This window comes from Tursiops truncatus, chromosome 1 (genome assembly GCF_011762595.2).
Source record: "Tursiops truncatus isolate mTurTru1 chromosome 1, mTurTru1.mat.Y, whole genome shotgun sequence".
NCBI classification, from domain to species: domain Eukaryota; kingdom Metazoa; phylum Chordata; class Mammalia; order Artiodactyla; family Delphinidae; genus Tursiops; species Tursiops truncatus.
The window spans coordinates 154901803-155042967 of record NC_047034.1 but is presented as its reverse complement, the minus strand read 5'-3'; the positions used below and the strand labels follow the sequence as shown (position 1 = coordinate 155042967).

General features: G+C 45.7%; 4 protein-coding genes across 18 annotated transcripts in view; 3 read left to right on the top strand and 1 right to left on the bottom strand.

Annotated features, from left to right (window-relative positions):
* Positions 1–16024, top strand: part of MAP7D1 (MAP7 domain containing 1) — a 22052-nt gene extending 6028 nt beyond the window's left edge. The window contains exons 2-18 of one of the 6 annotated variants that reach the window (XM_033837983.2): positions 6693–7043; positions 7225–7293; positions 7891–8054; positions 8684–8798; positions 10262–10372; positions 11564–11686; positions 11783–11937; positions 12032–12174; positions 12935–13287; positions 13550–13727; positions 13814–13952; positions 14060–14164; positions 14460–14513; positions 14709–14754; positions 14840–14936; positions 15054–15247; positions 15434–16024. In XM_033837983.2, the coding sequence (XP_033693874.1) occupies positions 6693–7043; positions 7225–7293; positions 7891–8054; positions 8684–8798; positions 10262–10372; positions 11564–11686; positions 11783–11937; positions 12032–12174; positions 12935–13287; positions 13550–13727; positions 13814–13952; positions 14060–14164; positions 14460–14513; positions 14709–14754; positions 14840–14936; positions 15054–15247; positions 15434–15444 (2408 nt within the window). In that variant the 3' untranslated portion in view covers positions 15445–16024. Of the gene's footprint in view, positions 1–6692; positions 7044–7224; positions 7294–7890; positions 8055–8683; positions 8799–10261; positions 10373–11563; positions 11938–12031; positions 12175–12934; positions 13288–13549; positions 13728–13813; positions 13953–14059; positions 14165–14459; positions 14514–14708; positions 14755–14839; positions 14937–15053; positions 15248–15433 lie in introns of all 6 variants that reach the window. The other 5 variants (XM_033837986.2, XM_033837978.2, XM_073791973.1 and 2 more) reach the window with 5 other exon arrangements.
* Positions 16025–36069: 20045 nt separating this feature from the next.
* Positions 36070–113179, top strand: THRAP3 (thyroid hormone receptor associated protein 3). Of its 5 annotated transcripts, none has more exons than XM_019938122.3 (12): positions 36070–36183; positions 66775–66834; positions 92972–93139; positions 97450–98355; positions 99890–100603; positions 101545–101717; positions 102450–102561; positions 104166–104250; positions 106386–106573; positions 108996–109191; positions 109662–109805; positions 111594–113179. In XM_019938122.3, the coding sequence occupies exons 3-12, from the start codon at positions 93003–93005 to the stop codon at positions 111813–111815; spliced, it is 2877 nt and encodes a 958-aa protein (XP_019793681.1). In that variant the 5' UTR covers positions 36070–36183; positions 66775–66834; positions 92972–93002; the 3' UTR covers positions 111816–113179. The 5 variants fall into 5 exon arrangements, with proteins under 5 accessions (XP_019793681.1, XP_004321502.1, XP_073648010.1 ...); XM_004321454.4 differs by having other exon boundaries at positions 66775–66883; XM_073791907.1 differs by lacking the exon at positions 36070–36183 and adding an exon at positions 36589–36803 and having other exon boundaries at positions 66775–66883.
* Positions 113180–114024: 845 nt separating this feature from the next.
* SH3D21 (SH3 domain containing 21) lies at positions 114025–132963 on the top strand. 6 transcript variants are annotated; one of them, XM_073791929.1, is made up of 16 exons: positions 114025–114042; positions 114634–114791; positions 114887–114950; positions 115203–115322; positions 115572–115662; positions 115839–115894; positions 115996–116041; positions 116191–116291; positions 116410–116496; positions 116661–116703; positions 130924–131017; positions 131112–131164; positions 131283–131377; positions 131527–132413; positions 132495–132558; positions 132643–132963. In XM_073791929.1, exons 2-16 carry the CDS (start codon positions 114718–114720, stop codon positions 132712–132714), a joined length of 1947 nt encoding a protein of 648 aa, XP_073648030.1. In that variant the 5' UTR covers positions 114025–114042; positions 114634–114717; the 3' UTR covers positions 132715–132963. The 6 variants fall into 6 exon arrangements, with proteins under 6 accessions (XP_073648030.1, XP_033693853.1, XP_033693846.1 ...); XM_033837962.2 differs by lacking the exon at positions 114025–114042 and adding an exon at positions 114203–114456 and having other exon boundaries at positions 114887–115114; XM_033837955.2 differs by lacking the exon at positions 114025–114042 and adding an exon at positions 114345–114456 and having other exon boundaries at positions 114887–115057.
* Positions 132964–133621: 658 nt separating this feature from the next.
* Positions 133622–135127, bottom strand: EVA1B (eva-1 homolog B). The gene is made up of 3 exons (XM_004320729.4): positions 135085–135127; positions 134579–134676; positions 133622–134296 (listed from the first exon to the last, which is right to left on the bottom strand). The coding sequence occupies exons 2-3, from the start codon at positions 134643–134645 to the stop codon at positions 133884–133886; spliced, it is 480 nt and encodes a 159-aa protein (XP_004320777.1). The 5' UTR covers positions 134646–134676; positions 135085–135127; the 3' UTR covers positions 133622–133883.
* Positions 135128–141165: the final 6038 nt, after the last annotated feature.

The window sequence follows — 141165 nt, the reverse complement described above, 5'->3', positions numbered from 1 at the left end:
GCCTTCCCTGCATTCCTGCCCTCTGAGCTCAGTGCCTGCCTGCCCCACCTGCACCCTTCATCTTCATGGGGGAAACCTCCCCAGGGGAACCACTGAATCACTTCCTTCTTCAGGGAACAGGCAGGAGCCTTAGGGAGGGGTGATGTGACACCCACCAGAAACAGTGTGACATAAGGGTTTTGTCATCAGACAGCCTTGGGCCCTGTCCTACCTCCGACACTGACGTGAGCAGCTCACTTAACCTAAGTGTTCGCACCTGGGGAACGGGGGCCCCTATAGCGCTTTCCCTTTGGGGCTGTAATAAGAACTAGATGAGATAAGGGAAGGTGCCTGGTGTACTGCAGGGCTTCAGCTGTGTTTCCCTTCCTGGGCTGAGGAGCTGGCAGGGCACATACAAGGCTCTGATATGGTGAAGACATTTAGGGTTAGAGAGGCTAGACTTCGGAGCAGCTTGGGGTTTTACTATGTTATCCACAGTGTATCCATCCATCCATCCGTTCATTAAACAGACACAGAATTCCTACTCTGTGCTGGGTAGGTCCTGTATAAAGCTCTGGGCTGCAAAAAGGGTTCTCGCCACCAACTCTCGCAGGGGCAGCAGGCAGACAAAAAGGGCAGACTGAGTTATCGGTATTGTGAGAGGAGTTTTGGCCCAAGAGCAGTTGTTGGGGAGGGATGAGAGGAAAGGCCTGCCAGCGCCCAGAGGGTGGAGATGGGAGTAAGCACCCTGAGACATGTGACAGGCCCTCCGAGAGACTCGGCCCTGATCTTTCTGCAGTCCTTCTTGGGTTTTCTGAGAAGACTAGACTTACTGACCCTGCAACCAGCTCCTGCACCTTTGCCCTGCTAATGCTTTTTGTGCCAAGAAATGAATACAAACTATCTGTCACTTATCCAGTTCTTAACAAATACTTCTGGTAGATATCAGCACAGCAAAATAAAACCTCACAATTCGACACACACAAAAATACAATAAAAGGAGGTGGCTGAAGGATCACATTTGATGATTGAAAATGGAAATAATCAGATATTGGTTTAACCACACCACACCATAGAGATAATTAACCAAGGAATTAATTTGGCTAACATAATTTGTTCCGAATAACACTGTCCCAATGATATTTCATCAGGGTTGGCATAATTCTGAGGAAAATATTTGGATTCGGGGTCAATAGTCCTCCAGGTCAGAAGAAGAATTCCAAACGTGCTATTTGCCTCTTGGGAAGTTTTTCCTGTTGAACTGCTGGAGTCAACACTCATTATTACTTTTATTAACTTCTCCCTGACTACCTTAGTCCAAGAAGCTGCCCAAACTCAACTGAGGGGGAGTTGTTTTGCTTCCCTTCAAGTGCTTATCCCTTTGCAAGAAATTGCAATATGGGTTTGCTCATTATTAGAGTAAAAATCTCCTTCTCTGTGCACCTGCTTTAGGCAAGGGTGGCTTCCTGGTACAGTGCTTTATTCTCACTCGGCAGCATTTCGTGACGGTCTCCACATACTGGGCACCACAGCAGCTGCTGTTGAAGCAGTGGCGAGCAGAGCAGATGCGGCCCAGCCCTTAGGGGGAGGCTGACAATAACAAAAGGACCAAACAAGGAAGTATAAAACCGTAACAGTCACAGTGCTCCAAACAAGAGGCACATGAAGCCGTGACTATATATAATGAAGGAATTTACCCTGTTCGGAGAGGCCAGGGAAGGCTTCCCTGAGGAAATGATGCCTAAGCGGAGATCTGAAGGGTGAATGGGAGTTAAATAAGAAAAGACGGAGGGAAAAGAGCGTGTGCAAAGGCCCCGTGGCAGAGGGAGTGTGCAAGGCTATCAGAATTAAAAGGTCAGTGTGGCTGGAGTGTAGAGAGTAAGCGGGGAGCAGGGGAGCAGAGGTGGGGACTCAAGAGGTGTAGGGAGGGAGACAGGGGCTTCAGGCTGCCAGACTTGCAGCCTGGGTTCAAGAATTTTGTCTTTCTCTTCAGAACAAGGAGAAGTCACTGTGAAGCTTCCAGTGGGGAAGAGTACCATGGCCAGATTTGCGTTTGGAAACAATTACTTTGGCTGCTCAGTGAAGAGCAGAGTGGGAAAGGGTGCAGGTAGGACAGTGGGGGGAGTTTGCAGTCATCCAGGGAAGAGAGGTGCTGATGGTATCTGCCAGGGTGGAGTTCATTGATACATTCATTCAACAAATAGCTGTGGAGCACCTGTGTGCCAGGCTCTGTTGGCCTTAGAAATAGAAGAGCTAAACAAAGTAGACAAATATGTGTGCCCTCGTGGAGATTACCTTCTGGGGGTGGGAGACAGTGTTAAAGTGCTACTGATGCTTACTGGGGAAAATAGAGTTGGAAGGAAAAAGAATACAGTTGGAAAGGGGAGGGAGACTTCAACTGCAGTTTGTAGTTTTAAGGAGGGGATCAGGGAAGGCTCGAATGAGAAGTCGCATACGGGTAAAGATCTGAAGGAGGTGAGGGAGTGAGACATGCAGGATCTGGGGGCAGAGAATTGTGGAAGAGGGAACAGCGAGGGCAAAGCCCCGAGGCAGAAGCATGCCTGTCACAAATAAGGAACAGTGGCCAGAAGAGACGGAGCAGGGGGAGAAGGGGAGGAGGAGAGGAGGCCAAGAGGTAATGGGCTGGAGGGTGAGGATCCCCAAGGGCCTTGGAGGCCATTGTGATGCCTTTGTTTTTTCCTCCCTTGAGGTGGGGCGTCTTTGGAGGATTTTGTCAGTTCCCCAAGCAGGGATTGAACGTGGGCCACGGTAGTGAAAGCCCACAGTCCTAACCACTAGGCCACCAGGGAACTCCTGATCTGACTTATACTTGAAAAGAATCATTCTGCTGCTGTGGTGAGAGAAGACCAAAGGGGAACAAAGAATGGCAGCAGGGAGGCTTTTATGAGAGATGACAGTGGCTGGACCACGATGATAGAAGTGGAGATAGAAGTGACTGGATTCAGAGTATACTTGGCATGTGGAGCCAAAAGGATTTACTGAGACATTAGATGTGAGTTGTGAGACAAGAAAAGATTCTAAAATGACTCCAAGATTTTTGGCCTGAGAAACTGGAAGGGCTGGGTTGCCATTGACCGAGATGGGGAAAACTGGAGGAGGAGCAGGGTTTGGGGGAGAAAGATTGGGAGCTCAGTTTTGGATGTTAAATTTGGGGCATCACAGACATAGACAATGGACTTGAGGACACGGGGAGGGGGAAGGGTAAGCTGGGATGAAGTAAGAGAGTGGCATGGACATATATACGCTACCAAATGTAAAACAGATAGCTAGTGGGATGCAGCCCCGTAGCACAGGGAGATCAGCTCGGTGCTTTGTGTCCACCTAGAGGGGTGGGATAGGGAGGATGGGAGGGAGATGCAAGAGGGAGGAGACATGGGGATATACGTATATGTATAGCTGATTTACTTTGTTATACAGCAGAAACTAACACACCATTGTAAAGCAATTACACTCCAATAAAGATGTTAAAAAAAAAATTGTCAGTAAGACATCCAGGGGTGTCAAGTAGGGAGTTGCATGAGCTAAACTGGCACTCAAGGGAGACGTCTGGGCTGGAGGTAAAAATTTGGTTGTCATCAGCAGAGCAATGGTATTTAAAGCCGTGAGTCTGGATGAGATCACCAAGAGAGTACGTGTAGACCAAAAAGAGATGAGGTCTTCACCGGAGCCCTGGGGCACTCCGGTACTAAGAGGTTAGGAAGTTAAGGAGGGACCAGCAAAGAAGCCTGAGAACTCACAGCCAGCAAGTTGAAGGAAATCGGGAGAGCTTGTCGTCTTCAGAGCCAGTTGAAGAAAAGTGTTCAAAAAGCACCAAGGGATCAACCGTGTCAAATGCGGCTGATAGGTCAGCAGGACGAGGGCCAGGAAGTGGCTGCTGACTTAGCAATGCGGAGGTCACTGGTGACCTTGAGAAGAGCAGTGTCATGGAGCAGTGGGCGTGAAGGCCTGACCCACGTGGGCGCTTGTGGCAGAGATGGGAAGAAGCAGACCAATTCTTCCAGCAAGGCTGCTTACTGAGCCCCTGTCAGGTGCCAGAGGTGGTGTACCTACTCACCATAGGTCCCAACACCATAGGCCCCAGCCTGAGGAAACTGGGGCTCAGACAGGTTCAGGGCCTGTCCAAGGTCCCACAGCAGAGCTGGAATTCCCTACTCAGGCCTGTCTGACTCTGAAGCCTAAGACCTTTCCACCTCGCTGCATCTGATGCCCAGGTGCAGGCCCTTCCAGGCCTCATCCCTCTACTTCTTCCGAGACTCCCTTCACAGGGCTAGTCAGAAGCTAGTTGGAAATTCACTGTCTTGCTTGGTGGGTGTGATTTGCCTAAGTGTAGACAAGCAGCCGCCTACCAGTTTTCATTGCAACACAGGTAGCAGGCACAGGTGCTGGGAGGATGGCAATAAGCAGGCCTCAACCTCAGCCTTCAAGCTTTGTACTGATACTTACATACCTAGGCCCTCTGGCCCCAGACAGCCCTGGGTTCAGTCCTGCCCCTGCCATATACTAGTTCTATGACCCTGGACAAATCACTTAGTGGGGTAAGTTTTGATCGTCTCATCTGTCAAATGGGGATAAGATTCTCAGAGCTCATATGAAGATGCAGGATGGGGATACAAAGGGCCCAGCTCAGCTCTCGGTATGTAGTAAGCACTCACTAAATGGTTGCCACTAGTTTTTTTGCCCACTGGAATTGGAAAGGAGTTTGCGGGTGGCTGGGAAGTCGACTAGCAGTGACCAGGCAGCCTTTTGGAGCTGTTCTGGTGAGAGCTGTCATGAGCCTAGGGGCTGGCAGAGTTGGAGGGACCGTTGGGGGAAAAGGGCCTTAGCTGGGGCTCTTGCCTGGAGACCAGGAAGCTGGAAGGGAAGGAATGAGGGGCAAACAGTGTGAGCCTCAGATCATTTCATTGTGTAACATGTGTTACCCCGTACTGCCTGACACAGGCAGGAGGGTGTGGGGCTAAGAGCGTGGGCTGTGGTGACAAACACTGGGTTCAAGTCCAGGCTCCTTCACTTCCCAGCTGAGCGACCTCAAACTACTTTACTTAACCTCTTTTTGCTTTACTTTCCTCCTCTGTGTGAAAGAGATATTTATAGTGCCTTCCTCAGAAGTACTGTCATAAGGATTAAAACTAATACGTGTAAAATGCTCTCAACATAGGAAGCCTTCGAGAAATATACACACGTTAGTGGTCATTGTTGTCACTAACACTCATCACAGTCCTACTGTCTGCATTTTACAGAGGAGGAGCTGTGGCACAGAGAGGGTCTGTAACTAGCCCAAGGTCACACAGTTAGCGGGGAGGCCACTAACAGCCTGTCTTCCTCAGAGCCCACTGGACACCCGTCTCCCTGAAAAGGGTCCCCAGAGTTCCAAAGCTGACTCCTGGGGAGTGTCCTCTCCCTGCATCCACATTGTCACCCACAGGGGTGGGGAGTTTGTCACCTCCTGAGAGGGCCACCGTCCCTAGAGCAGAGGACCCTGCATGGTGGAGGCACCTGGCGAGAGCGGAAAATGCTTCCTTAGATTGACCTTTCCATGGACCCTGGCCCTGATCCCTACGCCCAGGCAGTGGCTGTGTCCCCACCAATCCCCTCAGTGCCCAGAGGGCAGCAGTAGATGGTACCAGGGCTCAACACGCAGAGGCTTCCTTTGGCAGCTTCATGAGACCCACAGGAAAAGAGAGGGAAGTGTTGTTTGCTGGTACATGAACTGTTCCAGGCACTTCACTGGCACGCCTATCAGCTTGGGCTTACAGTCCCCATTTTACAGGTATGAAAACTGAGGCTTAGAGCGGTTGAGTGGCTTCCCCAAGGTTATCAGGCCCTCTCTTCCTGTCTTGGGGTGGTGAAGTCGGAATCAGGCCCTCATCAGGCTGACTCCCAAGCCAGTCCTTCTGTTGCGCTATAGTGTACTTGTGCTCGCATGTGTGCATGAACACGTATACACCAAATCATGTGTTTTCCTTACTTGGCACTTTGGTGTCTTTTACAGGGACCCTGAAATATCAGTGTCTTAAAAGAAGAAATCTGAGGGTGGTTGGGAAAGAAAAAAAGATGACAAAGGGGATGTCGCTGGCTGCCTACCCTTTTGGGGATTCCACACGGGCATCCCACTGTGCCCAGCGCTGGCAGCCCCTGAGCACCAGGCCTTGGGATGGGCACTGTGACCCCAAGGTAAAGCAGAAAGGCGAGGGAGGCAGACATGGAAACCAATCATTACCATTTGGTGCACTAACAACTACTACAAACTTCTCAGCTTTTCCGATACACCCTGCTCCCTTCTGCCCCTTTGCAAATGCTCTTCTCTTAGCCAGAACCCTCTCTTCCTTGGTTTGCCAACTCCAGCTCATCCTGGACCTCAGCTTGGCTATAATTTCTGCAGGAAGCCCCTCCAATATAGGTTAACAACCATCTCTGCTTTGCTACCCCAGACATAGTACTTATTCTATACTGTAATCGCCTAGCTATCTATCTGTCTGCCCTGCTAGAGTGTGGGCTCCACAGAGGCAGGGACTGTGGCCATTTTCTCACCGTTATATCATTAGTATCTGGAAGAGGGCCTGGCACATGGAAGGAACTCGATAAACATGTATGAATGAATGAATATCAGCTGGACAAGGGAGAGAGCTGCATGTTGAACTGATGGCACAGATGTTCTATCTGACTTTCTCTCCTCTCTTGTGTTGTTCTTCCAGATGTGGCAGCCAGGACCCCTCCAGAGCCAAGACCTTCTCCAGAAGGTGACCCCTCCCCGCCACCGCCACCACCACCGATGTCAGCCCTGGTGCCCGACACTCCCCCGGACACCCCTCCCGCCATGAAGAACACCACTGGCCCTAAGCAGCTCCCACTGGAACCAGAAAGCCCCCCAGAGCTGGTAGGGCCTAGGCCAGCCCCGAAGCAGGAAGAGTCCCCTTTCTCAGAAGTGAAGATCAGGGGACCCACCCCACCAGCCACAGGCCCACGGGATGCCAGGCCTCCTCGAAGGAGCAGCCAGCCATCCCCAACAGCAGGGTCAGCTGCCGACAGCCCTCCTGCGAAGCAAGGTATGTGTGATGTCCCTAGTCCTGGGCCCAGTCCCAGCCCTGGATGATGCCAGCCAGAGGAGTCTCTACCTGGAGGAGATAAGAAAAGGCAGGGGATGAGGCCTTCGGGGAGGGCCCTGAGGCTGACTGCGGTCTTGGGGGAGGCTCTTGACCTAAGCCTCTTCTTGTTCCCTCTATTAAGATGCAAAGAAGGCAGGAGAGAGACACAAGCTGGCGAAGGAGCGGCGGGAAGAGCGGGCCAAGTACCTGGGTAAGTGTGTGGGAAGCAGTGGCATCTTCTTCAGCGTCACCACCATCGACATCCTATTGGTAACACTAACACTTCTGGGGCATTTATTATGTGCACTGTGCTAAGAGCGGTACGCTTATCCCACTTAACCCTCTACCCATTCTGAGGATGGGGAAACAGAGGCTCAGAAAGATGAAATCCTTTGCCTGAGCCACACAGCTAGTGGCGTAGCTGAGATTCAGACCCAGAAGCCTCATCTCACCCCAAATCTCATGCTCCTAATCACAATACATGAGTATCGATACAGCAGACCCCAAAGTCAGACGGGGATCTGGCACGAAAGAGCTTGTTTCTCCCTCGGTGCCCAGAGACCATGAGGCCAATGGGGGAGAAACAGGCCTCCCGTTGGGGAAGCCCTCATTCTGAGGTCTCAACCCATCTTCAGGATGCCCTTCAATTTGAGGGGGGGAGTCTGAGAGCAGAGGCACCTCCCCACCAAGCAGGCAGGGGGAAGACCCCCCCAGGGTCAGAGGAACAGGCAAGGCCACTTGGAGGAGACACTTGCTGGGCCGGCGCTGCAGGACTGCTCACGCCCCCCCGGGGCTCCTTTCTCCACAGCGGCCAAGAAGGCGGTGTGGCTGGAGAAGGAGGAGAAGGCCAAGGTGCTGCGGGAGAAGCAGCTCCAGGAGCGCCGGCGGCGGCTGGAGGAGCAGCGGCTCAAAGCCGAGCAGCGCCGAGCAGCCCTGGAGGAGCGGCAGCGGCAGAAACTGGAGAAGAACAAGGTGCGTTTATGCTGAATTCTGACCAGGTGTACGTGGATCTGTGTGCATGTGTGTGCGCACATCTGCACCCTGGCTTAGTGTGTATGCACATCTGTGTTCATGTGTCTGCAGTTGTGTGCCGTGGGTACTACATCTGGGCATCTGTGCAGATGTGTTTGGTTCTGTACACGCCAGGGTGAGCACTTGTAACCCTGTGCTATCAGTACACGTATGTGTGTGTGTATAGGTGTGCAGAGATGTGTCTGTCTGAGTGCGCTGAGTGAGCTCCTAGTTAGGAGAACCCTGGCTTGAGCACCATGAAGATATGAAGAAAAAGGCAGCCTGGCCCTGCCCCGGGTCCTCAGGCTAAAAGCAAACACAGCTCCAGGGGTCAGGACGCCCGTGCCAGTGGCCCACCTGGGAGTCCCAGGCACGGAGAGTCCCGCTCCATCCTCAGAGAAACAGCTCATACACTCAGATAATGAGTCAAGAACAGTGAAAAGCTCCCCAAGAACAAGTTGAAAGGGATCTGTTGCAAACTGTCTTCAATCATAGGGGGAGGCATTGTCCCAGGAGAGAGACGGCCTTTCTCCCAGGTAGGAGGAATGATTCTGAGCCCAGACCCTTCCCCTCTGCCCCCTCCTCACCAGGAGCGATATGAAGCAGCCATCCAGCGGTCAGTGAAGAAGACGTGGGCTGAAATCCGGCAGCAGCGCTGGTCCTGGGCAGGGGCCCTGCACCACAGCTCCCCAGGACGGAAGCCCAGTGAGTGCGCAGGAGGGGCCGCAGGGTGGGCGGGGGAGGTTGGGGCCTGAGAGGTGGGGGAAGGGAGCAGCTTCAGTGCAAGGAGCTGGCAGCTCCCTGCAGCAGGTATGCCTTGTTTCGTGTGACTTGTGCCTTCTGGAATGATCTGTAAACCCAAGTCTGTAAACCCAAGTCCTTTACAAGGACTTCCACTAGCAAGTCAGAGGTCGAGTCACTTCATTTGGTTCGCTCCTCAAACCTCTGTCATTTTAGATTAGCCTTCTTTGCTCCTGTCAATTGCTATTAGTTGCTGATACACAGAAGAGCACTTTAATACCCTGCAGACACTGGATGTTTAAAGAAAACCGTCACCCCCTTATGTATCTGTCTTGGAAGGTAGATTTTTGTCTCTGAGTTTTCTTCACGTAGGGCCATCGCGGATTTTGGTCTTTTTGCTGGCATGTATGTACCGCTGTGTTTGGATGTCTTTATGTAATGGCAAGACTCAGTATTTCTCACTGTGCATCTTTTGGTGTATGTGCTCATGGATCTGTGCGTTGTGTGTCTTAATATGTGTTTGCCTTGGTGTGTTTGTGGCCTTGTGTACCTCAGTGTGGGTTCCCAAGTCAGATGGAATTGGGTCAGGATCCCAGCTCTGGCACGTGTGGTGTGACCTCTGACTTCTTGCTGTCTCACTTTCTTCATCTGTAAAATGGGGATAACAGTACTACTTGCCTCCGAGGTTGTAGGTAGATGTTGGGGAGGATCAAGTGTGGTAACATGTGTGTGGTGCCCAGCACAGTGCCTGGTACACGGTAAGCATCCAACAAATGCTAGCTGTTACAAATATGATTAAGTTGCTTCGATGTATCTGTGCCTGTGTGCATCTGGGTCTGACCCTCTTTCCGTTGGTGTTTTTGTTTCTGTATCTGTGCATGTCTGCACACACGCATGCATGTGGAAGTACCTATCACTCTATATGCCCGGGCCTGCACGTCTTTGTCTTTGTGTGTCCCTATGACTATGTGGATTTGTGTGAGTGACTTTGACCGTGGGTTCTTCTGTTTAGGAACGTCTCTGCATTTGTCCCAGTACCGTGGGTGTTGTAGCCATAGAGCCTTGGCTGGGCAGTGCCAGCAAGTGCCGACGCTGGGTGGTTATGGGGGAGGGGTTGCAGCACCAGCCGTAGGGAGTGACTTCCTGGCCAGGAAGGCTGTAGTTTCTCTAGTTTTACTCCATCTCCTTCCTCTGTTCCTTTTCCGTCGGCTCCCCCAATCCAGGCTGTCTCTGGTCACCTAACCACCCCCTCGCCCCCCCCACCCCGCCCCATCCTCTCAGAGCCGAGTCTGCCTCCTCCTCCCCTTCCTAGCCTGCCCACTCCTCCCTGTCCCCTCCTGCCCGCGGAGCATCCTGCATGGAAGGCCTCAGTGCCCCCCCTGGCTCCCGTCCGGCCCGGCCCTAATGCCATGTGTTTTCCCCTCCAGGTGGGAGCAGGTGCTCCGTGTCGGCAGTAAACCTGCCCAAACACGTGGACTCTATAATCAACAAGCGGCTCTCAAAGTCCTCTGCCACGCTCTGGAACTCCCCCAGTAGAAGTAAGAGAAGGCCCAGCCCTCCTCCCTCCAGAGCTCCTGTAGTCCCCACCAAGCCTCCTCCAGAGCTCAGCAAGAACCCCAGGTCCCAGGAGCCCTCACATACCCCAGGTCTCCATCCCCGCTCGACCCCACTTGGGGCTCTGCACCCCTCGGGGGAGCCGGCATTTGGGTCTGGGCCCTGAGAACAGAGGTGTGCCCCACAGGGGAGAACAGAGACAAAGGGCAGTGACCCAGCAGGCAGAGAGCCTGGCTGGGGCCTCAAGAGCAGGTGGGTTGGGGGTGGGACTGGCGGTGGAGGGTGGGAATGGGCAGGCAGCCTCGTCTCCAACCACAGCCAGCTGGCCTAGGCCAGCCTTAGGCAGGTGGCCTTGCCCCCGAGTACCCGACGAGCCTGGGTGCCGTGTGTGGAGGAGCCCTCTTGTTCTGACTCCACCCTGGAGGGCCCATGCAACCCTGCCTTCTCTGCTTTCAGAGCCCCAGCCGTGGCCTTGGCTGGCTCCAGAGCCTTGGCCAAGGAGGGAGCACAGCCCCTGTGTTTGCACCATGCCCTGGTGCTCACATGTGAAGGGGCCATGGTAGGAGTTATTTATAAGTTTCTCCAGCTTTTATTTTGTTGCTCTGTTGCCTAGCAACCAAATCAGCTGCTGTTACCAACCCCACCTGACTGAAGCTTAAAAATAACCCAGCAGCTGAGGGGACAGAGCAGGGTGGCCCGGGGCAGCCAGGCCCCTTAGCAGCCTCTCCCTGGCATGGGACGCACGAAAGCGGGGCCTCTCCTCAGTCAGAGGAGCACAAGGAACCCCACTGTCCCAGATCCATGGGGGCATGCCTCGCCAGGCCAGCCCTCTGAGAGCAGGAAGTGGGACATGGAAGTGGGCAGCTGGGTCTGCCACCAACCTTGGGTGGCTCCTCTCTAAACTCACAGTGCAGAACCCTTTCACCTGGGGAGAGTGGTAGGAGGGGACCCTCTAGCCCTGCAGGACATTGCCATGGGAAGTGTCTTGTTGCTTGGGTCTGCAGTGGAGGTCAGACCGCAGGACGGACCTGTGTAACCCCCCATGACTGGGGGGAGAGGCCTCCTGGGGGAGGAGACTCCTTGAGCTCGGCATGGGGGTGGTACCTGGCGGTCTCCGGATGCCTCTGCCTGCTCTGGCCCTGCGGTAACCCGCTTCTCCCGGCATCTCCCCCTAGATCGCAGCCTGCAGCTGAGCCCATGGGAGAGCAGCATTGTGGACCGTCTGATGACGCCCACCCTCTCCTTCCTGGCACGGAGTCGCAGTGCAGTCACCCTGCCCCGAAACGGCCGGGACCAGGGTAGGGGCCACGGTCCTGGGAGAGCCCCCTCGAGAGGCGGGACAGGGGCCAGCCTCGTGAGTAGGCCACGCCCCGACCGCACTCATCCCTCCGCAGCCGTGCCCGTGTGCCCTCGCTCGGCCTCCGCCAGCCCCCTGACGCCGTGCAGCGCCCCCCGAAGCGGGCACCGCTGCGCCCCCGCCGGGGAGCGCCGCAAGGCCAGCGCCGGGGGCAGCCCTGCCCCGGCACGCCTCCGGCCCGAGGCTTCGCTGGTGAGTGGCGGGGACAGGGATCCCATCCAGGGCAGCGCGGGCGCCTCTGATCTCTGCTCCCCCTCTCTACGCTCTCCTTAACCCTCCTCCCCAGGTGCAGAAAAAGGAGAAGAAGGACAAGGAGCGGGAAAACGAGAAGGAGAAGAGTGCCCTGGCCCGGGAGCGCAGCCTCAAGAAGCGCCAGTCGCTGCCGGCCTCTCCGCGCGCGCGCCTCTCCACTGGCAACGCGGAGTTCAGGTGGGCCGGGCAGTGGGGCGCACCGCCTGCCTATGCCAGCCAGCCAGGCAGCCATTCGTTCGTAAATATGTGTTAGGCACCCACCTCTGGAAGGAAAGCTCCTTGAGGGAGGATTTTTTTGGGGGGTGGGGGGAGTGTTTTGATCACCGAAGTACCCTAGCACCTAGAACAGTGCCTGGCGTCTGGTAAGCACTCAACAAATACCTGCTGGATGCATGAATGGTCCTTGCCAGGTACTGTTCTGGGTGCTGAGGGCGTTTCCGTGACCCAAACCAGACCTAGTTCTTTTTTTTTTTAATGTTTATTTATATGGTTGCCCTGGGTCTTAGTTGCAGCACGTGGGCTTCTTAGTTGCAGCGGGCAGGCTCCTTAGTTGCGAAAGGTGAACTCTTAGTTGCGGCATGCATGTGGGACCTAGTTCCCTGATCAGGGATTGAACCCAGGCCCCCTGCATTGGGAGCGCAGAGTCTTAACCACTGCGCCACGAGGGAAGTCGCTAGGCCTAGTTCTTGCTCTTATTAGTCTTACTGGCTATTGGGGAAACAGACAATAATCAAAGAATCACAAATGAATATGTAATTACAAACTGGGATGTATGGTCTAAAAGGAAATTTTATGTTTCTGTGAGAGCACATAAGGTGGGGTGCTGACCCAAGCCTGGGGCGGACACTTCCCTGAGGAAGTGACATGCTGAAAGTGTGTACATGTGTGCGTGGACACTCTGTGCCCTCAAGGTCTAACTCTTCTTTTTTTCTCCCAGTCCCAAATCCAAGGCCCGGCCATCCTCTCCCTCCACATCCTGGCACAGGCCTGCCTCTCCCTGCCTCAGCCCAGGGCCAGGTCATGCTCTGCCCCCAAAACCACCGTCCCCCCGAGGTACCACTGCATCACCCAAGGGGCGGGTTCGGAGGAAGGATGAGGCAAAGGAGACCCTCAGTGTGGCGGGGCCTGAGGACAAGAACCAGAGCAAGGGCAAGGCCCTTGACGAGAAGGAGCCTGCAGCCCCAGCCTCACCCGCACCCTCGCCTGTGCCCTCACCCACCCCAGCCCAGCCCCAGGAGGAGCAGCCCACAGAGATCCCTGCAGGTGGGCAAGGAGAGAAGAGGCCAAAAGGTGGGCAGGGCAGAGAAGCCAGCTTTGCCTGTGAGGGGCAGGCGGTCAGAGGTGTGGGCTGCCAGAGATGCCTGGGGACTGGGTATTGGCGAAAGGAGGCTCCTGCCAGAGAGGAGGACCTCACTGTTCTGAGTTGGTGGCAGGAGTTGGGCGGGTGGGCCGCCGGGATCGCCCTGAGGTCCAGGAGGCACTGGGGCATGCAGGGGTGATGGAGGTGCCTGTGCTGGTGTGTGCTGATTCCTGGTCCTGGATCCCGCTCCAGATACAGCAGTCTTGACCTCACCCCCAGCCCCTGCTCCCCTGGTGACCCCTGGCAAACCGATGGCTGGCACGACGGACCGAGAAGAGGCCACTAGGCTCCTGGCTGAGAAGCGGCGCCAGGCCCGGGAGCAGCGGGAGCGCGAGGAACAGGAGCGGAGGCTGCAGGCAGAAAGGGACAAGTGAGCACGCCCTCGGGGACTGAGGAGGCCTTTACAGGGGCTGGGGAAGAAGCTGGGGATAAGCCTGCGTCTCCTCTGTCCCCCAGGCGAATGCGAGAGGAGCAGCTGGCTCGGGAGGCCGAGGCCCGGGCAGAGCGGGAGGCGGAGGCCAGGAGGCGGGAGGAGCAGGAGGCCCGGGAGAAGGCTCAGGCGGAGCAGGAGGAACTGGAGCGGCTGCAGAAGCAGGTGCCCCCGCGGGGCGGGGCGCGGGCGCCTCCTCGTGGCGGGCCTGGGGCCGACCGGGAGGGACAGCTGGAGGCCGGCTGCCTAAAGCTCACGGGGTTCTCTGGCAGAAAGAGGAGGCCGAAGCTCGATCCCGAGAAGAAGCGGAGCGGCAGCGTCTGGAGCGGGAAAAGCACTTCCAGCGCGAAGAGCAGGAGCGGCAGGAGCGCAAAAAGGTGTACAGAGCGGCGGGCCGGGAGTTCTGTGGGCGGGGCTTGGTCCCAGTGGGCGGGGCCAGCTCCTGGGCTCAGTCCCCACTCCGTTGGAGGGGCTGGTGGGGCTGGGAAGTGGGCCCTGCCTTGGACTTGTAGAGGGTAGGACAAGAAGGAGTTGGGGTGAGGTCGGCTTTCTGGCCTGGAAAGAATTGATACGAGCTGGAAGGGCCTTGAAACTCCAGGACCAGGACTAGCTGGTGGGAGATTGAGGGTTAGGGCGGGTCTTGGGCCTAACTGGTGTGGGGCTTCCCAACAGCGCCTGGAGGAAATCATGAAGAGGACTCGGAAGTCAGAAGCTGCTGAAACCAAGGTCAGGATGCCCCCAAGAGCGGTATTGGGAGTGGAGGTCCAGTGAGGAAGGGAGGTTGGGGAAAGGCATCCAGGGTGGAGGAGGGAGGCCGTCTGGGAGGCTGCTCAGGGTCTGGGCTGGGGAGAGAAGAATTCAGCAGCTCAGTGGGATGGGGCCAGATATCACCTTGAGCCTGACTGCTCTTCCTCTTCAAAGCAGAAGCAGGACAGAAAGGAGGCAAAGGCCAACAATTCCAGCCCAGGTAAAGGCCTGTTCCCCTCGTTTCCATCCCGATCCTCAGACCTCATCCTTTCACCAGCCCCTAACTGGTGGCCATTCCTTCCCAGGGATAGACCCTGTGAAAGCCATGGAGGCTCGGTCTTCTGGGCTGCAGAAGGAGGCTGTGCAGAAAGAGGAGCTGGCCCCCCAGGAGCCTCAGTGGAGGTACCAGCTCCCAACCCCAGGGGCCGTGAGCAGGGAGGCAAGGTCAAGCTGGCGCTGTGGGGTACCTGGGCTGTCCTACGATGGGAGGTGCCTAAGCGTTGGCCTCTGCATCCACAGCCTGCCAAACAAGGAGTCTCCGGGGTCCCTGGTGAATGGCCTGCAGCCTCTCCCAGCGCACCAGGAGAATGGCTTCTCCCCTAAGGGATCCTCTGGGGACAAGAGTCTGGGCCGAACTCCAGAGGCACTCCTGCCCTTCGCAGAGGCAGAAGCCTTCCTCAAGAAAGCTGTGGTGCAGGCCCCGCAGGTCACAGGTAGGTTTCCCTGTCTCCCGGACCTATATCTATACCTCCCAGCAGCCTTCCCTGGCCTCCTCAGCCGTGCCCTCTCTTCTCCTAGCTCTGCCAGAGGCCCTCTCAAGCTCTGCCCTGAAGACCCCCAGCCATCTGAGCTTGGAGCCTGCTTTCCCCTGACTGTTTCCTTTCCTGCTTTTTTCCCAGAAGTCCTTTAAGGGGTTGCCTTGGATCCAGGCACAACTATGAGGGCTCCTTTGCGTCATCTACCAGGATGTCTGCAAGAGAAAGAGACAGAACAAAGCTGGAAGTGGCCTGGGCCCCTGAGGGTTGGGTCCTCTCTGTTATTTTTAACCTGCACCTTATAGACTGATGTCTCTTTGGCTGGAGCCCCTCAGTGCATTCGTGTGCTCACACGCGCGGACACCCCTCCCCCCACACACACACACATACACTCACAGCCTCTCTGGCCTCCTCCCACGGGGAAGCGCTACCTGTAGTATTTGCCTTGGTTTGGTGGGGTACAGTGGATGTGAATACTGTAAATAGCTTGTGCTCAGACTCCTCTGCGTGGAGGGGTGGGTGCAAGAGGCAGACCCTCCCAAGACTCCCTGGGGAGATCTTCCTCCCTCTATTTAACTGTGACTGAGGGGGAACCCAGGTCTGGGGATGGGGGGCACCTTGGGCCACAGGATACTGGTTGCTTTAGGAGTACCCATGCCCCCTGCCCTCGCCTGGAATCAGTGTTATTGCATCTGATCAAATTTCTCCAGAAATAAAATGAGAATAATTCTGCCAGTGCTGTCTCTTCTTGGGGCTGGCAGTGGGGCTGGGAGCATGTGGCCTCCTGAGTTCTAAGAAGAACTTGAGGAGCCAGGGGCCTGCAGATATCCATCCCTACCTGGTATCAGTCCTAGACATCCTGCCTGTGGCCTTCCTTTTTGTCATTTATTCATTTAACACAAATGGTTACATCTACCCTGTACCAGGCAGTGGGCTTCTGTGCCAGGGATGCAGTAGTAGGAAAAGACGTGGCCTCTGCTCTCACGGAGTTGACAGTCCAGCAGGTGAGTGCCGGAGGCAGAGTCGTCCACTCAACATCCATTCCCATCGCCCCTTCCTCATTCCAGACAGAATCCTGATTTTGTTCAGGTGGCTGTCTTCCTCCTGGATCCCACCCTGTGCTTCAGCAGAGAAGCATATATATATGAGATATATCACTTTGCTGTACACCAGAAGCTAACACAACATTGTAAATCAACTATATTTCAATTTAAAAATTTAAAAAAAAAGAAAGGTCCGTTGAGGAGGTGGAGCTTGGCGCAAGGTAAGGCAGACCATGCAAGGCCTTGTTAGGCTCTGTCAGGAGTTTGGATTTTATTCCAAGGACCATGGGAAGAGAATGAATGCTATTAAATGGGGGTGGGAAGGGTGACACGGTCAGATTGGCATTTTTATTAGACCTCTCTGGCTGTTGGGTGGGAAACCAGTAGGGACTTGCTTGTAAACTGGGAGACCAGTTAAAAAGTGATTGCCAAGGTCCAGACAGGAGATGATGGAGGGTTAGGCTCGGGAAAACAGAGGCAGAGAGAAGTGGGCCACATTAATTTATTTATTCAAGAAACACTGAACACCTACTATGTGCTAGGACTGAGGTGCTGGAGATTTTCAAATGAGCAAAAATTGACAGGGTCCTTATGCTCACGGAGCTTACAGTCTAGTGAAAGAAACAGACATTACTTTAATACTACAACCTGGACTCCCCTGGTGGTCCAGTGGTTGACTCCTCGCTCCCAATGCAGGGGGCCCGGGTTCAATTTCTGGTCAGGGAACTAGATCCCACATGCCGCTCTTGTGGGATCCCGCATCCCACGAGACCCCTCATGCCGCAACTGAGACCCCACGTGCCGCAACTGAGACCCGGCGCAGCCAAATAAATAAATATTAAAAATACTACTACAACCAAATGGACAATTACAGCTATGACAGGTACATGAAGGAGAAGTATGTGGTGCTGGGAGGGTGAATAATGAGGAATCTGACCTGGTCAGGGAGGTCAAGAGGAGGGTGTCCCTGAGAAAGCAATGCTGGAGTGGAGATCTGAGCGAATAGGCGTTCACAAGGCAGAAGGCTGGAATTCCGCGCAGAGAAAACAGCAGGTGCAAAGGCCCTGTGATGACCACAGCCAGTGTAGTTGGAACAGAGAGAGTGAGAGGGAGGATGGGGCCACAGAGGGAGGAAGGACCAGACCATGCAGGACCTGATGGGCCATACTAAGAGTATGGTCTTTATTGCAAGAGCACTGGGAAGCTGTTGAGAGATTTCAGCAGGTGGGTGACACGATCAGATTGATGATTTGAAAAGATCATCAGAAGCTACCACCTGGAGAGGGGATTGAGAGGAGAAGGAGAGAGGAGTGACAGTAGGGAGTCCAAACAAGAACACCAATTCTGGTGAGACATGATGGGCCCTCCATCCAGTGAGTGGTAGAAACCGAGAGGTAGACAGAGGAACTGAAAAAATGGGGAAAAGAAAAGAAAGGTGTCAAGGATGACTCGAAGTTTTCTGAGGCAAATAAGCAGATGGATACTGGTATCATTCACTGTGAGAAGGAACTCTGGAAGAGACCCAGGTTTAGGGGGACAGATCATGAGTTTGACCTAGAAGTTGGTGGTGGATAACAATTTCTCCTATAGGTCTGGAGCTCTGGGAATGGGTCTGATCCCTCAGGCTGGGAGGAAAGGGCCTGGAGGCCAGGAGGGGAGAGTGCAGGGGACGTTCTAGGAGGGTGCAGTGTCCAGGCGCCTGGGGCCTGGGTCCTCTGGCACATCACAGGGGGTTGCTTTGGAAGAACTGGCCAGGCTGCAGAGAGGCTGGCCTCCTGGTCTATTTCCTGGTTTCCTGCCTGAGCTTTAGGAATGTCCGGTCTGTTCCTGAGCAAGACGGAGCAAAGTGGAGGCGGGGGCAGAAGACTGTGCTCCGGAGAGCCCTCCCTTTCTCCAGTTCTTTCCCAGCAGGGCCAGACCAAGCAGGGCCAGAGGAGGCAACAAATGCCCTTCCCTCCTCCTCCCTTCATCCCAGCCGCCACCGCTCCTGAGCGTCGGCTCTCTTATAACCGCCCAATTCTCCTGCTACTTTCTTTACCAGCTTCACGGGCGTCAGTCCGGATGGGCCTCCGTCAAAGGAGCGGTCATTCCACCCCTCAGCCTGGGCCCGGCTACGCCATGAACGGGCATCTGGCTCCCCCTCGTGGTTACATGAGCACATTGGCGAGCTAGGTGAGGCCGGAGCTGCCGGGACCAGAGGCAGGGCTGTGGCCAGGGTCCTGGCAGAGAGGTCAGGAAGTGAGTGTCCAGTCCTGGCCAGTGACTCACTCTATAACTGTGGACTATTCTCGTGACCTCTGTGAGCTTCTATTTCCTCGCCTGCAAATTAGGGCTAGTGATCTGGGTGAGGCATTCCTTGAGCTAACACATAGAATAAAAGAGTCTTGTTAGTTGCAAGACCCCCTCCCTAACTGGAGGGGCTTTGACCTCCTGGGGCTGTCAACAACACCTCCTGTGTACTACCAGCCCCTTCCCCAAACCACTCCACTTCGGGACAGCCTCGTTAGACATACCTCGATGTGGCCAGAGCATTGTGATACATAGGGCCAGGTCCGTATTTTCAGGGTGCTCAGTCTAGATGTAGAAGGAGGCATTGAATGCAACCTAAGAGGTCAGTGACAGAACCAGGCACAGGATGTGATGGGAATATAAAGGAGAAATATTTGATCCAGATCTCAGGGGCGGCTACCCGTAGGAGATAACTTCCGAGAAGCTCCTTTAAATTAAGGGCTGAGAACTGAGAACACTATGCCTCGAAAGGACAGCCCCTAGCACTCAGCTCTGGTCCACTGTTGCCAGGTGGATTTGGATCCCAGCATTGCTGGCAATGGCCAACAAGGGTAGAATGATGGTTTGGGTGTGCCCCAGGTGTGGGCAATAAAGGTAGAGAATTAAAGAATCATAATAAAAAAACTAAAAATTGGCCTGCTTTTTATCATCACTACCCATTGGCAATTTTAAACAACATCAGTTAAAAAATGCTTCTCCTGGACTTCCCTGGTGGTCCAGTGGTTAAGACTCCGAGCTTTCACTGCTGAGGGCTGGATTTCAATCCCTGGTTGGGGAACTAAGATTCCACGAGCCGCGCGGCACGGCCAAAACACACACACACACACACACACACACACACACACACACACACACACAAAACACTAATGCCCCATTCCCTCCTCCACCCAGGCCAGTCCCCTGGCAACTAATTTTTTAAAATTAAAACACTAGCATTTCAGAGAAAACTTATCTTAAGAGCAGGATTCAGACCCTGGGCTTTAGGTGCTTGTATTCCTCAGGGTTGACAGTCTGCCCTTCTCACAATTCTGAAGTTGATCTCATCTGCTTTTGGGGCTTAAACTACTGTCTAGGTGAGAGGCTGTATGATGCGGTTAGGAGCAGGGATCCTGGAGCTGGACTTCTGGGGTTTGAACCCAGCTCTGTCATTTAGTAGTTGTATAACCTTGGTTACATTATTGAACTTTTCCCCCTCATTGTAAAATGGCAAAAGTGAAGGCACAGGGACTTCCCTGGTGGTGCAGTGGCTTAACCAGATTCTTAAATCTGCCTGCCAATGCAGGGGACACGGGCTCGAGCCCTGGTCCGGGAAGATCCCACATGCAGCGGACCAGCTAAGCCCGTGCACCACAACTACTGAGTCTGCGCTCTAGAGCCCGTGAGCCATGACTACTGAAGCCCACGCGCCTAGAGCCTGTGCTCTGCAACAAGAGAAGCCACCGCAATGAGAAACCCGTGCATCGCAACGAAGACCCACTGCAGCCAAAAATAAATAAATAAATAATAAAAATACATTAAAAAAAAAAAGACCCTGCATGAGACCAAAAAATAAAGTAAAATTAAATTAAATTAAAAAAGAGTGAAGGCACAATACCTCATAGGGTTGTTGTAAGAAATCAATAAATTAAAGTATGTAAGAACTTAGAAGGAATTCCCTGGCTGTCCAGTGGTTAGGACTTCGTGCTTTCACTGCCGAGAGCCGGGGTTCGAACTAAGATCCTGCAAGCTGTGTGGCGCGGCCAAAAAAAAAATACTTAGAAAAGTGTCTAACAGTTGATAAGGGGTAGATAACATTTTTACTGTTAACTTTTTGCTAATGACTCCCAAATAAGAATCTCCAGTCCAGGGCTTCCCTGGTGGCGCAGTGGTTAAGAATCCGCCTGCCAAAGCAGGAGACATGGGTTTGATCCCTGGTTCGGGAAGATCCCACATGCCACAGAGCAACTTAAGCCTTTGTGCCACAGCTACTGAGCCTCTGCTCTAGAGCCTGCAAGCCACAACTACTGAAGCACGCCTTCAGCCCGTGCTCCGCCACAAGAGAAGCCACCACAGTGAGAAGCCCGCATGCAGCAACAAAGACAAATGCAGCCAAAAAGAAATAAATATATGTATTTTTTTTTAAAAAAAGAGGACACACTATTAAAATTAAATTAAAAAAAAAAAAAGAATCTCCAATCCAGACCTTCTTCCCGAGGTTGACAACATACATATGTGTCTGCTGGACGTCTTGGCTTGGACATCTTGCAGGCACCACCAATTCAAGTCCAAATCTGGACTTAGAAATATCACCAGAGAGCATCACAGGATCCACCAGCCTCTCAAGCAAGATCCCTGGGAAGTCACTCCTCCTGCCACCTCACCTCTGTGATATCTCCTGCTCTGTCCCTAGTGCCCTCTCGCTGGCCCAGGCTGCTGTCATTTCTGCCATCCTAGAAATGGCAACAAGGTCCTCTCCTCCAATCCAGTCTCTTCAGAACAGCCACAGATGTGCCCACACACTCCCCTGCGTAAATCCCCTCAGGATAAAACGCAAGCCCTGTAGAGTGGCTTCCTGAGGGCTGCTAACCCTGCAGCTCCCACACTCTTCCTCTCTTCTCTGTGTTCCCCCAACCCTGGATTTGTGACTCCTCCCGATGAACCGTTTCCTGGCCCTGGGACACTCTTCCCTGCCTGCCCGTCTCCCACCCTTAGCTGGCTGATGACTGTTCAATTAAATAGCTCTTCTTCCAGGAGGCCTTCTTTGACCCCAGAGCTCTGGACCTACCCTAGCACAACAAATGCTTTATTTCAATGATTTGTCTATTAAATGCTCCTCTGCCAGAACCTGAGTCACAGGAGCAGGGACATTTCAGTTTTGTTGTCCACCATGTCCCTCGTAGCCCCCAGTGCCGGGCACACCATAGACGCTGTCTGTGTGCAATAAATGTCTGACAGAGAAACATGAGCGAGAGCATGGACGCCAGAACAGGCGGGAGAGTGAGGGACACTACTTGGCGGGTTGTGTTTCTGTGGTGGCATGTCAGACCGGCCGGGATGATGCCAAGCGGCCCGGAAGATGGGCAGGAAACAGGCACCGAACGCCTTGTATCCTGATTAGCTGGGAATTTTGTTCTCCATCCCATGGCATGGAAAACCACAGCAGGGTTTTAAGTCAGGAAGTAACGTGATTGGAGGTGAAACACCAGCTGGCCACAGTATGGAGGCAGGTGGGCCAGACTGCAGGCAGGAAGACAGTTAGGAGGCTGTGGCAGTAAGATGTCTCTGGAAAGACACACAGGGAAGTGGGGAAGGGAACTGGGTGGCTGAGAGGCAGGGCAGAAGAGACATCTCATTGCATGTTCTTTTGTCCCTATGGAATTTTAAAGCATGTGACTATATCACTTAGTCAAAAAATCATTTTAGGGCTTCCCTGGTGGCGCAGTGGTTGGGAGTCCGCCTGCCGATGCAGGGGATGCGGGTTCGTGCCCCGGTCCGGGAGGATCCCACATGCCGCGGAGCGGCTGAGCCCGTGGGCCATGGCCGCTGGGCCTGCGCGTCCGGAGCCTGTGCTCCGCAACGGGAGAGGCCACAACCGCGTACCGAAAAAAAAAAAAAAATCATTTTAAAGAGTGGATGAAAGGGGGCTTCCCTGGTGGCGCATTGGTTAAGAATCCACCTGCCAATGCAACCCTGGTCCGGGAAGATCCCACATGCCGTGGAGCAACTAAGCCCGCGAGCCACAACTACTGAAGCCCACACAGCTAGAACCTGTGCTCCGCAGCAAGAGAAGCCACCGCAATGAGAAGCCTGTGTGCCTCAACGAAGAGTAGCCCCCGCTCGCTGCAACTAGAGAAAGCCCACTCGCAGCAATGAAGACCCAACACAGCCAAAAATAAATTAATTCATTAAAAAAAAAGTCTTTGTTGGGAATTCCTTGTTGGTCCAGAGGTTAGGACTCTGCGCTTTCACTGCTGAGGGCCTGGGTTCAATCCCTGGTTGGGGATCTAATATCCTGCAAGCCTGGTGGTATGGCCAAAAAAAAAAAAAGTCTTTGTTGTTACCTGAATTCAAATTTAACTGAACAGCCTCTATTTTATTCGGCAACCCTATACCCCAGCTTTTCTCTTCCCTCTGCCCATACTGCTTGGCCTTTCCCCAATTTTTTTTTTTTTAGTATTTATTTCATTGGCTTCTCTGAGTCTTTAGTTGCAGCATGCAATATCTAGTTCCCTGACCAGGGATCGAACCGGGCCCCCTGCATTGGGAGCGTGGAGTCTTACCCACTGGACTAGGGAAGTTCCCTTTCCCCGATTTTTATTTTAAATCATTTTTAGAATTTTTTTAAAATTTTTGGCTGCATAGGGTCTTCCTTGCTGCGTGTGGACTTTCTCTAGTTGCAGAGAGCAGGGGCTACTCTTCGTTGTGGTGCGCCGGGTTTTTCATTGAGGTGGCTTCGCAGAGTATGGACTCTAGGCATGCAGGCTTCAGTAGTTGCTGCGCGTGGGCTCAGTAGTTGTGGCACGCAGGCTTAGTTGCTCCGCAGCATGTGGGATCTTCCCAGACCAGGGCTTGAACCCGTGTCCCCTGCATTGGCAGGCAGATTCTCAACCACTTGCGCCACGAGGGAAGTCGTTTATTTTAAATCTTGATTTGAATAATTCTTACTTTAAAAGTCACTCCAATTTATTTTAAAAATTGCCACTAGACTTTTCTGCAGTGCCCTTGTCCTCACACAGTGCCCACCTGCACACAGAAGCCTAGGCCGCCAGGGTCTGCCAGGGGTGGTGAGTGGGAGGGGCAGGGTGGGTAGCCCTGGCACCAGGCCCTGGGTCCTGGTGATGGGCACTGGTAATTGAGCCTGGATGCTGAGTACTGGGTTCCAAGCACCGGGCACCATGTCATGGCTCTGAGCTCTGGGCTCTGGGTCCTGGAAACCAGGACCAGGGCAGAGGCCACAAGTTCCTGGTTACTTGGCAGAAGTTATTGGGCTCAGGGGCAGTCATGAGCCTGGTGTCACTTACTGCCCCAGGGCAGGAGGAGCTGCCTAACTCCAGTTGTTTTGTAACAGCTGCTGGACTGAGCTAGAAGAGAAATTTAAGGAGCTGGGGGTGGGGAGGAAGGGATCTGTGGGTTGAGCAAGGCCACTTGGACAGGCTGACTCAGGTACCAGGCTCTGGGGGGGTGACAGCAGGTTGGAGCTCCAGGTCTCAGGGAGACAGACAGGTAGGACCCTCGGGGCAAAGGCAAGATGGGTGGTGGGAGGTGTGGGACCCTTTAGCCCCCTGTCTTTATACCCTCCCGTTTGCTAAGCTCCTGGCCCAGCTCCCAGGCCAAGACAGCTGGAGTGATGAGTGTGGCCGAGGGAGTACGAATGCCAAAAGCTTGTCTCACGTCTCAGAACACAAGGATCCAGCCAGAGCAGATGGCACGGCTGAGAGTGAGAAAAAGAGACCAAGAGATAAACTGAGATAAACAGGGACATCACCAGAGAGAGACTAGAGAAACAGGACAGGACACAAAATAAGAGACTGAATGGCCACCCACAGAAGTGGGTTTTGTGGGGAAGGGAGGGATGAGTAGCTACCCAGCCAGCAGACCTTTCCTTTATCTCTTCCTAGACCCTGCCCTGAGTGTCTCCCCACTGTGTCTCCTACCCTAGTTTCTCATCCTCAGCACTATTGATGTTTGGGGCAGGAAATTACACGATGTGGGATTGAGGGGTGGCTGTCCTGTGCATTGTAGGGTGTTTAATAGCATCCTGGACTCTGCCCACCAGATGCCAGTAGCACCCTTCCCCCGAAATGTGACAACCAAAAAATGTCTCTGGACATTGCCCAATGTTCCCTGGGGAGGAATTGCCCCTGACTGACAGTCTTCCCTGCTCCCAAGTAGATCCATGTGCTTGAGAGCCAATTCCTGGTTTCTGGCTCATTCTGGTTCTCCCATCCAGAGCCCCCTTTGCTCCCCACATGGCTTCAACTGTCCTGACTCTGAAGCCAGGGAAACTGCGGAAGCTGCTGAGACTGAGAAGGGGTCTGAAGATCTGCTGAAGCAGCTGTGAACAAAGCACCTGTCTTCATGGCCTTTCGGGTCTTATTCCATCCAGAAGCCACCACAGGGTGTTTTGGGGTGCTCTAGGGGGTGTTTTGTGAGTGGGTATACACTCTTGTCTCTAAGGGAGGAGGGAGAGATGAGTCCCCAAGTATGTCTGGACTAGGTATTTGTAGCAAGTATTCATTTTACCCACAATACTCAGATGTAAGACATGTCATATTTATTTATTTCTCTAAATCACATTATCTGCTCCAAACCCCCTGCCAGCCAAGCTGGCAGGAAATTCAATCACTGTCATGTTTGGGGAATCCTCTACCCAGTGTTGTGCTGGTAAAATGTTTACAAACGGCTTGAGGGAAAGGGGGAGGGGTGTGTTAGGGAAAGATCTGTAGCATTTGCCAATTTCCGTGGTGTAAATACTCCCACCAACGCCAACTTCAAGCTGCCAACCTGATGTCACTGAAGGTGCTGCTGGGAAGACGCCAGCAGCAGTGCACCGTTATGTAGCGCTTCCACCATGTAGACATGAATAACCTCAAGAGCATGTGTAATAGCAAAGTGCAGGAAAATAATTAGGAACTGACACACTTTGAATGTTATTACCCTTGAATATACTTTATTTAATTGTAAGTTTACATAATTTAATTTTTTATAATGCCCCCACCCCTCTAAAGCACTGTGTTTAATTCCTGTGTTTATCCGATCTAGAATATTCAGGGCGGGACTGTTTAATCTTCAATCAACTTTGATTTATCCTCGTGGACCTGCTTGGCTTAGCCACAGTGGTCTTTTGCTGTGACTCCCAAGCCAGCATTCTTAGTACTCACACGTACTCACACACCCATCCCCTCCCCAGCACACAGAAGCTCTGCAGGCCCATCAGAGGTCCTGGGAGATCAGAGTGGGAGTGGTGCAAAGTCCCTATTACTCAAGGAAAGACAACAGCCACAGCCAAGACACGCAGACCCCTGTTCACTTTCTCAGGCTTGGGAAAACCTTCAAACCTTTTTGGATGGGGTCACTTCCTCCCCTCCCCAGCCTGGAGGCTGGGAGCCCTGTAGTCTGGAATAACCCAGCTTCCAGTCTCCTAGAGCAGGGGCCTTAGTAAACAAAAGCCCTGCCTGGGGGATGTCTTTTGATGCCTGGCAACCTTTGACAGCCTCAGTCCCCACCCCCAGGCAAAAAGGAGGAAACTCACCCACAGCAAGGAGACCAAAATGCAAATTACAACCTCAATGTATTTCTCTGCTGCATAGTCAGACTACTGTGGTGGCAACAACCCGCTGAGGCACTGAACTAAACAAAAGGGAGAGTATAGGCCATGCGAGGAGAGATTACAGCTAGACTTGAGACTTCTGGACCTGCCTGGAGGGAACTAAATGCAGACACTGTGAGGGTAAGTAATTTCACCTCCAGGCTGCCCCAGCGACCACTCAGAGCTGATATGCCTCCCCCTGGCTCACAGGCTTCCTCTGATGGCTTGTGACTACCTCAGGATGAAGTCATAACAATAGCTGAGTGCCTGGACCTTGTAAGGTAGGAGTTGTCCTGTTTTACAGAGGAGAAAACCCGAGGCCCAGAGAGGGAAAGTCACTTGCCTAAAGGCACACAGCTAAAGAAGTAGTCAAAAAAAAAAATTAAAAAAAAAAAAAAAAAGAAGTAGTCAAGCGACTTCCCTGGTGGTCCAGCAGCTAAGGCTCCGTGCTCCCAATGCAGGGGGCCTGGGGTTTGATTGCTGGTCAGGGAACTAGATCCCACGTGCCGCAACTAAAGTTCCCACATGCTGCAACTAAAGATCCCGCACGCGGCAATGAAGATCCCACATGCTGCAACTAAGACCCGGCACAGCCAAATAAGTAAATACTAAAAAAAAAAAAAAAGTAGTAGTCAAGGCTGGAATATGAACTGAGATCTGACTCTAAAGCCTGTGTTCTTTGCCCTGTGTGACCCCCATCTCTCATCCCCACCTGACCCTCATCTACTTCTGCAGCATCCCCCATACCACAACCTCCACCCCTCCCCATACAGGACCCAGGGAAAGGAGAGCAAGCACGAATCTATGGATGAATTGCAAGACGACAGTCTTGTGTTAGTTATTGCTGACCAGACCACGGGGATATTTTAAAGCTAGCGTTACTAAACTTTTTTCTCCCTAGCAAGATGAAGAGTTTCTCAGCCTCAGCACTATTGATATTTTGGGCAGGATAATTCTTTGTTGTCAGGGGCTGTCCTGTGCATTGTAGGATGTTTAGCAGCGTCCCTGGCCTCTACTCACCATATGTCAGTAGAACCATGCCCCACCCCCAGCCCCGCCCCCAGGTTGTGACAACCAAAATTGTGTCCAGTCATTGCCAAATGTTCACCGTGGGGACAAAATCCACGCCAGCTGAGAACCACTGAGTTAGACAAAAGATAAAACAGCAGCTGTTTCAAGAAAGCAGGTCTTATAAATAAAATGTACCAGGGAGGAATAAGTCCCCTCTTCTGAAGTAGCTTGGGGGAGATAGATCACTGAGGTTTAGGCTTCTGCTTCTGATGCAAGAGGGGGCTGGGGAGGAAGCTTCTAAGGCCTGAATCCCAGTCAGGAGCCGGGCCTGTGGTGATCCTCTGAGGCCTGACGCCGACTTCCCTGGGAATAACTGGCTTTACCGGTACCCGGCTCTATCAAATCAGAATCCAGGAGGGGTCAGTGATGTTATATTTACTGCCATCCCCAAAGGGGATGCCCCAACTGCAAAAGGAAGTTGCTCAGAGCCAAGGTGGGAAAAGGGCAGCAACGCCTCTCTAATTTTACAGATGAGTCAACTGAAAAAGATGTTTCCTTTTTTTTTTCTCTAAGTGGATTGTAAAATGCATAAACCAAAGGATGCATTTTAGATGTTTGATAGAATGATTGTTGAACTAGAAATTATGTATAATAAAAAATATATTATACAGTAAATAAAAAAAAGCAGCGACTGGTGGCTGGTGCCACATGCTGCTGGCCCACAGGCCCTATTCTAGGAGTCTCTTTTCCTTCTGTGTCTGGTACTGGTTTCTTCTCTAAGTGTCTGTCTCAGTCTCTTGATCAGCCCACATGAGTGGATTGAGGAGAACCGTAGTGAAGCTGTTCGTGGGGATGGGGGGATGGGGATGGGGCTATCATGGAGAACAGCCCTTCCAAGTGCCCTTGAGGGAGCACAATATTCCCTTAGATGAACCTTTCATACCTCCGCACCTTCCCACTTTTCCTGTGACACCCCTCCATCTTTCAGGAATCAGCTGAATGCTTCCTCTTTGGGAAGTCTTCCCTGCCCCTCTGAGGCTGTTGGTCACTGGAGACCCCTAGAGCAGGGATCATACTATGTCCCATTTGTATATTTTGTACCCCTTCCTAGCTCCTAAATGGGGTAGGAATTCAGAGAAGACCTGACTCAATTTTTTTTTTTTTTTACTTTTTGGCCCTGCCGTGCACCCTTCGGGATCTTAGTTCCCTGACCAGGGATGGAACCCGTGCCCCCCTGCAGTGGAAACGCGGAGTCTTAACCGCTGGACTGCCAGGGAATTCCCAAGACCTGAGTCAATTTATATATATTGAGAACTTCTGTGGCAGTCTCTGTGCTTGGGGAATATACAGAGGACACAGGACACAGTGCAGTCCAGTTCAGTGAGAAAACCAATGAATGGAAGCTGGTACAATTGCTAGTGCTGGGGTGTGAGAGTGATACTTACATACACCACCCCGCCCCAAACCCTGAGTTCAGACCAGCCAGTCAAGGCCGTAGGGTGGAGAGCCAAATCAGTTTTATTGCTAATTGCTTATATTTGGACCTAAACTCAAAAACTTTCCCCTCCCATGTCTAGGCCTTGGCAAGACCCACCTAAGGGACAGTCTGGGCAGGACAGACAAACCTACCCAATCCTTGGCCAACCCTGAGAGTGGGATCAGAGAGGTAGATCTCCAGACTTGCCTCTAGAAATCTGATGGTGCCCTGGCCATGTGTTCACCACGTGGAAGGCAGGAGGAGGAGGATCTGAAAAGGGAGGGGAGCCAGAGTCTTATTTGCTTGTTTTTTTTTTAACATCTTTATTGGAGTATAATTGCTTTACAATGGTGTGTTAGCTTCTACTTTATAACAAAGTGAATCAGCTATACATATACATATGTTCCCATATCTCTTCCCTCTTGCATCTCCCTCCCTCCCACCCTCCCTATTTATTTGCTTGTTGAAGCTTCTCTCAGCCTCATCCTTCCCACAAAACATTCTTTTGCCTTAGGGGAAGAGCAAGCGAATGAGAAAGGGTATGGGAGTGCGGGTGGGGGAAGAATTCTCTGGGGTCTCTCTCTCTCTCTCTCTCTCTCTCTCTCTCTTTTCTTTATAACTACAGTGGTTCTTTATTTTTTTATTTTTTGGCTGCACTGCACAGCTTGAGGGATCTCAGTTCCCCAACCAGGGATCGAACCCATGTCCCCTGCCATGGAAGTGTGGACTCCTAACCACTGGACCACCAGGGAATTCCCCTGGGGTCTCTTTTATAAGGGCACTAATCCCATTCATGAGGGCTCCACCTTTATGACTTAATCACTCCCAGAGATTCCACTGCTAGATACCAGCACTTTGGGGGTTAGGTTTCAACATGAATTTGGGATGGGCACAAACATTCAGTCTATAGCAGCCGGTATTGGGGTCTCATCCCAAACCAACTGAATCAGAATATCTGAAGGTGAGGCCCAGACATGGATATTAAAAAAAAAAATCCCGGGGACTTCCCTGGTGGCGCAGTGGTTGAGAGTCCGCCTGCTGATGCAGGGGACACGGGTTCGTGCCCCGGTCCGGGAAGATCCCACATGCCGCAGAGCGACTAGGCCCGTGAGCCATGGCCGCTTAGCCTGCGCATCCGGAGCCTGTGCTCCGCAACGAGAGAGGCCACAACAGTGAGAGGCCAGCGTACCACAAAAAAAAAAAAAAAAAAAAAAAAAAAAAACCCGGGGACTTCCCTGGTGGTCCAGTAGGTAAGACTCTGTGCTCCCAATATAAGGGGCCCAGGTTCAATCCCTGGTCAGGGAACTAGATCCCACACGCATGCCACAGCTAAGAGTTTGCATGCCACAACTAAGAAGTCTGCATGCCGCAACTAAAGATTCTGCATGCCACAACTAAGACCCGGTGCAGCCAAAAATAATAAATAAATAAATAAATAAATATTAAAAAAAAAAGTCCCCAGGTGATCTAATGTCAACTTGGTGGAGAATCTCTGCTTTATAGAAGTGTAAGCCTTGGGAACAGGAAGATGGGACCTTTGACAGTGGTTCCCAAATGTGTCTGATGTTGGAAACTTCAAAAATAGCAGGAATTCGCTGGCGTTTCAGTGGTTAGGACTCTGCGCTTCCACTGCAGGACTGCAGGCGGCATGGGTTCGATCCCCGGTCGGGGAACTAAGAACCTGCATGGCAAAAAAAAAAAAAAAATAGCCCTGTCTGTGTCCCACCCCCAGAGATTGTGATTTACTTGGTCTGGGATGTGGTCTGGGTGTCAGAATTTTTAAAATATCCCAAGATGACTCCAATGTGCAGACAAGTTTAGGAACCACTGGACTAGAGTATTCTCTGATGGTAGATGCTAGGCAACTGGCTAAGGAGTAACCACCTCCTGCTTAAGTTCAGCCATTAAAAGCCTCCTCTTCCCAATGATCATCAGCAAAACAAGCAACTGTTACCTTGACCAGAATGTTTGGTTTGGTTCTCCTGCAAAGCAGAGATGGAGGTGAAGGCACTTTGGTTGGTCTGAGCAACAGCAAAGGTAACTGCTCCTCTTTTCCACAGGTGGACCTTCAAGCTTAGAGCGTCACACACTGGTGCTAGTCCCAGTCTCTTCTGATTTCCCCTCCCAACTTCCTTCTCTGAAAGTCTCTTGTACACAACAGATAGCCCCAGCAGCTCCAGTCTGCTACTCATGACTCCAGCACAGAAGTGACAGATACTCATTTCAAATGAACACATTTATTGGCTCATGCATGGAAAAGTCAAGGTGCTACTAATTTCAGGCATGGACGAATCCAAGGACTCAAATTGGTATAGCTGAGAATTTGTCTTTCTCAACTCATGGCTCTGCTTTCCAACTCTGTTGGCTTTGTTCTCAAGAAGGCTCTCTCCAAATAATGGCAAAGATGACCATTAACAAGTCCAGGTTGGGGACTTCCCTGGTGGTGCAGTGGTTAAGAATCCGCCTGCCAGTGCAGGGGACACAGGTTCGATCCCTGGTCCAGGAAGATCCCACATGCCGTGGAGCAACTAAGCCCATGTGCCACAACTACTAAGCCCGCGCTCTAGAGCCCGCGAGCCACAACTACTGAGCCCACGTGCCACAACTACTGAAGCCCGTGCGCCTAGAGCCCGTGCTCAACAACAAGAGAAGCCACAGCAACGAGAAGTCTGCGCACCGCAACGAAGACTAGCCCCCGTTCTCTGCAACTAGAGAAAGCCTGCGTGCAGCAATGAAGACCCAACACAGCCAAAAAAAAAAAAAAAGTCCAGGTTGCTAGTCTTCTAGTTTAGCAAGCCTAGAAGAAAGAGAGGGCTCTTTTCTCAGTGTTCCAGCATAGGTCTCAGGCTGATGTTCACTCTCTCTTGTAGCCTGGTTTGAGCCACGTACCAATGACTGTGGCCAAAGGAATGAAACGTGATCATCAGCCAGAGTGGGGGAATGAAGTCATCTCAAAGGATTATCAGAGTGTTGTTACCAGAGGAGGAGGATTGGAAAGATGCTGAGTAGGCACAGCAACAGATGGCCGATCCATCTGCTCCCAGGTGGTGGAGGCATGAGATGTGCAGAAACCACAATATAAGGTAGGATCTGACAAATACAGAGTAGATGTTGGGGTACTCCTGATGGAGGGGGACCCTGAACTGACAAGATAAGCCTTTGATAGATGGGGCCATTGGGGAGGAAGGGCATGAGCTGGCATGAGGAGGCAGGAAACCCAGAGTATGGTCAAGACAAGTACACACAACTGGAGCGTTGTGTATGAAAGAGCTGAGGCTGGTGAGGACATTGAGTCTAGATGCTGGAAGGCCTTGAGCTTGCCCTTCATCCCAGTGGCAATGGAATGCCTTTGAAGGTGAAGGTGAAGCTGGGAAGATAATCAGAGGTTAGGCCACATGGGACCTTGTCGGCCACACTTAGGATTTAGGATTTGGTCTTGAGAGCACTGGAGCCAGGGCTTCAGATCAGAGTTGTACTTGAGAGATAGCACTCGGACTACCTTCTGAAGGATGGCCTGAATGGAAAGAAGCAGGAGGCAGGGAGACTGAGGAAGAGTCCTTAATCATTGCCAACACTTACATACCCTTGACTCTGGCCCAGGCCCTGTTCTAATCACTTTGCCCGTGTTAAGACATGTGAAGGCCTGAAACAGGGTACTAGGAGATTCACCAGATGTTCTGGGGACAGAATACATGGGACCTTGTGACTGATGCCATATGGTAGATGAGGTAGAAAGAGGAAGCCAGGATTCCTCTGAGATTTTGAACCTGAGCAGTCAGAAGGATAGAGAGCTCTTGTAAGAAACAGAAGTAAGAACTGAAGAAAAGTTCATACACATTTACTGCTGCCAACTCTATGCCTAGCTCACTGCCAGGCCCTAGGAAGACAAAGAACAAGCTCATTGTTGCCTTCCAGGAGATGGCTGTCTGTGGGAGACACAGGCATGTAACGGATGATTTCAATACATCGTGATGAGTGTGGGGAGACTTGTACAAGAAGAGTGGGGTAGGGAGACAGTAACAGCACATCCATCCACACAGCTGCTCATGCCAGAAACCTAGGGGTCAACCTTGACTCCTTCTCTCCCTCTTTCATCCAATCACCAAGACCAGTAGATTTGATCTCCTAAGTATCTTTCTTTCTTTTTTTAAAAAAATATTTTTTTTTGGCTGTGTTTTTTGGGTCTTTGTTGCTGCGTGCGGGCTTTCTCTAGTTGGGGCAAGTGGGGGCTACTCTTTGTTGCGGTGTGTGGGCTTCTCATTGCGGTGGCTTCTCTTGTTGTGGTGCAGGGGCTGCAGTAGTTGTGGCTCGCGGCCTCTAGAGCACAGGCTCAGTAGTTGTGGTGCACGGGCATAGTTGCTCTGCGGCGTGTGGGATCCTCCCGGACCAGGGCTCGAATCCATGTCCCCTGCATTGGCAGGTGGATTCTTAACCACTGCGCCACCAGGGAAGTCCCCCTAAGTATCTTTTGAAACTGCTTACTTTTTTCATCCCCACTGAAAACACACTAGATCAAACCACTGTGTCTTCTCATTTGAACTATTGTGATATACCTCCTAAATTGGTCTCCCACTTTCATTCTAGTTTGCCCTAATCCATTCTCACACTGAATAATCCTTTAAAATAGGAATTTCATTTAATTGTTTAGGAAATTTATTTAATCCTTTTTTTTTTTTTTTTTTTTTTTGGCCATGCTGTGCAGCATGCAGTATTGTAGTTCCCTGACCAGGGATTGAACCCGTGCCCCCTGCAGTGGAAGCACGGAGTCTTAACCACTGGATCGCCAGGGAAGTTCCCCTATTTAATCCTTTAAAAAAGGAAATCTGAATCCCTCCCCTGCTTATACACCTTTCAATGGCTTCCCATTGCTCTGAGAGTAAAATCCAATATCCTCAACCTGGGCTACCCAACCCAGCAGGATCTGACCTCACTAAGCTCACCGTGCTTTAGTTCCTGTTACACTCCAGAGTCAATAGTAGGCCTAACAATATTTAGGATGTGCCAAATTCCTTCAGGCCACAGGGCTTACCCGTGTGTTGTTTCTTCTGTCTGGAATGAATGCTCTTCCCCAATTCTCAACCTAGTTAACTGTAAGTTTATCAGTCAGTTCCTCAGGGAAGCCTCCTCTGACCTTGAAGTCTAGGTCAGGACCTCAGGATTCTCTGTCAAGAATTAGCAAACGTTTTCTATAAGGGGCACATAATAAATACTTCAGGTTTTGCAGGTCATAGAGCATCGCAACTATTCAACTCAGGGTCATAGCAGCCATCGAAAATACATAAACAAATTTATGGATGCTGAATTTTGAATTTCATATATACTTCTCATGTGTCATGAAATATTAGTATTCTTTTGATTTTTGTCAACCATTTAAAAATGAAAAAACAGGGCTTTCCTGGTGGCGCAGTGGTTGAAAGTCCGCCTGCTGATGCAGGGGACACGGGTTTGTGCCCCGGTCCGGGAAGATCCCACATGCCACAGAGTGGCTGGGCCCGTGAGCCATGGCCGCTGAGCCTGCACGTCCGGAGCCTGTGCTCTGCAACGGGAGAGGCCACAGCAGTGAGAGGCCTGCGTACAGCAAAAAAAAGAAAAAAAAATAGAAAAAAGAAAAAACAATTCTTAGCTTCTGGCCATAAAAAAACTGGAGGCGGGCTAGAATTGGCCCGTAGACCACAGTTTGCCAACCCTTATTCTGTGTTGTTTTATATATATATGTCTCATATAATCTCCTGTGTTGCCCTTATCACAGTAGTAATTAATTATGCATGTGATAGACTCCTTAATGTTGTCTCTCCAGTTAGAATTAAGCTCTGTGGAAGACAGGGACCACATTTATTTTGTTTACTATTTTCCTCCTGAGCTTCTAACACAGGGCCTGGACCATAGTAGGTGCTCAATAAATGAATGGAGTGATAAGGTGTTCTTTTCCTTGAGAGGCACTCCAAGCTTAGTGGAGAATACAGACGTATGAACAATTAACTAGGTAATACTTATTGGAGAAAAGAGTTCAGTTTTCCACAGGTTCGGTTTGAGATACCAGTGGGAAATCAGGGTATGGTGACAAACATCTGGAACTGAGTTGATGCTAAGACATAGATAAGGGAGTAAAATTCACAGAAGAGCTGTAAAAGCTACCTGAGTGTGCCAATCACTTAAGGAGAGAGGTCACTCAGGGAGAGAGGTTGAATGAGAAGAGAGAGAGGAGGCTGGAACTATGGGGTAAGTTTATGGGCTAGGGAAGGGGCAGAGGTAGGAGAAAGGTAAGAGATCGAACACAGAGGTGTTTTGGAAATAAAGAGTAATGACTATGTATTTTTGTATCTACCTAGTTTACCACCGTGTTCCTAGTACCTTGCACTAGGCATAGCCTATAGTAGACACTCAGAAAATCTGTGAATTGAAAATGAAATTGAAACAGAACCTTTCAAGAAGCACTACACAGCATGCAGCCTACAGGAAATGCTCAAAGAAAGAAAACAGTGTGGAAGGAATGCTGCTGAGGCCAGTAAGGGTGAGAGCTGATGTGGCACCATGTGACATTTGAGTTGAGCCTAGTGAGTTTTTCTCGCAGGAAGAATATTCAATATTTTTTTCACTTTTACTTTGTTTACATTGCCCTGGAGATGCAGAAATCCATCAAAACTGATCTTTGTTCTAAAGAGCTCACAGTCTGGTGGAGAAGACAAACACAGTTCTTGATAATTATAAGATGGAAAGGTACTGTGGGAGGACAGAGATGAGGAGGAGCTCGTAAACTTGGAAGGCTTCACAGAAGAGGTGACAGTGGAGCTCAGTCTTAAAGGTTGGCGTTCAGTAGGGTAGGAATTCTAGCGCAAACCAGCCTGTGCAAAAAACTTGATAAATGCCGTGGTTGTCAAACTTCTATGTGCGTTAAGAATCGCTGGAGAAGTCTGTTTATAATGCAGATTCCAAGGCTATACCTTCCGGGAAATTTCTCATTCTATAGGTGAGGGCATCCACTTTAATAAGCTTTACAGGACCACACTCTTTAAAACCTCTTTATGTGCTCCCATTGTCGTTGGAAGTGGGGGGCAGCGGTGGCGGGAGATGAGAGTGGAGAGCTTTGCACACCCGGGCTTCTGGGTCTCCATAGGAGCACACTGTCACAATAAAACCAAATTCATTTTGAGTCGCGCTTTCAGGGTAGTAGCTGCTTTTGTACGCCATACTTTGTCGGAGTCCCGCAACAACTCTGTGGGGTAGAAATTAAGAGTCTCATTTCATAGGGGAGGAAGCTGAGGCTCAGAGAGGGGAGATTTGCTCAAGGTCACGAAGCGAGAAGTGGCAGGGCAGAACCCGAAAGCCAGGCTAGCAGATTCCCAGCTCAGAGACTTTCCGACTACGAAGGGAGGCCGCGAGTGGGTGGGGCTCAGGCCCTTGCTCCAGGCTGCTTCCAAAATGGTGGGGGCCTTGGCGTCAGCAACGCCCCCGCCCCTTCCGTCCACCTCCCTCCTTCTTCCCCAGGCCACCCAGGCGGGGGGAGGGGATGGAACGGAGAAGCCCACGTGACTGCCGACAACCTGGCGCGTGACGCAAAGCGGCGGGCCCGGCACTCGCCTTGCCTTGTGGGAAACGTAGTTCTATAGACCGTCAAGCTTGCCAGGAAGGCGGGACCTAGGACTACATTTCCCAGGAGGCCGCGGGGCGACGCCGCAGCAGACGTCGTCGGAGAGCTGGGACGCGGGGCGCGCTGTCGGGCGGGGGGTAGGTTCGGGCCGGTTGTGCCGTTGCGAGGTTGCTGCTGCCGTCGCTGAGGTGGGCCCAGGTGAGTGAGGGCCCTTGATGGGAATTAGGGCAGCTCAGTCTGCTCCAGTCGTTTCGTCTTTTATCTTTTCTCCGCGGCCGCTGGCTCACGGTGCCCGGCAGGCCTGGCGCGGAGCTGCTCCCCCTCGCCTGCTCCTCGGCTTCTTCTGAGCGGGCCCTGCTCGCTCCGGCTCCTCCCCCTCCCCGCCCTTCAGGGCTTCCCCTCGCTCCGGCCTAGCTCCCGACTCTCAGGGCCGCGTTTCCTCCGGAGCACCCCCTATGCTTCTTTTTCTTGCTTGCAAGCTGCCAGGGAGGGGCCTCCACCTCCTCTATCTCCCCCCCTTAGTCGGGTGAATCCTGAATCCTATTATTTGGATTTCTCTTTTTCCCGGAACTCTTGAGTGCCCTTCCCCCCAGCCTAATCTCCATTGGCCTGGATCTGTCTTCTTCTAGGGCGCATGTGGCTGACACTCAGTAAATGTTGGTGCCTCTTCCGTTCTTTTCTGCCTTGTGGCCAGAGGAGGCATAGTCCAAATTTATCACCCACGGGAACATTGGTGCGCCCACTTTCATTTCTCTTGCGCTGGAGGTGAGGCCGACTTGTGTTCCAATGGTAATTGGCGTGTGTTCTGCCTGAATAAGGTAATTTCCTTCATCTCCCTTAGCACCCAAGCAACTTTTATCAGTTATCCTCTTTGCCTTTCTAAGTCATAGGGATGGAGTATGGCGGCAGAAACTGGCGAGTAGCGCTGCTGCCCAGCAGTTGGAGCCATCAGTGGTAGTTGAGTATTTACGAGGAGGTTGTTCATTGGATTGAAGGAAAAGCCTCTGAGAGCGTGGTAGGGCCTGGCGGGAGAGAGCCGATGAAGCTTCTGGTGGCAGCGTAACGGAAGGATCCTGGAGCCAGCTGCCTGGGTTCAAGTTTTGGCTCTGCTAGCTTTTGGTTTCAGGTCGAGGAGCTTCACTTCCAGGTCCTTCAGTTTCCTTATCTGCAAAATAGCGGCAACACTGGTTATTTTATAGCGTAACTATGAAGGTTAAATGAGGTAAATTGAAAACCACTTAGCTCATTACCTGCCAGGTATTAAGCACTAGTATCATTATCGTCACTTTTAGAATTTATAGGTTGTAGGCCCAGACTGGAAAGGCACGTATCACACCATCTTTTTCTTTCCCTTTCGGATGGCCCTCCCTTTTCTTGTTTGTGGCAATACGGTTTGTTGTAGTTTTTTCTGTTATCTAGACAGACCGATGTGTGTATCCAGCCTGTTAAACAGCCAAAGCTGGCTGCTGCCATGAAGAACTTGTGGAACAAACTGGGCTTAGTTTGTTCCCTACTGGGAAATTAGTTTTGTGAATTAGTATACATGCTTTAGCAATATCAAAAGCAGTTTTTTTCTGCAGCTATTTAAGCTTGATTGTATTTTGTAGAAGAGTTGATTGAAGTTTCTGTTAGGAACTGTCTAACTAAAAGCCTTTACGTTCAATACAATTCCATCTCTGCTTTTTACATCTCTTAGCACTAGTGAAAGATGCCCGGTTTTGGAGACTGGTGTTTTTAGCCTGCAGATTAGGTACAGTCCAATTGTAGCGGTGGTGGTGTTAATAGTAGTCATAGCAGCAGTAGTAGTAGTAGTTCTTTAGCATATTAGTTTAATAGCATAATTAGTACAGGTTTTTTTTTTATTAATTTATTTTTTATTTTTAGCTGCTTTGGGTCTTTATTGCTGCGTGCAGGCTTTCTCTAGTTGCGGCGAGCGGGGGCTACTCTTCGTTGTGGTGCGCGGGCTTCTCATTGCAGTGGCTTCTCTTGTTGTGGAGCACTGGCTCTAGGCATGCGGGCTTCAGTAGTTGTGGCACACCGGCTCAGTAGGTGTGGCTTGCGGGCTCTAGAGCACAGCCTCAGTAGTTGTGGCGCATGGGCTTAGTTGATCTGTGGCATGTGGGATCTTCCCAGACCAGGGCTCGAACCCGTGTCCCCTGCGTTGGCAGGTGGGTTCTTAACCACTGCGACTACGCCACCGGGGAAGTCCCCAGATATACATTTTAAAATCGTTTTTGCCAGGGGTGTAGAAAATGGATTGTGGGGCTACCAGTTAAGAGGCTGTTGTACTGTTATAGCCTGGAGATGATAGTTGCCTGAAGTAGAGAGATGGAGTGGAGATGCGTTGGTGGGAAGAAGCAGAGGGTTTTGAGATTAGGTAGTTTCAATATTCTCTAGAGCAAGACGTTCTTAGTACGGTCCATGGACTACAGGGAGCTCATGAACTCTAAACGTTTTGTGAGGGAAGTGCATTTTCTCAAGGAGTCATTACCTTCCATCATTCATTAGAGTCTCAAAATTTAAGAACCAGTGCTCTATAGAGTTTGTAATTCAGGTTTTGTTTTGTTTTTTTTTTTTTTGGCTGCACCAGGTCTTAGTTGCTGCACGTGGGCTCTTTGGGCAGGTTTATAACCCATAAAAAAGTAATTGCCCATGGCTTACCAGGAGAGTTAAGAGTCATGGGTACCCTTTCTAAAAGATTGCCTTTTTTTTAAAAAATAAAATTTATTGTATTTATTTAGTTTTGGCTGCATTGGGTCTTCATTGCTGTGTGCAGGCTTTCTCTAGTTGTGGCGAGTGGGGGCTACTTTGTGTTGCAGCGTGTGGGTTTCTCATTGCAGTGCCTTCTGTTGTGGAGCGTGGGCTCTAGGCGCAAGGGCTTCAGTAGTTGTGGCAAGCGGGCTTGGTAGTTGTGGCTCATGGGCTCTAGAGCACAGGCTCATTAGTTGTGGCACACAGGCTTAGTTGCTCCACTGCATGTGGGATCTTCCCGGACCAGGGCTCGAACCCGTGTCCCCTGCATTGGCAGGCGGATTCTCAACCGCTGCGCCACCAAGGAAACCCAAGGTTGCCTTTCTTTAGGGAACTCGTTTTTTGTTTGTTTTAAATCAGAGTTAAATGCTGTGCCATAGAAAAGTCACCTTTTAGTTTCTTTTTCTCTAGGAGTTATGGGCCGATGCACATACTGAGGAAGCTGAACATTAGTGAGCTCAGTTTCACGAAAATCCATATTCATTCCTACTGTTTTCTTCCATTGGGTTTTGTTTATAGTTTCTATTTTAGTGGTAGAAATGGAGCGCCTTAGTGTGTGAAGAGTGAGATTGTTTTCTTCTTGCTTTCCTTCTAACAGGGGTTTCATATGTATGTTTATATATTTTGTAGTGTGTTTTTCAGATGATAGTGTGTTACTGGAAGCATAGGGTGTGCTTTTTTCCACACAGTTAGAGCTCTACCACTGAAAGAACCATGTATTTTTCTTTTTATGGCAGATGTTGAAGACTGAAGGCTCATGGACTAAATCCAGTCGACAGATGTGTTTTGTTTGGCTCACACAGTGTTGTAAATTTGAATTAGTTGTCAACATTGAAAAACAGGGAGATTTCATGTAAAAATGTGGATTCAGGCTGCTTTGAAAAATCAGATCTGGCAGCCATGGACCTGTGTTTCTGCTTGCAGCAGCAGTCCTTATATCGCCACTAAAAAATATTTTTTCTGCTTTGGTGCTTTATTTGTTTCCTTTGTTTCTTCTTTAAAAAAAAAAGGAAATTTTAGATAACTTCAGAAGAGGGAGATGGAGCAGTGCAGTGGGGAGGGGGCCCCAAAACATTGAATTATTTTCTTTCCAAACTGAAGAAACCCAAGGGCTTTTAGAAAGCAGAAGGCATTGATCTGACCCCTGACCATGCCTTTTTAGCTGGCACGTGTGCAGTGTCCTCATTTTTGTTCTGCCTGATTTGCTTTTCAGCATCTGGAATGCAGTAACTGCACAGCTTGGCTTGTTTCAGAAGATAGAAGGCCAAGCAAAGAGAAGTTGCTGAATGTCTAATTAGAAGACTTTTGGCGCCTGTCCTGAGGCAAAAGTGTGTGTGTTGTGTGTGTTTAATGTATGCATTTGCGAAGTCCATCGCTTTGCTTTCAGAAATCCTGTGTGTTTTGGAGAGGTTCATAACTCAATTTTATTTTTGTCTATTTTAATTAAAAGGTCAGGATACATAAAGGATTTAAAAAAAAAAGTATTTGGCTGCGCTGGGTCTTAGTTGCGGCGTGCAGGATCTTCATTGCGGCATGCGAACTCTTAGTAGAGGTATGTGGGATCTAGTTCCCTGACTAGGGATTGAACCCGGACCCCCTGCATTGGGAGCATGGAGTCTGAGTCTTAGCCACTGGACCACCGGGGAAGTCCCTACAGAAAGGATTGATAGAGGAGTCATAGAGGTGAGACTGCTTTCTGAAGTTACTGTAGAGATTTCTTCACTCCAGGACTCTCCATTGTATCAGGGCTTCCCGGAAAATGATCCCATTGTATCTAAAGGATGTGTCCTATGTGTCCTAGAGTCTTGACTAAAACCTTTGGCTACCAGATTATGGGCTATCAGAAAAAACTTTAAAAATGAAGGAGATTGAGGAAGTTGGTCAGGCGCCAGAGTGGGGTTGCCCAATAAAGAAAAAGAATTGGGTAAATTTTTTAATGTAAAAAAATTCTTGTTTCAGGTGTTATAAAGTTATCCTTTACAAAGCCTTTTTTTTGGCCACACAGCATGCGGGATGTGGGATCTTAGTTTCCCAACCAGGGAGACCAGGGATCAAACCCCGCACCCCCTGCAGTGGAAGCACGGAGTCCTAAGCACTGGACCTCCAGGGAAGTCTCACTCTGACAGTTTTGATGTCTCTTTGCATGTATCACATTGGAAAGTGTTCTGAGAGAGGCTTTTCTTGATGACCTTATCTATAATGGTACTCTGATCATTAACCAATACCCCTCCCCAACCCCGTGTTATTACTATGGGATATTACATTATTTATTTTTCATCTGTTGTGTCTTCACCTTTTTAGAGAGTGAAGCAGGGATTTGTTTGATTCACTGCTGAATCCCCACACCTAGGACATTCTCTGTTAAAAAGAAGAGGCTTAGTAAATATTGAGAGAAAGGATGAATTAATATGGGAATAAATAGATGGCTGACTGGGTGACAGTCTCTGGAAGTGCTCCCACTATCGAGTTCTAGCTTACTCAGATTCTGTTGAAAATAATTTGTATGGCGGTTGGTGAGGAGATTGCCAAGGGGCAAGGGGCAAGAGGGTACTTGCTGGAGCGATAAAAGTATTCTATTGTTGGGTTGGGTGGTGTTTACATAGTATATTTTGTCAAAACTCACTGAACTGTATCTTTAAAATGTATACATCTATTATATATGAGTTATAATAATTTATAAAAATTTGTATTCAGAACTCATTCTCTAAAGGCTGTTCTGTAAAACTGAGGTAATGCGGGCTTCCCTGGTGGCGCAGTGGTTGAGAGTCCGCCTGCCGATGCAGGGGACATGGGTTCGTGCCCCGGTCCGGGAAGATCCCACATGCCGTGGAGCGGCTGGGCCCATGAGCCATGGCCGCTGAGCCTGCACGTCCGGAGCCTGTTCTCCACAACGGGAGAGGCTACAACAGTGAGAGGCCCTCCTACCAAAAAAAAAACAAAAACAAAAAAACTGAGGTAACTCTGTAGGTAGGCTGTGGTAATGATTGTTTTCCTTGAATTTTTGGTAAGTTTAGCCAAGTGTAGGTGGGACAGGAGGTTTTAAAATACTCTGGAGTGAGGAGGTGCCTCAGGCGTTATGAGGGAAGGAGGCTAAGCTGGCCAGGCTCTGAATAGCCCACCCCCATTTCAGTCTGAGGTGCTGCATTGATATTTTATACTTTGGGGTTTGGTAGGGGATATTTTCTGTTCCACTTTTAGCAGAGTATTTTCAGCTGTAGTGTTCATTTAATAGGGCATGGTCATGGAGTTATATGATCTGTGGTACCTAGAGACCTTGGAATGAGATAAGAAATGGAAGTCGTTTCTTATCAGAAGTTTTTTATTGTTGTTTTTAATTAAACTGGGACCTTGGGGCAAGTTGCTTAACCCTTCAGTGTATCTGTTCAATTTCAGATGGAGCTGGAAATCTCTTATCTACCTCCAACAAGGGTTATTGTGATGGCTAGATGGTTAGCCCAGTGCCAGGGTTAATAGTAGGGATTCAACAAATTAATTTTATTATATATGGAAGATGGATTGCTTGTTAGCTACTTGGGAAAGGGAAGTAGTTATATGGCATTAAATCTGAAAGGACAGTGAGAAACACCCAGAGCCCTCAACTGATAGCATATGGAAAGTGCTGAGTACATGATTAAGTTGGTGTTCAAGATTGTGAGGGAAGGATGACTTAATTATTCAATAAACAGCTCTGGAACAGTTGGCTAACCTTTTTGAAAATTACGTTAACTTGACAAAATAAATCACGTGAAAACGAGAGATACAGATTAAGTCAAAAATGAAATACCGTTTTTTCCCTCAGATCTCCATCATGATAAAAAAAAAAACAATATAACGGTTATTGTTGGTGAGGGTGTGGGGAAATGGACATTCTCAAGTACTCCTGGTAGCAATATAAGGTGCTGTAGCTGTTCCAGAGAACAACACAATGTACCTGTGCTTTTAGGAATATACCATAAGGAAATAATTGCACAGGTCCTTAAAGATAAGGATAATCATTACAGTGTTACATTAAGTGAAAAATTAAAGACAACCTAAATGTACAACACTAGGGAACTGCTTATGTTATAGCATGTGTGTACAGTGGAATGCTAGGTAGAAAACAGAAGTAGATGGAAGCACCATATTTGTTGACGTAATACAATGTGTAGAAAAATGCCCAGAACTGATGCTTTTGTTCTGTTCAAAAACCTTTCTGACTCTCCATTTCCTCCTTAGTCAGTGTTTATTAAGCGTGTACTGAGCTTTAGATTCTGTTGGAGAAAAATTACCTTAAATATGTGGTCTGTGGTCTAGATCTGCACAGTTCATTTTGGTAGCCACTAGCCAAATGTGGCTAGCTTACTTTGAGTTAATTAAAATTAAATACTTAGTATACTTATTTAGTATACTTAGTATAGTTTTCACACTAGCCATATTTCAGGTGGGCAATAGCAGCAACATGTGAATGGTGGCTGCCATTTTGAGGAGCATAGATATGGAACATTTTCCTCATCTCAGAAAGTTCTGTTAGCGTGGATCTAGATTGTCTTTTCATGTTTTTGTCAGCATTGCTTCTGCATATGATAGGTGGGGCCTCAGAGTAGTTGCAGTTTTCTCCCCTTAGAGTTTACGAAAGAATTTTGGACTTTGCTTTGGCTATCATTTATGCATCACCATTTTCATAATATTTAAACTCTGTTTAGCTCTTAGCCCACAATGGGTTTGTTCAGAGTGCAGAGAGAATGCTACCTCTGTGGCCAAAGGGGAAAACATGGGGACAATTTTGCTAAACCTCCTAGTTCTGGATTAGAATTTTTTTTAACCTATTAGAGTTTCTGTTCTTCACTTTAAAAACAACTGAGCAGGAACTGGAATTGAGATTCATGCATGGATTGTTTTTGATGTTGTATGGCTTTTCTTTTTTTGGGGAAAGAGGGCATTAAATACTTACTAAATGTCTGCTAAGTGCTAGGCATTTACTAAAATGAAAATAACGTGGTATACAGATCTTTACTGATTTGATATTCTTTTAGGATTTAATTTCTGTCCAGGTTGGTTATTTTTTAGAAGTGGATGGATTTATTGCTTAAATGGGGGCTTCAAATATTGCCTTCAGAATATTGGTTATTTATGTTGGATGAGCTAAATCTTAATTTGTTACTTTGGGGCTAGGGTAGGCAAATATATTCCCACTGTGTTAGTGTTATTACAGTTGTGATGATCCCATTGAATGTGGCTGAAATGAACTTTTAGAAGATTTAGTGTAGGTTGGCTTTTACATTCTCTCATCCCTTTAGGCTCATGTTTCTCTTATACTGGGTAGGTTAGTTGCTCTGCATCAAGTGTTTTTCATAGGGATGAAAATTTCTTTGATTTTTTTTTTTTTCGTCCAGTGTTTTATTATGAAAGATTTCAAGCATGCAGAAAAGTTGAAAGAATTGTACAGTGAGTACCCATACGCCCGCCACTGAGATTCTACATTTGTTAGCATTTTGCTATGTTTACTTTATCACATATCTTTTTTTTTTTAATCACATATCTTTATACTCATCACTCCACCGTATTTTTTTTCCAGGTTTTTTTGTTGTGGCTTAATATACAGAACATAAAATTTACCATGATAATTTTTAAGTGTGCAGTTCAGTGGTATTAAGTACATTCACTGTTGTGCAGCCATCATCACTGTTCATCTGCAGAATGTTTCATCTTGCAAAATCGGTACTCTATACCCCATTAAATAGTCAGTCCCCATTCTCCCTTCCATCCCCAGCCTCTGACAACCATCATTCTACTTTGTCTCTAAGGTTTAGACTGCTCTAAGTACCTCATATAAGGGGACTCAAAGAGTATTTGTCTTTTTGTGACTAGCTCACTTCAGTTAGCATAATGTCCTCAAGGTTTATCCATGTTGTAATATGTCAGAATTTCCCTTCATAATATTCCATTGTATGTAGGTATATACCACATTTTGCTTATCCATTTATCCATCAGTCAGACACTTGGGTTGTTTCCATGTTTTAGCTATTGTGAATAATGCTGCTGTGAACCTAGGTGTACAAATATCTCTTCAAGACCTCGCTTTCAGTCCTTTTGAGTATATACCCAGAAGTTGAATTGCTGGATCATATGGTAATTCTATGTTTAGTTTTTTGAGGAACTGCCATTCTCTGCTGTTTTCCACAGTGGTTACACCGTTTACATTCCCAACTACAGCGCCAATTCTTCCACATCCTCACCAGCATTTCCTCCCTCCCTCCCTCCCTCCCTCCTTCCCTCCTTCCTTCCTCCCTCCTTCCTTCCTCTTTTTTTTTTTTTTTAAATAGTAACCATTCTAATGGGTGTGGGGTAGCTTTGGTTAGCATTTCCCTATTGATTAGTGATGTCCTCTTTTCATATGCTGTGGACCATTTGTACATCTTTTGAGAAATATTTGTTCAAGTCCTTTGCCCATTTCCTTATTTTTTTGAAGCATTTTAAAGTAAGTTGCAGAAATCAGTACATTTTATATTTAAATGCTTCAACATGCATATCATTAGCTAGAGTTCAATATTTATGATTGAACTCTTATGAGTCCCTTTTTTTTTTTTTTTGTTACGCGGGCCTCTCACTGTTGTGGCGTCTCCCGTTGCGGAGCACAGGCTCCGCACGCGCAGGGTCAGCGGCCATGGCTCACGGGCATGGCTCACGGGCGCCGCCGCTCCGCGGCATGTGGGATCCTCCCGGACCGGGACACGAACCCGTGTCTCCTGCATCAGCAGGCGGACTCTCAACCACTGCGCCACCAGGGAAGCCCTATGAGTCCCTTTTTGGGGGAGGACAGGGAGGTAAAATTTACACACTTAAATGTTACCATCATTTCTTTAATTTATATGTGCTTGGATAGAAAGATTTTGAGTGCCAGTTCTTAGCTGGAATAGTTCCCTTTCCTCTGATTTAATGATGTTTGTCTCAAGTTAGATTTACTTTTATCAAATTAATATTGTGACCATATAATTTATCTTTTTGAACCAGGACACTATTGAGAGAGGGGATGCTATTAATACACTGGGACAGCAAGTGTAAACTGACTATCTTGAGCAAACCTGGATATAAGGTTAAATATTAAATAAATATTAAATAAGAACTAAAGAACTAAATATTAAAGAACTTTTATAGATTGAGATTCTTTTCAAAGTAAATGCTTATTTAAGCACTTTACATGCATTATCTCATTTAATCCTGTATATTACAGGGTAAGTGAAGAGTTTCTTGTTTTACAAATGATAAAGTTGAGGCATAAGAGATCAGTTTAGGAAGAGATAAGATTTGAACCTAGGTCTGACTCTAAACTTCCACTCTTAGCAACTGCTATATTGCTCAGAGTAAGGGTCCAGGGAGTGGATTGACCAGTAAATGAGGAGAGTCCTCACATAACAGAACATCCCATTTTGTTATTGTCATGCTTATTAGATCCAGAGTTAAATTATTTAAATTTCGCTTCAAGAATAAATGGACTTGAATCTACCAGCCGACTGCAGAGGCTTTTTGATTCGCCTTGCTGCAAGTAGAATGACGGGAAGATGTATTTCAGAATCAATAATATTTGCCTAGCTTTTCTTTTTTTTTTTTGGCCGCTCAGCACGGCTTGTGGGATTTTAGTTCCCTGACCAAGGATTGAACCTGGGCCCTCAGCAGTGAGAGTGCAGAGTCCTAACCACTGGACCCCCAGGGAATTCTACTGCCTAGCTTTTTTTTTTTTTTTTTTGCGGTACGCGGGCCTCTCACTGTTGTGGCCTCTCCCATTGCGGAGCACAGGCTCCAGACACGCAGGCTCAGCGGCCATGGCTCACGGGCCCAGCCGCTCCGCGGCATGTGGGATCTTCCCGGACCGGGGCACGAACCCGTGTCCCCTGCATCGGCAGGCGGACTCTCAACCACTGCGCCACCAGGGAAGCCCCCTTGTGCTGTTTTGACAGTTGAATGAACAGTGTTAGTTGAGCACTAGAAATTCTCAAATGTAATTGTTTTGAATGTCATTTGAGTTTACCCACTACAGTGAACCATCTCTTCAACAAATTGTTGGACTCTTGGTTTAGAAGCAGTGGATCCAAAATTCATTGAAAGAATGATACGTAGAGTGTCATTTAACTATTGCAAATGCTTTCTCATATCATTTATTATCATTTTTTAATATTTTTGAAACATCTTCTCTTTGAGAGAAGGCAGCTTAATGAAAAAAATTTTAACATGGTTAGCCCAAAGAGCAGCTTCCTGATAAAATCTGATACCTGCCCTGACCATTAACGTGTTGAGCTATTTTCATACATGAGCCATGAATGTAAATCAAAGGTTAACTGTTTAATTTTGAAATTGTCACCTAGCATTGCTGGGATTTTTAGGAAACTAGGATTTTATGTGCTGAGGGCTTCCCTGGTGGCGCAGTGGTCGAGAGTCCGCCTGCCGATGCAGGGGACATGGGTTAGTGCCCCGGTCCGGGAAGATCGCACATGGCGCGGAGCGGCTGGGCCCGTGAGCCATGGCCGCTGAGCCTGCGCGTCTGGAGCCTGTGCTCCACAGCAGGCGAGCCCACAGCAATGAGAGGCCCGCGTACCGCAAAAAAAAAAAAAGATTTTATGTGCTGGTCAAAAGTATACATAAGCTGTAACTTAAGTTCCAGATATAATATGTATATATAATATTATAACAATGTGTTATTCCATCTGGAATCTTAACCTTTCCCTTCTCACCTGATCTTATTCTGGTAACTTATCCTAGAGCTGTGAACAAGAAATAGGAGGTGCTTTCTGAGGAGAGGATCTTTGGTTTCCTTGTTCTGTATTAAATATTGCAGAGCTGTAGGGATACAGGCTTTGTCTTCTGTATTGTTCATCCTCCTGCCTTTACTCCTTTTACTGTGTAGGAAAACATTGTTCAAATCAAAATTTTAAGTCCTGGATACACTTTTTGGATGCATTATGTGTACAAAACTCAGCCTTTCATATAGTAACTCATGAATAATCTAGTTTTCTGTAGAAAATATTCACAACTTTTTCTTGACTATGTTTTTTGCGGCATGTGGGATCTTAGTTCCTTGATCAGGGATCAAACCCGTGCCCTTGGCATTGAGAGCGCGTAGTCTTAAGCACTGGACCGCCAGGGAAGTCCCTTGACTGTATTTCTTGATACAAGTTATATAGCATTTGGTGTAATTTTTTTTTTCTCCCTGAGTAGCAGCACCTGAATTGGACCCAATGTGGAATTAAACAAAATGCTAGGGATTTAGCCGGATCTCTGCTTTGCATTGGACAGATATTTTAGTATCAGCTCAGTTTTTTAAAAGGTGATTCTGGAAATGGAAGTATCTTTAAGGATTTAATTTGTTGTTTGGTGGTTATGTAAGCATGTTAGTGGGGAAAAAAGCCTTAATATAAGTATAAAATCTTGATTCACTACTGAAACAGTTTGGGAAACTAAAATTCTCCTTGTTGAGCCTATCCACTGTTATCCTTTCCCTTCCAACTTCGTATTTTTCAAACTGCCCTTTTAGAATACAGTGTGCTATGTGCTTTACATACATTAATTCGTTTAATCCTACGGTAATTTTATAAGATCAGTGTATCTGTTTTTTTTTTTTTTGCTGTACGCGGGCCTCTCACTGTTGTGGCCTCTCCGGTTGCGGAGCACAGGCTCCTGCCGTGCAGGCTCAGCGGCCATGGCTCACGGGCCCAGCCGCTCCGCGGCATGTGGGATCTTCCCAGACCGGGGTACGAACCCGTATCCCCTGCATCGGCAGGCGGACTCTCAACCCCTGCGCCACCAGGGAAGCCCTGTATCTGTTTTTTTTGTGTGTGTGTGTGGTACGCGGGCCTCTCACTGTTTTGGCCTCTCCCGTTGCGGAGCACAGGCTCCGGACGCGCACGCTCAGCGACCATGGCTCACGGGCCCAGCCACTCCGCGGCATGTGGGATCTTCCCGGACCGGGGCACGAACCCGTGTCCCCTGCATTGGCAGGCGGACTCTCAACCACTGCGCCACCAGGGAAGCCCTGTATCTGTTTTTTGATATGAGAAACGTAGTAGTAAGATTACACACCTTGTTCAAGCCTGCACAGTAGTGGAGTCAGGATTCTAATCCATGTCGGTCACATTTGCAAAATTCTTGCTCTTAATCACTCTGCCTGTATTCAACATACACTTTTTTTTTCTTTCTTTTTTTTTAAGAAAGAATTATTTTATTTTTGGCTGTGCTGCACAACTTGCGGAATCTTAGTTCCCCAGCCAGGGATGGAACCCGTGCCCCCTGCAGTGGAAGCGCAGAGTCCTAACCAGCGGACTGCCAGGGAATTCCCCTCCACATACACTTTCATATGCTTGTCCTTCAATGTGGAGTTGTTTCTTTGATTTAACCTTAAGAGCATTGCTTTATGAGTTCTATTTCAATCTTTGGAAGTTGTTTGCAAAAGTTTAAATGTGTGTGGCCAAGAAGCTTATGAGGTACGTGGGAATGCTTGTACTTTTCTGTCACTATTATAGAGAATTGTATTAATCCTTTTTTCCTCTAGAGAGGGACTGAGAAATGAAGTCTAAAGTGAGCACAACAACAGGTTCAGCATTGTACAGCATTTTTTTCATGGTTTTAAAGTATGCAATCTGAAGACATGTAGAAAGTACAAAGAATAATACTGTATAACTGGTGCCCATGTATTGACTATTTAAGAGATCGGTTTAATAAATTTAAGAAATAAAGCTTTACCACCACAGCTAAGTCTTCTAGAATTGTTCTTCCCTTCTCCCCCAACCTCTCTTCTAACTTGGTGTTTATGCATTTTTCTAGACTTCTATTAAAAATGTATGCTTTTGTAAACAAAATACACTATTTTTGTGTTTTTAAAACTTCATGTAAATTGTTCTATACCAGCTGATACCAAGAAGTTCTTGTTTCTTTTTTTTTTTTTTAGCGTTTTTCTCCTTTTTTTGTTGTTGCTTTTTTGTAGCTTTTTTTTTTTTTAATGTTTATTTATTTATTTTTGGCTGCGTCGGATTTTCATTGCGGCTTGTGGGCTTCCCTTTAGTTGTGGTGTGCAGGCTCCTGAGTGTGTGGGCTCTGTAGCTGCGGCACGGGGGCTTAGTTTCCCACAGCATGTGGGATCCTAGTTCCCTGACCAGGGATTGAACCCTTGTCCCCTGCATTGGAAGGCAGATTCTTAACCACCGGACTACTAGGGAAGTCCCTAGCTCTTGATTCTTGAAACCAAGAAGTTGTTTTTTGTAACTTCTTTTTCTGCTCAGGCTTCTGTTTGTGGGATTCATTCATGGTATGTGTGTTCTTCATTTTCACTGTTTTATAGTATTCATTGTATGAAAGTGCCAGTTTTTATTTATCCATTTTGTACTGTATCCTGTTTGTACTCAGAGAGCGCTGCCAAGAATATTCTTGTATATATTTTCTACTGACTTGAGATAATTTCTCTAGGGTTTATACCTAAAACTGGAATTTCTGGTTCACGGGATGTGCACATCTTTAACTGTCACATTATTCTCCAGAGGAATTATACCAGTTTATGCTCCCAATATATGCATTTCTGTTGCTGTACATCTTCATGGCACATGATGTCGTTAGACTTTAAAATTTTTTGCCATTCTTGTGAGTATGAAATATTTTATTATAGTTTTAAGTTGTATTTCTCTGATTAGTAGTGAAAATGAATCTTTGCATGTGTGTATTAGCCATATAGGTTTTTTCTTTTTTTAATTGATCATCCCCTTAGCCCACTTTATTTTTAGTGTTTATCATCACTTGGCATACAGTATATAGTTACTTGAGTGTATGTCTTGCTCCACCAACCACAAGATGAGAGACTTTCTCCTTTTGTCAGTGTTGTACCTCTAGTGCCAAGGACAGTGCCTGGCATACGTAAGTGTTCAATAAGTATTTAATAAGTTAATCTTTTTTTATCTGAATAATTGAGTTTTTTGCCTTTTTTATTGATTTGTAGAAGTTCTTTATATAGAGTCTGGATTTTAATCCTTTGTTTATGTGTATTGCAAATATACTCTCCTAGTATGTGGTTTTGTTTTGATTTTCTAAAGCATATAGACATATTTATCAATCTTTATGTCTATGGTTTATACTTATAACTTATTTCAAATCCTCTACCCGGAATTTGTACAAATATTCTCCTATATTTCCTTCTAAATGTTTTAAAGCTTTTCACATTTAATGTTTGTTTATATGCTTTTTTTTTTTTTTTTTTAAGTCCACTTGGAGTTTATTTTGTGTGATGTGAGGTAGGGGTCATTGGTGAGCAGTTACATTGCTTATAAATGTTTTGGAAATAAGATGCATTTTGTGAGAAACCCTGTATTTAGGAGTGGCTAGGTGGCCTTGGGATTTTGGCATTTTGTGGGAAGAAGAGGTTTGCATCCCTAAAGGTGTTTGTAAATTGATGTTGGGTTAACATCAACAAATTTACAAAGCAGTTGCAAATTTATTTCTAGAATTAGCAGAACCAGAATATATGTGGACATTTTGGGTAGAGTTCCAAAATTGCTGATAAGACTATTTCTTAATTTGTTTGAAAATAAGTTATTTGGCAGTACTCTGGGAAGTAGTTTTGATCTTTGTGTCAAACCTAGTAGCTTCTTCCAATTTGTAATTTAAAAAGGAAAAATACGAAAGAAAAAAAATCTCTGAAGGTGAATGTACTTTAGTAGGTTCTCCAGCATGACATGATCATATCCAAATTGGTTGCTGGAATAATGTCACAAATATTTGTAACAGATTATTCCGGCATCAAATTTAGTCTCTTTCCTGTTGCTTGTTTACAGATGAGATGAAATGTGACTCATTTAGAAGTTGGTTATCCTGGTCTGATGCTCTGGGTTAAATGGGTTAATCAAATTACTATTTTGGATAAATTTTTTTAGTGAAAGTAAGCAGTTGTGGAAGATAATACTCTGAATGTACCATCCACTTTTCCAACTCTGAAATTAAGTTTTTTGGGAATTCCCTGGTGTTCCAGTAGTTAGGACTTGGTGCTTTCACTGCTGTGGCCTAGGTTCAATCCCTGGTCAGGGAACTAAGATCCGTAAAATACACAGCACAGCCGAAAAATAAATAAAATTAAGAGTTTTTTTGTGGATTGAAATTTCGTTTCAAATAGGCCTTTAGTGAATTAGATTTATTTATTTATTTATTTAGATTTACTTTTAGTTAGCATCTCCCTGTAGCTTCCAGTAGTGTAAATTTAAGGCAAATAATAGATAATTTAGGGAAGACATTTCATAAAGCACATTTAAAAATTTTTTTCCTGTTAGATAATTAATTGGGAAGAAAAGTGAGAAATTAGAGCAGAGTGGATGAAGTTTGTGGTTTAAGGTTCTTTAACAGGTGAAAGGTAGCATGATGATGTGGAAAGAACCGGGACACACTGAGAGCTAAGGGCCTTTAGCTCTAGTTTTGCCTCATCTTCTTGGGCAAATCTCTTCCTTTATCTGGGTTCAGGTTTCCTTCTGTGAAAAGTAGTTGTAGTTTAGATAATGATCTCTAAGAGTGCTTCCAGTTCTTAATGCTTTGTGATTCTAATTCTAGTGAGATTTGTCCATAACTCTCATATGCTTCTGGGTCAGATTGGAGTGGATCATGGTCTCTTAATCACACGACTCTCTGCTCTTTGATTAAAGCTAGCTGTAGACTGACTCAGGGCTGCACACCCTGTACATGGTCTGATGATAATGAACTTTCTGTTTATTCTCCTAGTGCTAGGAGAAATAACAAATAACTATTTACAAATAACTATTTCAGTGAGGTTTAGAAACAGAGGCATAAAAGTTATAAACGTAGGTTGGAAGTTGTATTAATACCAGGGTCTTGGCAGATAATGATAATACTGAGCAGAGATAAACTGCTCTGTTGTATTATAAGCACCTTAAAAGGGCACAGATTTTCTGATTCATCTTTGTGCTTTCCATAGTGCCCAGTGAAGGAAATTAACATTTATATTATTACTTGAGTCCTTGCTATATTACTGTGCACTGTACTATGATTTAGATGTTTTCCTCATTTAATCGTTTCAGTAGCTTATGAGATAGTGTTGCCCTTATTTTATAGGTCAGGAAACTGAGACTTAAAGGAGTCAAAATGCTTTAAAGTAGTTTTTTTTTTTTTTTTGCGGTACGTGGGCCTCTCACTGTTGTGGCCTCTCCCGTTGCGGAGCAACGCAGGCTCAGCAGCCATGGCTCATGGGCCCAGCCGCTCCGCGGCACGTGGGATCTTCCTGGACCGGGGCACGAACCCGTGTCCCCTGCATCGTCAGGTGGACTCTCAGCCACTGCGCTACCAGGGAAGCCCTAAACTAGTTTTTATGTGACGCCAGAGTCTGTTCTCTTTATTGTCTCAGTATGCTGCCTAGCAAAGACATTATCCATTGGGTGCACTCAATGAATGTTAACTCAGTGAAATACTTGTGAAATGTTTTATGTTCATTGTTTTGGGTCTTTTTTTTTTTAAAGTATTTATTTATTTATTTAGGGCTGCGTTGGGTCTTAGTTGCAGCATGCGGATCTTTTGTTGTGGCGTGCGGGCTTCTCTCTAGTTGTGGCTTGCGGGCTCAGTAGTTGCAGTGGGCGGGCTTAGTTGTCCTGCAGCATGTGGGATCTCAGTTCCCTGACCAGGGATCCCCTGCATTGCAAGATGGATTCTTAACCACTGGACCACCAGGGAAGTCCCCCAACTAAATATCTTACTAATAGGACATCCTTAAGGCAAGGCAACATGTGGTTGGCAGTTGTGTTCCAAGGTAAAAAATTAAACCTGAGAGGGGGACTGGAAGTTGAGGATAGGGAGGGTAGAAATTAGGAAGGAGACCTCTTTTCATTATGTAGTCTTATACAGTTTGAAATTTTTACTGTGCTTGTATTACTAAAATGAAAAAACTAGGTAAAAAGAATTAAACATTTTAAGTTTGCTAAGGCAAATGAAACAGTTTAAGTTAATATCTCAAGTTCTATGATTCTGTACATGTTTTTACCATTTTAAAAACTGTGTACATGTGCCACAATATGGCTGAACCTTGAAGACATGCTAGGTGACGTAAGTTAGACGTAAAAGGACAACACTGTATGATTCCACTTGCGTGAGATACCTAGATTAGTCAACTTCATGGAGACAAAGTAGAGTGGTGGTTGCAGTGGTGGGGGTGTTACTGTTTAACAGGTGCGTGGTTTGTCTTGGGGAGATGGAAGAGTTCTGGAGATGGATGGTGGTGATGGTTGCATACCAGTGGGAGTGGGCTGAATGCCACTGATCTGCACTGTACGCCTAAAAATGGTTAAAATGGTATATCTTGTGTTATGTATATTTTACCATAGTAAAATATATATATATTATTTAGCTAGTATTTACTCATTTTGTTATTCAACACCGGGGAATCCAAAAAAAGGAGTTTGATCTGGTACTTGCCCTCAAGGAGCAAAATAGTCTAGTAATATTGCATGATTAGTATTTTTCAAGGAATAGATGCTTAAGTTGTAAGGAAATGGTGATAGCTTATAAAAAGTTGTAATGTGATAAAATAAATTCTGGAAAAGTAGCTGTTAGGATTTCCTGACAGTCTTACATACTGAATAGGCCAGAGGATTCAGATGAGAAGGTTATAATTTTGCCCTGAGGCCCCTCTGCATAGCCTGAGAGCAGGATTTAAAAAATCACCTGTCTAGGTAGGAACTGTCAGGTACACAGATGGCATGTTGATCCGTCTCTCTCTCTTGTAAATTGAGAACCTGGGGCACAGAATAATGGTGTCATTTAGGGGTCAAGCTCATTCAGCCTGGAATGAAGTATAGGTTTGGGTTTGTTGCCAGAGTGTTCTGCTTCTTTAAGAGATTTGGAAGATGTAGTGTCTTATATTCTAAGTCTGCCATAAATCCAGACTCTGAATTATCAAGAGAGAGAACATAATTGTTTAATGAACTTGTGACTATCCACACCAGCTAGTTGAAGTCTTGTTGTCTTTTAACTCTGTCATTTTGACATTGGCCTGATTCATAATTATTATTATTGAGTACTAATGGTGTGCTAAGCACTTTCAGTAACTTTATGCATATTAATTTATTCAATTTTCATAACCCTTTGTAGTAAGAACCAGTTTTACAGGTAAAGAAACAGAGATAGTGAGATTTAATTAAGAAATTTATCACAGGTCTAAGTCAGTTGGTGGAGTGGGAATCAATCAAATCTAGGCAGTCTAGTTTTAGAGCATGTGTTCTTTTTTATTATTTATTGGTTAGTGCTTTGCAGATTGCTTTGGGATGATGGATTACTAATTTTATTTGCTTTACTGTAAATTGCTGGGCATAAGTATTTAAAAATGACATTTTCTACTATTTGAGACCCTACAGTTTTGAGAATTACTGTTCATTAAGGGTTTACTCTTGTTTGGCCATTTGCACTACATGACTTTGTTAGGCAAGTTATGTAAATTGAATACAGTTTTTATAATACAGGTGTATTAGTGAGAAGAATGGGATTCTTTTGGGGGGGATAACACTTCTTTTAATTGGGGTCCATAGCAATTGATGGCAAATGTCATCTGTTAATGATGAAATTTGTAGTGAGATTTTACAAATGTCATCTTTTTAAAAATATTAATTTATTTTTGTCTGCGCTGGGTCTTCGTTGCTGTGCGCAGACTTCCTCTAGTTGTGGCAAGTGGGGGCTACTCTTCGTTGCGGTGCGCGGGCTTCTTCTCATTGCAGTGGCTTCTCTTGTTGCAGAACATGGGCTCTAGGCTTGCGGGCTTCAGTAGTTGAGGTGTGTGAGCTCAGTAGTTGTGGCAGATGGGCTTAGTTGCTCTGAGGCATGTGGGATCTATTCCGGACCAGGGCTCAAACCCTTGTCCCTGGCATTGGCAGGCGGATTCTTAACCACTGTGCCACCAGGGAAGTCCCCATATGTCATCTTTGAAAACGTTTTTTCACACAGGTCCTGCCAAATACTAATCTTAATCCATGAGCATATGATTTTTTTTCGGAGCATATGATTTTAATTGAGCATATTTATCACTTGGAAGGCTTTATAGAATTCTGTTAGATTCTTTTCTCGATATTTGCTTTTTAGCCTGCCCTTACACCGCACATTAATCATTTCCAATTGATGATTAGATGGAAGTTCCTTAGTTGTGTTTAGATGGATTTTGAAATATGGAGATTTCCTTTGCACTTGCATTGAGGAAATATAGTAAAACTGTACTTTGAGCTAAGAAAATACGTCTGCTTCAAATTTGTGTGGGACTGGAGATCTCATTGCTTGTTTTAACGTTCGACAGTACAGGAAATGAAAAAAGTAACCAACATTACTTGTGATTCAAACAATGTATGTTCATTTTAATTTGCTGTAGTATGTTTCCCATAGAAGTGCTGTTTTGTCTTGTTAATTTTCAAATGGATTTATTAAGAGACGTTATTAAGTGTGCAGCAAAAGCTAATTTCCAAAGCCATAAAGTATTCAGTAATAGTGTTTAAGGGTGATTCGTCTTCAGAAAAATTTCAAATTCAGTCTTTTGGGTTTTTTTTAGAGTATTTATTTATTTAGGCTGCGCCGGGTCTTTGTTGTGGCATGTGGGATCTTTAGTTGTGGCATGTGGACTCTTAGTTGTGGCATGCATACTCTTAGTTGCAGCATGCATGTGGGATCTAGTTCCCCGACCAGGGATTGAACCCGGATCCCCTGCATTGGGAAAATGGAGTCTTAACCACTGGACCACCAGGGAAGTCCCTCAAATTCAGCCTTGAGCTTAAAAAAAAAAAAAAAACACAATAAAATTTTATGGCTGCTAAGCCATTTAACTGCTGTTTAGTAGGCAAGTCAGGATTCACCTTCTGTTTCTGACAGAAATTCATAGAACTGATGAATCCATTACAGCAGTGGATTGAGAGCAAATGAAGGTCACTCTTGACAATACTGGATCAATAAGCATGTGATACATTTTTTTTGCAGAATACTTGCTGATGAACAGTACAGTGAATAAACCATTTGCTTGAAATACTTTACATTTTCACAGGCTTTGTAAATTTGCCCAACTAAGCCCTTTTTTCTCCACACGTTTTTACCACCATTATTTGTGCACATCTTAGCAGATTCAGGTTCAGATTGTATTGAATTAATGTTCTCTCAACCTTTGTGAAAAGATTCTTGTCAGTGGTTGTTCCACACAGACTGTTTTGTTCATAGTGTTCAGTCACTTCAGACTCAGCGTTGACGTCACTAAACAACTGAGCAGTTTCAGTAATATCTGTTGAATCATCTAGAGCCATGGAACACCACTCACAATCATTTGCCTTTTTTTCAAAATAAATTTATTTTGAACAGTTTGATTTACAGACAGTCTCAGAAAATAGTACAGGGTGTTCCTATATATACCCCCATATCCATTTCACCTGTTAACACCTTGCCTTAGTATAGTACATTGGTCACAACTAATGTACCAATATTGGTACATTGGTATATTCTTTTTTTTTGGTGTGTGTGTGTATATATATATATATATATATATATATTTATTTATTTAACATCTTTATTGGGGTATAATTGCTTTACAGTGGTGTGTTAGTTTCTGCTTTATACCAAAGTGAATCAGTTATACATATACATATACATATGTTCCCATATCTCTTCCCTCTTGCGTCTCCCTCCCTCCCACCCTCTCTATCCCACCCCTCCAGGCGGTCACAAAACATCGAGCTGATATCCCTGTGCTATGCGGCTGCTTCCCACTGGCTATCTACCTTACGTTTGTTAGTGTATATATGCCCACGCCTCTCTCTCTCTCTCTCTCTCTCTCTCTCTCTCTCTCTCTCTCTCTCTCGCTTTGTCACAGCTCACCCTTCCCCCTCCCCATATCCTCAAGTCCGTTCTCCAGTAGGTCTGTGTCTTTATTCCTGTCTTACCCCTCGGTTCTTCATGACATTTTTTTTTCTTAAATTCCATATATATGTGTTAGCATACGGTATTTGTCTTTCTCTTTCTGACTTACTTCACTCTGTATGACAGACTCTAGGTCTATCCACCTCATTACAAATAGCTCAATTTCATTTCTTTTTATGGCTGAGTAATATTCCATTGTATATATGTGCCACATCTTCTTTATCCATTCATCCGATGATGGGCTCTTAGGTTGTTTCCATCTCCGGGCTATTGTAAATAGAGCTGCAATGAACATTTTGGTACATGACTCTTGTTGAATTTTGGTTTTCTCAGGGTATATGCCCAGTAGTGGGATTGCTGGGTCATATGGTAGTTCTATTTGTAGTTTTTTAAGGAACCTCCATACTGTTCTCCATAGTGGCTGAACCAATTCACATTCCCACCAGCAGTGCAAGAGGGTTCCCTTTTCTCCACACCCTCTCCAGCATTTATTGTTTCTAGATTTTTTGATGATGGCCATTCTGACTGGTGTGAGATGATATCTCATTGTAGTTTTGATTTGCATTTCTCTAATGATTAATGATGTTGAGCATTCTTTCATGTGTTTGTTGGCAGTGTGTATATCTTCTTTGGAGAAATGTCTGTTTAGGTCTTCTGCCCATTTTTGGATTGGGTTGTTTGTTTTTTTGTTATTGAGCTGCATGAGCTGCTTGTAAATTTTGGAAATTAATCCTTTGTCAGTTGCTTCATTTGCAAATATTTTCTCCCATTCTGAGGGTTGTCTTTTGGTCTTGTTTATGGTTTCCTTTGCTGTGCAAAAGCTTTGAAGTTTCATTAGGTCCCATTTGTTTATTTTTGTTTTTATTTCCATTTCTCTAGGAGGTGGGTCAAAAAGGATCTTGCTGTGATTTATGTCATAGAGTGTTCTGCCTATGTTTTCCTCTAAGAGTTTGATAGTTTCTGGCCTTACATTTAGGTCTTTAATCCATTTTGAGCTTATTTTTGTGTATGGTGTTAGGGAGTGATCTAATCTCATACTTTTACATGTACCTGTCCAGTTTTCCCAGCACCACTTATTGAAGAGGCTGTCCTTTCTCCACTGTACATTCCTGCCTCCTTTATCAAAGATAAGGTGACCATATGTGCGTGGGTTTATCTCTGGGCTTTCTATCCTGTTCCATTGATCTATCTTTCTGTTTTTGTGCCAGTACCATACTGTCTTGATTACTGTAGCTTTGTAGTATAGTCTGAAGTCAGGGAGCCTGATTCCTCCAGCTCCGTTTTTCGTTCTCAAGATTGCTTTGGCTATTCGGGGTCTTTTGTGTTTCCATACAAATTGTGAAATTTTTTGTTCTAGTTCTGTGAAAAATGCCAGTGGTAGTTTGATAGGGATTGCATTGAATCTGTAGATTGCTTTGGGTAGTAGAGTCATTTTCACAATGTTGATTCTTCCAGTCCAAGAACATGGTATATCTCTCCATCTATTTGTATCATCCTTAATTTCTTTCATCAGTGTCTTATAATTTTCTGCATACAGGTCTTTTGTCTCCTTAGGTAGGTTTATTCCTAGATATTTTATTCTTTTTGTTGCAGTGGTAAATGGGAGTGTTTTCTTGATTTCACTTTCAGATTTTTTATCGTTAGTGTATAGGAATGCCAGAGATTTCTGTGCATTAATTTTGTATCCTGCTACTTTACCAAATTCATTGATTAGCTCTAGTAGTTTTCTGGTAGCATCTTTAGGATTCTCTATGTATACTATCATGTCATCTGCAAACAGTGACAGCTTTACTTCTTCTTTTCCGATTTGGATTCCTTTTATTTGGTATATTCTTACTAACTAAAATTCATACTTTATTCAGATTTCCTTAGGGTTTTTTTTTTTTTTTTTTTTTTAGGTACGCAGGCCTCTCACTGTCGTGGCCTCTCCCGTTGCGGAGCACAGGCTCCAGACGCGCAGGCTCAGCGGCCATGGCTCATGGGCCCAGCCGCTCCGCTGCATGTGGGATTCCCCGGACCGGGGCATGAACCGGTGTCCCCTGCATCGGCAGGTGGACTCTCAATCACTGATCCACCAGGGAAGCCCCTTTTTTTTTTTTTTTAATTTTTAATTTTTAAAAATTTTTTGGCTGTACAGCGAGGCATGTGGGATCTTTAGTTCCCTGACTGGGGATCGAACCCACGCTCCCTGCAGTGGAAGCACAGAGTCTTAACCACTGGACCACCAGGGGAAGTCCCCAGATTTCCTTAGTTTTTACCTAATGTCCTTTTTCTGTTCCAGGATCTCATCTGGGATATACATTAAGTTGTTGTGTCTCCTTAGGCTTCTCTTGTCTGTGACAATTTCTCACACTTATTTTTGGGGACCTTGACAGTTTTGAGGAGTACTTGTTAGCTGTATGTAGAATGTCCCTCAATTGGGATTTGTCTAATATTTTTCTAATGATTTATACTAGTGTTATGGATTTGGGGGAGAAAGAACACAGAGGTAAAGTGCCATGTCGTATCAAGGAATACATGCTATCAGTGTGACTTCTTGTTTAGCTGTGATTATCTGGCTAGGTTTCTCCAAAAAATTACTCCCTCCCCTCCCTGCCACAGTGTGTACTCTTTGGAAGAAAATCGCTAGGCATACCCACGTCCACTTAAGGAGTGGAGAGTTATAGTCCACCTCCTTGAGGGTGGCGTATATACATAAATTATTTGTAATTCTGCCTGGGAGTTTGGTCTTTTCTCATCCATTTATTTATTTATTCAGTCACTTATTTATATCAATATGGACTCATGGGTATTTTTGTTATAATCCAGTACTTTATTTTGTTCTAATTTTTTTTTTTTTTTTTTTTTTTTGCGGTACGCGGGCCTCTCACTGTTGTGGCCTCTGCCGTTGCGGAGCACAGGCTCCGGACGCGCAGGCTCAGCGGCCATGGCTCACGGGCCCAGCCGCTCCGCGGCATGTGGGATATTCCCGGACCGGGGCACGAACCCGCGTCCCCGGCATCGGCAGGCGGACTCTCAACCACTGCGCCACCAGGGAAGCCCGGTTCTAAGTTTTTGATTTTTACTATTGAGAGCTCTTTCAGTTGGACGGGAGTGTCCTTCTGACATACCCCCTTTATTGTGTGTGGTGTTTTTTGTCGTTGTTTAGCACTTCCTTGCTTTCTGGCACTGTAAGATACTCCCAAGCTCATACTGTGAATCCCCTCCCCCAGCCCTAGATTCAGCCATTTCTCCAAGGGGCCCTGGTTTCTTTTATTGGAGAATGGTATTAGAAATCAAGATCTGGGTGCTAGGTGTGCACATTGCTACTGGAGGGTTATTCCTTCCACATCTTCTCAGCTGACAAAGCAAGGAAATACATCTGTATACTAACATATATTCCATATACTTACAGAAATATCTAAGTATTTCTTATTTCTACATATCTTCATTTGTATCTGTATTAAGCTGGACATGAATTACTGATATCTCCAACTCTAATCCAGTACCTCATTGATCATTCTAGTCTCTTCCTTTTTTATCTATAATCTCCCTCTCCCAACAGTGAGAAACTTGGCTCTCACCATTTGCCATCCATTTACTCATTAGTTCCAGTATACGTGTAGTGTAGTGGTTTCAGGATTGTTAACCTGTACCCTTTAACAACTTTACAACTAGAAAACTTTAACAAGTAGAACACAGTGGTTATATGCAGTTCCTTTTGCTTTTTATCTTCTCATTTCACTTATTTCCATAGTTAACTTAGGTTAGCACCCTTCCTCTCCACCTGCCCTATTTTTTAATTGACTACTTATATTGTTCCCATTGTCCTCAACCCTTCAAATCAAAAGGCTAATAGTCTTAAACAAGTTCATTTTCTCGAGACACATTTTTTAGGCTCTTGCAGTCAAACATAATTTAATTAACTCACTATAGATAAACGACTTTTCTCCTTATGCTAACAGATACAACACTCAGAAACTTACTTTGGTTGTAGCCTTATTTTTGTTTATTTTGTTTTTATGAAGGTTTTCTGTTGTGATAAGATACTCTGTTTTAAATTTTTAAAAAATTTCCAGCAGTTGGTTTCCTGTGAGTTGGGAATATTGTGTGAGTGCTTAGTTTGGTAATGTCGACACGTACTGTGTTCTTGGCACAGCTATGGTGTCATTTCATAGTAAACACAATGTGTTGCCATCTAATTGGATTAAAAAAAAGCACCCACGCTCCATGTGTGATATGACAGAATACATGGTACTTGAAATGCTTTTTATTTATATTTATTTATTTATTTTTTAAATTTATTTATTTATTTATTTATGGCTGTTTTGGGTCTTAGTTGTTGCACGTGGGCTTTCTCTAGTTGCAGCAGGCGGGGGCTACTCTGTTGCGGCGCGTGGGCTTCTCATTGCAGTGGCTTCTCGTTGTGGAGCACGGGCTTCAGTAGTTGTGGCTCACGGGCTCAGTAGTTGTGGCTCGCGGGCTCTAGAGCGCAGGCTCAGTAGTTGTGGCACACAGGCTTAGTTGCTCTGCGGCATGTGAGATCTTCGTGGACCAGGGCTCAAACCCGTTTCCCCCGCATTGGCAGGCGGATTCTTAACCACTGTGCCACCAGGGAAGTCCCTGAAATGCTTTTTAGTTACAATTGCTTCACCACAATTTGTAGCAGCGCAAAGTGGTGAGACCACTGCTTTTAGTCACTTTTGCAACTACTCTGCTGTTGTAGTGTGAAAGCAGTTATCTATAAACAAATGAACCTGGCTGTGTTCCAGTAAAACTTCATGGATACTGAAATTGGAATTTCATAGAATTTTCACACGTCATGAAATACTTTTTTTTTTTTTTATTTTTTTGCGGTACGTGGGCCTCTCACTACTGTGGCCTCTCCTGTTGCGGAGCACAGGCTCCGGACGCGCAGGCTCAGTGGCCATGGCTCACCGGCCCAGCCGTTCCGTGGCATGTGGAATCCTCCCGGACCGGGGCACGAACCCATGTCCCCTGCATCGGCAGGCGGACTCTCAACCACTGCGCCACCAGGGAAGCCCATGAAATACTTTTGATATTTTTCTACCATTAAAAAAAAAATGTAGAAATTTGGGAATTCCCTGATGGTCCGGTGGTTAGGACTCCTCACTTCCACTGCAGGGGCGCCTGGGTTTGATCCCTGGTCGGGGAACTGAGATCCTGCAAACTGAGCGGGCAGCCAAAAAAAAAAAAAAAAAAGAAGATAGGAACAGTAGAAACTATTCTTAACTCATAGGTGGTACAAAAACAGGTTGGGCTGTGTGACATCATTTGCTCACCCCCCCAAGCGAAGAAGGCCCTGTATACTGGACACGTTTGGAAGTATCTGTCTTTCTCTCCAAAACCATTCATAGTAATTTCACCAGTCTTAGATTCAGTATTGGTCCCTGGTTCATACCAGGGAAGCTGCTTGGAGCAAGACATTGCACAGTTTTCTGTGGTAAAACACTAAAGGTTTATTTGCCTAGCTGTAATAATCTTATCAATTCCTAGTATTTTTTTCAATGGGGAGTGGATAAGATTAAATTTTGTCATTGGCTACTTTGGGTTAACTTGAATAGAAGACACAGTCCTCTTTTGTTCCTATTTATTTATTCATTCATTTTTGGCTGCGTTGGGTCTTTGTTGCTGCCTGCGGGCTTTTCTCTAGTTGTGGGGCTTGTTGCAGTGCGAGGACTTCTCATTGCGGTGGCTTCTCTTGTTGCGGAGCACGGGCTCTAGGCATGCGGGCTTCAGTAGTTGTGGCTCACGGGCTCTAGAGCACAGGCTCAGTAGTTGGGGCGTGTGGGCTTTGTTGCTCCGCAGCATGTGGGATCTTCCAGACCAGGGCTCGAACCCATGTACCCTGCATTGGAAGGCGGATTCCTAACCACTGTGCCACCAGGGAAGCCCTTTTGTTCACTTTTATTCAACTTGATTTTGAAAGTAGACACATTAGTCCTTAAGTATTGTAGAAGCATCATGTGCCTTGTGGTCTTTTTCTTTTTTTGGCTGTGCAGTGCGGCATGCGGGATCTTAGTTCCCCGACCAGGGATTGAACCTGCATCCCCTGCATTGAAAGGCGGATTCTTAACAGCTGGACCTCCAGGGAAGTCCCTGCATGGTGGTTTAAAGGATTAGCTTTAACCTCAGGTTCATAGGAGCAGACAAGGTCATCTTTGTGCTTCCTTATCTTATGTATTTCTCAATACAAGATTATCAGGGGTGCTTGAGGTGAGATAAAAAACATTTCAAATCTTTAACTGTAGAAAGTAAAAATGCTTTAACTGTAGGAAGTAAAAACTTAGAATGTTAGTGCTCACTCTTTGGATTTAGGAACTATGTTGTTACGTAAGGTATAGTGTATGGAACGTGGGGGCATTCTGAGCTGCACTCTAGTCTAAGCCACTGCCGTCCTTTTCCTGGATAGTTGTAGGCAATATCTAACAATTTCTTCTGCTCTTGCCCTGTTAAGGTCTGTTCTACACTCAGCAGCCAAGATCCTTTTAGAACGTGATTCTGGTCCTTACTCCTCTGCTCAAAACAGTGCTGTGGCTGCCTACATAACCTGTAGGAAAGCCAAAGCCTTTATGATGGCTTGCAAGGCCCTTTCCATTCACCCATGTCTCTGACCTGATCTTCCAGCTGTTCCCTGGAAACTGTTGGCATTGCAGCCACTCTGTTTTTCTGTCTTCCTTAGATACACCAGGCATGTTCCCTCTGCGGGGTCTTTGCACTTGCTCTTTCCTCTATTTGGTCCCTTTTGCCTTCAGATAAAGTACAGCATACTGTTTCTGTTAATCTTTGCCTTCTCTGACCACAGTACATAAAAGAGTAACTCTTATTCCTCATGTGCTCCCATCTGCCCCTTAGAATGTAAGCTCCAGGAATGAAGAGATATTTTAAAAATTTATTTATTTTTGCCTGCGTTGGGTCTTCGTTGCTGTGCGCCAGCTTTCTCTAGTTGCGGTGAGCGGGGGCTGCTCTTCGTTGTGGTGCGCTGGCTTCTCATTGAGGTGGCTTCTCTTCTCTCGTTGTAGAGCACAGTCTCTGGGCGTGTGGGCTTCAGTAGTTGTGGCACGCACGCTCAGTAGGTGTGGCTTGCGGGCTTAGTTGTTCCAAGGCATGTGGGATCTTCCCGGGCCAGGGATGAAACCCATATCTCCTGCATTGGCAGGCAGATTCTTAACCACTGGGCCACCAGGGAAGTCCCTGAGGAGATTTTTAATTGCTGAATCTCTGTTGCCTAAAATAGTGCCTGGCAATGTAGTAGGTACTTAATAAATTTTTTGTTGAAGTAAGTGGACAGTTAAAATGGAAATTGTGTAGAAGGGAAAAAGATATATTGTCGGTAGTGCTGTGGTGTCCTTGCTAATATACTCTGACGAAAGGCAGGTCGGGAGAATGAGGCTGAAAAGCACGCCTATCACTGTCCCGATGACTCAAGCAGGACAAGTTTGGGGGTGCATAAAAATTGGTGGCAGGCGACTTAGGGCTTCAGGTGTCTCCTTGCTGTCATAGAATAACTAAGGGCCAGAGCCTCAGATTTGCTTCTCCACCCATTGCAACAATGGAAAATTGAAGATTTGTTGTGATGAGAAAATTCTTGCCAGTGTCGAAGAGGTTAATTAATAGGGAAGAAACATGATGGGGTAGAAAAAGGAAGATTTTGTGTGTGTGTGTGTGTGTGTGTTAACTGGCTAGAATTTTAAAGGTGGATGTATTGGAATAGTTCTTTAATCAGTGCATTGTAGAGTAAGCGGTTCCCAGTTTTGTAGCAGTCATCGGAGGTTCCCTCAAGCTGACCGATGTCATGAGCCCCTGTGCCTCTGCAGTTAGAAACAGGGAAAGTTTTGGTTGATGAATTCCCAGAATGACTTGCAAGAATATATGCAAAAGTATTGTGAAAGAATGAGTTTTTGTAAGTGCTGTATTTTTGCTATTTATCAACTAAGCGAATACATACCAACATTGTCATTAATTTGCCAAATGGTCTGACTCAATAGTAATTTCATCTGGATAAGTCTTAGTTTTAACAGTAGGTTTTTGTTGCCTCTTTGTAATGTTAATTACCTGATAACCTTTGGTATAGGTCAAGAGTTTATTGCTTGTGTATTCAGTTTATTCAGTGGACACATATCAGTGTATATAGAGTTTGCAGCCTTGTGAGGTAAGTTGACATATTAACAGACATAATGATATGCGTGTCAGGAGAACCATGTCTAGGGTAACAGAGAAGCAATACCTAACCCAGCCTGGGTGAGCCAGGGACAGCTTGCTGGGGAAGGAGACCCTCGTAAGAATGAGTAGGAGTTTGCTGAGAGGGGAGTTGAGGGCTCCCCACTACTGAGAGACTATAGCTTAAGGAAATGCATTCTCTTCTCTCCTGGCTAAATAGGCAAGGATTCAGCTATGTGCAAACCACAGGTTCAGAGAAAGCTAAGGTGGGTATCCTTGACTGAGTCAATGAATAAGTGAAAAAAGAGAAGATTAATGTCAAGACCGCGTCTTCAGATTATGTAATTTTTAGGTGCCTTCCTACTTTATAGTATTATGAATGAACGAAAAAACTTTAATCTAGGAGTGAGGACGTTAATTACATACTGAGCTTGATGATCTTGGAACTTTGTTTTCCTGTTTGTTTGGGATAATACTACATTGCTTTGCTATATGGCCATGTTAGTAGTATTTGGATCTGGGAATATTTAAACAACTGGATCTGAAGGGTTTTTTTGTGCTTTGAGGGATGAGTGTGGGGAGTTACTTTAACTTGAAATGTATTTGTTAAATTTAGTTCAGCATACTTGAAAGTTTTTTGTTTCAAGCATCTAATTCTTCTGAAGTTATTCTCCAGGTTGAATTATGGAGTTTGCAAACTAAACTTGTATAATGCAAACCATAGCACCTGAAATATTGCCAGTGAAAGTATCAGGTTACAAGAGGAAGGTTTTAGCTTTCCATACTTTCCAACCTTACTATAGGAGGTTGGGTGGATGAAAATGAGTATGAGAGACCCTCAGGCCAGTATACTTTGGGAGAGAATCCTGTGTCCACTTGGAGTTAATTTGAGGGCTAGAGGAGAGTTTCTGCTTATAGATTCCAAGCATCTGTATTTCAAGATGCAGTCTGCAAGGTTTGGGTAGCTATTTTATCACTGCTTATTTCTTCTCATTCCAGAGTTGTATCCTGACTTTGTAAATTGGAGAAGCAAGCGCGGCACTGCCAGTATTCTTTGAGGTAGTGTCTGTTTGGGGTCTGGTGCAAGTCGAATCATTGTTCAAATAAGGTAAATGCATGGTGGTAAAAGGAACTAATAATAACTTCATTGGCTTACAGAGCCAGTCTTATGTTGTTTATCCAGAAAATTCCTTAATAGAAGTTCTGGGTTCTTATTAAGCAATATTTATCTTTCAGTTTAAAAAACTGAAATAGGCTGATAAAGTAGCCGCTCTCCTCTCTGATTCCATCCCAAGTTGTAGAATCAGCAGTTACTTTCTTATTTTAACTAACTTTTGAGTTTTTAAATAACACATGTTTATTCACTTGGACATACTGAAAAAGATCAGCCATAAACTTGACACATATACAGTCACTGTTAATAGTTCAGTGAACAGTCCCTTGTCATGCATATGTTACTCTGATATGTGTGTATATAATCAAAATTGGAGTTGTGTTTTTTGTCACTTGGTTCTTGTTAACAAGAAAAGTTTTCTCTGTTTGCATTTTTAAATGACTCATGGCATTTCATCATTGGATGTACCATATAATTTATCTAACTAGTTCCTTTTTGGTAAACATTTAGGCTTTTCTCTCATTTTTCCATGTGTTAGGTAACTGTGTGATGGACATGAATAAATTTATGCATACAGTTGATTTCCCCCCATAGTACAGTTTCTTCTCAAATTTTAAAAAACATTCTATATATTTATTTAAACCTTTTTTGTTTTACTTTTTATTAATACATGTACAAAAACCCTATACGTAGTCATGTCAGACCATCAGCTCCACAGGGCTTTTTATGAAAAACAGTCCCTCCCGCCCCTTTTTCAGTCCCTAGAAGCAATCATTTCCAACTCTTTACTGTTTCTTTTGGTATTACCTCTAAAATAATAAGCTTATTTTGCTACTTATAGATTTTTCAGTTTTGGGTATTATCTATTAACTTTCTACTTTGGATAGTGGTAGAATTCTCTGACCACCTCACATGTCCATATTTATTGTCACTCTGGTTGTAATTGAATTTTGGTTAGAGCAGTATTCACTGTTAACAGTATTAAGGTTATGTATAGCTTGTTTACAGACAAATGTCGTATGGTATGGTTAATTTTTTTTTTTCTGTACAACTTTTTGTTTTCTCTGTTGTTAATAATTATCTTTTTCTGGTCTGTTTTGTTTAGTTTCTATGTTCTTATCAGTAATTTCTTTCTAAACTCTACCCAGAAGTGTAAATTCTTCCTCAATACTTTAAGCATTTTGGTTATATTATAAATTTTATCTTAGAGATATATATATATATTTTTAAATATTTATTTATTTATTTGCACCTCGTCTTGTGGCAGGCGGGCTCCATAGTTGCGGCTTGAGGGCTCCTTTTAGTTGTGGCTCACCAGCTCCTTAGTTGTGGCATGCGAACACTTAGTAGCGGCATGCATGTGGGATCTAGTTCCCCGACTAGGGATTGAACCCAGGCCCCTTGCATTGGGAGCGCAGGGTCCTAACCACTGCACCACCAGGGAAGTCCCCTTAGAGATATTTTCTAATCTGCTTCATTCTGAACATGTGCTCTAGGCAGCTGGGATGTTGTTATCACAGCATCATCATCCTGAAGATTTTTCCTACATTTTTTTGGTTTTGTTAATGGTAAGAAGAAGGAATCTAACATTTTGTATTAAGTCATTAATCAGTTGTCCCAACTATTCACTAATAGTGTTTTTATTATTGTTGCCTTATTTCATCTTTAAATACTTAGTGATAACAAGCGTTTCTTCTCTCTCCAGACTCAGCAAGCAAAATATAATTGATATTTCCATACTTCTTATTTTTCACCATGTGGAACTATGACAGTTCTTCAAGAGACTTAAGTATTGGAAACTAGAAAACAAAGACTAGAAGGACATGTACATAGGAAGCCAGTTGCATAATTTAAAAAATAAGTATACTGGATTTTCCCCTCTAAGATCGTTTGTCTTTTAAAGCTGCTTTTGATTTTTTTGATTAATTCAGTCAGTAGACGCTTGAGTGCTTGTTACTGTGCCTGTTCTCTGTTGCTAGGGATAACCGGCAATGAGCAAGACAAACAGGACCCCCATTCTTTTTTTTTTTTTTTTCTTTTTTTGCTGTACGCTGTTGTGGCCTCTCCCGTTGCGGAGCACAGGCTCTGGACGCACAGGCCCAGCGGCCATGGCTCACAGGCCCAGCCGCTCCGCGGCATGTGGGATCCTCCCGGACCGGGGCACGAACCCGTGTCCCCTGCATCGGCAGGCGGACTCTCAACGACTGCGCCACCAGGGAAGCCCCAGGACCCCCATTCTTGAGGAGCTTACATTCTAGTTTGGGAAGGCAAATACGATAGTTTCATATTTCCTAAGTGTAGGAAAGAAGTTTGACTACAAGATAACAGGGAGGTGTCATTAGGTAGAATGCCAAGGAATAATACCTTTTCGAGTTAGGTGACAAGCTGAGATCTGAAGGATGAGAAAGGAGCCAACCATGCTTTAGACTGCAGAAGGGTGTTTGTTCATGTAGTGAGAACTGCAGGTATAAAGGTGCTGAGACTATAAATGCTTGTAAGTGTTCAAGGAACAGAAAGAAGGCCTTTGTGACTCCGGTAGAGTGATTGATTCGGGAGAGAGTGGTTTGAGATGATGTTGGAAGAGTAGGCAGGATTCAGATCATTTAGAATGTTGAAGTTATGGCAAGCTGGAGCTTTCATATATAAATCTGATGAATTCAGTTTTGTTCCTTTAAAAACAAACAAACAAACAAATACAAGATGTTACAGAAAAGAATCAGACCTATTTGTCTATGTAGTTAATATTGCTGTTCCTTATGAGCCAGAGAGGGGAGTTGCACTGATCATATGTATCTGAACTGAGTTCTGGTTCAGTGTCTGGATCTATCTGCGCTTGGGGTAGTTGAGTGGTCTCTAAATTTAGATAGCTTTGAATAGTGCCTTAATGAATTCGTTTTAGATTTAGAAGCAAAAGGTTGGGTTCTTGATTTCTTTTGTAGACTCAGGTGACTGGTAAGGTCCAGAATGATAGCAGATCTTGAAATTATTTTTGGTTTCTTATGTAGAGTTGTGTGCATATTTAAGACATCTCTTTTTTTTCCCCTTATCTGGTAAAGTGTAGATATAAATGGAAAGACATCAGGTGGTTATCTCAACAGGAAAGTCTTAGTGGATGAAGACTAGAAACTGCAAAAATAAATGATGAATTTAAAAGTGACTAATATTGGATAAGGTTCAGAACTTGAGCATTTGAAAAGACATAATCATTGTTGTCCTTTAGGACAGTGCTATCCAAGAGAAGTCCAGTGTGAGTCACATGTAATTTCAAATTTCCTAGCATCCACATTAAGAAATAAAAAGAAGCAGATGAAATTTATTTTAATGTAATTTAATATATCCAACACGTTCTTATTTCAACATGTAATTAATATTAAAAGTCCTTAATGAAGTATTTTACATTCTGAGTTTTGTACTAAGTCTTTGAAATCCTGTATTTTATACCTACAGCTCATCCCAGTTCAGGCCAGCCACATTTCAGGTGCATGGTAGCTACATGTGTATGGGACACTGCAGCTCTTAGGGTTCATACTTCTGAAGGAATGGATAAATAGATATGATCTAGTTATTGAAAGTTATTGAAAACCCTGCCATGTTGTGAACATCATTCAAAGCAGTGATAGTTTAACAAATAAGGAAATAAATTTAAAAACATATATTTTTCCCTCTTCTAAACCTCTGTGTGATAGACTTGTTTGGGGAAGCTCATTTTATCCCCAAAAGGCTAACGTCTATAAAAGATGTCAAACAACTTATCTCCTAAGAGAGTTGTAAACAGACTTTATGTAGAACAAGCTTTATGTACAACTCCGTGTAAGCAGTGGCTTTCTGTGTGTCGATGGTGGGATGAAGAGAGAACACAGTCCTAGTCCTTGGAATCTGTAAAGAATGTCCGTAAACCAGTGGATCGGAATTCCTGTTCTGGTTTCCTGAATAAGAATCTTGATAGATGGACTTTTTAAAAAGCTCTGTAGGTGACTGCAATATATACCACTGGTTCAGCCCAAGGTCTTAGTAATAATAACTTAATTAAAATAGTTGTGTGATGATTGGCTGTTAAACTTAGTTTTTAAAAAGGTTTATCATAATGAGAGCTGGAAGGAAGCCATAGGTGATTAGTTAACATAGCCTGTAGTATCTTTATTAAGTCAGGAAAGCTGAGAGTTCCTCTAAAAAATGGGAAGGATATATTCCCCAATGGTAACACATTTAAAACAGTAACTAAAATTGCTGTCAGCCTACCCTAGGGATATAGGAGAGGAGCCTCTGGGGTGAATCGAAGATTATTTAAGTTGCTGTCTGTGCTGTTCATTCTATTTCTCTAATGATGAAAGGTTAATTGCATAGATGATCCTGAGCCTAATAGACACCCATTGAGCAAATTCTCAGGAGAAGATGCCACAAGTTGCCTACATTGGGAATATTAGATGAGTAAGTTCTAAATGAAAGGCCCCTCAGTTTGCTGTTGATTTTTCCCTGCTACCATCCAGCAGCAAAGGGATTTATTCTACAAAGGTCAGGACCCTAGAATTTGACCTTTTTTTGCTTTTCTGCACCTCTTCAGTGCAACACATGCCAGTTTAGCTAATAAAGTTATAAAACACATTATTGTTCTGTGTAGGAAGCTATCTGATTGCTTACTAATAGCAGGAAAATAGAATCAGTGGTGAAATCTGTTTGCTCTCAGAGAAGTTCCTAAATATCTCCCTCTCACCACTCTAGGGTTGTAGCTAAACATAGCTTAAGGTGTGAAGTCACATGTTGAATGGCAGGCAGTTTACGTACACTTTTTAATTCCTGTGGCAGTCTTATGAGGTGTAGGTCATGTTTGGAAGATTGAGAGAGTAAGTATCTTGTCCAGCTAATGGGTGGAGGAGCCAAGATTTGAACCCAGTTATTTTTTTGGTGCCAAGCCACTACTCACTGCAGAACCTAGCCCAGTATTATAAAGTGACTCTCTAAGGTTCTCTTCCTTTGGGACAGGGCATTTCAGAATGATAATTTGCTTCAGCATATTCCCTCACTTACACACCCACTTTTATATGCCCATCTTGAAATAACATTATATTATGGAAAACACTAAATGAAACCTGGATTCTAGTCCTAGCTGTTTGCTTACTGTGTATTGGGATTATGGATTCTCTTTCCGCTGAGCAGGGATTTCCCAATTATCTATCTACTTTGGTCTTCTCATAATTGTGAGATGTGGGCACCATTACCTTGTCTTTTTTTTTTGTTTAATAAACTTTTTGTTTGAGAATAAGATTTACAGAAAATTGCAAGGATTGTACAGAATTCCTGTATTAGTTTGCTAGGGCTGCCATAACAAAGTATGACAAACTGGGCGGCTTAAGCAACAGCAGTTTATCACCCCACAGATCTGAAGGCTAGAAGTACAAAAATCAAGAGGTTGGCAGGGGCTTCCCTGGTGGCACAGTGGTTAAGAATCTGCCTGCCAATGCAGGGGACACGGGTTCGAGCCCTGGTCTGGGAAGATCCCACATGTCGCAGAGCAACTAAGTCCGTGTGCCACAACTGCCAAGCCTGTGCTGTAGAGCTTGCGAGCCACAACTACTGAGCCCATGTGCCACAACTACTGAAGCCCGTGCGCCTAGAACCCGTGCTCTGCAACAAGAGAAGCCACTGCAGTGAGAAACCCGTGCATTGCAACTAAGAGTAGCCCCCGCTCGCCACAACTAGAGGAAGCGCGCGCACAGCAACGAAGACCTAATGCAACCAAAAAAAAAAATTTATATATATAAAAAAAAAGAGGTTGGCAGGATTGGTTCCTTCTGAGACCTGTGAGGGAAGGGTCTCTTCCAAGGTCTCGCTCGTCGGCTTGTATTAGATGGCTGTCTTCTATTTCTCTTCATATCGTCTTCTCGCCACATATCTCTGTGTCCAGATTTCCCCTTTTATAAGGATACCAGTCATATCTGTAAAGACCCTGTCTCCAAATGAGGTCACTTTCTGAGGTGCTTGGTGTTAGGACTTCAGTATATACATTTTAGGGTTAGGGAGACACAGTTTAACCTGTAACAGTCCCTATATTCCCTATGCCCAATTTCTTCTATTATTAACATCTTACATTAGAATGGTACATTTGTCACAATTAATGAACCAGTATTGATACACTATTATTAACTAAAGTGTAAGCCCTGTTTTTTTTTTTTTTGTAAGCCCTATTTTTAACACATAAAACTTCAATTCAGGGGGGGAATATGACTTGGAAAAGATTTCAAAATTAGTGACCTCCTTTCTGACTTTAGTACAAGCAAAAGAAAACTTCCCAAGTCACATTATGAGCCTGAAAAGATATTTTCTACCTATAATTACAACAGGATTTTCTTGTTTTCTGCATCCAGCAGAGTACTTAGCATGGAGTAAGTATTCATTAAAATCTGATAGAATGAACAGAAACATGCTCTCGGTACTTGTTGGGCCATGATATTTTTTGCGAGAGTATACTCAACAATAATCTTACCAAAGTAAAGTACAGAGATTGTGAAACCTGCTTTAATGAGAAAGCAAAACTATTTAAAAAATTGTGAAATGATTGTGTATTTACCTTTCCAGTAACCAGCGCTTGGTGCGAAGTCCTATTTATGTTTATGAAGCCCAGTCTACTAAGCTGAAACTTTTGTTTGTTTGTTTGTTTGTCTGTGCCAGGTCTTCGTTGCGGCACACGGGATCTTTCTTTTTTTAGTTGTGGCATGTGAACTTTTAGTTGCGGCATGTGGGATCTAGTTCCCTAACTAGGGATTGAACCCAGGCCCCCTGCGTTGGGAGTGTGGAGTCTTAGCCACTGGACAACCAGGGAAGTCCCCTGAAACTTTAGAAGTTAAGTTGTATGTTCGGTATTAACCACCTTTAACAAATGAATAAACTGAAATCTACAAAGACTGTTACTTCCTTAAAGTCCCCCAGAATGCCTTTCTTATTCCAAGTCACTTCCTTTTGCTATTAGATAAACCATATATTTAAAACACGGTGCAGGCAGATGAAGTTGAGTTTACCACCTTCTAGGAGGTATACTTATAATAGAAGAGATAGGTGTGTAAATTTGCTTGCATATATTTTCTTTTACTAGCTTTTTTCAGACTGGTGGCTTGAGACCTAAGTTTATTACTTGTGTGTATTTTTCAGAATTTTCCAGCATTGATTGATTAAATTATGTTGCTTTCTGTGACTATTACATAATATCCCAGCTATCTTAAGATTTTCATATGTTTTTATTTCTGATTGGGGGAGAAACAGCAGTTTGATGGAAAGAATGAATAAAGGGGTTTCCCAGCAAAGGTTTGTCATTTTGATCTTAAATTATTCAATCTTTTCTCTGGTGTTTTTTACAAAAAACAAAACACAAAGAGAAACATTTATGAAACTCTTGTTCCTTTGTGGAAATCAGGCCTGAAATAATTAGTGGCATGCTGTATTCTGTGCCATATGGAAAATAGCTATCTCACTGAATTTTTCCTGCCTTTCCAAGTTACTGAGAAGTAGTGGTCCTGTTCCTTTAAAAAATGAAAGATGGAAGGGGTGGAGTTTGCCATGTCTTTGGGACAGAGAAACTATTCAGTCTCTGAAGAGCCGGAAGGAAATGTGACCTCTTGCTGGCTGTGTGATGGAAAGAAGCTAGCGGCAGTGTCCCTCAGCCTGATGGAGTCTGTTGCAGAGCCCTGACTTGCTCTGGAAACTCTTTTTTCCCAAGTGAGGTTGGTGCTGCCTGAATTTGGTGTAGGTGAACTGCCCCCATGCAAGTGATAGTTTAAGTACAGTCAGCAGGTAAGTAATCAAGTCCCTGGTCAGCTATTTTCAGGCAGATGCACTGGTTTTTATAAAGTGGTAGAATATGTTATGAATCTTAAATGATTTCTTCTACAGTAAATTTCAGAATTGATAGGATGGAAGTGGAGGGATGATTCTTTTTTAAAAGCAAAAAAATTTTTTTTAAAAATAAATTTATTTTTGGCTGTGTCAGGTCTTCATTGCTGTGCACGGGCTTTCTTTAGTTGTGGCGAGCAGAGGCTACTCTTCATTGTGCGCAGGCTTCTCATTGCTGTGGCTTCTCTTGTTGTGGAGCACGGGCTCTAGGCACGCGGGCTTCGGCAGTTGTGGCACGCAGGCTCAGTAGTTGTGGTTTGCGGGCTCTAGAGCGCAGGCTTAGTAGTTGTGGTGCACTTAGTTGCTCCGGCATGTGGGATCTTCCCCAGACCAGGGCTTGAACCCGTGTCCCCTGCATTGGCAGGCAGATTGTTAACCACTGCGCCACCAGGGAAGCCCTAAAAGCAAAAAGTTTAACCCTCGGGCTTCCCTGGTGGCGCAGTGGTTGAGAGTCCGCCTGCCGATGCAGGGGACATGGGTTCGTGCCCCGGTCTGGGAAGATCCCACATGCCGCGGAGCGGCTAGGCCCGTGAGCCATGGCTGCTGAGTCTGCGCGTCCGGAGCCTGTGCTCCGTAATGGGAGAGGCCCACGTACCGCAAAAAAAAAAAAAAAAAGTTTAACCCTCACCACTTAATTCCATTTTTAGGACATGGCTGAAGTAAGGATGAGGAATCTCCTTCTGTTTGTGTAAACGCTTTAAGTTTTTTTTGCCATTGGTAGAGCTGTTCCAAATCCTCATTTTATTGACGAAAAATAGGCACAGAGAGGTTAAAAACACCTTCAAATAAGGGGTTTTGCGTTTATTAGGAGCATAAGTTTAGTTTTGGTAAATTTCTCTCATTTAAGGTGCCCATTATTTATTTACTTATTTTTAGCTTTTCATTGCTCACCAGTGGCAATGAAGAAGATCACTTCTGCCCTGATCAGAGGTCCTGATAGGAGAGGGAAGAAAGCAGTTTGCAACAGCCAAACAGGAGGCTAGAATGACATCTGTTATTTATTAGTTGATGACTGGTGCTTGGGCTCTAAAGGAGGGAAGTCAAGAAGACTCTCTCTGAGGTAGGATGGGCACCCTGCTGGTTAGACAGGAGCCCACAGTCCCCACGCCCACCCACAGAATACAGGTATCTGGTGGCTTTTGGAAAAGAACTCTGTCAGAACAGGTCTGTTTCGCATTTGGGAGCCCAAAGCATCCAACATAAGTAGCAATACTGTTAGAAAGGAATTACTTATTTTCCTCAAGTTTGAAGTGATGGCAAAGAGTCCTCATTTTTTCCTGTTTTTGCTGTGCAGTTTATTACGAATTTTCTAAGAGACAAATAACACAGTGCTCCTGTTTGCTGTCCAGAGAAATCAGGGCTGGCAAAGGAAGGACAGAGATTGACTTTTGGAGGACTTGGAATTGAACCTTTGTGGATAAGAGCTGGCTTATCCATCTGGCCAGTACTTCCCACACTGGCAGTATTCTTGACTTAGGGGGGAAAAGCTCTTTTATTATTATAAATTATCCATGTGTATTTTTATGTGAGGCTTGCCATTCCTTAATTGATGTACTTTTAAACTATTGGGTTGGCCAAAAAGTTCGTTCGGTTTTAAGTACAGTCTTCATTTTCACCACCAACTTTATCGAAGTTTATTCATTAACTGAACGAATTTTTTGGCCAACCCAATAAATGCTTCAGAGGTTACCCTCAGGGAAGCTTCTTAATACTCATTTAGAAAACACTTAGAAAAATTATCTGTGTCAATGGATAACTAACATGAGTTAGTTTTTTTTACGTAGTGAAAACAGTACACAAGAGTTGGGCCTTTTGTTGCTGTAGTTACTTGACACAAGAACCGAGGCCAAATACTGTTTCTCTGAGGGTGTGGGCTTTATTGGCTTCCCTTCACTCTCCAGTTTTTGAACACAGGGGTCCCTGTGCTGAATTGTTTCTGTGAAGTTTTTGGAGCTGGTTCCTCTGAATTCTTTCCAGCCTGACAACAACCAATAGGAAGAACAATTGAGAATTTGTTTTGTAAACATGTCCATTATTAGCATAAGTTAACTAAAATATATGCTGTCATTAATAAAAAGGTTATTTTCAGGGAAGTTGATAGTAAGGCTAGGATAAAAGCACACTGGTAAACAAATTCCAGTGTCAGATAATCCCCCAAATGCCAAGTAAACGGTTGAAGTGAGCTCTGAATTTTCACAGTGGCTTCCGGACTCCACAGAGGTAGAAGCTTTAGCTTTTTTTGCTTGCTAACCCCAGAATATAGTTTATGAATGTGTATTTTCTTCCCTCTCTTAATAATTTCTCAGTTGTTATGAAGTAGTCACACTTCTAAAAACAAGTTGCTGAAACAACACACAGTGGGAATGGTATTTTGGACTACTCATGTCCTGTAATTAGGAGGTAGTTTAAGATTGCACTTTGGAATTTACTTTAAATGTGTTTGAACTGAAATCAGTCATTGTTATTTGCTGATAAATGATTCTCCTTTTAGACTTATTTGCAGAGCACACATGGAGAAGCATGTAGAGGTGAGCCTTTTGGGTCCCCTCATTGCATGTCTGGATTTTTTTTTTTTTTTCCCCCACCGCTCAGCTTGCGGCATCTCAGTTCCCTGACCAGGGATTGAACCCAGTCCTCCGCAGTGAAAGTGCCAAATCCTCACTGCTAGACCACCAGGGAACTCCTGCACGTCTGGATTTTTTAATGGAAGGATTCTCTAATTTTTTTTTATGGAAAAGGTATGGGGAAATTGCTGCAGAGACTGGCTATATCCACCCAGACTTATTAGGATTTTGACCATGAATTGAGCCCACCTGCAAAGAGCTGATAATTTTTTAAGCTGGAAGACGGATGTACTTGGGTTCCTTACACTGTTCTTTTCTACTTTTGTCTATGTTTGAATCAATGCCTCCATAATAAAAACACTAAAAAAAAAATAGAGCCCAGCTGGCTATAAGGCTGGCCTTTCTTAACCTTCTTTAAAGTCATAAAAGAGGGGAAAAATTCCGTTGTAATAAAGTTTTCCTGAAATGGACTTTGAATAAAGTACAGTTTTATTTATTTAGGGTCTTGTGGAAATTACTAGGCTAGATTTTTAAAATATCTTAGAAGAAAGTAGGTAGATGTTTGATTCCCCATTAAAAGAATTAACACCATTAATGCTATGAATGTCAACAACTTTGTAAAAGACTGTTAGGGGGAAGTCACCTGTAAACTCACTAGCTGAAAATATTTATATGTAAAGTAAGAAGCACATGCTCTTATCCTGTCTGCCCCATTTCATGTCTTTCCCTTCTCCTTCCCCCTTCCTCTTCATGTCTTCCTTTCTGCTCCACAGAGGTAACCACTATTAATAGTTTGCTGCATGTGCTTATGTAGATATGTCTTTTTTTTTTTTTTTTTTTTTCGGTATGTGGACCTCTCACTGATGTGGCCTCTCCCGTTGTGGAGCACAAGCTCCGGACGCGCAGGCTCAGCGGCCATGGCTCACGGGCCCAGCCACTCCATGGCATGTGGGATCTTCCCGGACTGGGGCACGAACCCGTGTCCCCTGCAACGGCAGGCGGACTCTCAACCATTGTGCCACCAGGGAAGCCCAGATATGTTTTATATGTACATCTGTACCTACATATTACTCATTTTAAAAACAAGTTCTACCAAATTACATAGAATACAGTGTTCAAAGTTTAAGAATTTTAGTGCTAAACTCCAGAATAGCTGTGGTTTTATAACATAGGCAAGGGCAAAACTTTTATTATATCCTTAAGTTGTTTAAGCAATAAAATTGCCATTCTCCCCAAAGGACCTTCCTCTCCTTTAAGGAGGGTGCTCAGCGCACATGTGGGTATTTGCCTCTGTGAATTTTAAGACCTCAGCAATTAGTGTTATATTTATGGATTTACTTAATAGTTTAAGAGAGCTGCTTAATAGAGTAACTGTCAGGAAGGGGTCTCTGATTTGATTTCTTCAGGGATGTTGAGGGGCGGGGGTGAAGTCTTCGAAAAGTGTTTCCCTAGAGATACCTACAGCTGCTCTTGATTCTGTTTCCCTTTTCCTCCCTCTTTCGCTCAGGAGAGGATAATCTCCAGAGGAAAGCATAAAATAGTAAACGTGTTTAATATTTCACCTGAGTTCTGCTTTCCTGCCCCTAACTATCTAGAGGCACACAGAGCACACAGTCAGGCCCCTCCTTTGCCTGCAGCCCTTTATGAATGGTGAATTTCTTTCTTGGCTGATTTTTGGATCTGTCTCTTCTTCTTTTTTTTTTTTTTTTTTTTTTTTTTGCGGTACACGGGCCTGTCACTGCTGTGGCCTCTCCCATTGTGGAGCACAGGCTCCGGACATGCAGGCCCAGCGGCCATGGCTCACAGGCCCAGCCGCTCTGCGGCATATGGGATCTTCTCGGACCGGGGCACGAACCCATGTCCCCTGCATCGGCAGGCGGACTCTCAACCACTGCGCCACCAGGGAAGCCCTGTCTCTTCTTTATTTCAGTCATTTTGTTCACCAAGAATTTTCTGCTTCTTGCCTTCAGTGACTCTTGAGAGCAGGGCTGTCTTGACTGGACTTGCTGGCGGTGGAGTTTCACTCTAACCTGGCACTGCTAAATGAAGTGTGTCTCCCTAACATTGAGATGAGTTTGGCCTTCTCTGCCTTTGAGGAAAATGTACAAGGAATACGAATGAGCTCAACTTTTAGTTTAGCTGTAGTGATTAGGACTGTGATACGTACTTAATTTTATTCTTGGATTGTATTGTTAATATCTGGTGAACTAATCTTTTATTATTTCTGCTTGTGTGATGAAGAGAAAGTGTGAAAGAGCCTGTTCATTAGCACATACCAAGTGTCCATTCTGTGGCTAAGCACTGTGCATAAAATGGAGAAAAATCAGACGTGATCTCTTACCAGGCAATTTTGTCGCTTCCTGGGTTTGGTATCCTGAATTGTTAAATTTATTTGGTTAGCACTCTTGTGTTACCCAACAGTTACCAAATATAGTGCCATCTGATCTGGAAAAGTATGCTGTCCTCTTGGCAGAGCAGAGACAACAGTCCTGGGGCCTGGGCAAGGGACAGGGAGTGCAGGCCTACATGGGGTCAGTCCTCAGAGACTCTTCCTCTTCTATTAAGGTTATGTTAGGGATCCATAAACAGGGAAAAGACCAATTTTAAGACCTATTTTAAAAACAGGTGTTAAATGGTAGCTGTTGAAAATCAAATAATGTAATACAGTAGAATAAAGGACCAAAGCTACTTGATCATCTCAATAAATACAGTAAAAAAAAATCCAACATATTTTCATAATAAAAATATTAAACCAACTAGGAATAGAAGGGAACTTCTTCAGTCTGATATTAAACATCTGTGAAAAACCTACAGGTATCATTGTACTTAAAGGTGGAAGGAAGACTGAATGTTTTCACCCTAAGTTCAGGGACAAGAGAAGAATGTCCACTTCTGTCATTTCTATTCAGCATTGTACCAGATGTTCTAGCCAGGGCAGTTAGGCAAGAAAATGAAATAAAAGCCATCTAACTTGGCAAGGAAGAAGTAAAACTATCTTTTTGGCAGGTGATATGATCTTATGTAGAAAATCTTAAGGAATCCACTGAAAACTATTAGAACTATTAAATGAATTCAGTAATGTTACAGGATACAAGATGAATATACAAGAATGAATTGTATTTCTCTGGGACTTCCTCGTGGTGCAGTGGTTAAGAATCGCGTGCCAATGCAGGGGACACGGGCTCACTCCCTGGTCCGGGAAGATTCCCACATGCTGTGGAGCAACTAAGCCCGTGCACCACAACTACTGAGCCCATGTGCCACAACTACTGAAGCTTGTGTGCCCTGGAGCCTGTGTGCCACAACTACTGAACCCGAGTGCTACACCTACTGAAGCCTGTGCGCCTGGGCCCATGCTCTGCAACAAGAGAAGCTCCTGCTTGCCGCAACTAGAGAAAGCCTGCGTGCAGCAACAGAGACCCGACGCAGCCAAAAATAAATAAAATTATTTTAAAGAAAGAATGAACTGTATTTCTATACACCAGCAGTGAGCAATCAAAATGACATAGAAAAACAGTTCATTTCCAGTAGCATCAAAAAGAGCAAAATACTTAGGAATGAATTTAACAAAATGAGCACAAAATTTGTACTCTGAAAACTACAAAACACTGTGGAAAGACGTCCCATGTTCATGGGTTGGAAGACTTAATGTTAAGATGGCAGTTTTCTCCAAATTGATCTACAGATTCAACACAATTTTTGTCAAAATCCCAGCTGGCTTTTTTGCAGAAATTGATGTGCTGAATCTAAAATTCATATGAGGGACTTCCCTGGTGGCGCAGTGGTTAATACGAGTCCTCCTGCCAATGCAGGGGACATGGGTTCGAGCCCTGGTTCAGGAGGATCCCACATGCCGCGGAGCAACTAAGCCTGTGTGCCACAACTACTGAACCTGCGCTCTAGAGCCTGCAAGCCACAACTACTGAGCCCTTGTGCCACAGCTACTGAAGCCCGTGCGCCTAGAGCCCGTGCTGCGCAACAAGAGAAGCCACCGCAATGAGAAGCCCGCGCACCGCAACAAAGAGTAGCCCCTGCTCACCGCCACTAGAGAAGGCCCGCGTGCAGCAACGAAGACCCAGTGCAACCATAAATAAATAATTAATTAAAAAAAATAAAATTCATATGAAAATGTAGGGGACTCAGAATAGCCAAAATTGTCTTTGAGCAGGAGGAAGTTGAAAAACCTACACTTTCTGATTTCAGAATGTACTACAAGGCTACAGTAATCAAACTGTGGTTTTGGCATAAGCATAGACATACAGATCAATGGAATAAAATTGAGAATACAGAAATAAACCCTCACGTTTATGGTCAGTTGATTTTTTTTTTTTTGACCAAGATGCCAAGACATTTCAGTAGGATAAGACTAGTCTTTTCAACAGATGGTACTAGGACATCTGGATATCCACATGCAAAAGAATGGAGTTGGACCTTTACCTCGCACTATAACATAAAATTTAAATCAAAATGGATCATGGACCTAAATGCAAGAACTAAAACTATAAAATTCTTAGAAGAAAACCTAGGAATAAATCTTCGTGACCGTGGGCAAACCCTTCTTAGATATGACAGCAAAAGCACAAGGAACAAAAGAATAAGATAAATCAGACTTTATAAAAAAAACTAACAAAATCCCTTTTCTTTAAAGGTCAGAGTCAAGAAAATGGAAGAACAACCTACAAATTGGGAGAAACTTCTTGCAAAGTATATGTCTAATAAGGGATCTATATCCATAATTTAGAAAGCCTTACGACTCAAAAAGACAAATAATTCAACTTAAAAATGGACAAAGGATCTGAATTGATATTTCTCTAAGATACACAAATAGCCAATAAACATATGAAAAGATTGTCAACACGGTTAGTCATTAGGGAATTACAAATCAAAACCATAATGAGGGACTTCCTTGGTGGTCCAGTGGTTAAGACCCTGCGCTCCCAGTGCAGGGGGCCCAGGTTCCATCCCTGGTCAGGGAGCTAGATCCTGCATGCTGCAACTAACAGCCCTTGTGCCGCAACTAAGACCTGGCGCAGCCAAATAAATATTAAACAAAAAACCATAGGGCTTCCCTGGTGGCGCAGTGGTGGAGAGTCCGCCTGCCGATGCAGGGGACACGTTCCTGTCCCGGTCCGGGAAGATCCCACATGCCGCGGAGCGGCTGGGCCCGTGAGCCATGGCCGCTGAGCCTGCGCGTCAGGAGCCTGTGCTCCGCAACCGGAGAGGCCACAACAGTGAGAGGCCCGCGTACCACAAAAAAACAAAAAAAACACCATAATGAGATACCACTTCACACACACTAGGATGGCTATAATAAAAAAGACAATAATAAAGTGTTGGAGATGTAGAGAAATTGGAACCCTCTTACACTGCTGGTGGGAAAGTAAAATGGTGTAGCTGCTTTGGAATATAGTCTGGCAGTACCCTACAAAGTTAAGCATAGAATTACCATGTGACTGAGCAATACCACTCCTAGGTATGTACCCAAGAGAAATAAGAATAAATAAAGTAAATAAATATTATTTTAAAAAGAAGAAGGTGATCTACTGCTATTATTTAAAAGAAAACAAAAGAACTTCCCAGCCAAGCTGTAACAGTTTTCAAAGAAACATTCAGCCTTGCGTTGTCCTGGTGGAAGATTACGCGTTTTCTTTTGACTAATTCTGGATGTTTTTTGTTGAGTGCTGCTTTCAGTTGGTCTAATTGGGAGCAGTACTTGTTGGAATTAATCATTTAGTTTTCTGGGACTTCCCTGGCGGTCCAGTGGTTAAGACTCCACCCTTCCAATGCAAGGGGCACGGGTTCAGTTCCTGGTCGGGGAACTAAGATCCCACGTGCCATGAGGTGCAGCCAAAAAAAGTATTTATTTTATTTTTAAATTTTTGGCTGCATCGGGTCTTTTGTTGTGGTGCACGGGCTTCTCTCTGGTTCTGGTGCGGGCTCAAGTAGTTGTGGCATGTGGGCTCACTTGCCCCACGGCATGTGGGATCTTAGATCACTGACCAGGGATCGAACCCATATACCCTGCATTGGAAGGCAGATTCTTTACCACTGAACCACCAGGGAAGTCCTCAAAAAAGTGTTTAAAACAAAAATCGTTTGGTGTTCCAGAAGGAGCTCATAATAGAGGATTCCCTTCCAATCCCACCATATACACAACATCACCTTCTTTGGATGAAGACTGGCCTTTGGTGTGGTTGGTGGTAGTTCATTTCGCTTGCCCCACAGTCTCTTCCATTCCACATTATTGTACAGTATCCACTTTTCATCGCCCGTCATAATTTGTTTTAAAAATGGAATCTTTTCGTTATGTTTAAGTAGAGAATTGCATGAGGAAATATGGTTAAGAAGGTTTTTTTCGCTTGACTTACGTGGAACCCAAACATCAAAGCGATTAACGTAACCAAGCCGGTGCAGATGATTTTCAGCACTTGATTTGGATATTTTGAGTGTGTCGGCTATCTCCCTCGTGGTATAACGTTGATTGTTCTCAGTTAATGTCTCAATTTGATTGCTTTCCACTTCAACTGGTCTACCCAACTGGAGCATCGTCCAGCAGGAAATCTCCAGCACAAAACTTCGCAAACCACTTTTGACATGTTCGATTAGTCACAGCACCCTTTCCATACACTGTGCAAATCTTTTTTGCGTTTCAGTTATGTTTTTACCTTTCTTGAAATAATAAAGCATAAGATGCTGAAAATATTGTTTTTTTCTTCCATCTTCAATATTAAAATGGCTACACAAAAGTTCACCAATTTTGATAATTTTTTTTTTTAATGCACACTGATATGACAGCTGTCACATGCAGTCTAACAGGATTGTCCTGAATGAAGTTAAAGACAACTACGTGGGGCTTTCCTGGTGGCGCGGTGGTTGAGAGTCTGCCTGCCGATGCAGGGGACACGGGTTCGTGCCCCGGTCTGGGAGGATCCCACATGCCGCGGAGCGGCTGGGCCCGTGGGCCATGGCCACTGGGCCTGCGCGTCCAGAGCCTGTGCTCCGCAACAGGAGAGGCCGCAATAGTGAGAGGCCCGCGTAACGCAAAAAAAAAAAAAAAAAAAGACAACTACGTGCTACTAGAGCCATCTTTCGGAAAAAAACGAACGAACTTTTTGGCTAACCCAATAGAAGGATCTTTGATGAACGTATTCTAAAATACAGAGCAAGAGAAGCTAGACATTCTTTTTTTTCTTTTTTTTGGGGGGGGGGCGGTACGTGGGCCTCTCACTGTTGTGGCCTCTCTGTTGCGGAGCACAGGCTCCGGACGCGCAGGCTCAGCGGCCATGGCTCACGGGCCTAGCCGCTCCGTGGCATGTGGGATCTTCCCGGACCGGGGATCAAACCCGTGTCCCCTGCAGGTGGACTCTCAACCACTGCACCACCAGGGAAGCCCGGGCTAGACATTCTTAAATAGTAAGTCCATCAAATCAGGGTAGCTGAGTTGTCCTCCTTGAAGAAATGATGAGTCCTGGTTTTTCAGGATAGTCCCAATTTATTGATAAAGTCTTGTTCCCCATTGTCAAGCCAAATATCCTGGAAACCTTAAATTGCTAGATACAAATGTCACACCCCCACCCCTAGCCTGTCTCAGCCAGAGCAGGGCAGTAGTCTTTTACTGGACTATATACACTGTATGTTAACTTTTATTTTATTTTATTTTCATTATTATTATTTTTTTTTGCGTTATGCGGGCCTCTCACTGTTGTGGCCTCTCCCGTTGCGGAGCACAGGCTCCAGACGTGCAGGCTCAGCAGCCATGGCTCACGGGCCCGGCCACTCCGCGGCATGTGGGATCCTCCCAGACCGGGGCACGAACCCGTGTCCCCTGCATCGGCAGGCGGACTCTCAACCACTGCGCCACCAGGGAAGCCCTATGTTAACTTTTAGATTTGAACTCTGTGGTCCCCCTACTTCTAGGTGGATATTTTTTCTTTAAGTAATTGTTTCAGGGAATTCTTTGGTGGTCCAGTGGTTAGGACTCCATGCTTTCACTGCCGAGGGCCCGGATTCAGTCCCTGGTCAGGGAACTAAGGTCCCACGAGCTGCGAGGTATGGCCTAAATAAATAAATATATGTATGTATGTATGTTATAGTCATTAAATCATAGCCTTTTTTTCCTCTGAACTACAAGAAGACGCAAATTCCCATGCTTCATTTTCCCCGTCAGTTTTCATTCATTACTAAAATTTGTGTGTTTATAAAATCATGTCATAGATGTTATACATTTCAGTATGTCAGTGTATCTTATGGAATTTTACATCTTAAATTAGGGACTTGCCTAAAAGGATTCTAAGTCTTATGGTGAGATTTTTGCATTTTTTTTTGGAAGGCTATTTCTTGGGAAGATTTCCATAGTTGATTGTTCTTATCCATTGTTTTGACTATTAGTGTTTTTTTTTTTATTTTTCATTTTTTTAAATTAAATTTTATTGGAGTATAGGTGCTTTACACTGTTGTGTTAGTTTCTGCTGTGCAGCATACTGAATCAGTTATACGTATACATATATACACTCTTTTAGATTTCCTTCCCATTTAGGTCACCATTTAGTTAACCTTTAGAGGGTGGTGTTTAGTGATCCTGTCCTGAAATTCTCTAGGCTTAGATCTTATTTGGGTCCTGTAACCCAAATTAAACAGATTAAAATAACTGTTGGTCCTTTGTAACACTCCTTCTTCCTTGAATTAGTCATGAGTCCTTGAAGTAAGAATTAGTGATGAAAGTTTCATGATGTTAATATATTCTAATAATGTAAGAAAATAAGATAGAGGCAACTCTTATATACACTACTGAATGTAAAATAGTTAGCTAGTGGGAAGCAGCAGCATAGCACAGGGAGATCAGCTCAGTGCTTTGTGATGACCTAGTGGGGTGGGATAGGGAGGGTCAGAGGGAGGCTCAGGGGAGAGGGGATATGGGGATATATGTATGCATGTGGCTGATTCATTTTGGTGTACAACAGAAACTAACACAGTATCTTGAAGGAATTATACTCCAATAAAGATCTTTTTTTTTTTTTAAAAAAAGGCAACTCTGTATGCTTCATTGCTGCAGGGAAACAGGTGGTGCTAGAGAAAGAGGTTGGTGCTTAAAAGAATGCCTAGTACTTTGTTTGGTTTTTAAATTGGTTATGATGTGGATATTGAAGTGAGAGTTAAAACCATGAGAAATGCTGTGATTATGCTCTTTAAGGTGCATAAGATTCTTGAGAAATTTGAATATCCTGTGAGATAGTAAGTTTGATATTAATGGAAATGAGAAAAGGAAAAAAAAAATGGTTTACTCAGCAAAACCCTGTACAGATATTAAGTTACAGCAGTGGAGTCATTCAAAACAGTTAGGTGTAGATATCCAGAGATCAGACTGTTCACCATATGCAATAGTTCCCTGGCCCAACTCAATTCCTGTGTCCTTTCATGGGTTCAGAGAGCTTTAAAGGACTTAGTTTTGAATTGGTTTTATGTATTAGGAAGGCTGTGGGTGTGTTTTTGTGTGTGTGTGTGTGTGTGTGTTTTGTGGGTGTGTTTTATGTTGTTTTGTTTTCAGGTTATAGTATGTTTGCCTTAAAGTTTTATTTGCTTGATTAGTAGTAAGTCCTCTTTCTATGAAAGAAAATAAACAGTAACATCTTTTTTTTATTTCTCTCTTTATTAACTTTTTTTTTAACATCTTTATTGGGGTATAATTGCTTTACAATGGTGTGTTAGTTTCTGCTTTATAACAAAGTGAATCAGTTATACAAATACATATGTTCCCATATCTCTTCCCTCTTGCGTCTCCCTCCCTCCCACCCTCCCCATCCCACCCCTCCAGGCGGTCACAGAGCACAGAGCCGATATCCGTGTGCCATGCGGCTGCTTCCCACTAGCTATCTACCTTACGTTTGTTAGTGTGTATATGTCCATGACTCTCTCTCGCCCTGTCACAGCTCACCCTTCCCCCTCCCCATATCCTCAAGTCCATTCTCCAGTAGGTCTGTGTCTTTATTCCTGTCTTACCCCTCGGTTCTTCATGACATTTTTTTTCTTCTTAAATTCCATATATATGTGTTAGCATACGGTATTTGTCTTTTTCTTTCTGACTTACTTCACTCTGGAGAAAAGGGAACACTCTTGCACTGCTGGTGGGAATGTGAATTGGTTCAGCCACTGTGGAGAACAGTATGGAGGTTCCTTTAAAAACTACAAATAAAACTACCATATGACCCAACAGTCACATCTTAACGGAAGATCCGAACGAACTTTTTGGCCAACCCAGTAGCTTGACCATTTAGGGCTGCCAAGGTTGGAGCCCCAGGGCAGCCCATTGAGAAGCTGTATTTGGCACTACTTAGTTTTAGGAGCTCAGTCTCCTGCCAAATGTAACCTATCCACAGCGTTCCAAACATGGGGCAAACAGTATTAAATTTAACTACCGAAGTGTTTCTTCTGGTGAATTCAGCAAGACACCTACCATGTGCCAAGCACAATGCTGGCATAGTCACTAGGGACACTAAGAAGAAACTTAACAATCTGGAGTGAGAAGGGGAGAGGAGTAATTGAATTCTTTCTTATCTTTGAGAGTCTTTGATTTAGAGAAGCTTGCTTTGGCCCTCACTGCCAATATTATTCTTGTTGCTTGGAGTTGAAAAATAAGATCTGTATTTTTAATGACATAAAAGCCATGTAATTATATACCTTAAGGCCTTTGTTTTGTTTTACGTTAAAATGTATCTGCTCTTGCAAGGACGAGTGGCTTGGTGGAGAAGGCTTGGGCTTTAAAAAGGGTGGTGGGTCTGGAAATTACCCTCTCACGTGGCTCTGCAGAAGAGTTTAAAAATGAACCCTTCCTCCAAGTGACAGAATTATATCTGAAACCATTTCAGAAGGCTGTTTGAAATTCTACACTTGGGTTTTAAATAAAAAGGGGGGAGGGTAGAACAACAGTAGTATAAATACAAGATGGAGGAGGAGGGTATCTTGCAGCTGAAGAAGGGTTTATGAGAAAGGATTTGAGGGCCTAGTAACTCATCTCACTCTGAATCAACATGTGGTGTGGCTGCCAGAAAGAGAAATCTTAGGATGCATTAGTAGTGTCTAAATAGTTTTATAATAGGCCAAATTTGGTGAATTACGTTTAGTTCTGAGTATCCCAGTGAAGGAGGACAAACTGGAATTGATTCAGTGGCAAACAGGGTGATAATGTGGATATGAAACCATGTCATCTGAAGGATGTTGGAAAGTTGAGGGTATTTGGATCATACCAGCCCTTAACTAGAAGTTTAGGAACTGGATCCTATATTTCTGCCTGCTAACATGCTGAGTACTACTTGTTCAATAGGTGGATTCTTTTATATTGCTGGTGTAGGAACATCGCTGTTTTATTCTGAATGAAACAGCATGTCCAGGAAGAGTAGGCTGAAGTACTGCTGAAGAAACAAAACTTCCTTTGGGGGAGATTTTAATCTGAACAGAAACCAAATTTCTTAAAGAAAAACCAGAACGAACTTTTTGGCCAACCCAATACTTGTAACATGTAAAACGTGCTAAGTTGATTTTCAAGGTGATATTTGTCGTACTTTCCATACTATTTTTAGAGCATGGACATGGAAGAAATGTTAGAAATGGGAAAAGCTATGTGTAAACACAATGAAGTTTTAAAGGTCTTCAAAGTAGAACTGTGAATTGTTTTGAATGAATTTTGGTAATTTAATCAGATAGCTTTAGTTATGGTTGTCCCTACCTTACACTACAATGTTTGTATAAAATGTTTATATACATGAAATCTATTTATGTATATCAGGAGAAGACACTTCTTGGTCTTTTGGACCTTTTCCTTTCTTGTGTGACTTGCTGTTTCATAGTCTTCAGGTGACAGCTTAAATGCCACCTCTGGACCATCCTATCTAAATAACTCACTACCACACTTCATAAATTTGCCAACATTATGCGCTATTTGCCTTCTTCCTCGTACTTACCAGAATTTGAAATTACGTTTTTGCTTGCTTGCTTGGTTATGATCTATCTGTAATTCTAGATTGTAAGCTCCATGGAGGCAAAGACCAAGTCTACTTTAATTTACCATTGTTTGTCCACTCTCTAGAGTTCTCTTGAATGAGTTAAGATATTCATTGATTTATTTCCAGCTCTGGTTTTGTATCATCCAAAGTTATTCCTCTTAACTCTCAGGGAATAGTGATGTTTTAAAATTAGTTTCAGTTCACATTAAAGAAATTCTAGGAGTGAGGGTGTGTCACAGTATTGTGACTCTTGAGTACATTTGTCAATTCTAGTAAATGTAATATAGGTAGAAGTGTTACATTTGGCTGTATTTTTTTTTTTTTTTCGGTATGCGGGCCTCTCCCGTTGTGGAGCACAGGCTCCGGACGCTCAGGCTCAGCGGCCATGGCTCACGGGCCTAGCCGCTTCGCGGCATGTGGGATCTTCCCGGACCAGGGCACGAACCCGTGTCCCCTGCATTGGCAGGCGGACTCTCAACCACTGCACCACCAGGGAAGCCCACTATCTGTATTTTTAAAAAATACTTTGCCTTCTTTCTATTTGTTCATTTGGTTGTGTCGGGTCTTAGTTGCTACCAGTGGGCTCCTTAGTTGTGGCGCATGTGCTCCTTAGTTGTGGCTTGCAGACTCCTTAGTTGTGGCATGCGAACTCTTAGTTGCAGCATGCGTGTGGGATCTAGTTCCCTGACCAGGGATTGAACCCGGGCCTCCTGCATTGGGAGTGCGGAGTCTTAGCCACTGGACCACCAGGGAAGTCTCTCTATCTGTATTTAGATGACGACCTTTTCTTCCTTTTCGTGAAAATTAGGTTCTTAATTTTCCAGTGACTTGGAGTTGAAATGAGTATTTCCTTTTCTACTGACTTGTTCCCCCTTCTCCTTTTTTTTTTTTTCCCTTTTTCCTGCCGGGCAGCGCAGGCTTGCAGGATCTTAGTTTCCCGACCAGAGATTGAACTTGTGCCCCCAGGAGTGAAAGTGAGGACTCCTAACCACAGGACCGCCAGGGAATTCCCTCCCCTTTTCTTTTAAAGTCTGATATTGTCCACCCATTGTGTAACTGATCTAAAAGGGTATTTATTTCTAGCCTAAGCTAAATTGAAGACTGGACAGAGAAGTTGCTAGGCAAAGATACCCCTAGACTTGTAACAGAAAAAAGCCATTTAGCAAGAATGAACCTAGAGAATCCCCAAATATGCTGAAGGCCAACCAGAAAAACAATGTATTTTCAATATTCAGTTTCTGTAAATTGCTTATTTACACCTCCACCTCATATCTCCAAATAACTTATTCCTCTACCCTGGCTTTGTATAATGACACTACTTCCAAAAATCGGTTCCAAACTGAAACATCTTTGACCTTGCTAAAGCATGTAACAGTTTGATCCTTTTGGCAGGATCTAGACTGTAGGTCTTTGGTATCCTCATTTAGCAATCTCTTACTCATCACTGTTTGTCTCTGGCTTCCTAGCAGTTTCTCAGTCTTCTTCTAAATTTATGTCTCTGAGATTATGGTTATTTCCTTACGAGCTGGAGCTATAGCAGCTTCTTGGATTTCTTTGCCTTTCCAAAAGTTCTTAAAATTCAAGTCTAAAACTTGAATATAGTAATTATAAACAGATACCACCTTTCAGTTTGTCTCTGTCTTGCCCTCTTTACTAGATCCTAAACTCAATAGGAGTGGAGACTTGAATTCATTTATTCATCCCACAAGTCTCTGCATGCCTTCTGTGTGCCAGACACTGCTCTGGCGAGGCTGTATAATGGTAGTTAAGAGCACTGGTTTAGAGCCAGGTCACCTGGGTTCAAATCCCAGCCCTGCCACTTAAAGCAGCGTGCCCTTGGGCAAGTTAGTTTACCTTCTTTATGTCTCAGTATCCGCATCTGTAAAAAGGGATGTAATAATACCCTCCTTGAGGATAAGTTAATAAAAATACTGTTTAAGTGTTTGCTGTTCTGGGCATTGAGGATACAACAGTAAATAAGAAAGATGAGATTTCTGCTGGTGGGAGCTTACATCCTACTTGGGTAGAGGAGGAAAAACAAAGTAAACAAGTACAAAGTAAACAAGTTTCAAGTACTGGATTTAGTGCTGGGAAGAAGAAAACAAGGTACTGGACTAGACCTTAGAGAATGACTGTGTGGCTGCTTTTGATTGGGTGGCCAGGGCAAACCTCTGGGGAGATCGCTTTTGAGTTGGGATCTGAATAACAAGAAAATCTGAGAGGTAGGGGAGGGTGAAATGTTCATTGATTATTGTTTTCCCTTCACAAGCCAGGCACAACATTACATAAAAGAATCTTTTGTTAAGCAGTGAGGCAGCGAGGTGTGATAGGATAAGTCCTGGAGTTCTGGTCTGGTTTAGGTATTAACTAGCTTTCTGATCTTGAAAAAAAAAGGAAAAAACAATTTTGTTTTTTTCATGGGAAAATGACCCTGAAAGAAGGTTGACTCTTGAAGCTAGTGATGGGCTAGAAGAAAGTAGAGGTTCTTCTCCTTATACATTACTTTAGTCCTATGTTTATGGATTAATATCCTGTATTTTGGGACTTCTCTGGTGGCGCAGTGGTTAACAATCTGCCTGCCAATAAGGGGATGTGGGTTCGAGCCCTGGTCCAGGAAGATACCACGTGCCGCAGAGCTGCTAAGCCTGTGCGCCACAACTACTGAGCCTGCGCTCTAGAGCCCGCGAGCCACAAGTACTGAAGCACGCACGCCTAGAGCCCGTGCTCCGCAACAAGAGAAGCCACCGCAATGAGAAGCCCGCGCACTGCAACAAAGAGTAGCCCCTGCTCGCCACAACTAGAGAAAGCCAGTGCGCAGCAACGAAGACCCAACGCAGCCAAAAAAAAAATCCTATATTTTACAGGATGTAGTACATCCTGTTGTGGTATTACAATATTTGAGAATATTCTGTCACACTTTTTTTTTTTTGAGCACAAATAAACAGATTTTAATTCTTTGATAAGATAAATAATATACATAGGTACTTGGTAATACTGATAAAAAAGAAGATAAAAGTTAGAAAAATACAAAATGGAAAGATATAACTATAGATGTAATGGGCAGATGTATGGTTATAATTATAGGTGTAATACATAATTTTAGGTGTAAAGGAGATTACAGAATCTCTCACACTTTAAACCTTTTCCTTTGAAGTAAATATTAAGGGTATGCCTCATGGATTCAGGGTCCAGGAAGTAGGGAAATGGTAAGATGTGCCACAAACTCTATAACCAAGATGTCATTGCATAGAGTTTCTTCTGTGAGGACTGGGAAGCCTGTCTCAGGTCATCTCAGTACTTTTATTAACAGTTAACTTAGTTTGCAAAACTTGTCTGCTTATTGAGAAAAGACTATGTGCCCCAGGTTATCAGTAGCTCTCCTCATTTTTGTCTGTGTTTCATGGTGTCCCCCAGTTAGAGTTACAGGTCAGGTTTTCCATTTGCTGCTGTGGGTTGGTACGTTGGGAATTGTACTGCTTAGAAATCCCCCTTGGTAAAAGGGCAAAGAATGTTTGGTTTGGTTTGGTTTTAGCAGTCATTTCATCTTTTTTGTTTGTTTCTAAGTGTCCATAGAAGTTCAAGGGACTCACTCATTTGCAAAGGGGCTCACTCATTTGTTTGATTCTGTTTTTTTACATTAGGTGTAATTGAAAAGCGACCCTCTCTTTAGAGATGTCAAAAACAAACAAATCTAAGTCTGGATCTCGCTCTTCTCGATCAAGATCTGCATCAAGATCTCGTTCTCGTTCGTTTTCGAAGTCTCGGTCCAGAAGTCGGTCTGTCTCTCGTTCAAGGAAACGCAGGCTGAGGTAAGGGGGTGTGATTGTATAATGAGATGATCATTGATCAGTCAGTATAGGTCTCTGAAGATCTTTTGTTAGACCCTTTCTGTGAGTGTCACATGGAGGTGCGGGGTTGGCTTGAGGTGGCGTGTTGGGCGGTAAGATATTCCAGGTCTCTTCAAATGTTACAAATCCAAATCATCTTTGATTGCCATGCTGTTGGCCTAATTCCTTTTCTTTCCTGTCAGCACATACTGTTTTTCATCCACTGTGGAAGAAAGAGCATTTTATTTTTATTTAAGCTACTTGCTTCAAATCTCTACACCTGATTATTTTTCACTGAAGTATTTTTGGAGGCTTGGACCAAGGTTTATTTGCATCATCAGCAAAGACAGGATAGCTAAGAGGATTAATAGTATGATCAACATTGCAAGGAAAGGAAACCTTAACTCACTAAAATAATTAAACCTTAAAGAACTTAATCAGGAGTCCTTTGTATATATATACCTGATACGCCAACTACTAACAAGCTGCAGCTATTTAGTAAAACACATCTTGCAACTGCCTAAAAAAATCACTATTGTAGACATCACTTTGCCTTAGTAAATATGCAAATAATTCTTTTGAATTTATTGCCAGTATTCTTTAATTTAGTCAGTTTCTACACCTTTAGTTGGATTATTTCCTATTTCAGCTGTCTTGGAATATAATGCCAAACTTCCAGCATCTTTCGTCTTTTGTTGTGTTATGAGTTCGGTTTTTCATTCTTTAAAACTTTCTTTTGTGAGTAGATAAGAACCTGTTAGTAAATATAAGTTTCTATATGTGTGTTAGAGAAATATTGATGTATCTAAATGTTTAAATACCAAAAGGGGATCTTTGTACAATTTCATTCTTCTTGTCAGAGCTGCAGTAGGCAAGGAGACAATTTCTCAGTTTTACCACTTGGCGCCCCTGCTCATTATTTTAGATGAGTATCTAGAGCCCTTCTCTTAAATGAATTATGCAGTTTAAAATAAACTCAGGAATAGTTGTTATTAATCTTTATTGATGGTTTCCATAGTCCTACTCCTAAAAGAGTCTATAAACAAATAGTTGGTAGGCTCCCCCCCCCCACCCTCCCAACAAGAATAAGTTAATTCTTTTTTTTAAATACATTTATTTATTTCTATTTATTTATTATTTTTGGCTGTGTTGGGTCTTCGTTGCTGTGTGCGGGCTTTCTCTAGTTGCAGGGAGCAGGGGCTACTCTTCGTTTCGGTGTGTGCGCTTCTCATTGTGGTGGCTTCTCCTGTTGCGGACCCCAGGCTCTAGGCATGCGGGGTTCAGTAGTTGTGGTTCGCGGGCTCTAGAGCACAGGCTCAGTAGTTGTGGCGCACAGGCTTCGTTGCTCCACGACATGTGGGATCTTCCTGGACCAGGGCTGGAACCCGTGTCGCCTGCATTGGCAGGTGGATTCTTAACCACTGCACCACCAGGGAAGCCCAAGAATAAGTTAATTCTTAAATGGAATCTGTGAGAAGCCTGTCTGAAAATTAATTTCAGAGCAGAGATTGAACAAAAAATAGGTGTGCATAAATGTTAATGACTTCCATATAGTGTAGAACAGGAAGTTATAAACTTTGAGTCTCTCACTCAAAACCCCCTTTTTTTTTTTTTTAAGATAACATTACACCTCGAGGGTAACCAATCCTAACCTTATTTTTCTCTCCCATGTTTCTTGGGCACACATTTTTATACCAAGCTTTGTTTGAGGCCTGTGCTAGATAGAGTCTCTCTGTTGCCCAATTGTGTCAGAGTCTGTATGTAAGTAAAATTCTCTTTTATCTTCTCAAACCCCACCCCCATCCCCACCCCCACCCCCCAAAAATGAGGGAAAGCCCACTAAATAGATCTACCCCAGGAATTTGCTATCAAGGCCATAGGACCGAGCAGAGACTCTTAGTAAACTCCTACCTTGCGCCCAGAGTCTTTTGATCTGGTTTGCTTAAATCTCAGTTTCAGCTCATTTGGTTCTTTAAAACTTAATCTAGTAAATGGAAACTAAATAATTGGTTCAAAAAGAAGAGGCTGTACAACCAAAACTGAGAGAGAAAATTGAACTGACATAACCCAAATTGAAAAATGTTTACCAGCTCTGAAGTATTGTGATAGCTAGAGTTCTGGGCGGATCTCTCTGGACAGATTGCTTCTCCTTATTCTACAGATCATTTGGCATGGTCATCAACTTGGCAAATGAGGGAAAGATACCTTATGCAGGCAATATGTGCCGGGGTAGGTCTAGAGCCACTCCATGTGCTGTCCTAATACCTGTAAGATTATTTTGGAGGAATATCTCCACTAGAAAACAAGTTTTTATATTTGATTCTAGTCTGACTTCTCTGCTTTTTAGAAACAGATAAATTTGCCACTGGATGTTCAATTTTTAATTCTGGCTTACCTGTTTCATGATTTTTTCTTTTGTTTTCCCTCTCCTACAAGGAAAGTATACTGTCCAGAGAGTTTGAGAAACCATACCTTTAAATTAACTTAACTGCTGAGTTCTACAGAATTGGAGAAAATTGGTTGTTTCCTTGTATTTCACAGACTGTTGTATCCTTTTAAATGACTTCTCATAAATAAATTTGCAATCTGCAGAGACTCATATTCCTGCATCCGTGCAGTGACTGCGGGGTTTGGATGCAGTATGCCGCAGGGCCCTCACTAGTAATTGGTGACAGAAGCAGCAGTAGCCTCTGAGAATGGGAACATGAATAAAACCCTCCTTAGTGCTGGTGGTGCATCACCTCCCTCAAGTACAGCCATTAAATTGGGTCATATTCAGTTTCATAGCTGCATCTGCCTCTCCCTTCTTTCTTACATTGTTCTATTTTCGAATGAAAAGTGTGAAAGGTAAGTTTGTTTTTTTAAATTGTACTTAAATAGCAACCATTAACAACCATCACTATGCTTCATCTTCACTAGTTCCTTTTGTTCTTGGAGTAGATAAAGAACCTGGGTAGTAAGTAGTGGGAAGCCAATCCCACGTTATCTTCTAAGTGTAAGTTTCTTTCTAAAAATAACATTCTGTTTAGTTGTTAAAACCTGTCACATTTGCATCTGTTTCCAGTTAGGTCTGATATGAGAAGTCCTGCTTATGAACTGAAGGGTTTTTATTCTATATGTAAAGAAAATATTTTTGGAGTTTTCTAGTAATTTTACATATTTCTAGTTAACTACTTAGGAGTAGTGACTAATTAACGCTCTATATCATAGTTGACATGACAAGTGGTATCAAAGAACGCCACTGGATTTTCCACACCAACAAATACAGTTTTTGGCTTTTTGATGGAAACAGCTCCCTGTCATTGACAAGCCTGGCATTTGTGAACATGTAATTTTTACAGAGTTAGGTTACTGTTGAATCCCCACCGGTCTGGAAATGTACCTTTGCTAAATTAGAGTTCTGTATTGTTAAATGAAGAAGAACACCACTAGGCTTTAGGTTGACCTTAAAGATGTGCAAGTGTGGGGCTGTTTTTGTAGTTCCTCTTTGCTACCCTCTTGTGTGTTTTGATGTCTTATGGTCAGATGGTGCCCTCTTGTGGCACCTGGGTAAGACCTTGTAGTTCAGCCACAGAAACTTGACCTTCTAGATAATGAGACCATTTCCAGATTCCCAGTTTAAAAAACAACAACAGTATTTGTATGCTTTGCTGCTGATCTGATTTCAGTTAAAATTCTTTTAAGCTTTGAACAGATGAGTTCTCTAAGTCCCTATTTAAGCATTCTTTGGTTTAGAACTGTTGTAACTTTTTTTTATACAACCCCAAGTCTTAGTGGAAGCTAAGAAATTAGCCCTGCACAGACAGAGAGAGGTGGATAGGATGGGGAGTAAGCAGTGTGGGGCCAGAGGATCTGAATAGTTACCTGTCTGGGTACCACAGCATGCAGGGATCACTTCCAATGACCCAGGGACCTACCTGTACAATCCTCTGTGCCTGTGAAACTCTTAGCAAGTAGTATACTATATTAAAATGGTGTTTGTTTAGTTTACCACATTAGAAACATTTTTATATTCTCTCAGTCACTATAGAAATACATCTCCATTTAGAATGTGCTACAGTATTAATGAAGCATCTCAGTGTCTCATTTGTTAAAGTGCTTCTTTATTTTTGTACTTAATGTGGCCATAAGAGTAGAATTAATTATTTAAGTTTGTACCTTTCGTTTGAAAACACTGAAGTTAAATGATGCATAAGAAGAGGGATTTACCTCTTTGTTGGCAGGTTTTTCTTGAGTAAAAATGCTTGTGTCAAAAATTCAAACATTTCTTCCCTCCCCTGCCCCTCTTTCAGTTCTAGGTCTCGTTCCAGATCATATTCTCCAGCTCATAACAGAGAGAGAAATCACCCAAGAGTATATCAGAATCGGGATTTCCGAGGTCACAACAGAGGCTATAGAAGGCCCTATTATTTCCGTGGGCGCAACAGAGGCTTTTATCCATGGGGCCAGTATAACCGAGGAGGCTATGGAAACTACCGCTCAAACTGGCAGAATTACCGGCAGGCATACAGTCCTCGTCGGGGCCGTTCCCGATCCCGGTCCCCAAAGAGAAGGTCCCCTTCACCAAGGTCCAGGAGCCATTCTAGAAACTCCGATAAGTCTTCCTCTGACAGGTCAAGGCGTTCCTCATCCTCTCGTTCTTCCTCCAACCACAGCCGAGTTGAATCTTCTAAGCGCAAGTCTGCAAAGGAGAAAAAGTCTTCTTCCAAGGATAGCCGGCCGTCTCAGGCTGCCGGGGATAACCAGGGAGATGAGGCCAAGGAGCAGCCGTTCTCTGGAGGCACCTCTCAAGACACAAAAGCGTCTGAGAGCTCAAAGCCATGGCCAGATGCCACCACATACAGTGCTGGTTCTGCATCACGGGCCTCAGCCGTGTCTGAGCTGAGTCCTCGGGAGCGAAGCCCGGCTCTCAAAAGCCCCCTCCAGTCTGTGGTGGTGAGGAGGCGGTCACCTCGTCCTAGCCCTGTGCCCAAACCTAGCCCTCCGCTTTCCAGCACATCCCAGATGGGCTCAGCTCTGCAGAGTGGTGCTGGGTACCAGGCTGGGGCACACCAAGGTCAGTTTGACCATGGCTCGGGGTCCTTGAGTCCATCCAAAAAGAGCCCCATGGGTAAGAGTCCACCAGCCACTGGCTCCACATATGGCTCATCTCAGAAAGAGGAGGCTGCTGCTCCAGGCGGAGCAGCCTATACAAAGAGGCAAGTATCTTGTTTCCCCTGTCTGGTTGTTTTTATCTCACCAGCCGGCAGTTTAGTTGTAATGTGATCTGTAGAGCTCTGATTAATGGTAATAAGGTAATCCCGTTTCCTCAACTTTTCATTTAGCAAACTTTAAAGCATCACCCCAGGAAACCTTTAGCTTAACTCTAGTTTTCCTACCTTCCTGAATTTGTATTGCAGCATAAAGTTTCTTTAGACTACTCTGCAATGATGTTTTCACATTTAAAGTTTACCTTGGATTCTACCAGTATAAGCCAGAGAACAGTAGAGATTTGTGGGTCAGCCATCAAAAAATGTGGTCTTTACCAAAATGAATGGCTGTTGGAGCTGTTAGACCCTCTAGGACGTACCATCTCCTGTGATCGATCTGCATCAGTCCATCATGGTGAAGAGTTGCACCCTCACACCCTCCAGTTGAGGAGACTGGGCAGAATGGGAAAGTCCAAGGCTTAGTCCAGGAAGACCTTGTTTTAAAATCACAAAGTGGGTGTATGTCCCAGTAGAAGCCAACCAGGCTGTGTGTTAGGAGAGGACATAACAGTGTCTCTGTCTTTCTACCTGGGGGACACACTGAGTTGGAACTTGAATCTTTTTTATATGGTTGGATGGATTGGGGTGGCAGAGACATAACAGGGAATTTGTACTGGGACCAGGTTGTTAAGAGGGCTTTACAGAGCAGGTGGTTCCCCTCCTGCCCCCACCTTTTCCTTTTATTAGCATATTCTTTGCTGCCCTGCTGTCCTTTGGTTCTTTTTTGTCATATTAATGCAACTATAACATGATCAGACTTTTTCCATTCATGGTACAAATGAGACGTTCAGAATCTGTACTTTGCAGCTTTCAGTAAGTCTGCTTTGAAATACAAGTTTTGTTCCTTGCCAGGACTATGAATCTCATTAGAACACTTGGGCATGAGCTCTGCTTTTCCATAAGAATGAGTAGGATGATTTTTGCCCCCTCCCCCAATTAACATGTATTCTGTTTTTATTTGTGTTTGCAGTATATTTCATACTTAGATCTTCTAGGTGACTTGAAGCAAATTTGAAGTCTCTTTTGAGACTTGTATTTCCAAATGTGAGTTGTATAAAAGCAAAACAGTCCAAGGTTGAACATTCTATGTTAACTTTGCTGAAAGCAGATTTTAAGTGACTGAGTGAAGGTTGGATAAGACCTTAAGTTTTTTTTTTCCTAGACCACTTACAGGTAAGTAGGTTTTTGTTTTTCAGTATCCTAAAAATTGCCTTTGCTATTTTCTTTTTGTTTGTTTTTCTAATACACAACTCCATAGACCATATAGTTTTCTCTTAAATGCCAAGTTCATAGATCTGTGAAGAGCAGTTTTTTAGAAATTAATAGAAGGTAACCAAGACTCCTTTCGTAACACTGGAATCCACAAGACATGCTTATTAGAGAAGCAGAATCCTAAGACCGTACGCACATGGTGCTAGTTTATTTTAGATCAAGTTGCTTAAGAAGCTTCTTGTGTGTGTCTCCCTTGTGTTTTCATAACTAGGTATCTAGATGAGCAGAAGACAGAGAATGGAAAGGATAAGGAACAGAAACAAACAAATACTGATAAAGAGAAAATGAAAGAGAAAGGGAGCTTCTCTGATGCGGGCTTGGGTGATACAAAAATGAAATCTGATCCATTTGCTCCCAAAACTGATACTGAGAAGCCTTTCCGGGGTAGCCAGTCTCCTAAAAGGTATAAGCTCCGAGATGACTTTGAGAAGAAGATGGCTGACTTCCACAAGGAGGAGATGGATGATCAAGATAAAGACAAGGGTAAAGGAAGGAAGGAATCTGAGTTTGATGATGAACCCAAATTCATGTCGAAAGTTGTAGCAGGTGCAAACAAAAACCAGGAGGAGGAAAAGTCAGGCAAATGGGAGGGCCTGATGTACGCACCGCCAGGGAAGGAAAAGCAAAGAAAAACGGAGGAGTTGGAGGAAGAGTCTTTCTCAGAGAGATCCAAAAAGGAGGATCGGGGAGGACCCAAGAGAACCGAAAGTGGGCACAGGGGATTTGTGCCTGAAAAAAATTTCCGAGTGACTGCTTACAAAGCAGTCCAGGAGAAAAGCTCATCACCTCCCCCGAGAAAGACCTCTGAGAGCCGAGAGAAGCTAGGAGCCAAAGGAGACTTTTCCACGGGGAAGTCTTCCTTTTCCATTACTCGAGAGGCCCAGGTCAATGTCCGGATGGACTCTTTTGATGAGGACCTTGCCAGGTGAGCTGTAGTCCATCTTGACCCTCAGGGTTTTAGTAGCCTAACCTCTCTCCCTGAGGTCATTCTGGAACGAGGACAGGCCCCTCATGTATTTCCCCGCTGTCTCATTTTCAGTGTGTATACCCTCGTGTCTCTGTTTTCAGTGGAGAAGTGTGCATCACTGAGCAGTTATATGTTGGGGGCAGTATCATAGCAGTGGTGAAGCGTCTTTTTACACTATAGTGACTGGCTTTTTTGATGCTGGGTCCCCTCTGCTGCTCTCTTGCACTCTATTCATCACATTGTAAGCTCCCCTGCCGGCCCCATTCCACCCCCGTCCTGTTGCCTTCCTAAATGTGCTTGAGATGTCTTTTGCCTGTGGAGCCATGCAGGGTCCATTTTTCCATTCTTAGCTAAGTCACAATATCTATTTTTACAGGTCTTCATGAAATAATGTAACAGTTTTAAAGTTGGGGCTGGGGGCAGGAGAACTTAAGGAAAGAGTGATGAAGCCCAGGCTGCTTTTTACCTGGTGTAAAAACTGCAAAGCCAGTTGGAAGTCTCCTGAACAGCATTGTAGCCACATCCCACTCTTGCTGCATTGTGTCACTTCACTGAGTGGCCCTGGATGGCCAAACTAGTTGGTCTTTTAAAACACCTGCCTGTTTGTCATCTGTTAAAACCAGCAGAGACCCCCAGAACAGAATCACTGAGGTTTAATGCTTCATCCTACCCATTTGTTCCTATTAAATTCCAACGGGGAAAAGGGGAGAGAGAGGTCTTAGATGCCTTTTCCCATAGTTATGGTGCATTGAAGTTACTTTTTACTTTGGTAGGAATTAAAAAAGGAACTTTACAGATGAATTTAACTCTTTTAAAGCACGCTCTTCATTTTTAGGATTTAAACGTTCTGACTTTCTGTGTATCTTGTTACATTGGGCCTCCCTGTGTTTCTTTTTCAGACCCAGTGGCTTATTGGCTCAGGAACGAAAGCTTTGTCGGGATCTAGTTCATAGCAACAAAAAGGAACAGGAATTTCGATCCATTTTCCAGCACATACAGTCAGCTCAGTCTCAGCGGAGCCCTTCAGAACTGTTTGCCCAGCATATAGTGACTATCGTTCACCATGTTAAAGGTGAGTCCAGACCCCAGCCTGCTCAGGGTCCCTTTCCACGTGCTTAGCTTCCTCTCTAACAAGCAGAAGGATGAGTGGGGGAATGAGGGAGTCTATCAGGGATCTTTATCTCATTGATAGGGGCCTTTGAAGCTACGGGCTAGCTTGAAGGAAATTTCTTCCAGGGAGAAGTTTCCATTTTTTAATTACAGAGATGAACATTATGAAATGCTAGTGGTAACCTGTGATCATGAGAATAAGTAAAATCCTTCATGTGAAGGTTTAAATTGCTTGAAAAGGAGGTATGAAGGTGGCTTTCTCAGCCCCTCTGTCTTTTCCTGTCTAGTAGCTAGAATCCTCTAGAGGCTTCTTGAAGATCTTGGGGTATGGATATCTTCCCCACATTATTTTGCCATCTCCTGGGCAAATGGAGGTGGACAGGCTGGGGAGTGTCATGTAGAATCTGGGTTTGGGCCAGTTATAGGTTCCATCTGAAATTGGAACTCAAGCAGGAGCTGGTGCTCTGAATCAAAGGATAGTAAGCTCTCGTTTCTCTCTTTGTATCCCTGTCCTACAGTGGAAATCAGACATTGGATTTTGTCTGAACCAGCCATTTTTCCTCCTTCTTCCTAATGTTTTTTATATGGACTTGACTACTTTAGTCACATCTCTGTGGTTGTAGGTCCATGCACACGAGTTGAATGTTGGGTGTGCCTTTGATAGCCTGATATGTTTTTCTTTGACTCCCCACAGAGCATCACTTCGGGTCCTCGGGAATGACATTACATGAACGCTTTACTAAATACCTAAAGAGAGGAACCGAGCAGGAGGCAGCTAAAAACAAGAAAAGCCCAGAGATTCACAGGTGAGGACCTCAGCCTTACAGTAGAGGTGGTCATAAAAGTCTGCTCATCAGATAATAAACTCGTCTTGTTTTTGCAATTTGTTAGTTACATTATCAGCAGAATTTAAGGTAGTGCCCTCCAGGCTCTAGGATAGTGGTTGTTTGTAGTGGAAAGGGTACGCTTTGATGACTATAACTTTCTCACTTTGGGCTGGAGGAAAACAGCCCTTTTGGTATAAGTGAACCCTTGTATTCTTGGGAGCTGGCAGACAGTAACCCAAGATCACTGTGAGCTTTCTTTATATAGAGTAGATGTTTCTTTTTTTTTTTGCGGTACGCAGGCCTCTCACTGCTGTGGCCTCTCCTGTTGCGGAGCACAGGCTCAGTGGCCATGGCTCATGGGCCCAGCTACTCCGCGGCGTGTGGGATCCTCCCGGACTGGGGCACGAACCTGTGTCCCCTGCATTGGCAGGCGGACTCTCAACCACTGCGCCACCAGGGAAGCCCTAGATGTTGTTTCTTTAAGCAACCCATGTATTTCATATATTAGTCCTTCCTTTGGAAGAATTTGCAGCAGGTGGGGGCTGGAGGTGGGAGTGCTTATAGGATTATGTCAAAGGGTTTAAAAGCCCAGAGGTTTAAACATTCGGTTGTTGGAGACTATTCATTCAGCAAATAGGGACTTTGTCTAGAAACAAAGTTGGTCTTTAATTATATAATAGTCAGCTCTTGAACCTTTGCAGGAGGTAGGAGGACCATGTTTGCACAACAGTCTTGGAATTAGGGTCTTTGGGGATTTATGTCATGCCAGGCAGTTGTTTCTCACTTCGACCTCATCTTAGTGGTGAATAATGGGCCATTATATTTTATTTTATTTTTATTGTATTTTTAAAAATATTAAATTTTATTTTTTTGGCTGCGTTGGGTCTTCATTGCTATGTGGCGGGCTTTCTCTACTTGTGGCGAGCAGGGGCTACTCTTCAGTGCACAGGCTTCTCCTTGAGCAGTGGTTTCTCTTGTTGCGGAACACGGGCTCTAAGCACGCGGGCTTCAGTAGTTGTAGCTCATGGGCTCTAAGCACGCGGGCTTCAGTCGTTGTGGCTCATGGCCTCTAGAGTGCAGGCTCAGTAGTTGTGGTGCATGGGCTTAGTTGCTTCATGGCATGTGGGATCTTCCCGGACCAGGGATTGAACCCGTGTCCCCTGCGTTGGCAGGTTGATTCTTATCCACTGCACCACCAGGGAAATCCCAAGGACCATTATATTTTAATTTCCAAGATGAAAACTGCTTTTTGAAGTTAGCAGGGCATAGATAATCTTGATGTGAATTTGAAATTATAGGCACGGCTGTAGGTGAGTCTGTTTTCCTGGCTGTAATGGTACTGGGTGGAATAAGATGTTTTTTCTGTTTGAGTTTGGAAAGTTGGGGGAGAGAGAGAGAGTGTGTGTATATGTGTTGTGCATGCATACACGCGCATGGACATCTATGGGAGACTGTAAGTATATAAGCAAACAACATAAGTGTAATGAAAAGGAATGCCTGTGATTTGCATCACTCTACTTAGGAACTGAGGTGCTATATTCACACTATGGAATGTTAAACAATTTTTGTGTTTTCAATTTTAGGAGGATAGACATTTCCCCCAGTACATTCAGAAAACATGGTTTGGCTCATGACGAAATGAAAAGTCCCCGGGAACCTGGCTACAAGGTGAACTGTTGCTTTGATCAGTAATTCCAACAAAATGAGTGCGTTGGGCATGAACTTGACAGAAATGTGTTTGTTTAAATTACTCTCTACTTAAGTTTGTGTTTTTCTTTTAAGGATGGGCATAATTCTAAAAATGAACTACAAAGGGTTAATTTTTATTAAATGTATCAACAACCTTTGTGAAGTGGTTAGAATATGGTAAATGACCCCAAAGTCTATTGAGGTGAGCTTGAGAAAAAAAAGAGAGGAGTTTTGGAACAAGTGCCCATGATGAGAGAAGAAACTTTTTGTGATATTTTTCTGCTTGTAAGTATTATCAAATCAACTATATACATGCACTATTTCCAACCATGATTTCAAAAAGACATGCATGTCAGAGAAGAGTGAAATATTCATATCTTAACTTAGTAGACTGTTTTAAGCAGCTAGTCCAGATTTTTTTCTAACATTGTACCATATCTATCATCTGTCGATTACTGTTACTTTAAAGCTAAACATTGCTTTGATAGCCCAGCTACATTTGTAATGATGTGCACGTAAACACTGTTTTTAAGAGGTTAAAGCTTGTGTGCAGTCTTTTACTCTGAGGTACTAGATTTGGATTCTGAAAAATCTTAGTATTTCTTGACCACCATTCCCATATAGAGTTGTAATTTAAAATTAGAGATGGCTCTTCCGATGCTGCTGAAACCTTTTCTAAAAATAGTAATTTTTAAGTTTTCCAAGTAAATTTGTCTTATTGGTTGAATGTAATGAGAGGCACTCTTGTACAATCTCTCTTCTCTCCCATCCCCCTTTTCTTTTTCTCCAAGTACCCACCGGCTTGGCACTAACCATGTGAAATGCAAGGTTTTGAAACATCAGAAGAGATTCCGTCCTCTCTGCCCCACATAGCCTACTCATTAGAGGTGCTGTGGGCACTGCCTAAGGGAGCTGCAGCTGCGTTTTTCTTCTCTCTTTTTTTGTCTTTGGAGGGAACAGAGGCCCCATTCCCTCTGTCAAAAGAAAACCATGTGATAAAATAAACCAACTTACTACCTACCACTCCTGTTAATTAAATTATTTCAACAAAAAGCTTAGTTGTTTGTATAAGTAAAAGGTTAATGCTAAGTGAACTACTCATCGCTTCCTCTTTTTAGGGAGTTTTTTGTTGTGTTTTTTTGTTTTTGGCTGCACTGTGCAGCTTGGGGGAATCTTAGTTCCTGGACCCACGGATTGAACCTGGGCCCTCAGCAGTGAAAGCATGGAGTCTTAACCACTGGACCTCCAGGGAAGTCCCTAAGGAGGTTTTACTTCCATGAGACAAATCTTAGTGTATAATGTGCCTGAAACCACATTGCACCTCTGCTCACTGAGATTCTAAAGAGCTGTCGAAAGCCCTTGGCATGATAGTTTGGGGTAGAAGGCCGCTGTTGTTGCTGGGCTCATGCTGTATCTGCAACATACATACCCTGATAGGTTACACTTCCTAGAAAGTTAGCAAAGAAAGGTTTTCTTTTTCTCTTTTCTTCCTTCCTTCCTCCCTCCCTCCCTTCCTTTTTTTTTTTTAAATAAACTTTGACTTGGTATTGCCACATTATGAATTCGTTATGCTTTTTGATATGCCTTTTCTAGAGAAATTTAATACAATTAAACATTTTGGAAGGCTGATTGAATCTCCCATTGTCTGTCATTGGACTCAATACTGAGAGAGAATTCCAAGTAGAGGATAGGCCCAGGGCAGCTGCCACAGTGTAGGTAGGGGAAGATAACAGCATTTCCATTCTTCGTGGTGACTAAGCCTGAGCCAGCCTAACCAACACCTTCCAGAGTTGATTTTGGCCTTCTCAACTTGTCGGCTAGCCCGTCTTTACGGGGCCACAGAGAGAAACGGCAAAGTGAGGTGCGTGTACGTGTGTGTAGCATATGCAGAAGGTCTTCATCATTATTTTAGAGAACTGGTTTGGGCTCTGTAGGATCCTCATGAAGCGACTTCTGTGGACCATCCTGTATCCCTCCTGAGCTTGGGCGAGGTGCCTCACATTCCCAGTGCTTCCTCTGCACCACTCCAGTGGAGTAGAAGCCACAGTTCGTGGGGTGGTTGAGTTGGTAGCCCTGAATCCCCAAAACCTAAATTTTGATTTCTCTTTTGGCAGGCTGAGGGAAAATACAAAGATGATCCTGTTGATCTCCGCCTTGATATCGAACGTCGTAAAAAACATAAAGAGAGAGATCTTAAGCGAGGTAAATCAAGAGAATCAGTGGATTCCCGAGACTCAAGCCACTCGAGGGAAAGATCAGCTGAGAAAACAGAGAAAACTCATAAAGGATCAAAGAAGCAGAAGTACGTAAGCCCCTGTCTGTCACCTCATTCAGACTCCTGAGTGGATTTCTTTGACTGCCCACCATTAGGCATATGGCAGACCCTCCAAGCCAGAGAACTTGGGGTTAGGAAAGATGGCCACTTGTACAGTGTCTTTTTTTTAACTGTCAATTAAGGTCCCTAGATTGAAAATAGAACTTTAGCATGAAAGTAGGCATGATCCTTGTCTAAAGGAGGCCTCCTGGGAGATGGGCAGTTAATTTGGCTCTAGGGACAGTGTGGAAAATCATAGGGGAATTCCTTTTGCATTTGTTTTGGCCATGTTCTTTGACATGTCCTTTCTCATCACAAATCTTCTTGGGAAGGTTATGTTTTAGAAATGGCTCAAAGTTGTTGTCAGGTAATAATACTGTTTGGTCAGAGAAACAGGGTGGAACTAGATAGGACAAGATTGTTGATCGCCTTTTAAACTGGTTTCACAGACACTTCCAGGAGAGGTGTTACAAATATTCTTTAAACAAAGGTAGCATTGTTGAACTTCATAAGGCAGTATTTATGCCAAGGTCTTATCTCTATTTACATTTTTGAATGTTCCATGACTTTTCAATCATGTCTCATTAAAGGTAGCACAATTGAAACCCCACACCTTCCTGTAAGAAGCTACACCACTTCTGTTTCTGAACTTTATCTAGCAAGCACTTTCATATCCATTTTCTGATAACAGTCCTTTGAGATAAGTTGGATAGTTAGTAGCTACCTGTTTTGCGCATTTGAAAGATAAAGAAGTAAGCTCAGAACGATTTGTCTAAGATAACACAGTAACAACTGACATCAAAACTCAGATCTTCTGTTCCATTTTGTCTGCTCTTCCACTCAGTTACTTACACATTATGAGCCTTAGCAGCTTTCAGGGCTGCCCACAGATAAAAATCTGATAATCCTCACCAGGGAATGGAGGTGGGGGTATAGTAGCCTTCAACACTGTCACTGGTGGAAAGGGAGCAGAACCCCTCAAGCATTTCAGGGTTGGACTTGGATGACTGATCCTCATTTCTTTTCCTGGGACACATGCCTCTACCTCTGACTTGTTGTGTAACCTTGACCAAGTCTCTTGCAACCGTAGTATTTTGTGACTGGGGCAAGAAGAAAAATGATAATTATGTCACTTTTCGTTGTATATCACACTTCAGTTTAGAAGAACTTTTTCTCATATGACTGAAGAGTGGCTCACCCAAGATCACACAACTAATAAAAGGCAGTGTTGGGACTCAAATATGGGGCTTTCTGGAGTCTTAGGTTTGAAAACCTCTTGAAATGACACTGATTTCTAGGAGTCAAACATTTGAGTTATAAGAATCCTGTGACAATAACTTAGATTTCCTCCTTTTTAAGAGTAAATGCTAGAAGGCACCAGTAGGATTCAAACATGTAAGTCTTTGATCTTCTCGAATGTTTGGGGGTGGGCTGGGGGGTTGCAAGGTACTTTCCTCCGTAGTGGAGGAGGGCAGTGATCGATTACTGACACAGGCTGGCTTCTCCCTGTAAGTCCTCCTCTACTCCTGGGAGCCAGCCTTTCTGCCACCTTAGACGTGGTTGGTGCCCTTCTCCAGCACCACATGGCGGACTGGCCCCGACCTCTAGTACACAGACCATGACTCGTCATATGAGTCTGATTTACCCTAGTCTGTAATTTCCCCCAGATGAAGGGAAGGATGGGAAATAACTCTGAGAAGAGTTTCGACAAATCCTGTGCTTAATGACAAAAGCTGTTTGAGCTCACTGGAAAGTGGGGAGGTGGTTTGTGGAGTAGTGGTATAATTAGTCGGAGCCAGGTTTGAATCCAGGCCTACTCAGCTCTGTCACCTGAACTTCCTGTCTATAAAATGAGGGAAATGATACTGAATGATCATAATTGCCATTTACTATATGCCTGCTGTGTCAGTGTAGAGTTTTTAATTAAGCACATTGTTTTTTTCAGTCTTTAGAGCACTGTCCCTAGACAGGTAGTGTTCTTCTTATGAGAAATAGACCTAGTGGAAAGCCGAGACAGATGGTGGTATATAAAGCCTGTCCTGGTACCAGATACTCCGTGACTTTCAACACAGTGTTAGTTTCCTTCTGCCTTTCTGATTCGTGCACATGTATTAGACTGAGCTGCCAGAGGCCACAGACTATGTTTTGTTGCTCCTTCTGTGTATGTCCCATGTTCATCACAGGCTCGGACATAGATATGTCACTCAGCATGACTGACAGAATTGGGAGGAAGCTCCCCACGTTCCCTGGGTGTGTATGTTGGGGGTGAGTTCGTTTTTCAGGTTACTAGCCTTCAGTGTTTTCATCACAGACACACTCCTGATTGCCCTGTGCTGCTTATCCATGAGCCCCCAGCCAAAGGCTGTACCCTAGAGGCTTACTGATCTCCCTGCCTCTTCTATTTTCAAAGGAAGCACCGGAGAGCACGAGACCGGTCCAGGTCATCATCCTCTTCCTCCCAGTCATCCCACTCCTACAAAGCGGAAGAGTACACTGAAGAGACAGAGGAGAGAGAGGAGAGTACCACGGGCTTTGACAAATCAAGACTGGGGACCAAAGACTTTGTGGGTCCAAGTGACAGAGGAGGCAGAGCTCGAGGGACCTTTGTAAGACCCTGCCCGCTCTCCCTTTCTCTAAGCCCTTACTCCCACCAATTCTAATTATGTTCTTATCAGAATACTAATTTTGTTGCCCTTGATACAAGTAATTCAGTCTAAAGACCCTAGAATCTGTGGTTTCCCAATCCCCAGGCTTTCCATTTTTAGTGTTTTTGTTTGTTTTTTTCCTGTTCATAATCACTTAGCCAGAAAGTCTCTTAGGGCTTCTCTTCCGAACTTCCTCACTTGTCTTGACTCCCGTTGTGTGTAGGGAGGCCCTTATGCCATTTTGTCCTCTGTCTAGGCTGTAGACTTGAGATGAATGGAAAGGGAATGACTAGAAACCAGTTGACCAGCATATTGACTGGAGGACCGTTGTCTGTTTTGTGCCAGAAAAGTGTTTGAATAGAAGGCAAGGAATTGTTTTTCTCCATTCCTTACATGGTCCCTCTGTTCCTTTCCCCTGCTTATTGCCACAGCAATTTCGAGCCAGAGGAAGAGGCTGGGGCAGAGGCAACTACTCTGGTAACAACAGCAGCAGCAGCAACAACGATTTTCAAAAGAGAAACCGTGAGGAGGAATGGGACCCCGAGTACACACCCAAAAGCAAGAAGTATTACTTGGTATGTGTCTGGGGACAACCAGGAAGGGCCAGGGGGCCTTTGGCACACACAGTAGCTGATACAGAGGCCTTAATTGGTCTTTCCAGAACTGTGATTACATATGTGTGCAGGCGCTGCACTGGGTACATGCGTACTTGTGGGATGGCATAGTGCTGGCAAGATGAGTTCTCTAGAGAGGTAGTCCTGACCTTGAGAGCGCTATCTAAGACGTTTATGGATCCCAGGGTAAGCGGGGAAAGGTTCCTCTTGCCTTTTTAGTCTGTGAAATTGTTCTACTGCTCACCCACCCTAACCTAAGCCTCCCTCCAGCCTTTATGCAAGGGATAGAACCATAACCTTCCCCTGAGGCTGCAGTTCCACCCTGTGGCTCCCCAGTACAAGATTGACAGGAAAGACAGCTCAGGATCTCTTTTTGAGGAAGGGGACCTGCCTCCAAAATGAAACGCCACTGGGGCTTCTCTCTTCTAAGCTGTTGGTCTTTATCAGGTACCAGGCACCATCTGAGCCTCTCTGCCTCTCAGATTAGGGCTCTTCTAAGCTGAATCACCTGGCCAGTGAGAGAGCTCTTTTGGCTTTGCTCAACAGCAGGCTCAGATCCAAGCAGCCGTGACTCTGGAGTGTTGTAACCAAGGTCAGCTTGCAGCTGAGTCTCTTCATCACCCCTGAGGACTGGCATGGAAACAGGAAGCTAGGAAACAGGTTGCTGTGTAAATCACTGTGTATAGCCAACTTCACTTTTCTAGGGCTGCTGGTAGCTACTTTGGGACTCCTAGAGGACCCTTGAACCTATATCTAGGGAAATGTTGCCTGGGCCCAGGATAGGTACTGGAGTGGGGCTGCTTAAGGGAAGGATCAAAGGCCACACAAAGCCCCTTTCCCTGCCCCATCTGTCCCCTGAAGGAGCATTGCCAGCCTGATTCATTTAGGCTAGTGAATAAGCAGCTGGCCCTTTAGCTGAGCTAACCCCTCAGGGGCCTAAGGCACTACTTGTGTGGGTGGAGGATTTAGACTCTTTGAAGCCATGGGGCTGATAGGTAACAGTGACTTTTCAAAATGCTTTGTCATTTCATTCTTTTTCATTGGATCCCTTCTTCTCTTCTCATGTGATCATCAGACCAGGGATTGTTTGAGTTGTAGGTTTTGTTTTTTCTACTCTGCCACACTGCCTCCTTGCATAAAACTAAAGAGGGGAGGGATACAAGACGGGAGGCTGGGTTCTGGTCCTGCCTTTGCCAATAACTGGTCTGAGACCATGAGCAGATCATTTTCCCTCGGTCTCACGGCCTGTTCTTGGCTGAGGGGGAGGTTGGGGAGAGCTAGAGTCCCAACTATGTGTGTGTGCTGTGTTTCTGCATCTCTTACCATCCTGACAACTCAGATCATAGTTTCACGTTTAGGGGTGATTTGCTTTCTCAAACCCACTCTTTGAGAGACAGTGTTCTAAATAATATGGAGTTACTTAAAGTTCCTCTGCCTGTTTTCTCATCTGTGTAGTGGAGGGTGATAATGATAGGGTAGGGTAGATGTGAGGATTAAATGAGATAATGCAGGAAAAGGTCTTTGAGTGAAGATTTTATCACCATCATCATTATTATAATGCCTAAACTACTGCCTTAGAATTCAAGGAACCCAACTGAATATTCTCTTAGATCTGAATCAGTAGCATTTTTAGAGTGGGGAACAGGGCATAGGTTCATTTGAGAAAGTCATATTTGGGTGGGTTCAGAGGAGAGGGTTCTGGCTACTCTTGTTCACTCTGGCATTGATGGCAGTCTTCTTTCCTTTCAGCATGATGACCGTGAAGGTGAAGGCAGTGAGAAGTGGGTGAGCCGGGGCCGGGGCCGAGGAGCCTTTCCTCGGGGTCGGGGCCGGTTCATGTTCCGGAAATCCAGCACCAGCCCCAAATGGGCCCACGACAAGTTCAGTGGGGAGGAAGGGGAGATCGAAGACGACGAGAGTGGGACAGAGAACCGAGAAGAGAAGGACAATTTACAGCCTACAGCTGAATAGAGGCCACGTTGATGGGAGCCCCTGCCCAAGGGAGAGAGGCGCTGGGAAGACGGCTGGTGAGGAGCTAAACAGAGGAGCCTCGAGAAGATTCTGAAAATCCCACCCCTACCCCCCACCAGCCATGCAGAACTCCTACTACAGCCGAAAGCATCCCTGGCGCTGTGTCCCGCCAGAGGCAGCCGGCTGTGGGGCCTGGGGTCAGGCCCAGCTCTTGAGCAGAACACACCTTGTTGGGCTTTAGCTGTGTGGTTCTCATTTGTTGCTGTGTGGGGTGGGGCTGGGGTAGGGAGGGCAGAGCGATACTTGGATTTTGGTTTGTTCCCTATTAGAAACCAACAGTTTTATTCTTCATTTCATTTCATTTGGAGCTAAGAGGACTAATTTGATGATTTTCAATCTCTTCTCCCTTATCCTGATTTTAAAAGCCCCCCCCCCCTTTTTTTAGGCATATATAGTAACATTAGCGGAAAGATTTAATTTGGGCAACTTTGATTCTTAAAAGAGAAAACAAAGCATGTGAATAAACATTGAAGTGTTCACCTCAGTTTGGGACCAAACTGCTTGGATCTTTGTAAAAGTTGGTTTTGTATGTCGAGGAGGAGTTCAAGGCCTTTCTGACCACCTTGTGTTCCCCTTTTCTGCGCAGCCATGTATCACATGGTGTTGTTCCTAACCACACCCCATGTGCGCACCTCCCCTCCCCCCCAATATTTTCTGATTTCTTCTGGGCTGGGCTTCCCCTTCTCCACCAGCAGCTCCAGTATCCCAAACTTTCTAGTCGTGCTGATCCTCTCAGCAACAGGGGTGGAAACTGGATGTGGCAGTTTCTGGTCTGTTTTCTAAGAAACTTCTGACTTCTATTATCTTTACAAATATAAGATGAGAAAATAATTTTTTCAATATTTTTTATTAATCTTTTTATAAAATGAAAAGAAACTCCTATGATCGATTAAGGAAGGTGGTTATGGCTGGGTGGTTTGTGGGGGTTTTTTGTTTTGTTTTTTTCTTTTCCTTTTTCTTTTTTTAACCTTAAGCTTTAAGTTGAAACATTCTCAGATATTTGGGGGGAAAACATCCTCTTAAAATGGGTCCTTGTGCTTGCCTTCTGGGGAGGCGGTCCTGAGCAGGTGAATCATATGGCATTTATGCATATGTTATATGCGGACTGCACCCACCTCTTCCCCCCCTCCAACCTTTGCCTCTTGGGTTGTTATGCTACTTTCCCCTTACTTTGCTACATTTCTATAGTTAAGTTGGTTTTACTTGAATGATTCATGTTTAGGGGAAAAAAAAATGAAAATACCCTTAAAATTTGTTTCAACTCCTCCTGCAAATAAAAAAATAAATGAAGTGGCAGATGTAAATGGGCTCTGGTCATTGTCACCCTGAGTGTGTGTGTTGGGGGGGTGTCTCCCATAGCAGCTTCAGGGAACCTGAAAAACCAGGTGTCTGGGGGGGCTGGGCCCAGACTGTTGCTCAGCTCCATCCTCTCCAGCCCCACATTTGGTTGTTCTAGGAGGACCTCAGCCAATCCTGCGTTGGGTAATAGCTCCTCTTTCCCTTTCCAGTGATTTTGCTTCATATCCTGTACCTTGGACACCCTAGGAGAGCGAGATTTTTTCACTCTGGTGTCGTAAGCAAGGACTTTGGCTTCCAAAGTGGTGGGGCAGGGGTCAAGGGGTGTGGATAACAGGCTTGGCTTTCTTTTTTTCTTGAGGCTCACAGATTTTTTGAAAAATATCTTTTCATAAAGCTACTTAAGTCACTCCAGCTGCTGTTCAATGCAGCACAAAAGTGGGCTCCATGTTGCAGTGAAGAGTCTCCATTAACCCGGGGTAGCAACAGATGAAGTGGTTGCAGGGCTCAGGTTCGGCTTTCTACGTTCGCCACTAAGCAGGAAGATGACCTGAAAGTTAACCTAGCCCACGTGGGACTGGCAGTAACCTTCAGCCTTTGCCAGCGTTGGCCTTGGTTGCAGGAGAGCAGGAGCCTTGCAAGCTCCTGAAGTTCCCTTCCTCCTGTCTTCTCCCTGGGAAAATCCGGGCATGTTTTCTGAAACCAAATGAGGCCCCCTTGGCCTGAAGAAAGGGTTTCTGTGCGCTTCCTCTTCCCTTGAAGGGGGTCCAGGGAGGAATATGCCTCCCAGGGAAAGCAGCAATAGGTTTGTGCGCACAGAGCAACCACCCCGTCCACCCAGGACCCGCCCGAGAGCGTTTGCTGCCTGCTGGTACGTGCCTCTTCCCACCTCCCCTGCAGCCAAAAGCTTGTCAGCCCGTAGAGGGTAGGCCAGTAATGGTGGGTGGGAGCCTCAGGGCCAAGGCTGGGAGAAGGAGGGAAGGTGGCTAGACTGAAACTTAGGTGGCTAGGCAGACAAGATCATGTCGGGGAGCTGTGACCCCAGCACTGGCCAGAGATCCCGGAGTCCTCACTCCTGGTCTGGGGACCGAACCTGCCGAACTGGGCCGCCCCCTCTCCCATACGCACTCCTTGCACCTGGAGCCCGACCTATCGGCTCGCGTCTCCGCCTCCTTGGCTTCACAATCTCGCTGCTTGTCCCACCCTACCTGGACCCAGTATTGGCTGCGAACGCGACTGCACCATCCTTCTTGCTCGGCTCCGGAAGGCGCCCCGGAAGCCATGGGTATGTGCAGAGGGTTTGGGGTAGCTCTTCTATGCAACTGCGTGGAAATAGCGATAAAAGCCTACACCACCACCCCGCTCTCCCGCTGTCCACACGGGGCCTGGGACTCGCGCCATGGCCAGTCGGCCCTGAATGGGGTCTTCTGAGCCGCGTGCCAGCGCCATCCTCCGCCCGCAGAGGTGCTGGTCCTGGCCGGATACAGCGCGCAGAAAAAGGACGAGCTGAGCCTGGCGCACGGGGACGTGGTCCGGCAGGTGTGCAATGGGCCCGCACGGGGCTGGCTGCGTGGAGAGCTGGGGGGCCGTTGTGGCCTCTTCCCCGAGTGCCTGGTGCAGGTGAGGCCGGGCCGGAGGTCGGGCGGGGTGTGGGGTGGCTCTCAGCGCGCGCCCCCGGGAGCTGAGAGCCCCCCTGCCCGTGCGCTCATTCGTAGGAGATCCCTGAGACTCTCCGCGGCTCGGGGGAGGCGCCGAAACCGCGTTGTGCGCGCCGCCGAGGTGAGAGCCAGGGCGGTGGGCGAGTGCGCGCAGCCCCCCCACCCCCACACCAGGTCTTTCCAGCTCGCCGAGACGGGCGCGGCTCTGGGCGGGACTGCGTGGCCTCTGTGCGTCCCGTGATTGGTTCTCGAGTACAATGCTCCGCCCTGGGGCGGGGCCTGGAGGTACAAGGGGGCGCTCGCGGCCCGCCCCTGCCCCCCTCAGAGGACTGGGGCTCGAGGCTCCAGCGACCTCCCTCTCGTCCGACCCCAGGTCACCCAGGTCGAATCTCCGGGCCGCCAAAGATGGTGCAAAGTGAACTTCAGCTACAGCCCGGAGCAGGCTGACGAGCTGAAGCTGCAAGCTGGGGAGATTGTGGAAGTGATAAAGGAGGTGAGGGGATGAGATGATGAGAGGGTTTGGGGGGAGATGATGGAGTATGTCGCCGGATGAGGGAACATGGGTGCAGTGAGGGTGTGGATGATGGGACTGATGAGGGGCACAGAAATGGGAAAGTGGGGGAGCAAGGGAGGAGAGGGGTCATCGGGCAGAATCGGGAGAGGGGGGTGAACCAGGGTTTAAGATGCCTAGGGAGCCCCTTGGGGCAGAACCAGATGCCCCTTCGTCCTCCCCTCTCCCCAGATTGAGGACGGCTGGTGGCTGGGGAAGAAGAACGGGCAGCTGGGAGCCCTCCCATCCAACTTTGTGGAGTTGCTGGACAGTGGGCCCCCAAGTGAGACCTGGACCCTGTGACCCCGTGAACCCCTGTGACCAGACTCTACAATCTTCAGTGACCCTCCCCAGTGGCCTGAACGTGTGATCCACACATCTTGCCCCATCACCCTTTTGACCTCTCTCATGACCTAAACTGAATTAGCACCCGCCCCTAACCTCACTATCCCCCACCAGGCCTTGGTAACCCAGACATGCCTTCAATCAGCCTTGGTCCCCAGCGGGCTCCCAAGGTAAATTGGGTGGAGTGGGCAAAGAGGTGGTGAGTTCATCTTGGCTGGGAGGGGCGGGGGTGTTGGGGGGCTCAGCTTGTTCCTCGCCCTTCCCCCACTAGCTGAGCAGCCTGACCTATGACAGCCCTCCAGACTACCTGCGGACAGGTGAGCACCCAGCCAAAGGGTCCTTCAAATCCTCCTCCCCAAGCCACTCTGACTTGGGGGGAGGGGGAACCCAGCTAGACTGATGGAGGAGGGAGCCGATGAATGGTTTGGGGAGGGGGTTTGGCTTCAGTGAACTGACCTCCCTTCAGTCTCCCACCCTGAGACCTACAGGGTCCTGTTTGACTACCATCCCGAGGCTCCAGATGAGTTGGTGCTGCGGAGGGGGGACGAGGTGAAAGTACTGAGGAAGGTGTGAAAGGCACAGGGCAGGGGAGGGCACAGGGATGGGGGTGTTGAGAAGGGTGGGCTTGGGGAAGGAAGGAGCATGGGGATCTGGCTCACCTCCCCACGGCATCTTGCTCTCCCAGACCACAGAGGATAAGGGCTGGTGGGAAGGAGAGTCTCAAGGCAGAAGAGGACTTTTCCCAGATAACTTTGTGCTCCCACCACCCCCGGTGAGTATGAAGCCAGGCACTCAGGTGGCAAGGGGCAGGCTACGCTGGACAAAGTTGGGGGTTGTGGCTCTCACGGGACACAGCTGGAGGGCCACCCACAAATGAGGGTGGACCTAGAAATGTGAGGGCTCCTCTTCAGATTCTGACACTTCTTTTCTGCATAGATCAAGAAGCTGGTCCCACGGAAAGTGGTATCCCGGGAATCAGGTGGGTGCCCGGGAAGCCTGGGATTGGGGGGGTGATCTCTGGGAGACGATCCACCAGTCCAGTTGCTCATAAACACCCATAGTTTCCCAGTGGTCCAGTACACCCTCTTAGGAGGTACCTCCCCATGGGACTGGTAGGAGTGTATGTGGTCAGTGTTAGGAATATGTCACTTTGTGTGTGTTAGTATGTTCCTGTTCTTCTCTCCAGAGAATGTGGCTGTCATTCTCATGAATGAATGTGTTTAGGTTTGTTTCATTTTGTAAGGAAATGTATGGATCAGTGTATCTGGGTCTTTGAGACTGTGTGTTCATGTATCTATTAAGTGTGTCAGTGAATAGTTCTGTTTATGCATCACTGTATTCGTGGGATGTGTCTTTAATTTATGTTTTAATGTAATATTTCATGTAATCAAAAACTATACATAATATATGTGTTTTCAAACTTAATAATGAGTGCCCATGGTCTGTCACCCAAACCCAAGAACTAGAAATTGCTAGTGGTTTGTGTGCTCCTCTCTTTCCCTTCTGCTACTTCCCCCACATCAAAGGTAACCCTAACCACTACCCTGAATTTTGAATAATTCCCTTGAGTTTTTAAAGGTACTCAATTTGGTATGTGCCTAATTTATTTTTGTTTGTTTTCGAGGTCTATAAAAATGGCATCATATGTTTATGGTCTTCTGGGACTTGCTGTTTCCAATCAACATTATGTTTCTAAGATTCATCCATGTTGTGTGTAGATGCAGTTCATTTCTTTTTCTCTGCTGTATAGTATTCCTTGTGAGACTGAACGCAAATTATGTATCTGGTCTATTCCTGATATTGGACATTTTCGTTGTTTCTAGTTTTTATTTTTATTTTATTTTTTAATTCATTTATTGTTGTTTGCTAAAGCCAAGTAGAAAACGGCAATACTAGATGTTTAATATGTTTTAAACACAAACATTTGATAAGATACCAAGTGAAAAATGTACATTTATAAAACAGGAAACAGAAAATCTCCTTTATCTTTCCAATATAAACCAGTAGCCACTGCTGGCCCCAGGTCTGCCTCAAGCCTTCAGTCCCCTGGGAGCTGCTCTCTGGATATGGTGTGTGTTTTCAGGGACTTGCCCAGCCTCTGGCAGCAGGACTCCTGTTGCAGGAGCTGAGTAGTAAAGACAAGAGGGGCTAGGAGGGCTGTGATGAGGTTGCAAGGCTGGAACCAGAAGCAGCAGGGCTCTAGTATTTACTATTACAAATAGTGCTGCCATAGACACTATCATGTGCCTGTCTTCCAGTGTGCAGTTATAATGTTTCTCTAGGATATAGTCCCAGGAGTGGCACTGCTAGAGTGTAGGGTATGTAAATGTTCAGCTTTTATGAGGTCAAGTCACATTGGTTTCCAAAGGGATTGTACACTTTTACCACTACACCATTGGTATATAAGAGATCAAACTGATCCAAATCCTCTTCAACACTTGGTATTACCAGATTTCATTATTTTCGTGAATCTAGCACAAAATAGCATCTCATTGTGGACTTCATTTGTATTTCCCTGGTTAGTAATAATTGTTGAAGTTCTTTATATATTCTGAATTACGTGTTATACATGTTATAGATACTTTCAGTTTGTGGCTTTTCTTCTTTTTTTTAATGAGGTTTTTGATGAATAGGAGTTCTAAATTAAAAAAAAATTTTTGAAGTATAGTTGATTTACAATATTATATTAGTTTCAGGTGTACAACATAGTGATTCAAAATTTTTACAGCTTATACTCCATTTAAAGTTATTGCAGAATATTGGCTATATTCTCTGTGCTGTACAATAAATCCTTGTAGCTTATTTATTTATATATATATCATTTTAAAAAATTAGATTCCACATATGAGTGATACCATATGATATTTGTCTTTCTCTGTTTGACTTACTTCATTTAGTGTGATAATCTCTAGGTCCACCCATGTTGCTGCAAATGGCATTATTTCATTCTTTTTTATGGCTGAGTAATATTCCATTGTATATATGTACCACATCTTCTCTATCTGTTCCTCTGTCGATGGACATTTAGGTTGTCTCCATGTCCTGGCTATTGTAAATAGTGCTGCAGTGAACATTGGGGTGCAGGTGTCTTTTTGAATTATGGTTTTATCCAGATATCTGCCCAGGAGTGGGATTGGTGGAATATATGGTAGTTCTATTTTTAGTTTTTTAAGGAACCTCCATACTGTCCTCCATAGTGGTTGTACCAACTTATATTCCCACCATGTAGCTTATTTATTTGTTTGTTTATTTTTTAAAATTTATTTTTATGTGGGATCCCTGACCAGGGATTGAACCCAGGACCATGGCAGTGAAAGCACCAAGTCCTAACCACTGGACTGCCAGGGAATTCCCATTAATTATTTTACACAGAGTAGTTTGCACCTTTTAATCCCCTACCCCTATCTTGCCCCACCCGCTTCCCTCTCCCCACAGGTAACCACTAGTTTGTTCTCTATGTCTATGAGTCTGTTTCTATTTTGTTATATTCATTTGTTTGTTTTGTTTTTTAGATCCTACATATAAGTGATAAGCACATATAAGTGATAACATACAATATTTATCTAGGAGTTAATTTTAATGCAAACATATCAATCTTATCTTTAATAGTTAGCAGGTTTTTTCTTGTTTAAGTAATCCTTCCTGCCCCAAATTCAGAAAAACAGTCGATTTATATTTTCTTTAAAACTTTTAAAGTGTTGCTTTTCATTTTTAAATGCTTTTATCTATGCAGCATTGATTTTAATGAGTGATCTAATTATACTTTTTTCCATATGGACAGTCACTTGTTCTAGCACCATTTATTATTTCTGCATGTAGTTTTATTGTGTCATTTTAAAAATTAGATATCCTTTTTATTATTTTTACAGGACTATAGAAATGCACTGATTTTTGTATATTGATTTTATAGCCACCCATGGTGCTGATAATTTCAGTAATTTATCTGTAAATCCTTAATAGGTTTTCTATGAAGACAGTCATTTAATCTGTGAGTAATGACAGTTTGGCTCTCTCCTTTCCACATCTTATATCTTTTAATTTCATTTTCTTGTTTTACTCTAGTGGCTAGGATCGCAATACAATATTGAATAGAAATAGTGATGCTGAACATCATTACCATGCTCCTGATTTTAAATGGAATGCTTCAAACTTTTTCCCTTTAACAATGATGTTTGCTTAGATCTTTTGTAGGTATATTTTTGTCTGGTTAAGGAAGGTCTTTCTGTTTCTTTTGCTTAGAAATTTTATCAAGAATGGGTGTCAAGGGCTTCCCTGGTGGCGCAGTGGTTGAGAGTCCGCCTGTCAATGCAGGGGACACAGGTTCATGCCCTGGTCCGGGAAAATCCCACATGCTGCGGAGCGGCTGGGCCATGAGCCATGGCCGCTGAGCCTGCGCGTCCAGAGCCTGTGTTCTGCAATGGGAGAGGCCACAACAGTGAGGGGGCCGCGTACCGCAAAAAAAAGAATGGGTGTCGAATTTTCTCAAATTGTTTATATGAATCTTTTGAAATTATTATATAGGTTTTCTTCTTTAATCTGTCAATGTAATAAAGATATTTGTAGAATTTTCTAATATTAAGCCACCCTTGTATTCCTGGGATAAATTCAAATTGGTCATGGTTTATTATTTTTTCATATACTGTTGGGATACCTTCCCAGTTTTTTTTCTTTTCCTTCAGATTTTTGCATTTGTTTTTACTGTCCTCATCTGATTATCAGTATTATACTGGCCCCATGAATGAGTTAAGGAATATGTTTTTTTGTTTTTAAAATATCTTTTAGATCTTACATAAGATGGGGATCATCTTTCCTTGAAAGCTGGTAAAACTTACTTGTACATTCATCTGGTCCTCTTTTCTTCCATTATGGGAAGATTTTAAACTACTTCAATTTCTTTATAGTTATAAGCAAGTCTGGCTTCTGGCTAAAATTCTTCCTCCCTCCCTCCCTCCCTCGCTTCCCTCCCTCTCTCCCTCTCTCTTTTCCTCTCTCTTTCTCTCTCTCTCTTTCTCTCTTTTTTTTTTAAAGTGCATAGTGTTTTTTATATATATATATATATATTTTTAATTGGGGTATAGTTGTTTTACAATGTTGTGTTAGTTTCTACTGTACAGCAAAGTGAACTAGAGTTCCCTGTGCTATACAGCAGGTTCTCATTAGTTCTCTATTTTATACATATTAGTGTATATATGTTAATCCCATTCTCCCAATTCATCCCACCCCCTCCTTTCCCCCCTTGGTGTCCATACGTTTGTTTTCTACATCTGTGTCTCTTTCTCTGCCTTGCAAACCGGTTCATCTGTACCATTTTTCTAGATTCCACAAATATGCGTTAATATACATTTGTATTTCTCTTTCTGACTTACTTCACTCTGTATGACAGTCTCTAGATGCATCCATGTCTCTACAAATGACCCAATTTCGCTCCTTTTTATGGCTGAGTAATAAGCCATTGTATATATGTGTCACATCTTTATCCATTCATCTGTTGATGGGCATTTAGGTTGCTTCCATGACCTGGCTATTGTAAATAGTGCTGCAGTGAACATTGGGGTGCATGTGTCTTTTTGAATTATGGTTTTCTCTGGGTATATGCCCAGTAGTGGGATTGCTGGATCATATGGTAATTCTATTTTTAGTTTTTTTAAGGAACCTCCATACTGTTCTCCATAGTGGCTGTATCAACTTACATTCCCACCAACAGTGCAAGAGGGTTCCCTTTACTCCACACCCTCTCTAGCATTTGTTGTTTGTGGATTTTCTGATGATTCCCCTTGTAACTGGTGTGAGGTGTTACCTCATTGTAGTTCTGATTTGCATTTCTCTAATAATTAGTGATGTTAAGCAGCTTTTCATGTGCTTCTCGGCCATCTGTATGTCTTCTTTGGAGAAATGTCTATTTAGGTCTTCTGCCCATTTTTGGATTGGGTTGTTTGTTTCTTTAATATTGAGCTGCATGAGCTGTTTATATATTTTGGAGATAATCCTTTGTCCGTTGATCTATTTGCAAATATTTTCTCCCATTCTGAGGGTTGTCTTTTCGTCTTGTTTTTCATTTCCTTTGCTGTGCAAAGCTTTGAAGTTTCATTAGGCCCCATTTGTTTATTTTTGTTTTTATTTCCATTACTCTAGGAAGTGGATCAAAAAAGATCTTGCTGCGATTTCTGTCAAAGAATGTTGTTCCTATGTTTTCCTCTAAGAGTTTTATAGTGTCCGGTCTTACATTTAGGTCTCTAATCCATTTTGAGTTTATTTTTGTGTATGGTGTTAGGGAGTGTTCTAATTTCCTTCTTTTACATGTAGCTGTCCAGTTTTCCCAGCACCACTTATTGAAGAGACTGTCTTTTCTCCATTGTATATCCTTGCCTCCTTTGTCATAGATTACTTGACCATAGGTTCGTGGGTTTATCTCTGGGCTTTCTATCCTGTTCCACTGATCTATATTTCTGTTTTTGTGCCAGTACCATATTGTCTTGATTACTGTAGCTCTGTAGTACAGTCTGAAGTCAGGGAGTCTGATTCCTCCAGCTCCATTTTTCCCCCTCAAGACTGCTTTGGCTATTCGGGGTCTTTTGTGTCTCCATACAAATTTTAAGACTTTTTGTTCTAGTTCCATAAAAAATGCCATTGGTAATTTGATAGGGATTGCATTGAAGCTGTGGATTGCTTTGGGTAGTATAGGCATTTTCACAATATTGATTCTTCCAATCCAAGAACATGGTATATTTCTTCATCTGTTGGTATCATCTTTAATTTCTTTCATCAGTGTCTTATAGTTTTCTGCATACAGGTCTTTTGTCTCCCTAGGTAGGTTTATTCCTAGGTATTTTATTCTTTTTGTTGCAATGGTAAATGGGAGTGTTTCCTTAATTTCTCGTTCAGATTTTTCATCATTAGTGTATAGGAATGCCAGAGATTTCTGTGCATTAATTTTGTATCCTGCAACTTTACCAAATTCATTGATTAGCTCTAGTAGTTTTCTGGTGGCATTTTTAGAATTCTCTATGTATAGTATCATGTCATCTGCAAACAGTGACAGTTTTCTTCTTTTCCAATTTGTATTCCTTTTATTTCTTTTTCTTCTCTGATTGCCGTGGCTAGGACTTCCAAAACTGTGTTGAATAATAGTGGTGAGAATGGACATCCTTGTCTTCTTCCTGGTCTTAGAGGAAATGCTTTCAGTTTTTCACCATTGAGAAATGTTTGCTGTGGGTTTGTCATATATGGCCTTTATTATGTTGAGGTAGGTTCCCTCTATGCCCACTTTCTGGAGAGTTTTTATCATAAATGGGTGTTGAATTTTGTCAAAAGCTTTTTCTGCATCTATTCAGATGATCATATGGTTTTTATTCTTCAATTTGTTAATATGGTGTATCACATTGATTTGTGTACGTTGAAGAATTCTTGCATCCCTGGGATAAATCCCACTTGATCATGGTGTATGATCCTTTTAATGTGTTGTTGGATTCTGTTTGCTAGTATTTTGTTGAGGATTTTTGAATCTATATTCATCAGTGATATTGGTCTGTAATTTTCTTTTCCTTTTTTTTTTTTTTTTTGTGGTACGCGGGGCTCTCACTGCTGTGGCCTCTCCCATTGCGGAGCACAGGCTCTGGACGCGCAGGCTTAGCGGCCATGGCTCACAGGCCCAGCAGCTCCGTGGCATGTGGGATCTTCCCGGACCGGGACACGAACCCGTGTCCCCTGCATCGGCAGGCGGACTCTCAACCACTGCGCCACCAGGGAAGCCCTGTAATTTTCTTTTTTTGTAGTATCTTTGTCTGGTTTTGGTATCAGGGTGGTGGTGGCCTCGTAGAATGAGTTTGGGAGTGTTCCTTCCTCTGCAATTTTTTGGAAGAGTTTGAGAAGGATGGGTGTTAGCTCTTCTCTAAATATTAGATAGAATTCGCCTGTGAAGCCATCTAGTCCTGGACTTTTGTTTGTTGGAAGATTTTTATTCACAGTTTCAATTTCATTACTTGTGATTGGTCTGTTCATATTTTCTATTTCTTCCTGGTTCAGTCTTGGAAGGTTATACATTTCTAAGTATTTGTCCATTTCTTCCAGGTTGTCCATTTTATTGGCCTAGAGTTGCTTGTAGTAGTCTCTTAGGAGGCTTTGTATTTCTGCGGTGTCTGTTGTAACTTCTCCTTTTTCATTTCTAATTTTATTGATTTGAGTCGTCTCCCTCTTTTTCTTGATGAGTCTGACTAATGGTTTATCAATTTTGTTTACCTTCTCAGAGAACCAGCTTTTAGTTTTATTCATCTTTGCTATTGTTTTCTTTGTTTCTATTTCATTTATTTCTGCTTGATCTTTATGATTTCTTTCCCTCTGCTAACTTTGGATTTTGTTTGTTCTTCTTCCTCTAGTTACTTTAGGTGTAAGGTTAGATTGTTTATTTGAGATTTTTCTTGTTTCTTGAGGTAGGCTTGTATAGCTATAAACTTCCCTCTTAGAACTGCTTTTGCTGCATCCCATAGGTTTTGGATTGTCATGTTTTCATTGTCATTTGTCTCTAGGTATTTTTTTATTTCCTCTTTGATTTCTTCAGTGATCTCTTGGTTATTTAGTAATGTATTGTTTAGCCTCCATGTGTTTGTGTCTTTTGTGTGTTTTTTTTAAATTTATTTATTTTATTTATGGCTGCGTCGGGTCTTTATTGCTGCACACAGGCTTTCTCTAGTTGCGGCGAACGGGTTTCCCATTGTGGTGGCTTCTCTTGTTGTGGAGCACAGGCTCTAGGTGCACAGTCTTCACTAGTTGTGGTGTGCGGGCTGAGTAGTTGTGGTGCTTGGGCTTAGTTGCTCTGCGGCATGTGGGATCTTCCCTGAGCGGGGCTCGAACCCGTGTCCCCTGCATTGGCAGGTGGATTCTCAACCACTGAGCCACCAGGGAAGCCCTATGTTTTTTTTCCTGTAATCCATTTCTAATCTCATAGCGTTGTGGTCAGGAAAGATGCTTGACATGATTTCAATTTTCTTAAATTTACAGAGGCTTGCTTTGTGACCCAAGATGTGATCTATCCTGGAGAATGTTCCATGTGCACTTGAGAAGAAAGTGTAATCTGCTGTTTTTGGATGGAATGTCCTATAAATATCACTTAAATCTATCTGGTCTATTGTGTCATTTAAAGCTTCTGTTTCCTTATTTATTTTCATTTTGGATGATCTGTCCATTGGTGTAAGTGAGGTGTTAAAGTCCCCCACTATTATTGTGTACTGTCGATTTCCTCTTTTATAGCTGTTAGCAGTTGCCTTATGTATTGAGGTGCTCCTATGTTGGGTGCATATATATTTATAATTGTTATGTCTTCTTCTTGGATTGATCCCTTGATCATTATGTAGTGTCCTTCCTTGTCTCTTGTAACATTCTTTATTTTAAAGTCTATTTTATCTGATATGAGTATTGCTACTCCAGCTTTCTTTTGTTTTCCATTTGCATGGAATATCTTTTTATCCCCTCACTTTCATTCTGTATGTGTCCCTAGGTCTGAAGTGGGTCTCTTGTAGACAGCATATATATGGGTCTTGTTTTTGTATCCATTCAGTGAGCCTTTGTCTTTTGGTTGGAGCATTTAATCCATTCACGTTTAAGGTAATTATCGATATGTATGTTCCTATGACCATTTTCTTAATTATTTTGGGTTTGTTTTTGTAGGTCCTTTTCTTCTCTTGTGTTTCCCACTTAGAGAAGTTCCTTTAGCATTTGTTGTAGAGCTGGTTTGGTGGTGCTGAATTCTCTTAGCTTTTGCTTGTCTGTAAAGCTTTTGATTTCTCCATCGAATCTGAATGAAATCCTTGCCGGGTAGAGTAATCTTGGTTGTAGATTCTTTCCTTTCATCACTTTAAGTATATCATGCCACTCCCTTCTGGCTTGTAGAGTTTCTGCTGAGAAATCAGCTGTTAACTTTATGGGAGTTCCCTTGTATGTTATTTGTCATTTTTCCCTTGCTGCTTTCAATAATTTTTCTTTGTCTTTAATTTTTGCCAATTTGATTACTATGTGTCTTGGCGTGTTTCTCCTTGGGTTTCTCCTGTATGGGACTCGCTGTGCTTCCTGGACTTGGGTGGCTATTTCCTTTCCCACGTTAAGGAAGTTTTCAACTGTAATCTCTTCAAATATTTTCTTGGGTCCTTTCTCTGTCTCTTCTCCTTCTGGGACCCCTATAATGTGAATGTTGTTGCATTTAATGTTGTCCTAGAGGTCTCTTAGGCTGTCTTCATTTCTTTTCATTCTTTTTTCTTTATTCTGTTCCACAGCAGTGAATTCCACCATTCTTTCTTCCAGGTCACTTATCCATTCTTCTGCCTCAGTTATTCTGCTATTGATTCCTTCTAGTGTGGTTTTCATTTCAGTTATTGTATTGTTCATCTCTGTTTGTTTGTTCTTTTATTCTTCTAGGTCTTTGTTAAACGTTTCTTGCATCTTCTCGATCTTTGCCTCCATTCTTTTTCCGAGGTCCTGGATCATCTTCACTATCATTATTCTGAATTCTTTTTCTGGAAGGTTGCCTATCTCCACTTCATTTAGTTGTTTTTCTGGGGTTTTATCTTGTTCCTTCATCTGGTACATAGCCCTCTGCCTTTTCATCTTGTCTATCTTTCTGTGAATGTGGTTTTTGTTCCACAGGCTGCAGGATTGTAGTTCTTCTTGCTTCTGCTGTCTGCCCTCTCACCTTTGTTTTTTTACTCTAGTTTGTCAGTCTTTTTCTTTGGTGATAAATTGATGAGTTTAGACTATATTAATCATAATTATTTTACTATTTTTAAATGTTTATTTTCTCCTTTTTTTCTTATTTCACTTTTTTCATTAATTTAGAATTAGTACACTTTATTGTTATTATTTTAGTGGTTGCTCTTGAAATTTGCCATGTATATTTAACTTAACAAGTCTAAATTCAAAGTCTTAACCTTTCTCCTGAACAAAATCTCCAACTATTATTTTTGAATTATTTCTCCTTTCAATCCTGTCAGTGTTTGCTTTATATATTTTGAGGCTTTGTTGTTAGGCATATGTATATTTGTCATTGTTATCCCTTCCTGATGTACTTACCTGTTTATCATTATAACCTCTCCCTCTTTGTCTTCAGTAATTTTTCTCATCTTGAAGTTTGTTTTGTCTGATATTAATAGATGGTTATTATTATAGTTACTATTTATGTGATATATCTTTCTCCAGTCTTTTACTGTCAACCTATTTGTGTCTTTGAATCCGTTGTCCACAGTATATAGCTGGATCTTGCTTTTTAAATTCAATTTGACAATCTCTGCCTTTTATTGGGGTGTTTAGGTTAAGAGTTAGCAAATTATGGTCTGTGGGCCAAATCTGGCCTGCCATCTTTTTTGGGGAATGGGGGTGAACAGCTTTATTGAGATATATTGACATACCATACAATTCACTCATTTAAATGTACAATTCGGTGGTGTTTAGTAGAGTCATAGTTGTGCAACACCACCACAATCAATTTTAGAATGTTTTCATCACCCACTGTACTCTTTAGCCATTACCCCACCAGTCTCCCCATTCTCCCCTCCTCATCCCAAGACAACCACTAATCTACTTTGTCTTGATAGATCTGCCTACATTTCATATACATGATATAATACAATATATGGTCTTCTTAATGGGCTTCCTTCACGTCAAATAATGTTTTCAGGGTTTAACCATTTTGTAGTATGTGTTGTACTTCATTCCTTTTTATTGCCCAGTAATATTCTATTGTATCACTTTTTCCATTCATTTGTTGATGGATATTTGGATTGTTTCTACTTTTTGGCTATGAACTTTATTAGTGTACAAGATTTTATGTGGACGTGTTTCCATTTCTCTTGGGTATATACCTATGAAAGGAATTGCTAGGTGATATGATAACTCTGGTTTAACTTTGGGAAGAACTGGCAGACTGTTTTCCAAAGTGGTCGCACCATTTTATATTCCCACCAACAGTGTATGAGGGCTCCAGTTTCTCCACATTCACACCAGTACTTGTTATTATCTGTCTTTTGATTGTAACCATCCTAGTGGGTATGAAATGCTACCTCATTGTGGTTTTGCTTTGCATTTCTTTGATAGCTAATGATGTTGAAAAAATCTATCTGAGTCCTTTGCCCATTTTTTAATTGGGTTGACTTTTTACTGTTGAGTTGTTGGAGTTCTTTATATTTTCTAGATAAAAGGCCCTTATCATATGTATGATTTGCTAATATTTTCCCCCATTCTTTGGGTTGTCTTTTCACTTTCTTGATGCTGTCCTTTGTGCACAAAAGTTTAAAATTTTGATGAAGTCCCACTGCCCTATTTTTTCTTTGGTTGCTTGTGCTTTTGGTGTCATATCAATGAAACCAATGCCAAATCCAAGGTTGCACCCCATATATATATATTTTTAATGCAAATGGTCCTGAGAGATTAAACTGTTGATTTGATGCTTATTCATACACACGTGTAAAGGACTGACGAGGAAGCCTTTCTTTTTTATAAATTTATTTATTTATTTAGGCTGTGCTGGGTCTTCATTTCTGTGTGGGGGCTTTCTCTAGTTGTGGCGAGTGGGGGCCACTCTTCATCGCGGTGCGTTCGCCTCTCCTTGTCGCGGCCTCTCGTGTTGCAGAACACAAGCTCCAGACGCGCAGGCTCAGCGGCCATGGCTCACGGGCCCAGTTGCTCCGCGGCATGTGGGATCCTCCCAGACCAGGGCCTGAACCCGTGTCCCCTACACTGGCAGGCAGACTCTCAACCACTGCGCCACCAGGGAAGCCCTGCACCCCATATTGATTGAGTTCTCTTCAACCATGGCAGTAAAGCTGTTCATCCTCCACCTATCCCACCCTGGAGAACATCCACATGGACCAAGGCAGTAGGGGGTGGGGGAGGGATGGGAGCAGGCAAGAACACTGTCAAGCACAAGTGCTTCTCCAATTATTTTATGTCTTTGGTCAGTATCCAAGCACTGAAATGGTTGTTCTGCCATTTTTATCCAGCTTTATAGTTGCTGTGTGGACAGAGTATTTAACCACCACCTACCTCACTTGGCCATAGTCAAACCCTGCTTCTATTACCTCTTCCTTTGAACATTGCTTTCAAATTTTCACTCCTTGTCTCATTCTACTTCTAGTTTACTAATTCTCTCTCTAGATTTTTATCTAGGTTTAATCTGCCGTTTAACCTACACATTGCATTTTATTTCATATATGCTATTTATCATCTCTAGTAGTACAGAATTCTTTTTTTTTTTCCCTGCAAAATCTTCCTGTTTATTCCTAACGGTCCTTTTGTTGCATGCTCATCCTTTATTTCTTCAAATATACTCTATGTAGCTATGCTGTGTTCTTTTCCTGACACTTCCAGTATCTGCTGTGTGTTGCGTCTGCTGACTCCTGCTCTCAGTGGCCTGCCCTCTCGTGTGTTTTAGGATCTTTGTGTATGATCTCAGTGTGGGGGAGTTCTGTACACCGCTGTAGGGGAAAACTTCTTCCGGCGAGGACTCGCTTTTACTTCTGCTAGTAGCCAGAGGGCACCAACCACCGGAGACCACTTCCGCCGTCTGGAAGAAGGTGGTGCAAGGCTCTCGCTGCTGTCTGGCTACCGAGCTCTGGGCCTGTGATGAGCCAAAGGAGCAGAACATGGGGCACCTGCTCCTCATCACTGGCCCCAGGCTCTGTAGCCGCAAAGTCGTGCTGCCCTCTCACTTCCTTTCTGGCCCCAGTTCCTCCCTTTTTTGTGGGCTTCTCCTACCTCTTTTATGTCCAACAGTGCCTTAAAATTGTATTCTAAGCAGGATATAATTGCTCTCTAGCGGGAGGCCCCCACAGAGCACCTGACCAGCCACACTACAAGAAGCAGGAGTCAAAGTTAACATTTGCTGAGCTTTGACTATATGGCAGACGCTAAGCACCTCACGTGGATTAAGTCACTCAAACCTCACAACAGCCCTGTGTGTATTCTTGTTATCCATGTTTAATGGATGAGGACATGAGGGCACAGAAAGGTTAAATTACCAACCAAGTTCTCACACAACCGGTGAGTAATAGAGCAGGAATTCCAAGTCTGCTGTCTGGCTATAGGATCCATGCTCTCGCCCACTGCGACCCACAGTCAGGGGATTTTGTTTGTATCTGTGTGTGATAGTGTGTGTGCAAGTCAATTTCAGCATGTGTGCGTGTGCCAGAGTAGCTGTTCCTGTGTCCGTGGATATGAATGGCACTTGCGTGACTGCCTTCAGATGCTCACTCTGATGTCGCCTTCTCAGGACCGTCTCATTTAAAATCATACATTCCCCTGCTTATTCGTCCTCTGTACTACTAATAAATCCCTAACACACTACACAGTTTACTCCTTTTGTTTACGTCTGCTTCCCCAGTAGAACATGAGCTCATTCTGGCTGCTGTGGGGAGAGCACACCGTAAGCAGGGTGGGTGCAGCCCAAGCCCAGGTGGGAGGCTGCTGCGACAGTCCTAGTGAAGACGGTGTGACTCAGTCTAGAGTGCTTAGTGGTGGAGGTGGGGATGAGTGGCTGGATTCAGGATGTGTTTAGAGCAGACAGGACTTACTGATGGTTTGCATGTGCAGCATACGGAAATAAAGGCGTCAGGGAGGACTCCTCACTTTGTCGTCTGAGTGAGTGGGCGAGATGGGGAGCAGTGGGAGAGGGGCAGATTCTGAGGGCAAGGAGGTTGGGAAGCAAGAGTTTAGTTCTGGCTATGGTAAGTGTGTGATGCTAAGTTAAGTGGAAATATTGAGAGGGCTGTCGGGTATGAGTCTGGAGTTCAGAGAAGAGGAAGGGGCTAGAGATGAACATTTAGGAGTTGTTGGCTTATTGATGATAATAAAACCCGTAAGACTGGGTGAGATCTCTTAGGGAGTAGATGTGATAGAGAAGACAGAAGGGAGTGTGGACTGGAAGGGGGAAGGATGTTGCCTTGGTCCAGGAAGGAGAAGCGTCTGAACCAGCCATGGGCACTGAGCCGAGTACAGGTCTTTGAAAAGCACGGATTAAAAACCGGCAGGATTCGGAGCCATCTCCCCACGAAGCCTTCCCTGAGGACTCTTTGGGGTGCTCCCATGGTCAATGTCCCCAGAGCTCCCAGGAGGCAGGGTCCAATATAATTCATCTCCTGTCACTAGTCCCCTGTGCACAGCACAGTGACTCTTAGGTGAATGGATGAGTGAACAAATGCCCCACTCCTCTCTCCCCTCCCAGCTCCTATTAAGGAACCCAAGAAGATGATGCCCAGAACAGCCCTCCCTACGGTCCAGAAGCTGGTGACAGCCCCGACTGGGCCAAGCGAAGCCAAGTAAGGAGCAGGGTGGCGGAGGGGGAAAGAGGAGGGTACAGAAGAAATGCTGCTCCCTGCCCCCATCCCCGGTTCTGATGGAGAAATGTTTCAGGCCATCTTGGACACCCAGTGGAGACAGTCAGAAGCGCCCTTCCCGAAACTGCAGTAAGTGTCGATGCCTCCCTGCAGTGGGGTGAGGCCTGGGGTGTTGTGCTGAGGGACAGAGATGGGGAGAGGCTTGGGGTCCAAGTAGGCCCGGGCCCCTGAGGGTCTGCTCTCACAGGCTCCAGCAGCAGTTTCCTCAGTGGGTGTCCAGGCCAGAGTGGCAGAAAGCGAGCCCAAACCCAGGCTTCACAGCAGCACTCTGCAGCCGGTCAGGTGAGAGGCCTAAGACATGGGAGAGTGGGGATCTTGGGCAGAGTCTGGTTCTCAGGGGTGTGGTGTGAAGGATCCCAGGCCAAGGGGAACCAGACTCAAACTGTCCAGGTACCCAGCCCTCGGCTGCGACCTCACCCCCATCCCCACAGGGCGAAGAGCAGAGCAGCCTTACAAAGGCCCCTCGTGTGAATAAAACCCCAACTCTGGACAAGACCCCCAGCCTAGAGAAGACCCCATCTCCGGATAAGGGCGGCAGCCCAGAGAAGACCTCATCTCTGGACAATGCCCGCAGCCCGGAGAAGACCTTGTCTCCAGATAAGGCCCCCACTCCAGAGGAATGCCTAACTTCAGATAAGGTCCCTATCCTAGAGGAGACCTCAACGCTGGAGGACAAAGCCCCCAGACCAGACAGGGTCTTTTCTGTGCATGAGGTCCCGGTCCCAGAAGTCCCACCTGGTCCAAAGATGGCCCCTCCTGGGGACGAGGCCCACACCCTAGGAAAGGTCTTGACCACCAAACAGGTGCTCTCTGAAGAGGCCTCCACCCGAGACAACACTCAGTTCCATCACTTCTCTCCGGAGGAAGCCCTGCTAAACGCCAGGTCTCTTGGGGCCAGTGGGGCTCAATCCCAAGAGGAGGTTCACATGCCAGAGGAGCATCCCCTCTGCACGGTGAAACGTCCCCTGGATAAGAGGGACAGCTCCCCTCTCCAGTCCGAGTCCGAGTCCAAGTCAGGGTCTACGCCTGCCCTTGAGAAGGCCCACCTCCAGGAAGAGGCTACCACTCTCCTGGAGGAGGCACCAGCGAAGGATGAGGCTACCCCCAAAGAGGAGGTGTCCCCCGAAGAGGTATCCCCTGCTCAGAAGAATCCACATCCTATCGTGCTGACTCCAGAGCCCCAAATGACTCCCACCCTCCACCCCTCGGCCCCGCAAAATCTCACAGATAGCAAAAGTGACAGAGACGACATGATGAGGATAAAGGACGAGGTGGAGGCTTTAAGGAGGTCGCTGGAGCTGATGGGGGTGCAGCTGGAGTAAGTGGGGAGGGGTGAGGAGAGGGGTGCGGGCTCTAGGCCTGCCCGGCCCACCCCTTCCCCTCGGTCTCGCGTCCGCAGAAAGAAGCTGACTGACATCTGGGAGGAGCTGAAGAGCGAGAGAGAGAAGCGCGTGTTGCTGGAGGTGGGCGGGGTGCGGGTCCCCTGCGGGGCGGGGGTGGGGTGGGGGTGGGTGGCTGGCACTCCCCAGACGCCCTCTCTCCACTAGGTTCAGATGACACGGAGGACCCAGGAGTCCCGGAACCTGGGCTCCATCCACGCGCAGACGCAGACGCACTGAGGGTGGGCCCGGGAGGGACTACGGCGGGACCTGGAGCGAAGTCGGGCTCCGGCCACCCACGTCCTTGCACACGATTTTGGGAAACGCAAGAAAGTAAACTCTGCCGTGTACGCGCGCCACGCCTCCCTGGTCCCTGCGGGGCGGGGTCTGCGCGGCGGGGCGGGGCTGGCGTTCTGCGCTCCCGTCCCTCCGCTTTCCTGGCAGCCGCTCCTGGACACATCTGGCCAACATGTGGCTTCCATTACCGTTCCCAAGGCCTGCGCATGGCTATTTTTATCCACCGGATGGCGAGGGGGGAGGGTGTCTCCTTCGGACGCTAGTCCCCGCGCTGGAGAAATGGCCGGCAGGAGGGGCCCAGGAGGGGTCGGGCCTCTGCCCGGGGGCCGGATTCCAGAATCCAGCTGTGCGCCAGGGGAGGGCTCTCCAGCCCGGAACCCTCCCAGTTGCCTTCACTGTCCGCTCTGGAACGCAGTGACACACGAACTCCACAGGCCAGCTCAGGCACCCCAGGTTACATTGGGCCTAATAGCGCCTGAGCGTCAAGGTTAGGGTTCCGAGGCCTTGTGTGCGTGCGCGCGCGCGTGTGTGTGTGTGTGTGTGATTGCAATGATGCAGAAAACGAGGGCATTTGTAGGGACAGGGGCAACGTGTACCCGGGCGTTTGACGGTAAGGAATGCAGTTGTAAGGAATGCGGTTGATTTTTGTGTGTGCGCCTGTGGTGAGGCGGTGGAGTGTGGGTGCAGGAGTGTGTTTTTGCCATGTGTGAACTGAACGCAAGCATGTGTGCTGAGGCGTCGGGTGGGTGGAAGGAGGTGGTCAGCCTGGTAAAGGGGTCTCAGCCCTGGGGCCCCCTGCATGGCAAGAGCTTGGGAGTCATTGGGGGAAGGATAACAGAGGGAGACTGAGTCACTGAGAATGCAGCTTTCATTGGTCACATCACCTCTTAACCGTCCCCCAGAGAGGGGATGGGGACCCTGCGTCCTGCCCTACCCCCAGGGCCTTCTGGCTGGACGGGGGAAGGGTGTCTCCCAGGGGACGGGAATCCAGGCCCAACAGCACCAGGGGAGCCGTGGGGGCGGGGCCTCCATAGCACCGTGGGCAGGGGCAGTCCAAAGGTCCTGGGGCAGCTCGAAGCCCCTGTGCATATCCAGTACGCTCTGGGGGCCGGTCAGTAATAGTGCATGCGGCCCAGGGTGCCCGTGCCCGTGGGGCTGGGCCCCAGCGTGCCGGTGCCCAGCAGGTCTGGCTGTCCAGTGCGCCAGATCTCCCGCAGGATCCGTTCCCGCTCCTCTAGCCGCTGCGCCCGCTCCAGCTCCTCCGCCGAAGTGAAGACGTTGACGCTCAGGGGCCCGTCGGGCTCCGTGGACACCTCGGGGCCCGGCCGAGTCACCGTATCCTCATCGTCGTCGTCGTCGTCGTCCTCGGCCTCCAGGGTGCTGCTGCGGGGGTCCCGGCGCGGAGTGGGCCCTCGGGGCCGCGGGCGGGGTGCACAGGAGATGCTGATGACTAGTAGGCACAGGGTGAGCAGCAGGCCAAAGCAGACACCCAGCACGAAGTAGAGGCCGAAGCTCTCGGGGTTAGCTGGGGGTCAGAGGGCAGAAGTCACGGAGGGGGCCTGGCGCGTGGGAGTCATCCCATCTCTAAAAGACTCCAGGTTCTAAGTTTGGGGGGCAAGGACAGTACCCTCTATTTGAGGGACCTTAGGTAGCCGCCATCGGGAAGTCGGGGGAGTGGGGGGCGGTTTGGGAGTAAGTGACTGGTTGAGGGTGGTTACAGTGGCAGGGGCGTGGAGGAGGGGAGGGAAGGGGTGGAGTGGGGCCTGAGGAGGCAGGGAGGGGTCCAGGTCCCGGGGTCTGCCCTCACCGCGGATGTGTGCGTAGGCCGCCAGGCTGTTGCTGAGCAACTCCATGTCCCTTCGGGGGGCATCCATGCTTCTCTGGGGGAGCAGCTCCCCTGTCAGCCTGCGAGGTCAGCAAGGTCAGACCCTTCTCCCCCTCTGGAGCCGACCCTGACCCCGCTTTCTCCTCGGGGCAGCTCTGCTCCCTGGAAGGGCAGCCCCAGCCAGGCTCCACCCTGGAGAGAGCGGCTTCCTAACTTCGTTGCCGACCTGGGCCCTGGCTGGGGGACCCTTCCTCTGGGCGCAGACGCCCCAACACCTGAGGGTCGGGGGAGTGAGCCGCAGGAGGCTCCGTCCCCTGGTGGGTTCCCCAAACGAGGCCCGCTTTCGCCGTCCGGGAATCGGGATGGAGGAGAGAGACGCGGGCGCCTTCCTTACTCCCTGGGCGGGCTCCGGGAAGGGAAGCCGCCTCCCGCTCCCATCCCGCCCGCCCGGCGGGGACCCCCGGGCCCGGAGGCCCGGGCTCACTCACCGTCAGCGCCCCGCTTCCCCGCTGCCCGGCCCCGGCGCGTCCGGCGGCCGCAGACACCCGGGGCCCGGCCGCTCCCGCCCCGTCCGGTCCCGGTCACCTGCCCGCCCGGCTCGGATCCCAGGCCGCGGCAGCGCGGGCCGGACAAGGGCCGATGGACCAGCCGGCGGAAAGTTTCCTCCGAGGAAAGAGGAGGGACTGGGCGGGGCGGGGCGGGGGAGGCGGGGAGGAAAAGGGCCGGGAGAGGAAGGGGAGAGGAGGGCTGCAGGGAGGAGGGGCGGGGTGGGGCCGAGGCCTGAGGGGCCGTCTGCTCCCCGACAGGAAACCGCTGGGGAGGCCGGTTGCAGGAACCCGCCCCCAGGCTGCTAATAACAACAATAATAATGAGGATGGAGTTCTCCCTAGGTGCCAGGCAGTGTTAGATCCTTTACAATATTTTTTCATTTAATCCTAACAACCCTATAACGTGGGGACCATTATCCCCACTTGACAGATGAGTCAACTGAGTCACAGAGGGATTGAATAACTTAACCCAGACGGTCAGGATTTGAATCCACTGTTCTCTGACCATGGGCTCTTAACCCCTTCCCTAAACCTTGCTCTTCCTCCCAGGAGGCCCCCTCACCCAGGGAAGACTGCCCCTTTCCCTAGCTCAGATTCCAACCCTCCCCCAGACCCTCAGCCACAATCTAGGGCCGGGGCTCTCATCCCCTCCTCCCAGGGCCCAGGCAGTGAGTGTGGCCAGCTGGCCCAGCTCTGGTCACACAGGGTTAATGAATGTTGGACTCTGGCTTCAAGCCAGGCCCAGGCCAGCCTTGCAGAACCGAGCCTGGGGCCTCCGCTGGCCCCTGTGCTCTTCTGCACCGGGGCAGAGGTGTGTTTGGTTCTGGGCTAAACCTGCTGGTGCACGTGCACGCATCTCCACGCAGGCTCAGGGCTTGTGCCTGCAGTGTGTGAGTGATCAGCATGCAGCCGGGTCTTCTTCCTGCCCAGACTCCCAGGCCCCCGCTTTTGGGCCCCCCTTCCTGCGCTGGGATGGGGTGAGGGGGAGGCCTTCTTGGCAGGAGCCTTAGAGAGGAGGAGGGAAGGAAGGGGGAGAGGAAATTGCAGACATAGCTGAAGGCACAGCCTGAGGCCTGTGGGCCAGTGACCCCCTTCTCTGTCCAGGCTGGAGACCCCCCACTCCCAGTCCTGAGACTGGGTTCAAGCAGAGGGCAGATCTGGTTAGGGAAGCAACTAGGATGACTCCCACGGGGAGCGGAAGGGACTCTTGATGTCTCTGTGACTGTTTAGTCTGTTTTGTGAGCATGTGTGGAGGTGTTTCTACCCATATTCGTATATTTGTGTGTCTATCTTCGTGTTGTATCTGCTTGAGCATTTTTGTGGGGTGGGTATGTCTGTGTATAAATCCATTCGGCCACTAGTCAACAAATGCTAACTGGTCTGCTTAGCACTTCCTGGTAATGGGGTTCAGCAGTAAACAGAACAGACACAAGTGTTTGCCCTCTTGGAACTGACGCTAAGGCGGAGAGACAGTACGGGAAGAAGATGGTCTTGGGTGCTCCTAAGTGCTCAGAGGGCAATGGAGTGGGGAAGGGTGATGAGGAACACCTGGGGCAGCTCTCACAGGTGACACGGGGCAGAGGCTTGAATCCAGAAGAGCGGGCAGCTGTGCCAGGATCCGGAGGAGAGCGTCAGGGCAGGAAAGAGGCCGAGGGCCCTGAGGTAGGAGCGTCTGGGGGCACCTCTCCCAGGGGCAGCGAGGCACGGGGACGGGTGATGGGGTGACTGTGAAGGGGCCGGTGCGCCTGCGGAGGAGCTTGGATGTTATCGCAAGTGTGCTTGGGGCCCCTGGAGAGTTTCCATCAGGACAGCGTCATGGTTCTGTGATGCACTTCGGAGAAGTCCCCCTGGGGCCTCAGGGGAAGAATGGAAGCGGGGAGAACAGTGAGCAGGCTGGCAGCCATCCAGGCCAGCAGTGGCCGAGGGCTTAGACCAGGATGGCCAGTGGAGGAGGTGAGCCAGGCTGAGATTCTGAAGGGAGTGGCAGCAGGACTCCCTGGATTGCATGAGGATGTGAGGGAAGCAGGAATGTAGGACAGCTGCTTGGTATTGGGCCTGAGCACCTGAGGAAAAGTCAGGTGGGGCGCAGGATTTAGGGATCCAAGTTTCACTTCAGGTGGTTAGATTTGAGAGGTCCATAAGTATCTGGGTGGAGCCGTCAGACACGCAGGCGCAGTCCGGAGGAGTCTGGCCTTGGGAGTGTGTTTGCGAGTCCTCAACACAAGGTGGACTGAACACCGGGGAGTGGCTGAGGTCACCCAGGGGACAGGAGAGAAGAGAGTTCTGGATGCTGTACTGCAGGTCTCCTGCAGGAGGCGTCAGCCGGGAGAGACCGGGGAGGTGAGAGGAAGACCTGGCCAGGACTGCAAGGGGAAGCTGAGGCTGGAATCTGACCACTGGCTGTGGGTTTCCATGGGTTGCACTGACATGTTGGATGCCTGCCCGTCCACATGGATATAGTGTGTGCGGCGGCCGCGCGTGGATAACTGACCCTGAGTGTGAGGATGCTGTGCGTCGGTTTGTATGGCAGATACCTGTGTCTCCGTGCGGGTCCACGTGCATGCCTCTCTGAGTAGGGGCTCTAAGATATTGGATGTGTTTGTGTTAAGCTGTTTCCGCGCATCTGTGCTATGCAGATCTCTGGGTATCGCTACTTATGGACAAGGGTGTGCCTGTGTTTGGGTTGGCATGTGACTCGTGTGTTTGGAGTGGGTCAGGTGTGACTCAGCCCTGGTGAAGCAGATGGCTGTGTTGGAGCAGGGTGGGGCTTGAGATGGTTGCTGGTCCCTCAGAGAGAGCTACCCAGAGGGCTGCCTTCTCCAGGGGGATGCACGTGGCCAAGCCAGGCCAGGCCAGGTGGGAGAAGTGGCAGCCTTGCCCTGGAGGGTTCAAAGAAGCTGGGGGCTGCTCCTCGAGGCCCTGGGAGAGGGCCTGAAGCCTTTGGTCCATGTGGGCCATCCCCCCTCATCAACCCCCATGCCCATGCCCTCCTGGCCACCAGCCTATCTGCTTTTCTGTCTGCCTCTGCCTGCCCACCAGCCTGTCTGTAGGTCTGCCCAGCCACCTGCTTTCTGGTCATGCTGGCTGGGATCTCTCTGCATATATGTCACCTGCCTGCCTGGCTTGCGTCCCACCTGTCCACCTGCTGATTTCCTCCTTGTCTGTCGGCCTGTGGCTGACCTGCTGCCTGCCCACCTGCCCATTTGTTGGTTGCCTTTCTCTCTTCCTGTCTGCCTGTGTGACTAAAGATTTGTCACCTTGGGAGGTGCAGAGTGTTCCTAAGATGACATACAGGAAAGACAGGTATTAATGGGTGGTCAGAAGGCTGAGAGATCCAGAGTCTCTGGGAGGGCCCTCGGGAGGCCTGGCACATTCAAGCCTCACTCTGCCCCCTTCCCCAGTGGCCCAGGTTGGGGCTGGCCCTGGCTGCTCTGCTCCTGACACTGGGGCCTCACCCCACCTGGAGGTCAGGGGCTGCCTAGGTCTTGGGTGGAGGAGGAAGGGGACTCACTCAAGGCCTCCTAAGACCTGCGAAGTCCTCTGAATGCCCCCTCAGCACCTGGGACAGCTGCTGGGAAGAGGCGCTGTGAAAGTCTGCGGAACGAGTAAATGACGGTTACGGATACAGAGTATCCTCTAGGTACCTGGCACTTGGCTAAACGCCGTGCTCGTCTCAACACTTCAGATCCTCCCACGAACCCTGTGTAGTTTGTGGCATGACTCCCGTTTTACAGAGGAGGAAAGTGAGGCTCAGAGAGGTCAAGTAGCCTGTGTGCAGTCACATGGATGTAAATGGGAGGGCCTGGATTTGAACTTCAGAGCCACGTTCCCTAACAGTCTTCCACTGGGCAGCTCTAGGCCATGGTTCTCCATCCTGTCAGACCCAAAGCTGCCTTTTCACGATATTTTCTTTCTTTCCTTTTTTATTTGTGGCTGCGCCGTGAGGCATGCGGTATCTTAGTTCCCTGACCAGGGATTGAACCTGTGCCCCCCGGAAGTGGAAGCACGGAGTCCTAACCACTGGACTGCCAGGGAATTCCCTTCATGATATTTTCTAATTGCTTCTTGTATGCTCCTGAAATGAAATTTATGGCCAATAGACCCACCTCTAATTAAAATTAATATATAATTAAATCGAACAATTATATAATTGAATATAGATAATATAATTTAAAAATGTACATATCTTTCTGTCCTGTAATATAAAAGAAATACAGGGCAATGCTGTGTGTTTGTGAAGTCATTAATTGTCAGGAAGGTGACAGCTACAAGTGCAGACCGATGCTGGGATATATTATGTCAGCGTCTGAAACTGTGAACTCTTGGTAAAGTTCTGAACAAAACAAAGTACAAATTTCCTTCGCTTTACACAGTAGTTGCCTTCCCAGAAAATTCAGTGTACGTTATGTGTATACACAAGTGTATACACAAGTCCTCTGTGTTTATGTATAAGATGGAGTTAGAGTCTTGGCTCTGGTAATTATAAACACGTTTTTCACTCATGTCGAGCAGGATGTAGAATCTGTCCTCCTTCTGGGGTTGTCTGGAGCCTTGGCCCGCGCCCCCAAATGCCAGCAGCACCCCCCGACCTCTGTCATTGTGACGACCAGCCCCCAATTCCCCCCCACCCCACCCCACCATGGACACACAGAAAATCCTCCTGCCCTCGTGGAGCTCAACATGCGAGTAGGGGAGACGGATATAATCGATAATCACACATGCCTTGTAGTGTCAGGCTGTGATCAGCACAATGAAGGGAAATAAAGCCGGGGAAGGGGCTAGGGAAGACCCAGTGGACGTGGCCAGGGACAGCCTCTCCGAGGAGGTGAGATTTTGAGCCGAGGGAAGTGAGCCATGCACATATCTGGGGGAAGAGCCTCCCAGAAGGAAAAGCTAATGCAAAGGCTTTGAGGTAGAAGCTGCTTGGCTCCTTTGGGGTTAGCAAGGAGGCTGCGTGGCTGGGGACAGTGAGGGAGGGGAGGGCTGGGAAGTCAGACGGGGCCTGGTGGAGAGTGCCTTCTAAGCCACACACAGGCCTCTGGCTGTTGCACTGTGTGTACAGAAGCCATGCGGCGGGGGGTGTTAAGCAGGAGAGGGACAACATTGGACTTTTAAAAGGCTCGCTCTGGCTGACCTGTGGCCCCTGGGCTGCTGCAGGGGAAGAGTGGGAGCAGGGAGAAGAGGGGGCTCAGACAGGGTGGTCGCAGGAGCTGTGAGGAGTGGTCAGGTTTTGCCTGGCTGGCCAGCAGGCTCAACAGAGGGTTGGACATGGGGTACGAGAGGGAAAGAGGCAAGAAGTCAAGGCTAACCTGGCTTTGGAGGTTGCACAGCTCAGCCTCCGAGCCTCTGTCTCCTCATTTCCTTTCCCACGTGAGACAGCGCCACAGCTCCAGGCTGGCTTCTCTCTGAAGCTGTTCTGCCTGAGGACACTGGGGACAAGGCGGTGGCTAACACTGGTGGAAACATCTCGGTTCTTGTTTGACTCCTCAGACCCAAAGGAGGCTGTTGATCACACCCGCCTTTCTGGTACTTTCCCCTTGCTTTGCTTCCAGGGCTCACAAGAAAAACTGGTAAAGGGCAATCTGAGAAGTTTAGATCAATGAAGCAACAGTTCTGGCGCGACAGCTGCGCATCCAGCCAGTTCTAGGTGCTGAGGACACAATGAGCAAAACAAAGTCCCTGGCCGCATGCGACTTGCTGTCTTGGGTGTTGCTCAAGTTAAGCCCGACACGTAGGTGCCCAGGTGATACCTGTGTGCAGAACAGAGGCTGATCGGGTCGGGGGCACAAGAGGGAGGCCGAGATGGAGATGAGGCCCAGGGGGCGTGGCTGGTGGAGCAGAGTGTGGCCCGGGTGGGCTGGGAGTGGGGCAGTGCCACAGATAAGGTAACAGGCAACATTTGTACAGGCTCGGGAGTGGCCAGGAAGATAGGGGCCACCTGGCTGCTGGGGTAGCCGTGGGAACAGGGAGGGATGGTGGCCCCGGGGCCCGCCCTGAAGAATTTGCAAAGAATCAGGGCCT

Excerpts from the sequence above, each read along its gene's own strand:
- THRAP3 (XM_019938122.3), top strand. The coding sequence starts at position 93,003 with ATGTCAAAAACAAACAAATCTAAGTCTGGATCTCGCTCTTCTCGATCA. Across the intron at positions 109,192-109,661 it reads GCAGAGCTCGAGGGACCTTT|CAATTTCGAGCCAGAGGAAG; the intron begins GTAAGACCCTGC and ends TTATTGCCACAG. Across the intron at positions 109,806-111,593 it reads AAAGCAAGAAGTATTACTTG|CATGATGACCGTGAAGGTGA; the intron begins GTATGTGTCTGG and ends CTTTCCTTTCAG.
- SH3D21 (XM_033837962.2), top strand. Across the intron at positions 115,663-115,838 it reads GCTGGACAGTGGGCCCCCAA|GCCTTGGTAACCCAGACATG; the intron begins GTGAGACCTGGA and ends ATCCCCCACCAG. Across the intron at positions 132,414-132,494 it reads CTGATGGGGGTGCAGCTGGA|AAAGAAGCTGACTGACATCT; the intron begins GTAAGTGGGGAG and ends TCGCGTCCGCAG.
- EVA1B (XM_004320729.4), bottom strand. The coding sequence starts at position 134,645 with ATGGATGCCCCCCGAAGGGACATGGAGTTGCTCAGCAACAGCCTGGCG. Across the intron at positions 134,297-134,578 it reads GGCCTACGCACACATCCGCG|CTAACCCCGAGAGCTTCGGC; the intron begins GTGAGGGCAGAC and ends TCTGACCCCCAG.